Genomic DNA, 133,269 nt, shown 5'->3' with positions numbered 1-133,269 from the left:
ATGTGGCCCGGTGACCTGCAAGCTGTCTATGGTCGTCTGCATAACCTCAACACCAAGTGGTTCCCTGGTGGCTCAAGACCCTTCATCTACCAAGAGGTATTTTAGATTGCCCCCCCCCCAAAAAAAAAACTTACTTGAAAGACTGAGGAATGGAAAATATAATCCAATCCCATCCAACAGAAAGTACTTGCTGTGTCTTTGGGTGTTCTCTTCGAGCACAGAGTCAAACCAAAGTAAAGGATGAAATAACTTGCACCGCCCAAAAAACTTGCCCAAAGCAAATACAGTGCAGCCCGTAAATCTAATTTACATCCAAAAATCTAGGTGAGATCCATCCGTAATCTGAGTTCGTGCGTGTCATTGGATGAGAACTAACTGCTTATTTTGCATTCATGAGTGAATCAGCAGATTATCTTTCTGATAAGCAGCCTGGCTGTGGGAAACAACAAAAATCTAGATGACTAACACAGACGCCCAGGAGCACATGTTAATATCCAGGATTAGGGAGACAAAACGCTTTAAGCACCTGTGACATTAATACAGTGGTTATGGAAATTGAAGCTGAGGGCGCAGAACTGAATATAGGCTGTACAAAGAATCTGTAATATAGCAAATGAAAAAACCCTTGTTCTTGATACTGCTGAATTCTTATTTTTCTTTCCGTACTGATGTTGTTATTTATGTACCATTTCTCTCTATAGGTTATTGACCTGGGAGGTGAGCCCATCACATCTAGAGAATACTTCCATCTGGGACGAGTGACTGAGTTCAAATATGGTGCAAAACTGGGAACTGTCTTCAGAAAATGGAACGGCGAGAAACTGTCTTTCACCAAGTACGTGCGTGTTTGTGGTGCCCACATTGCATATAAGAAACCGGACGGACTCAAGTTTGCCTTGGTGGAGGTAGATTTTTTTCATTATCCTGCTGGGAAAAAAAACAGACCAACACGACCGAAAACATGACCCCCTTGACATAAGTAAGAAATGTATTTAATTAAAGAAAAGTAAATGACCTCTTGAAAATCAGCTGCTGTTCTACCAGCACAAACATGACGTGCTGCCCAAATACTTTCTTTTTCTAATTTAATTCATCCAAAAGAAATATGAGAACCTCTGAGATTCATAGTGGAGGTCCAGTTTTTCGAACTGTCGCTTCACAGCAAGAAGTTTCTGCGTTCTGTGCCTGCAAGGGTTATTTAAGGTGCCCTGCTTCCTCCTACAAACTTTACATAACCCGTGTAGTAGTCTGTCTATCTCTATGTGACCGAGCTGTGATTGACTGGTGAGCTGTTCAGGGTGAACGTGGCCTCTCACCCTATGAAAGGATAAGTGGTGCAGATGATGAATAATGAGTGAATAAATGAATCAGTGATACTGGATACTGGATACAGGAACTGGGGAGAAGGATGGGGTTTCATGCCCAACGGCAATGCTCTCATCTTTGTTGACAACCATGACAACCAGAGAGGCCATGGTGCTGGCGGTGCATCCATCGTTACATTCTGGGACTCCAGGCTCTACAAGATGGCTGTCGGATACATGCTGGCCCACCCGTACGGCGTCGCTCGGGTGATGTCTAGCTTCCGCTGGAACCGTCACATTGTGAATGGAAAGGTATAGTCGCTCTTGATGTATTCTCTGCTAAATCAAACAAACAGAAACACTGAAATCTGTTCATTCATTCACAATGTACCGCTGTGATTAACTCTCAGGATCAGAATGACTGGATGGGGCCTCCGAGTCATGGTGACGGCTCCACCAAGTCTGTTCCTATCAACCCGGACCAGACTTGTGGCGATGGATGGGTCTGTGAGCACAGGTGGCGCCAGATCAAGTGAGTTATCGGGAGCAAACAAAGAACTCTTGACCCCACTATAAGCTACATGTGCATACAGCAGCTAGGTGGCCCCCACATTCAGCTGGGTACGGCCTTTTAACATCAGCTCAAGCTCTGAATGGGCACAAAGAACATGGGCACTGAATCAGTCACAGGCTGCCTACATTCTTCACATATGGATTCAGTTTGAGCCCATCAGCGTCCCATCATCTACCCACCAGGGCTAACCCATGTTGGAACTCTATGGGAACTGAGGCTAAAGCTGGCAGGGTGCCTGTAGGGGATCCCAGATGGGCCCCACATGAGTGTACATGCTGCTGCAAAATGCAGTACATATAATCTCTGTTGAATTTTTCCTCAAGTTTAACTGTACACGACAAAACATTTGAACACAGTTTTTTGTCACGCCTCGATTAAGGAACATGGTCATCTTCCGTAACGTGGTCAATGGACAGCCTCACTCCAACTGGTGGGACAACCAGAGCAACCAGGTTGCCTTTGGACGTGGAAATCGTGGTTTCATCGTCTTCAACAACGATGACTGGTAAGAACCATCAGCTCTAACTGATAGCAGGTATATTTTAAAAGGTAATGGCAGAATGTAAGAGAGCAGGATTGTGAAAATAAGGAGAGCAGGATGGAGAAAATCCTGCCTGCATGTGTCATTTTGAAGGCTTTTAGATAATAAGCATGTTGCCATCACCTTTAGGGACCTGGATGTGACACTGAACACTGGCATGCCCGCCGGCACCTACTGTGACGTCATCTCTGGCCAAAAGGAAGGAAGCAGATGCACTGGGAAGCAGATCAATGTTGGTGGAGATGGCCGTGCCCACTTCAGGATCAGCAACAGAGATGAGGACCCCTTCGTTGCTATTCATGCTGACTCCAAGCTGTAAACACATACTTTAACTATAAATAAATCCAATTTCCACCTTGAATTATCAACTTGATTTTAAGGTTGTTGTTTTTTTGGCCTGACATAATGAAAATAATTGATTTTAAAAGGAAATTTATTGTTGAAACGATCCCAGTTTTACTCAGTACCCCCTCAGAATTTGAGGTCTGGATATTCCATATTAGGTGCCAGACAAAAGTTATCAAATAGATCACAACAAATGTCACATTATCTTTATCAGTATCTCTTAACCCAGTGGAAATTGCCCCATTGTGAGAGTGCATGTGGAATTCAGTCTCAAATTGAAGATATTAGAGTGTATACTGGGGAGTTGGAAAAAAGAGTGGCGCTAAATATCAGCCACTTCCATATGAGACCAGAAAGGAGATAAGAGAAGCGGTTATAAGGGAAGAGGAAGATTATTACTTGATGGGCAGTTTAGAGAATTTAAAGTGCTCAGCATAGCATTCTGCAGGTGGGGCTCCAGGGAACGAGCAAACCAGTCAAATGTCAAAGGCACAAAAAGGTGCAAGACAACAATCAAACTTGGTTTTGCAAAGGTGGTCCTGGAGTTGGAAGCAATTCAAGGATTTTTCATGCCAGTAGAATCTTTTGTGTGACCTACATGTAGGTGAGAATTGAATCGGATTTAAATGTACATGGAAAACAGGCTGTTGTCTTTCTCACATGCACACACACACACACACACACACACACACACACACACACACACACACACACACACACACACTCTCCCAGGTGCAGCCAATTCCCCGCCTCTCCTTTGCTCTGTCACAGGTGTCACTGTTGCTGTTGTAGATCAGATAGGGCGGTGCCAACAGTATTTCGGAAATCTGCTTCTGATTTTTGTAATCTGATTTATTGCTAAAGCTTGTGGCATCTTAGACAATGTTTCAAAAGAGCTTGTGACAGCAGGTCGTTCATTCTCTTTCCCAGGACTTCAATGACTTCCGTGGAACTTAGTCACCCAGCACAGAATATTTACATGTATGAGTCAAGGTACACCCTGACTTCCAGGATTTTCTTTGGCCCTACAATTCAAAAAGATGGATTCAAATGTTCCAATTGTAAAATACATTCTTCAGTGGTGCACATGTAAAGTGTAGCTCTCATAAAAGATGAACTATCTGAGTTGTACTAATATGTTTGATATTGACATGTTTTAGAGTCTTTGTCGTCAACTATTGATTTGAACAGATTTATGAATAGAGTGAAACCTGAGTTTTACTTTAATAGCCTTGTTTTGTAATATGCGAACAAAAATTAAGACATATTCAAGAGGATTTAGCAATTTAAAGTAACAGAATTAGAAAAATAAAAAATTTAACTTTGGATGACGTGGTGACGAAGTTACTGGGGTCCTCTTGTATTTATCAGGGGTGGAGCCAGATGATTTCTTTATCTTGAGCTGTCGAAGCAGTAAAAGCTTAGGTGAACCTAGCAGTCTGTTGCTGCTCGCCATTCAGTATCTGTCACTGCATTTAAGAGACTGGAGGGGGAACTGATACTAAGTTTGAGTTTTTAGACAAGCCTCACCCATGGAGAGAGAGAGAGAAAGAGGGAGAGAGAAAGAGGAAATATCCTTCGGAGGGGCAGCTCAACCAGAGAGGACATGCCCAGGCACCAGGAGCCTGGCCTGTGCATGTCCTTAAACCAAGTCTTCACCCTCAAACAATGTGGGGTCCAGTATTTTGGCCCCACAAACCACATCAGACCCTGCGAGTTTAGTAGATCCCTTGATTACAGACCCCACTAATTCAGTTAAATGAGAACACACACACAGACACAGAGCTTTACAATTTGCTATACAAAATACACATCTATGTATCAATATTGCTGCAAAATGAAACCCATTCTTCACTCTAAACTAGCGGCTCTTCCATTTCTTCTCTGCCCAGCTTGTAAGGAAAACATGAGGTTTGTGATCAACAGAAAGAGTTTTGTGGTTTGTTTTTTTTTAAAAAAATTTTTTATTTATAATCCCAGTCTTTTCAACACATCATACTTATGTTTCCCTTCTTCCAACCTCTTTGTCCCTCTGCTAGTTTTAAGCAAAAGATGAGAAACCAGATATCTCATGTGTGTCTGTTGGACCCCTCATCAAAAAAGTCAACCTAGACATGTCTCTACTGAACCCCTGAACTTGGCTCTGCTTATCTTTAACGGCACCAAACTTGTTTTGATGTTGCGAAATACTTTCGGTTTTGCAACTCTGTAATTTCAAAGAGATATCCACCCACAAAGTGAAAACTTGTTTGGCAGAAACAAAATCTTTCATTTAATTTCTAACATCTGAATTTACTCTGACCTAATAACAACTGAACTGATCCTTAAATATCTTAATTGTCAAACAGCATTGCTTTGAGGTATATTTTTTTAGATTAATTCCCAGACATACACTGTATCAATTTTAGACATGTATTTTTCAATCACCTGTCCAGTGATGAGAGGGTTGTGCCTCTGTGATTCCATTTGCTAATTTCTCATTGGTCACTGGGTGTGAGAGGATGGTACAAATACTGATGGTGAGCAGCAGCGTGAGTGTGGTTTTCCCGCTCATCCAGGTGAAAGCATGAAGTTGTTCATGATGTTGGCTCTGTTCGGGCTGGGCGTGGCCCAGCATGACCCTCACACCAAGCCCAACAGGACCACCATCGTCCACCTGTTTGAGTGGCGCTGGGCTGACATCGCCGAGGAATGTGAGCGCTTCTTGGGTCCTAAGGGCTTTGGTGGAGTTCAGGTATGTATGGCTTTAAACAGGCACATCGGATGGACTACATTCCAATTCCCTCTACAAACAATAAAAATTGTTGCTTTATGAACTGATTTTAATCACTTTTTACCTTTTCCTTCAATTACACTTACAATCTGTACACACTAACGCTTTTAAATGCTATATTTCTGTATGCAGATCTCCCCCCCAAATGAGCACGTTCTGGTGGACACCCCTTGGAGGCCCTGGTGGCAGAGATACCAGCCTATTGGCTACAGCCTGAACTCCAGATCTGGCAACGAGAGCGAGCTGAGAGACATGATCACCAGATGCAACAATGTCGGGGTAAACCGTATTACAACAGTGCTTCAAAAATGCATTTGAACTTAGTGCAACATCTAACCACAACTTGTAAATGCAAAGCATTTAAATAACATTAAACTTTCAACTATTAGACCTCCCAATGTGATAGGAAAAGCTAGTGCTGATTAATCATGTTGCATATAACAATCTATGTTTATACATACAACAGGTGAACGTCTATGTGGACGCAGTCATCAACCACATGTGTTCAGCCGCTGGTGGAGAGGGAGACCACACTTCATCTGGAAGCTGGTTCAGCGCCAACAAGAAACTATTCCCCAGTGTTCCCTTCAGCCACTGGGACTTCAATGATGGCAAATGCCCGACCGAAAGTGGCAATATTGAGAACTATGGTGATCCCATTCAGGTACTGTACGGCACTGAAGAAATCTTTCCATTTATTACAACTCTGAATTAATTTCCTATACACGCACGAGTTAGGAAACATAGATGATGTCATGAATGTATGGTAACCTACTGCTCCAGGTGCGCGACTGCCGTCTGGTGAGTTTGCTGGACCTTGCTCTGGAGAAAGACTACGTCAGAGGCAAGGTGGCAGACTTCATGAACAAGCTGATTGATATGGGTGTGGCTGGATTCAGAGTGGACGCCTGCAAGCACATGTGGCCCGGTGACCTGCAAGCTGTCTATGGTGGTCTGCATAACCTCAACACCACGTGGTTCCCTGATGGATCAAAACCCTTCATTTACCAAGAGGTATTTCTTTAACTAAACATTTACATTTATGAACTAAATGACAACCTACCTTGAACTACCAGAAAAACTTGCAGTTAGAACCTCCATACATTTTTTATACCACTTATCCATTAAGGGTTGCGGGGGTGGGGTGGGGGTGGAGCATATCCCAGCTGACATTTGGGAAAGAGGCGGGGTTCACCCTGGACAGGTTGCTAGTCTGACGCAGGGCCATCTGGAGCAATTAGGGGTTCAGTATCTTGCTCAAGGATACCTGGACATGGTCACAGGGGAAGTGAGGGTCAAATTCAGTGAGAAAATGAAGGGTAAATCTAAGTTCCCTTAAAGACATGATCAGGCGAGCCCTGATGTAATCTGAATACAAGCATATAAGTGGATGAGAACTCACTGCTCATGTGTTTCCCCCCGCTTGAGTTAATGACCAAATTATAAGACTGGTAGGGAGAGGCAGCAGCTGGCAGAGCCGTGGGAGCGGAGCACATACACACACACAGACTGGAGCAGATGTTAACATCCAGGATGTTTTTGATGAATAAAAATAAAATTCACATTTGTTTTATCGGATTCATCAGTTCACAATAACCACTGCCGCTTTAAATGGTGTGATTGAAATGTGACTGGTTTGTGTGTTTTCTCTCTGTAGGTTATTGACCTGGGAAATGAGAACATAGGAGTCAGAGAATATATCTCTCTGGGACGAGTGACTGAGTTCAAATATGGTGCCAAACTGGGAGCTCTCTTCAGAAAATGGAACAGTGAGAAGCTGTCTTACACCAAGTATGTGTAGATACGCACACACACACACACACACACACACACACACACACACACACACACACACACACACATTTATATCTGAAAAAGACCTTCGGCACAAGCTGACTGCAGAAGACGTTCTCAAAATGTTTCTTCAGACATGTTGTCTCACAAAATGATTAATAAATAATGGTAAATCGTTAAGATTCTGAATTCCTGGGGAAAAACAACAACAACTTCCACTTACAGACTCTAAATAAAGCATGTAGTCGGTGAGTGTGATGGTTGTCTGGCTCTATATGTCAGACCTGTGATTGACTGGTCCCGGGTGGACACAGCCTCTCGCCCAGTGTCAGCTGGGATTGGCTCCAGCTTGGATAAACAGGTAGGGACAACAAATGAATGAATGATGTACTTCTACCCCTCACAAATAAATGTATTCTCAATTACAGTAACTGGGGAGAAGGATGGGGTTTCATGCACGATGGCAATGCTGTTGTCTTCGTTGACAACCATGACAACCAGAGAGGCCATGGTGCTGGCGGTGCGTCCATCCTTACGTTCTGGGACTCCAGGCTCTACAAGATGGCTGTCGGATACATGCTGGCTCACCCGTATGGCTTAGCTAGGGTGATGTCTAGCTTCCGCTGGGATCGTTACATTGTGGATGGAAAGGTCTATTGTCTTCTGATGTATTCTTTTTAACAAAGAAGTAAATTGAAATGAGTCCATGCACTCATCCTTATTCACGTTGTACAACTATGATGAATCCTCAGGATCAGAACGACTGGACTGGGCCTCCCAGCCATGATGATGGATCCACCAAGCCTGTTCAAATCAACCAGGACCAGACTTGTGGAGATAGATGGGTCTGTGAGCACAGGTGGCGCCAGATCACGTGAGTGTTCAGAAGCAAACAAAGAACTCTTGACTGCCGTTAGAGGCCAACATTCATGTCTTCAGGTCTCATGTTATGCTGATAAAAATAACTTTTACTGCAGTAATTAAATCTAATGTGCTGGTTTTATGAGTCTAACACAAAGAAATTTATACAAAAACAAACACAACCCCATAAGAACTCAGTTTTCACTTTTCTATTCACTTCCATTCTAAACCAGCGGGGGTCTTTCCCGCTGCTGCTCGCCATGCCTTTTGATTTATGTATGGAAGAGCAGTAAAGTGCTATGCTGTCAAATTAAAGTTGCTGCCAAGTAATTTCTTCCGAATGCGGTCCACACAGAAATACGTCCTTGTCACCTCTCACTTTAGGAACATGGTCATCTTCCGTAACGTGGTCAACGGACAGCCTCACTCCAACTGGTGGGACAACCAGAACAACCAGGTTGCCTTTGGACGTGGAGATCGTGGTTTCATCGTCTTCAACAACGATGACTGGTAAAGAACATCTACGTGTGCTCTAACTGAAGCTGACAAATAATCCACTCGTGAAATGCATTCATGAGGCTCAGGGCGGATGCCTGTCAGCAGCTTAGCCCATTCCAACTCAACAGTCAACACAAGCTGCCAGTCACCGTTGAATATGTTCAATAATATACCAGTGGCTTTCGTGACATGTTAGCCATGTTTGTAAAGGGGTTTTGATGCACATTTAGATGTTTTGTGAATTTTGCCTTTCATGGAAACAGCAGAATGCACAAAAAAATACCTCAAATTTGCAAAAAACAGCAACCCAAAACTCTGAAGCAGCGAATCTTTAATGCATGAGACTGACCAGGTGTTTCTGCCTGATGTGTTTGCAGGTCATCTCCTTCTATGCTGCATTTTACAGCTATTGTAACGTTGCCTATACCGCCATCTTCTGACAGAAATACACACTACGTAGCCTGGTTTATTTTCCTCAAACCACTTGATGGAATCGGGTGCAATTCACATGTCCTCTTTTGCTACAGATATCATTATTTATTTCCTTATATGTTTGAATGTATGTTTTGAGTATGGAATAATTATTCACTAATTGCACCTATGCTCAAAACCACCTTGTGCTGCATTTCTAAAAGTGCTTAAAATGTGCTTGACATTTTAATGCAACTCTTGAAATATGTACAATCTTAATCTTAAGGATACTGAGTCATTTGAAAAAACACAATGTTTCACTTCCTGCAAAGATGGTTTGTGATATATCCTTGTAAGAATTAGTTATAATAGTAGCCATGCACAAAACCTTCTAGGGAATAATGTGTGTTGGAAATGAAAGACAGCAGGATTGTTTTAAAAACATGTTTGTGTCATTGCCGTCACCTTTAGGGACCTGGATGTGACACTCCAAACTGGACTGCCCGCCGGCACCTACTGTGACGTCATCTCTGGCCAAAAGGAAGGAAACAAGTGCACTGGGAAGCAGATCCATGTTCAGTGTGAAGGCCACGCCTACTTCAAGATCAGCAACTCTGAGGAGGACCCCTTCATTGCTATTCATGCTGAGTCCAAGCTGTAAACGCATAGTTTACCACTTTAAATAAATCAATTTTCGACCCGTTTCTCTTCTTTTTTTTTGGACAAGTTTTAAAAGTGTCTTTAGAGTTCAAATGGAATCTAGACTTTTATTGGTGTAGGATCACTTCTGAACAGATGAAGGCCAAACAAATGCATCTTGTGTTTTTTTTTTTTTTTTAGTTCTTGGTGTTTGGTGGAACCAGATTGTTCTGCAGATGGGCAGCTTTATGATTTACGGCTGATTCACATATGTTGGCCTTCAAGTTGTCAAGTACAGAGTGTATATCCACCCATGATTGAAACTCCCTCACAGGCTGCTGCTGCAGTGACTGGGAAGAACAGACAACTACAAAGAAAAAGATCACTAAAACCTAAAAGATTTTTCAATGTGTGTGTGTGTGTGTGTGTTTTAAAAAAAAAAAATCATGTCAGTGTATCAATGCCATATGTTGAATGTTTGAACTGACTGTGGTTATTCTCATATATGATTGTGTTAAATGCAAAGTAAATCCCTTCTTTTCCACCCACTGGATAACAGTGCTCTGAGGTCCAAGTTTATCTCAACACCAGGATAAGGTACAGTTTTTCGCTAACCTCGAGTGAGTGAGGTCACAAGTTCTAGAGTCCAGATATTTTAAGCTGAAGGTCTAGAAAGGTGATTTTAAATGAACTACTGATCCATTAAAACCCTTTGATTTTAATATATGTAGCGACTGCTATGTGGGAAAGGGGTTTATAATGGTCAACTAAAGAGAATGGAATGGTCAGTGAGTGTCCTGAATCAGCCTTGTGTGGATTTCCTTCCTGCGTTGTGTATCTTCTCCATTGGGGGGGGGGGGGGGGGGGGTTCTTTGCAGGCAGAGGTCCGATCAGTCGACTCCCCTTCTTCCCTTCTTCTCTTGCTTCCTCTCACTCTTTACCTCCGTTCAGTCTTGTCACCCTCACCCCCTTCCCAGACCACCTGCTGAGTTCCTGTCGGCAGCTCCTCTTTCCTGGCTACACTAGAGTGCCAGCCACCAGAGGTGAGACAGCAAAGGTGATGCCTGCCAGAACATTTTGCTCATCTCAGTTGTCATGGCAACATGACCCGTGTGTTGGAGAACACCTGGGAAAAAAACCTCAACCTTCCATGGAAACAAAAGGACAGGAAGGAAGGAAGGAAGGAAGGAAGGAAGGAAGGGATGATGTTAAAAGAGGTCTCACTGAGATGGCGTGGTTTGTAATGTATGGCCTCATAATACACACAAGCGTTGGACCACGAGCGGGGAAATTGAATCATGCAGATTATGACTGGAAAATGGTCAAATAATGAAAAGCGTCTGAAAGCGTCTTAAGCCTCGCTGTTCTTTATTCGACAGGTGATGAATCTTTGTTCCCAAAATGAACTGAGTAAGTCAGAGTGACAGAGTGCAGGGGGAGGATAGAAGGAGATCTTAATGTTGGATTTGCCTCAACATATTGCAACTGTTAAATTATTGACCCTCTCTCCATCTTTTGGTCCGGCAGCTGTGAGGGCCTGTACCTTCCGATTAGCTGCAGAGATGTCAGTGTTGCAGACCGGGGTCTTTGGTCCTGTCATCCTCACTGATGCTTTGTGGCATGGCTGTCAACTGTGTCCCCATCCTGTTTCATATTTCATACGGTGCACCAGACCTGCCTGTCACATCATCCAAGGAGAATGACAGGCATCGACGACTTAAAGATGAGGCGAATGAGGCTCTATGCAGATCTCTCTCTCTCTCTCTCTCTCTCTCTCTCTCTCTCTCTCTCTCTCTCTCTCTCTCTCTCACACACACACACACACACACACACACACACACACACACACACACACAAAATCAGGTCAAGTCAATCAGGTGAGATTCATGTTGTGAACTGATAAAAACAAAAAATGTGAGTTTGGGGTTTTTTTTATGGTGAAAATATATATCCAGTAAATTCAGAGTCGAATCATCGAGATGTACCTGTGGCAGGTCCCTCGTCCCACCACATGGGGGCAGTATTGAAACAAGAAGTACAGACCTCTTTAAAGCAGGATTAAAAAAGGTCCCTGAGACATTTTGCTCTCTGTGAATTTATTTCATATCTACTTGAAATTCAGTGAAGACTTATTCAAGATGTGAAAAGAATTTGTGATTGATGTTTAATTCTAAGAATTGAACGTGAATTATTTAGTGTCAATGACAGTATAAAGGAGGTAAATGATGTATGACCCTTATTGCTCATACAAACTTAATACACACAAAACTGCACAAGGCTGCTTTCTCCCAGCTGAAACACACCCTGCCTTCGGTATTCAGAGATGGAAGCGGGCTGTTGTAACCATCTGTAGGATAAACACACAACTAATGATTCTGATGAAGAATTCAGTATTGATTCCACGCTCTCAACATTTTTTTATTTTTTTTTTCTGGTCAGGGGTACATGATGTCAAGCATCCAGCTTTATCAGCCAGTAGCTATTACTCACTCCATGTTCCTGTGTAAGAGTATTTGTATGGCAACATACTGCAGTATATGAACAACATTTGAATTTTAAGAGAGAATTAAAAAAAAAAATGTCTTGATGAGTGACGAAAGAGCAGACATTCGATTTTATATGCCTGGCTGATTGTCTATTCTGGATCTCATGATATCGTAGCTTATGTTATATTCTTTTGGTCATGTTTCTTTTTATGTGCTGAACTGAACTGGAGGAACAGAAGAAATGGGAAATGTTCAATAGCCACAGAAGGAGGGATTTAGTAGATGTGTAGAAAAAGGGGTAAAAGTAGGTATTCAAATAACAGCACTGCATGTGTACACACACACACACACACACACATATATATAAATATATATATATACAAATACATTCATATTTAGATAGAAAAATATATTTTTCATTGTCAGTGAATAAAAAAAATACAATATTAAATGTGCAATAGCATATTTCAAAAACCATGGAGAAAGAGGCGTCACAGATGAAGCCATTAGCTATAGTGCGGCGTTGTTATTGATTTATGATAATAGACTGAAAACACAGGACAAATGAGGTGTGCTTAGAAAGGCAAACGCCTCTGAGATACACCCGAGATAGATTTCTGAATGTAAAGGATGATTTTTTGGAACTTTTTGTAAAATAACTTTGGTTTTGAACTTCTGAACTTTTTTGACATCTTTGTCCCTTGAAAAGAGAAATCTAGTTAAACTTAGTGCACTGATGGGAACTCGTGAAATACTAGCTGCTCTTTGTCATGCTGGTAATTGTCTTTCTGTGCTGCTTTGACCAAATACAGGATACTGCAAACACAAACCAAGTACAAAATACATATTTCTAAAGTTTTCCTCTTCTCCTGCATCTGTCTGTTGCAGCTTTTAATTTTCATGTGAGCTCTTCAGTACAATCCTCTATTTTGATAGATTGTAAAACATCAGCAAGATGAATGGACTAAATCTTTCTAAGTGGCTCATTTTTTTGTTTTGTTTGCTTGAAAAGTCAAATAAAGTAGAAGTAGCATGGGACCAGGTTAACACATGACATCACTGGTCTCTGCTGGAAGCGTTGCTGACTCTGTAAGCCATTCTTGCATCATGGCTGCCAACGTGTGACTACCTTCCTTTAAGTGAACGTCAGTCTCTGTAACGTTACCCTTTTGCAACACCTTTGCTGTCCTTGCGGCGAGCTTATTCATACCCCCCGCCAACAGATTATACAGCAGCACACAGAGCAACATGAAGCTTGGCCTTTTGTGTCCTCGTGGATTCCTCTGCTTTATTCTTTAATGATATCTTTGCATGGCTAAGTCATTTTTTTTTTAGTGACACCCCACAGAGTGACCACTATTTGGTCTATGTTGTGTGTGTGTGTGTGTGTGTGTGTGTGTGTGTGTGTGTGTGTGTGTGTGTGTGTGTGTGGGTGTGTGTGGACCCCAGGAATCCTAAATGTAAATTCAGAAAAAGAAAAAAAAAATCATAATTAGCCCTGCATCTTATACACAGACATGAAGCTAAACGTGAAAATGGAGCTCTGTGCAACTTTAATATAATTGAGACAAACTCAGTTGCAGCTCATTTGATATAATGAGCAAAGTGAGCTGCTCAATTTACATACTGATCAGATGCCTCCATTACATTACATCACCCCAGCCCTTGTAGATATTCACTGTCTCTATTAAGTTTAATCAGAGCATGGATTTACTTTGTAAACACACTCAGGGACGTGGAAACCGAAGATCCAGTTGTGAAGACAAAGTGCCAGTTGGTCAACAGCTTGGTGGCTAACAGAGGTGACTTACAACATTAGAAATACAACGCATACATTTTTGGTTTTCCAAAAAGAAATCCTGTCTATTTCAGAAGCATTTATATTTCATGTGCTGCCATCCAACATTGGTGTTGTATGTGATGACCCCTTTCAGCCGTCTCCCTCGTGCTCTTTTTCTATTGATCCCTGTTATTGCTGTGGTGGTCCCTCGCTGCTCGTGTTTGCTCCCTCTCCCCATTTCAGCGGATTCCAATTGCACAGGTGCGCTGCCTGGATGTTTGTATTGCACGTAGGGGTATTGCTGAAACCAAAACAGTGAGGGCAGCAGCGGCTGGCTGGTCTGAATCACATGTTTGTGCAGTGGCTCCAAGCAATGCTTGAGGAATTGGGCTGGGGACGCAGCCCACACCCTGGTTCCTGTGCCCACAAGCCTGTGGAGCAAGGCTTTCTGAAAGGGAGCAGATGGTGACATGAATAGTGCAGCAGGTCCCGTCCACCCCCGCCCATTGCTTTGCGTGCAGCACATTACCTCAACAAACGCCTCTCATAATTGATGTGCTGGAATGGCACCATCATTACTAGATTTTGCCGAGTGGCAGAATCATCAAGGTCATTACTACAACTGACATACTTTCCGTCCTCTAATGGGCTTGGGACTTCTCCTGCTCAACTTCCTCAGGACTTTATGTAGGTGGGAGACAGAGATTATAAATAGTTTACCACTGTTTGTTTACGAATTACGGCTGAAATTAAATGTCCATTTATACCTCATTAGGAATACATGTCTCTATATTTTCATCTGTGTGAGTGATTCTCAAACACTTTCCCCACCTAATTCCCTATCTGTCCGTCAGGCTTTGAGGTGGGGGGCCCACAGAAACCTTAATTATACATGGCAGCCCCGGGCAACACATAACATTAAACTTGTATGGCTTGGTTTAGACAGAGTATGTCAAAATCTGTTTTGTGACCTAGCCAGCCCAGAGCACTGCCACCATATCCCCAGCTTAATTTGGAAAAAAAATAGATCATCAAGTCATTTGGAGAGGATGAATCTTTTTGTTTTGGGATCAATTCTGATATTTTGTACAACAGTGTTAAATAGTTAACTTGCATAAACAACAACAACAACAAAAAAAACTTAATGATCCCAAGAAGAATGCATGGTGGTTAAATCTTGAGGATGTATTTAGATTATTTTTTTTTTGTTTGATTAAAAAAAAGAAAAATGATTTTAATTATGAAAAAATAGTTCCATTAATCATGTTGAATCAGTTCTGGCTAAACATGATGTTTGGCTGGATCAGCTAAAACACCGGGTTTGTGATGATAACTGAAATTTCTCGTAGTTTTGAGCTGATCACTCTCAGACCGTACGTATGATCTTGTGCCTTTACGTTGCTGATCGCCTGAATATTCAAAAACTTTAAAAGAGCCTTCGTAACATCTAAATTCTATTTAGACAAACCCTTCAAAACACCACACATTCCCATCAGCCTCAGCCAATATTTGCATACAAATAGACTGAATTATAAAAGTGAGACGATTATACCATATTCCTGTTCTCATGCGTAATCCCTTTTGTCGCTCATAAACTGGTATTTAGCACAATGTGGTTAGGTTTCGACACAAAAACACTCAGTTAGGGTTGGGAAAAGATCATGGTTTAGGTTTTGGTTGACCAGTGTGGGAAGACAACACTCACCACTGGCGACACAAAAGCAACAGCTTGCTCCCCCTGATATCCAGCCCACATCAGTGACTGCGTGGTATCCAAATACCCCATTAGAACACAGCAACAGTCAAAGACACCTTTCTCTTGTCCTCTTTAGCCTTGATCACTGCATTATCACAAATCAATCTTATCCAAAAATGTCGGCATGACTCCTTTGGCTCTATGTGAAGTGGACGATGACCATTGAAGGGATACTACTGCCGGGAACAACAAAGGACTGGAATATCTCTTTTGGTCAGACTTCCTTTCTTGTAAAAGAAAACATGGAATAGACAACAACACAACAAAATCGTCATTTCAAATTCAAACTGAGGGGATTTTGAAAAGCAGATCAGACGTGTATGTGTGGAGGATGGGGATTAGCAGCAGCTAACCATCCTGCATCGGTGCATGCTTTGTTAAACTGCTGGGCAATCATTCTATGAATCTGCATCCACTAAATAAATATGAGTTGAAATGAAACATGGGTCTCCTCTGCTTCAGTCAGCCATCATCCCTCCACCTCCATTCAGGGATTTCTTTCCCCTGTTATTGACATCCCATGACTTCTCACTTTCGTATGATCATATTTGCTGCAGCCGCTAGACGGCATCAGTCGCATAAACAAGACGGCAGTATGTTTTCCACCTTGTATTTACAGCTTGTTCCTCTGGGAAGGATGGGCTTTTTTTATTGTCTTTTTTTTTTTTTTTAGTTATTCACAGCATCTTCCACAACATTGTAAATTATTGAGTGTGTATTTAATTCAAGCTTTTGTTGTTTGCTGCTAATAGTGGGGGATATGAATAGCTGCAGCATGAGCTTAATGGTCTTGTTTTTCTTGTGTAAGTCTGACTGGTTCCATTCTTCCAACTGCCAGGGTCCTTCGTGTTTACATGGCTGAAAACATCTCTTACCTTTTTTACATTTAATTTTTTTTTTTTTTTGTGCTCTGCTTATGATTCCAAAACTGAGCGTAAGCAATGAAACACATTTTGGTATTTGATTGGATCAGAATTCCGACCCTGGCAATTACTCAACAGAGGTACCAGTCTATTTCAACAGGTTTTGGTGCTGCAGATGAGCAGCTCATGGGCTGAGCTGGGGCAAGCGGGCTTTATGAGGCGGCGTGGGTAGACAGAGAAACACTGGAGCTGGTGATCCTGGGAACAGAGAAGAAAAACAGGGTTTCTTGATAATCCACACTGAGAGATTTATCAAAGAACACTTGGAAATACTTGGAGGAAACTAGGCACGGCATGGGTTTGCTGACAATCTGTCGAGGAGTGGATGAGAAGTTCAAATATTGCAGAGGTGATGAACTGATGACAACATTTTCTTCACCTCGGTTCACGGACGAAAGTCTCAGTGACAGATTTTGATGAAATGGTGCCTCTTCTTTATCATTTTTCTCTTTGCTGCTTGTATTTCATGAAAACATGCCTTTGTAGGAATCAGGCTTGTGTGAGTGTGATTCATAATATAGGATTAGAGGAATGCACAGTTTAATCTGATGGAAAAAAAAATGCATACCAACATTTCTGCTCTTGCGGTTTTAGTTGTGAATACATGTATCTGGCTTCTGGCTAAATCCATCTTCCATAAAGGAATAGTTTGGGGGAAGATCTTGGGAATTATTATTTACATATATGCCCATTCTATGTGAGAAGATCATGCCATAACTGTTCAACAAGAAGGGATTTGACAGTTTTCCATGGCACATACCGCGGTAAAGCCACTAGAAAGCAGCATGGCTAGCAGTGATGTGTTTCTATGGTTACTATTTGAAATGCTCTGCTCCAGTCTGTTTGTCAAAATCACCGCTGACCAAATGATATTAGGGAGCATGCGTCATAGCACGGTGCCAGAGGTGAGCTATACTCACTATACATCGATAAGTAACTGCTTCTATTGTAACTGCAGGACTGAATGTTGAATAAACCTGTTCACATTGCTGCCAAATGCCAGATGTTTGCTAACGGTTGGCCAGGCTTTGGTTGAGACTCTGAATGGTCCTGTGACCCAAGCCTACACTGCTGGTATCTTCTTATCAAGCCCATGGCAAGGAAACAAAAATATTTCTCAAGCAAAAGTTTTTCCTTGAAAACTAAAGGGCACCTCTGGAGTGTGAACAGGCCACTAGCACACTCTTCTGTTGATATCCACAAGTACAAACATCATATATGTCTTGAATTTAATCCAAGAACATTTAGAGTGCCTCTGTTTTTTCTTCTATGAAAATCCGCATAATATCGCCTGAGATAGAAATGAATAACAGGCATGCATCCCATGTTGATGAACATTAGAAAAAAGACAAATTCTGGATCCACACTTTGAATTGGATCTGCATCAACATTTAATGAGTTTGTCCTTGGGCCATAATGTATCTTTCCACAAAATTGTATTTACATCGGTCCAGTAGTTTTTGCGTAATCCTGCTGACATACAAATAAACACACAGCACAACAGATACGGGTGAGAGCATAACCTCCTTGGCAAGTAAAAATCAGCCCACACACTTTGCCAGTTACATCCCACATTTACGTTCCATCCCATGTTTGTAATGACTCCTGTTTACTGTAAGAATATCAGTTGTATGTATTAAGCCTGCCAAGAAAATTGAATTAGTACATGTCCCTTCCAGCTGTGGAAAATGCAGTAAATCCCATGTAGTTTCTTGCACGTTGTTGATAACTCGTCACTCACAGTCCTGCCTTCAAAACAATGACCACACCATGGACTGAAGTCATGGAGACCCAGGGGAAGATGCTGCATTTCCCAGGGATATTCATGAGCTTTACTGGAATCAGTTCTGCATATACTGTAGAAAAAAACAACAGGTATCCTGCATCTCCAAGGTGAAACACAAGTGTTATTTTATTTATGCAATATACAGCCCCCCCCCCCCCCTTGTCTCTTCTCCCTGGGGAGCTGTGCCCCTGAGAGCTCTTGTGTCCAGGCAGTGGAGAGCAGTAACAGGAAGCGATAGAATACGCAGCTTCATGGTCACTCAGAAAGAGTTCTCTTCTGCTGCACCCACATAAAAATTCCCAAGCACTCTTGACCTTCAGGAAAAAGATTTGGTGTCTGACTGAGAAAAGTTTCTACTTTTTATTTGAGATTTAATGAGGAACTTCATTTTTTTCAACCGATTTTTTCCTAACTTTCTTTTCTTTGTCTGAGTGAGTGATGAAAAGTGAATTTGTTCCAGTATGGAGTGAGGGCAGAGCTGCCTGCATCACCACAGCACAACACAATGTATTCCGATGGGACAACTGGCTACCATCAAATTTGGCCCACTAAAGGTGCTTTTATTTCCTCATTGAAAGTCACAGATTGTTCTTAGAATTGTCCAACAAGATAATGGAAAGGACTAATGAATGCCTGCAGCAGCGCTCTCATCTCTTGGAGCAACATTTTGAACTAGGAAAAGGTGTTTAGGATTTGTTCTCTCCTTTGAATGGTAGAGCCATCATTGTCTGCATGGTCACTGCAGACTCGAGGACTGGCAGAATGTTAGCATCCTTTTATAGCCACAACCTCAGCGTGTCTGGATCAAAATTCGGTAGTCTTTTGCATAAAGTGTCACGTGATGCTTTGTTGCCGCGATTTGGAAATGTGCACATGAGCAACATTGATTTCTTAAACTTTTATGTAACACTAAATTTATGATTTCTACATTCCAACACAAACTTCTCATCGTCGTCCCTCTCCATTGCTCAGTCACGCTTGAGTCAACTCAGCTCAGAACAAGACTTCTACCTGAGTAAGAGTTGGACACCAACCGCAACAACATTTCTGAGATGTTGTGGGATAAATGCTCATTTTTGGTCTTGATTTGATGGAGGCCTGTTGCCCCTTTGAATTATATCACAGTGAAGGCAGCTCTGCTCATGTTCAAGACTGGAACGGGTTGAAAAATGGTTGCTTCCAAAAAAAACAACAAAAAAAAGAAGAAGAGAATACGGTCCAGGTTAAAAAAACAAACAAAACAAGAGCCTGTTTAATGCCCTATTTGTTGGTGACTGAAATCAAGTTGCTCTCCTTTTTGGTTTAAAAATTACTGTATGTGTGTGTGTGTGTGTGTGTTTTTTTTTGTAATGAATATCATTTAAATCATGTAGGATAAGCTTATTCACACCAGCCAGTCTTCCCTCACTGCTTCCCTCTCTGCCAGAGATTGATTGGCTACGACCAAGATTGACATGTCAGCGACAGCTGCCCTGCAAACCAGCCCTGTTAGGTCAATGCACCCTGACAGCTAGCTGACACCCCAATTTCCTGATCAGCTGCCTGCTGTTTTCTAAAGGAAGCAGGATATCTTCTCCACCACCCTCCCCATTCCTCTTGCTTAATTTCTTTCCATCACTTGTCATCTGATTATGCAGTTGTTCATTTTGTCATGTCAGCAGCTGGAGGAGGTTAATGACTAAGGCTTGAGAGTGCTTTGGTACACCGCTGCCATGTAGGACATGCAAGTTCACAGTATGTAATGCATTAACAGAGGGGAGGGGGAGGGGGGGGGGCTAAATGTATGCGCAATGTTGGCTTTTCAAAAAGCCATATGGTCAATCCTCATCACATTATCTTCCTTCCTATTTAAATATAAATTGTTTTCCTTGTAATATTGTTTTAGATCTACTTCACAACATGTACAGATTTATGAAATTCCTTTTCCAGAAACAGAAATTGATACAAATTATGAACAAAATCACTAAATTCACTGCATGGTGATACATAATGATAATAAATGTAATGTAAAAATGTAGCACATTAATTGCAACGGCATATGACTGGCTAATGTTTTTTTTTTTTGTCTCTTCTGTTTACTAATTTGTACGACGGAACACCATCATACACAATTCAGCAGTTTCCATACCATCTCTAATTGTTATTGGAATTTGCAGCCCATTGGAAGAACACAGTAATAGATCCATTAAATGTGTTAAATAACCTGATAACAGCCGCTGTATATGGTCATCTCACGTCTATAATAAGAAGTATCATCTGCTTATCATGCATGATCAAATGAGTCAGCAGAACAGGCTTTTTCCACCCCCGGATTTGGATCTGATTATAATATACACCACCCCGAACACACAAACACTTCTGGGCCTTTCCTTGTCTTCCTGGGAATGAATTCACTTCATGCTGTATAATGAGAGTCAGTATGGGGTCCATATGGTTACAGCAGGGTTGGGTGGGAGAGGAGATACAGAGACAGGAAGGGGGTTATGCAGGTTTTAATGAGATGTGAGTCTCTGTGGCTCACCTGCACTCCAGCGAGCTGTGAAGATTGCTCACTAGAGCCTGGAGAGGTATAAAAACCTGAGTAAAGTGCAATAGAAAAAAAACGAGGAGTACCCTAAAATGCAGCACTGACATCAGCAACTGTATTGTCTGCAAAAACCCGCCTGATTTGCGACGCTGATGGCCCTTCACTCTGTTGACAATGAGCAACACAGAAAGCTAATGTGGTATTAACAGTTTTAGAACGTGTTTGATGGTCATTTGGCTCTCTGTGGGTTGCCGTACAGATTGGATTAGTCCCAGAGTGAATTTTAACTCGCGTCGTCGTCTGTGACTCACCCTATCTTATCATTCTCTGTCGCAGCTAGATGAGCATTTGTCTGCCACATGGCCCGCTCTGAGCAATTTGTGCTCCCAGCTAGCTGCCTTTGTAGCAACTGTGTGGTATTACGATGATGTGATGGTTAAGAGTGGACGGGTGGTAATGATCTGATTTGATGTACTGTGGGGAGCTACAGTACAAGAGGTGGTACAACAGTTTAGACACAAGTTTAATCTCAGCAGTAAATGTAATGAAGTCATCTTTGTCTGATCAAAGTGAGCCAGTCAGGAGAGAAAAGCACACACACACACACACACACACACACACACAGGCACGCACACACACAGCTCTGTGCTGTATGTATAATTGTTATGACCTTCACGTGTTAAAGGAAGAAAGGTCGAAATTTGCCCGTGGCTTTGCCAGTAGTGCACAATACACTAAGTGTAGTAGCATTTATTGTGCAAGGCAGCTCTGTGATTTCACAATCCAGGCTGGAAATCATCGTGGTTTGACTGGGAAATAGCCAGCCAAGGTCAAATTAAGACAAACAGCATGTTGTCCTGAGCCAGAGGGAGACCGAGTCAACTGATCGCACCACACCAACGCCACTGGGGGCCTATTAGGGGCTACAGATTGTAGGGTCTTGTCATGCTTTCACTCTATTTATGCCTCTCAGTTGTCTTTTAAATAATGCAGCTCTCTTTAAGCAGCGTCCTGCTTTTTTAAACGCAGCACCTGGCACGCTTTGGTATTCCGCAGTTTGTTCCCTCCTGGGGCGCAGATTTTTATAAGGCTTTGTGAGGGGGGCTTTGGTTCGGAGATGTGAGGTGAGAATATGACTGGCTGCTGCATGACAATGATGTTAGTTGGAGGAATGGTTGGTTTGCATTGTGTCGTAGCTGGAATGGGAAATGCATGATGAAATAGCAGGGAAGAAAAAGGATATAGAAATGAAAGCATTGCAATTTAACTGCCATGATTCAATGTTTCCAAATATAGCTATGAATGTATTGTGTGACATTTCACACATCTTAGAGTGCACTTCTTCTATGAAAATGCTATATTAAATTATCATTTGTTCTCTGTTAACTTTCCGGTGTGGAGTACGTAGTAGTTCCCTTGTTGCTGCAGTTGCTATTTGCACATTTCTGTCACATTGGTGCACTGTAAGAATACGGGAATTTGTGTCAAAGTACAGTTCTAATAGAACGGACTTCAACCCTCTTTAGTAGGGGCTAAAAGTTAATAAATCCAGTCTGCTGCAGTTTGGCATGATCTTTTTCTTTTAACCTAGTGTTTTATTTTAAACGTGAAACTGGAGTACTTCTTTAACAGCAGTAAATGCAAGGATTTCCATTCAATATTCCGTAAATGAAGCAGACAATAAGACATTCAGTGTGATTTGTGTGGAACAGCTTGTTTGATCATTATTGGCAACAGTAATCAGGAACTCAACGCCGAAGCAAACAGTAGGGGAGTTAATAATTAAACATTCCAAAAGATCTGAGAAGCGACAACACATGATACTCTGATTCGAAGAATCAAAAAGAAACATCTTCATTTTTGTCTCCCACGGTTTCTCACAGCATCGCCCGGCATTGGTTATCAAACTTACGTCTCCTCGACTACAGAAGGCTGCACAGTGTGGGGAAAGTCCTCGCAAGTAACGGGAGGTAATTAAAAAGATTTTACAGTCTTTCCTTTTTACTTTGCTGGAACCTGAAGAACATTTTCACTCAAGACATCAGACTAATGCCAGCCTGCAGACTCACTAAGGTTGGCAGGATAAAGTTCGACATCAAATCAGCTTGTCAAAATGGACAAGGTTCCCTGCAGGGTTGCAACAATAGAGTTTGCTTAAGGATGAATTCTAAAACCAAAATTAGCGCAGACCTTCACTGTCAAATGCTTATTTTGAGTTGTTTGGGGCCTGTTTTGCTTAAGATACTCTTACACAAATCACCTGGGGTTACAGCGTACGGAGAAGTGAACAGCACAGCTCCACTTTTCCACTTTCTCCACCGAACAAAAATGAAGCCAAAATACCCCGATGACATCATTTGGCGTCAGGATGAGCCATGCACGGACAGACCTGATGTTCATTAACTTAAGGGTAAGCAGTGTTTACGCAAGTTTAAACACAACCAAAAGTCCATCAATTTTTCCATTCGCTGAGCTGGCTCAAGTCATGAACAATACACTGACCAGCCACCAGGGGGCAATTGAGAGTGTTTGGCTATGCACACTTAGTCAGGGATCTACTGGGATTTTTCCAGTTTGTAGTCTGCATTAAAGACAAATTTACAATTGTGCGTATGTGGAAGAAAGTGATGCACGTGTCGCGTTGTAGGATTATACTCCGGTGCTGGTGTACACTGCATTGCACTGCCAAAATTCCTTTTGAGGATTGGCAGCTCATAAATGATGAAAACATTGACTGATTTAAGTCAACCAGTCGCAGCTGTTGCAGTCTGTGTCACAATATGCAGCTACATTTCTAGAGAGGTGCTTGTCAGGCTACGTCGTAGCTGCACAGCTGCACATCTTTTCCCCCCAAACTAAACAGGGTCTGAAGTCTTTGTATTTGGAAAATTTGAGATGAAGAAGAAAAGGTGTTTTTTATTAACACCAGATAATGAGAACGATCGCACATTCTTGTACTCTTGGAGAGGGTTGTGACAGACAAGACAGAATCTTGAACTCTGAGTGTGTGTAAGTATCTTCACGACGAGGAGATTACTCGCCTTAGCTGGAAAAGCCATTTTAAACCTCACTGGTACAAAAGCAAACATCAATAATGGAGGTACTGAGAATTTTAATCAGAGAAGTATTTAAGAGTCTGCAGACAAAACCATAGCACAAAATGATCAAATATGAGATATGATTCTGCAGCCTTCATTAGAGGTATAACCTAACACAGTCCTCTCACTTCCACTTCCTGAAGATTCCTTCCTGGTATTCTGAGAAGGTAGTATCACTGATTTTCAAAGCACCTCCATCAGATGAATGTTTAGCATATTCAACATCCTAGAATCAATATGTTGTCCGGGAATAGCGTCTCTAGCACTCTACAATTAATTCACTGATGTCGACCTCTGGCTTGAGTTTTAGTGAAGCCAACATCATCGGCCTGCTGATGAGACAGAGAGGGAAGCAAAGCAAATGACCTGTTTTAATACTTCACATCAAAGCAAACTATAAAATATCTATCAGGGCAGGGACGACCACCATTTCTAGTAGCGCCGCTAAAGTACGACACTGAGTTTTGTGTATATTGTGACAAAGGGCAGCAAGCTTTCATACTTTGATAAAAAGGCAGTGCAGCTATTTGCTTGTAATATTCATGCAGTGAATCAAAGGTGGGGTGTGAATGAAAACAAATTGATTTTTGACCCTGAGTGGTTTATCACAAAGCTCCAATTGCAGTCTAATATATTTCTTTGCACATGTTTTTGCCAAGTCAATAAAATGGGCAACTAACTGAAATAAAAAAGTGACTTAGAGGAGTGTCTCTCCACAAAAGCTGGATAGAATCCTCTATAAATGGTCATTTTAAATAAACTTTTGAAGGGATTTTATGACTCATTTCAGTGTTGCTTGTAATTTTTTTTTTTTTTTTTTAGCAAGACCATGTGTATTGCAATATTTATTTAGTATAATTATGTCAAAGTACATGAAGAGGACTGATGAGAGCATGAAAATAACAACCCTTAAGGTACATGTGTCATCTTTGAACATATTGATTTGAAGATGATATGAGGATGGTGAAGACAATATCTTTATGATTGCTTTGGAGTAAGTTTTCTAAGCCAATTGAATTTTCAGTGGTAAAAGAATCTTGCGTGAATTACTGATGCGTCACCTGAACTGGGCGGAAGAACAAGAATGTCTCCAAAGCTGATGCTGATTTTTCTGCAACAGTGTGCAGCATCACTAACTTTTATTTTAAATAGAACTGAATGGTTACCTCAAATGTACCACTCAATTGATGCAGTCTGTGTGATTCAATTAGCCAGTTGAAATCAAATTACAGTTAATTATGGGTACCAGAATGTGGCTTTAGCCCCATTTTTATATCCAAGTTTGTGCATAAATCAGCTGAGGGTGTGTTTTTCCTTCCCAGATCCAGTAAATGTTAGCCAAACCCGTGAGTGTAAGCTAGGTGCTGATAGCCAAATGAACTTAAAAACTCACCAAAAATACAAATAAGCTATAATAAAGGGCTGAGACGCCATGGCAACCCTAAAAAAAAAAATCCATATCAAGTTCCTAAAATGAAAAAATTCCCCCTTTAACAGCAGAATAAAAGCTGGCAGAGGTATGAACACGACACTCCCGTGGCCCGTGAGTGACACGCGTTATGACAGGACCAAGCACGCGTGGCTGCTCTGTCAGAGAAAGGTCGCTGCTGGATGTGTTTGAAAGGGCAGACCTCCATCATGCGTGATAAGTGCAAAGTCAGACTTTGCTTTGTAACTGGATAGAATGTTTGCTTCCTTCCCTTCCGCTGCCGTCCCCGTGTTCCTTCCATTTGGTAAATTTCTACAAAATGTTCTTTCTAAATGTTTTTCACTCTTTGTGGTATTAGTGTGTTTTTATATTTTTTTAATGGCTGATTACCAAATACCATGTTCACAAAGTCAACTGCAAATATTTTACATCATTTTAAAAATAGTTGCAATTTCTGTGTAACTGTACAACAGGGGACAAAAAAGACACATTAAATGGAATCTTTACAAGGACGCGTTTGGAAAAAAAAAAAAAAAAAAAACCCAAACAAAACTCTTTCACTTCTCCTGCCTGTTAAATCAATAACTATTTTCAGACACCACCATAGATAAAGTTTTTTTTTTTTAAAGTTATTACTTTATATCACATAGTTGCCACTCACTTTTATTTTTATCAAAATCAAGAGTACTTGAATACCAATTGTAGTGAAGAAAATTGCATAAAATACCATGTTTTGTAAAAGGGTGTAACATTTCAAGATAATAATAAAATAATAATCATAAAAAAGTCTTTTAAAATTAAATTCAAATATAAGACCCCTCAGTAGTAAACCCACGTCTCCACAGATTAGCCTCTGCTGGCTATCTGAAATGACTGATAAAAAAAAGATGGAGGAAACTAGGCAGATTAGATGAGAGTGGTATATTTTTGTACTCTCTGATCGGGTGAAGGAAATGATGGATGGACTAATACCTGCCTGCGTCTTCCACCTCTCCTGGCTCAAGCTTTATTGAGGTCTTTAGATTTACTTATCTGCGCGCCCCCCCCCCCCGGTCATCTCTCTCTACTCCTTCAATGACAAGTGCAACCTCAGAGAAGCCCTGCAGACGCTCTTTAGCCTAAACAAAGGAGTCACACTCCGGCATCAGGAGATCAAGCTTTAGCTGATTACTGATTCGGTTTGTTTCGTGGCACATTAAAGGAGAGAAACTGGCTGGAAACATAAACTTGGTCACATCATATACACTGGACGGGCAGGAAACTGTCCATGTGACTGATACTTCATTTTATTTTTCTTATCTAGCTCTGCACAATGGAATGCAACCAAATAAACAGCAATCCTTTGCTATGGGTTTGAACATCTGTGTTTGACGATTGTCAATATTGTGCCAGTTGCCCTTGTTTCCCGCTGCCAGAGCAAACACACAAAGGATGGAAACTGTGGTGGCAATTCACTTCTGTTTGATTTGAGTTTATCCTTTTGACCAGGCTGTATTTAAACAAATGGTGTAATCGCTCATCTGTAAGGGGTGACCCGCCACAATAACTGCTCTTCAGGTTCTAGAATCGGTGTTGTTTCCAGGAAGGTACGGAGTCTCTGTTTATATCTAAAGGCAACCTTAGTAATAACTACCATTTCTTTTGCCATGGTCATCTCATTCAGTTAGAGAGGAGCCATGCGGAGAATGCTTATCTACCTCCTCTACTGCCCCAAGGGAAGGTAGCTCCACACATGAGGCTGGATGGTGTCATTATCCAGGATCAAATCCAGATCCCAGCCACCACCACCACTACCACCACCACCACCACCACCACCACAAGGCATGGCTCGATTGAGTATTGACAGCATGGACTGCTGTCTCTCCCTGCGGATAATAAATCCTCTCCCTGGTGATGGAACCATAAACTAACTAAATATGTCAGAATATGCAAACCTAAGTAACGTATCCTCATTTTCTATGATTTAAAAAGTGCGGGGGCGAGAAACGGAGCAATTTGAACGCAGGTTGATTCGAGTTGCCTCTTTGATAACGTGATTTGACCTGACACATTTTTTTTAAAGACATAAGATGCTACTTGACTTGAGAAATAACGACTTTATAATGTTCTTTTTATATTTCCAGCTTAAGAATTGAGTAAATCTAGGTTTAAAACAGAAAATGGAACAAACAAATCTATTTTAATAATGGACTAAATAACTTGACTTGACTCAACATAATCTGTAATTACTTGATTTGCCTGAACAAACTGACTTGGGATTTGCTTAATACAGGAAGGTGAAGATGAAATGTAATGGCTTAAAACTTGAAACTAATTGCACACGTGACTTGAGCCAATCATGTGTGTTTACCCAGTAAAAATACTTTTAAAAAATTTCTTGCGAGTCAGTGAATATTCAATATGTTATTTTTTTCTCAACTGACTAATAACTTCAAGCATGAATTTACACCAAGACGTGCTGCAAGAAAACCTTTCACATCAGCTGCCGCCTAACCTTAGCAGTAACATTGAAGAATCAGGAAGTCAAGAAGTTGCAGGAAAGTTTGCAAGATGTTTGGCAAGTCTGACACTTTGCAAGTAGAAGACAGGAACACCCTGATGTCACCTGGCCCGCTTCAGATGTCCCAGCTTCTCTGCCTCAGATCAGGAGTTGTTTCAAGGGATGCCCCAGGGCTACGGTGCCTCAAAAAACTCCAAGAAATATCCTTTGACTGTCTCAAGAGCACTTCTTCTTCAAAGTGCAGATGCAAGCTGCGTCCACAATAAGCTCAAATATTTATATGTGTATTTTGTGACTGGGCCCCGACGAAATGGGACTTTAAATCTCTAGACCTATTATTAAGTTTAGAATAAGGGTTTGCAGTTGTTAATATCAGTTTTCGGTTTAAATGTCTGTTTTGAAGCTTTTATGTGGCAGCAGAGAAAACAACCTTTTGTTTTACGAAGATAACGAGGCATTAGCCGGTTATCATGAGAAAATGAGCTCAGTTACTTTGAGGAAAGCAATGATTCACTCGCGATCAAGTGATAATGACATTGAAATAGGAATTACAAGCAGGGCTTTAAAGAGCTACCGCATGCCATATTTTTACAATATTTTTCAGAAATGGCGGCTGGAGTTGGTAAAATGAGAAACCTCGCAATTTCAAAACAATTTTTACACTTGCATGAGGTGGTTGCTGCAAAATTCATGCTGCTGTTGCTTTTACAGATATTCCCTAACTTTGCTTTCCTGACAGCACACAGTACAAGCTGGAACAAAGGAACCAAAAGAAAATACTGCGCGTTTACTCCACCACAATCATCTGCCTGGTTCAGTTACTGTAACAATATGAGATTTACTCCACAACACCGACAATTTAAGTGGCGTCGGCCTGATAAATACGTATGAATGTCATGCAGCGCTCATTGAGGAAGTTATTAGTTTCTGAGAGTTTGACAAAAGCGAAAAGTATTTGTCAAAAAGAAAAAAAAAAGAAAAAAGTGCTGGATCAGCATTGTCATGCATTTCGAAGATTAAAGTCCCAAAGAGGAGCCCCCCTTTTAAAGTGTCTGCCAACTTCCATCAATGCATTCCCTGAATCCAATCCAGAGCTATTGGAGCCACGGCGACAGTCAGTGAAGAAATAATCGCTTTAAATTCAGGCAAGAATACATCCACGGTGCACTGAAGTGATGCAATTTATTTACCAGAACAGGTGTTAAAACAATTATCTCACAGATACTTTTGATAATAAATACACCCTGGGCACTGATATCAAAGTAATTATTCTGTGACACGACTCCTTAAAAAACTTCTTGAAAAACAAATCCCCAGTCTGCTAATTTCAACCTTAAATTCATCCCGAGTTAGAGGACAATGGCAAATGAAACATTATCCATCTGTTCTTCGTCCACTTGCACTTCTCCCTCCGCCTCCCTCCTTCCCTCCCCCGGTGAGGCTGAGGCGACCTGTGCATTACAAGTAGAGGGCTGATGATTACATTGTTGGACTGAGAGCGATGCTCATGGTGCTGTAATCCCAGCAGTAATCAATATCTCTGGCCGCTTCCCCATCCCATCCCGTCAACTGCATGTAAAATATCCCCGAGCAACACTTAGCCCACACTTTAATTATTCTCTCAAAGTCATCAGTGGCTGGAACCAATACTGGTCCTGAACATACAACAAATGACTCACAGTTTTTGTTTAGGGTCAGTTTACCACACCAGGGACCGGCACGATTAATGGTACCTGCCACGGGGGAAGTTTTTATGTTTGAGGCATTTATTCAGCATGAGAGAATCATTGTTCATAAGGGCAGTTAAAGACTTTCTTCTGTTATAATCAGAGTGGCCATATTCAATTTGCACAGTTTTCTCAGATTTCCTGCTCCAAAAAGTACATTCAAAGCTATATTTCATGCACATGTACATATTTACATCCCTGTAAGACACTTGACGTTAAATTCTTATCAGAAGCACTAGATTGCCACGGGAATGAGTCCTGCGAACAAGCTTTTGGTATTTGAATTAAATCAGTGTGAAAATACGATATGTTTTATTCACTGGAATTAAAAAAAAACTCGTGAATTTTTTGAAACATTCATCCGTCGAGCGGTTGCGAACGGGTCTAAGTGAACATTATCACACCAGCGTTAGCGTGGAGTTTGTTGCCTTTCCCCGTCCAAAATCATAAAAGTTGTCGTCATTGATAAATGTTTTCATTAAACAAATGTGACCCAGAAACTTTTCTGAGTTTATTTTTTTACTCAAATTTTTTCACTCAAAAATCCTGTGTAAAAGTCTCATTGCCATCCCTGCAGCACTCGATCAACCTGACATTTTCCGGCTGAAATTACAATGATCTTCTCCAAGAAGAGTTACAAAAATCATTTTACGGCCCGTTTCAGTTTGCCCACGAGATGCTGTCATATTCCTGTGTTCTTGTAGGATTACAAGAATAAATTCAGCCTTTACAAGTGTGTACTGTATGTTGACTGGGTATAAACAAAGGACGTGAGGTGAAGAAGGTCCAGGAGCCATAATTCATCATCTTATTCAGAGCTCAGGGGAAGAAGCGTCTCTTCATGTTTCTGCTATTACATTGGTCACGATGAAATGCAAAAAAACCAAAAACAAACAGAAAAGGCAACCTGACTGAGATTATTAGAATGTAAATTTGCCCCGGTAACAACCTCTCTCAGGAGATTTTCTTCTGATCACCTGTAGCCTTTGATATTTGACTGCAAAAACTGGGTACCTGAAGCGATTTCAACTCAGTTTTGAAGATGTAGGCTTATTTTCTTCTTGACATTTATTCATTAGCCAACAGACAAGTAGCAGACTGAAGACACAACCCTCTAATGTACTCAGGAAAGGATGATGAGTCCAGGAGACCTTTTTAAGCACAAAACTTAGAAAGTGATGATGGAGGAGCTGCGAGCTAAAATTAGATGGCTGCCTACTACATATTTTATCTCTGCTCATCATGTAGAGGGAAGCTAGTGAGAGGTCAGCAGTCCAGATCTGAAGCAACCTCGCCGTCCTCCATGTTTCTCTGCGCTCGCCGGCAAATGTTAGACTCAGGTCCAGTGTGTACTTCTTTTATTCGCTTGCCTGTGCTGAGTGAGCTTCTTTTCTTTGCTTTGAGAAACTTTTTGGAGCTCAAATTATCAACACTGGCTGATCAAGTTCATCTCATCTTGGCTTATTTCACACAAATTATCATGAATAAGAGCAATGAGTAAAATTTACAAGCCTTGAATGCCTTATTATTGACATTATTATAGTTTATTTCACCAGTATGCACTCCTTGAGCCAATTCCATGAAAATATTCTGACAGAAAACCATTTTGTGATCTTATATTTATCTCAGGAGGACTCCAAATAGGTGCAAAAATCTATCACGTAGTATTTTGGCTTCAGTGCCCCAACTTAACAAAATTTCTTTTCTTCCAACATTTATTTATGTTGCAGCAACTATTGATCATGCTCACAAGGAAATTATGTCTCTAGGCCTCAGTGCTAGTAGGTGGGCCAGGGCATTAATCAGGAAATCAATTGCGCTGTCGATTTGCCAGGCTGTGTTTGGAAAAGGATTGCAATCTGAGGACGCAGTTGGTAGGATTGGAATGAGAAGCTCTTATTCTGCAGTGACACAGCAATGTTACAGTTTTCAAGGAGTCCAAAGCGCGTTTTTGGCTTCTGTCTCTCTGCTTGTATCCCAGCCCAGTGGAATTATTTAACAGGTAGCACCTTTTAGACACCAGCTACGACCACATCTTTCTTCATTAATTAGTAACATTTTTTTTTTTTTTTTTTTTGCAACAAGACATATCTCATTGCCACCAATAAATTGAAATTTTGGGAACAAGTTATATCTTCTGGCCACAAATCAACTAAATTGTGGGGACAAGTTATGTCTCATTCTCTAAATGATATTTAAGTTGTTCAAACACATCATAAATCATGCCCTTGAATTCATTTAAATGAGGAGAAAAAGCTTTATCTCATTGACAGAAATAAATTGAGTAGTCGCTTAATGAATCTTGGCAGGGGAACAATTTGTATTTGATGGTCACAAATTAATTCAATCGTGGGAACAAGTTATATCTCCCAGTCATGAACGTCATGAATTGTGGGAACCAGGTGCACGTCATGGCCCTCTCCCTCTCTACAGCCACTCAGGGCACCGTGTACTTCGACTGTAACGCAGTCGATTGTGTTGCTACTTGTCTGCGTGCCACAATGCCTCCATACACTCACCGTAAAAGAAACCATAGTTGTTTGTATATTCCTGACAATCCAGATCTGTATCTTTATCATCCTTTTATTTTTTTTTCAAAATGGAGCTGTTCGGTGCACGGGAGTTCAAACATTAACATCACATCTCATCAACATGCAGACCACATGTGGTTGGAGTAATGATCAAGAGAACAAAAATGCCACTGTTCTAGGGGTGAGGTCGAGGTTCTCTTTCTTCACCCATCCCCCACCCCCTCCGCCGTTCACCATCATGGTTCTTTGACATGCTGTGAATCACTGGCGTCTCTCTTTCCATCTGTCAATCCGTCTCTGTTTCGGCCTGTTTTTCCTCTCTTCTCTTAGACGAGTCAAACACCTCGGCTCCCGTTGACAGCTACATCTGTCTTTTCAGAGCTGGTCAAATGAAAATCATAAAGTAAAATTCATTCAAAATAGCCGGACAGAACTCACCCTTCAATCCTGCCACTGTCAGGAGCTGTGCAGGAATGTCACAAACTCATTGCAATCCCACACTAATATCATCTTTTTTAAACTTTCTCTTGGACACACAAGGCCCCCCCCCCCCCGCCATAGCCTCCCTTCCGAGCTTTCAACGTGTCCTTGTTGGGGTGGAGTACATTCATGATGAAAATACCTGCAGAAACAAGTTTGATGGTGCCAAATCTGTCAGGGAGGATCATTATCTCTCCAAAGTTTCCAACAGCGAGCAGCTGGGAAATTGTCGAAAACCATCTTGTTGTGGATGCAAATGAACCCCTTTGAACCCCATTTCATGTACAGTAGGCGTTTATGGCTGTCAATCACCGTTACGATTCTGAGAGTCGATCGCAAATAGTGCACCAGTCAGATCCCCTCTGATGTTAGGATGCTGCAAAGAGTCTCGAAAACCCAGCAACGTATGATCACCGCCACAAGTGCATTTAAAACCAAATCGTTTTACCATGAAATATCTAAAGAACAAACTTCTGCGCAATCATCAAGACAGAAATCTTACTGGTTTGTTTAGAGGTAGTATGGCATATCAATGTTTTCACGATTCATCAGCTCCCTCACGGCAAGCACACTCGAGTCGCACTTCGTCAAAGCTGCGGTACCAATTAAAAGTGGTGTTTCATGTTGCACTCATCCTCCTGTTTTGTGTCATATCGAATGAGATAAATATAATCGCACGGAACGTTTTGTTAAACGCGCGTATTAAAACTTTTCCTTCTTCTTCTTTTTTTTTTTTTTTTTTAGTGCACAGCTGTTGTAGTTGTACTGCAAATTGTACAGGACTTCAGACATAAAGCCTCATTGTGATGCTGCAGAGTTGACTCCGTCTGGATGGAGTGAAATAAGATCTTTTATTTGAGAACCTTGAGATGTGTCAGAGTAAACACACGGGGACAAACCTTATCTGCCGAAGCACAGTTAGATCGACAGCATTTTGCACACACGGAAGATGGTTTATCGTTTTCACAATCATTTATCATCATTTATTCATCCAGTGAAAAAATGCAGCTTCTTTCTACACTGACAACTTTACAAAGCTTCCCTGTAGTTTGCTGTACTCCTGTGTGGGAGATGGATGTGACGAAGACTCCCTGATGTGTATTTTTTTTTTGCCCGTGACATATTTGGAACGCATGAGACGAAGAGATTGGTGAACTCTGAATTTATACATTTTAACAGACTGACAGTGACTCAGTCGTGTAGGTCACAGGAATGCTGTTAATTTTAAACTTGATTTGAAAAAAAAACCCCACAGATTTCATGACACATTAAAAGTAAAATTTATTGTTGTTTTCTTTGTTTTTTTTTGGGGGGGGGGAGGGGGGCTGGGGTTGGGGGATTGAGTCTAAATTCCAAGATGACATATTGTGGCAAGATTTGGGTAAATGGGAGTGCACAAAAGTATAGTATTAACAAAAATAACTGAAAGTATGACAGCTTACCTCGAAACACTCACGTCTGAACACAAACAATCCTGAAAGGACTCAGGTGGTAGAAGATGGGGTTTCGGTGCTGAATGTGCTCCTGTTTATTTGCAGTTTATCCGTAGAGATAATGACCCCCCTCATTATTTTTGATGGCGTTTGTGTATTTGTTTGTCAGTTGGCAGAATTATGAAAAAAAAAAATGTGGCAGATTTTCACCAAACTTGCTGGTGGGGAGAGCGGTGTGTGTGTGTGTGTGTGTGTGTGTGTGTGGGGGGGGGGGGGGGGGATTAGTGGTACAGACCAAGAAAAATGATTAAATGACAGATTAGTCCTAGTACCACCTGATGGTACAAAACTGTAATCACTAAACTCCCAAACAATGAATTAACAATGAATTTAGAGAGTAATTCGGTGAAGCAGGATTGACTCATAGCGCCACCTAGTGACAGCAAGACCAAGGTCTGACCTGGTTGATGTGATAATTACGCTGTTTTCCTCACATGATGCGCAGCAACATAATATTTAGTGAAATTGGATCTAATCTAGTGTGATCTGAACATCTTTCGAGGGGGGCAGTTGGGCTCAGGTGCTGAAGTGGTCGTCCAGTAAGTGTAGAGTCACTGGTTCAGTTTCCCAGATACTGATGAGCACCTCCTTGACCATCTTATCAGCGCATGAACGTTGGTTTAACAGGCGGGAAGGAACGATAGCAATACAACCTCTTATATTCCATCTGTTAAGAGAATGTAGTTGTTTGAATACTGGCTTGCCTTCTCATTTATTTGTACTAACGCACTCTGAACATGTCGTGTGACTCCAATGAGACCTGGGTGTTCCCTCCTCAGTCACAGGGCAGCTGCTCATGTAGCTTGCTCATCTTCACCATCAATGAACCCCACTTGCCAGTGAAACATTAAGTACAACAATGCAAAAAGAGCTATCAAGGAACGTCTGTCCATCCATCCATCCATCCATTTTCTGTACCGCTTATCTGTTAAGGCTGTGAGGAGGCTGGAGCCGATCGGGGCCATCAGGATCAATTAGGGGTTCAGTATCTTGCTCAACGACACTTTGACGTGGTCACCGGGCAAGTGAGGATCGAACCAGCGACCCTTGGGTTCCTAGACGGCCGTTCTACCTCCAAGCCATGCCGCCCCCCCATTAAAAAAACGAACTAAACGATAACGAAATGATCTTTTCAAAAATCAATAATCTACTATGGCTAGCACCAGAGGTGAACGTTCCAAATCATACATTTCACAAACGAAGCAAATGAACAGTTGACAAGAATATGAAGAAAACCCTTTGAGGCAAACTATCATAGATCAAATTAATCCAATATGGCTGCCACAAGATCCAGCTATTGAAATCATGTCAAATCTCCCAGGATTCACATCAGCAGTGACACAAAAACATAGTTTTTGCTAAAGCGATAGGAGAAATTTATGGTGTTTTGTGAATTTCTGAGCTTGTGCTTGTTTACGCGACGGTCGCTGTAGTAAAACCACATTTTCAAACCATGTTTGTCTGCAGCCCTGAACAATATGATTGACATAATCTGAACTAGCTGGCTGTCTTCGCAAAGAAATTTTTAAAAAAAGAAGCTCTTTGTCAGAGCAGGTGGGTATTCAGAGGTAATTATCCAGGATATCGAGTTAATTCTGAGGGTATATTTTGCCGCAACATCATGGCTGATCATATATTTGTCTATGGTAATTAGTTCTACCTTTTGGGGAGGAAGGTCCACAGAGGGATTTTCAGGGAGTTTTGTGGAAGAATGAATTTTGGTGACCTCTGCTGCTTTTCCTTCTCGTAAAAACAACAAAAAAGTTGAGTTTGTTTTGTCACTGCACTCTTTAAAAGTTGTTTTCCAGAATAATGCATCAAAAACCATGCTTTGTTTCCAGAGGGTGTAGGGACTGGCTGTGACAGCTCTCTAGAGTAAATAATAAATAAATAAATGAATAAATAAGACCTAGAATACAAAGTGTTTCCCTCAACAAGTGCAGACTAAAGCACATGCCAAGTCGAAGGTTGCCGCCGTGCATCCCGTGCTGCAGAGAATCGTGTGAGGCCAAGACAAATGAAACATAGTCAAGAACCTCATCGCTCTCTCCCAAAATAACCAGCCGGCCAATCCTTTATGAGACGGCTCCATGAGCAGCAGTGGCTGCGCGGGAGCCTCCTGAGGTCCTGCAAGCTGCTGGGTTCTATCCAGCTCTGAACAGAACCCAGGTTATCAACACGTGGAGCAGGTTGGAACAGCGCACAGCAACCAACAGAACAAGCTTGTTTTTGAAGTCAAAGTTCAGTATCTTTTTTGGTCCAGCGAGGAAAAAGAAACTGATTATATGGGGTTGTGTTTTTCTCTGCTGATGGTCACCAGTGTTCACTGAGCAACCGGAGTTCTGTCTTATCTTTGATAAAAACAATAGCAAGATTTTTTTAATGGCTCAGTAATGCTTAGTAATTCTTAATTAACCACCAATTGACATTTAACTCGTGTTAAGTAAATCATTTACAAATGCTTTCAATTTTAAAGGTTACAGCAAAGGGGGGGAGGGGGGGCTGTGGAGCGGGGTTAAGGGGATACATGTTCCCCACTTAACATTAGGGATCAAAAATAGCATGAACAAATGGTTAATTATACCTAATTAATGCTAATTCATCACTGTAACACACAATTATATTCTATTACCAAAGATGATGTGACCATATTGCAGCCTATTTTAGTTATTGCATATCACTGAGTTCTGTGTCACATTATTTCGAAAATGTTACTGAACAAAACATTTACTTTAAATTGCTCAAAAATGTTCCCAGAAGGTCAGACGCTGGCAACGATACAGCACAAGGACTCTATGAATATACAACTGCTACATTCTATTGTATACTCTTAAATGTGCGCAATTTTTTTTTTATTTTGGAACGTAGCTGGTGACATTAATGTTTGATGTATGGAAGTGAATATTTTATTTGTCTCTGCAGGAAAAAGGAAAATGGCTGTAATTACCGTGGCATTTTGGTACAACGTGTTTGGATATGAACTGAAATATTCAACTTCCTTAATCTCTGCCGCTTTTATTCTCTTGAACACTTACAAGGATGTGCAAATTGATCTGTAGTGCGAAGTAAAGATAGCAATTCAAAATAATGCGGACGTTGTGTCAATACCCAGAGAAAGACAGAAATTGCCACAATACGTAAAACACACATTTTTCACCCGATCAGAGCGAACTGCCCTGTGGATCTCAACAGGGTGTTCCCCTATTTGTCTGTGAAGAAATGGCCACCACGGGGAATTGTGTCTTCACCCCCTAATGTGTAACATCATTCTTGAAATTTAAATATCCCATTACAATTCACCAGATGTAGTATAATGGGATGGAAATGCACCGGACCTGCCCAGGAATACTAACCAGATCCTATATACATACGTATATCCAGAGGCCGGCACACCGCCGTGAATTAAAAGCAATGGATTTACTGTCAGTCTGTCGGTGGCATTTATAATCTAGTGTGGAGATTAAAGTGGTAATCCACCCTCATTTCAAATAATTTAACGCGTACAGTACAACGTGTTATTGTCATTGCTGGTACGATCATTTGAGCTCATTTAAAAGATGTGTATAATATAGACATATGGGCAAAAAAATGGATTTTAGTAAGTAGTGTTAATTTTTGGAAGGGGAGGTTTCCGTTGAGATTTCTACACTCTTCATTCTAAAGGTCAAAGTTAAAGAGAGGGATTTGCACACTAAATGGCTCCCATTTAATGCACCTTTTTTTTTTAAGTACCTCAAAACTTTACACGGGAAATATGCAAGTCCTTAAAATGGGACTCGTTTGGAGAGCAGATTGTTCTCTTTTTCAACTTTGCAATGTACTTTGTGACCCAGCACTCATCCTGTTTGGAACTGCTATGTTCATGTCTATTTTATTATTTTGCAGTTTTCAGAATCAACCCAAGAATCCTCAGCCGCACAGAGGGAGATGACACCCGTTGCTTCAGAGTGAGACATTTTGGCTCTTTGAGCTCCAATCTCTTGTTCCCGAGGGCAAAACACAGACCTGTCTCTCAACTGTTACTTCAAATGTACGTAACTGTTAGAAATCTTATGACACAGTTACGCAGCTATAGAACTATATTGTCTCTAGGACTGCCGGGACTGCCTGCTTCTGCCGGTGCTGGCCACTAACATTCAACCAGAGCAGTGCTTATGCTTAATAAATTCACATTTTTACCAGCACTGCACTTACACAGGACCCATTGTCTTTTTCTTATATTCTATATAATTCAGCAATGTCGAGTGTTCTTATTAAATGTGGCCAACATTTGAAATAATGTGGTAAATCATGATGAAACTAGATCTGTGTGAGCAGAAAGCAGCTCTGACTTGGTTCCCTTTTTTTTTTCCCTCTCCTATTTCATGACATCAGTTCATGACAGATGTCTTTATGCGGTCATCTGCCGGAGGCGCAGCCTGGCCAGGAAGCAGAGTGACGCAGTGACCAGCCTGTCTCAGAAGTTTAGCTGTGCTCTACTAAATGTGGAGTTGTGAAGTGAAATTAGAGAAAGTGCATCGCCGAGCTCCTGCTTGACTGACAACCTAATTCACTCACCCAGATTATTTCACTGAGCCAGTTGGATGAGATTAAAAACAGTAAGTGCATCATATGCTTGTCAGATTTTGACTACATTTCATCATCATCATCATCATCATCATCATCATCATCAGCTCAGATACTTCATAGCTCAAGCTGTAACTACACTTTGGCAGAAAGTTGCGCCGTGATGTTTCGCCTTACGCCAGCGCTTCTACTGGGTGCAGCGCTGTGGCTCTGAGTATGGCTGGGGAAGCTGGGTGCGCGCCACCTACTGACCCCTCCCACCTCCCCCCAATTTGAGGCTGATCTAAATGACTCCATCGCTGCGTCCGAAATACCATTCTGAACAGTATATAAACAAAATTATACTTAAGGTCGGCCCAGTTTTGAGTAAATCTCAAAAGTATTCATCGATTCCGATGTACGACTCCGACTGCACATGGCACTTCCCGCTTCCTGCTGCGCACCGCACTGTCGTATAACACCGCTGCATTGTGGGAAATTTCTGTTTGGCTGGTATTCATCAATCCACAATAAAACATTTCTCCAGGATTGAGTATGGATGGTACATAGTAATGTTTCGGATGCACTAAAAAACCTTACGTACTGTTTTTGCTCCCTCAGTCGGGTGAAAGTATGGAATTTCGGATGCAGCGTGTGACTCCCACTTGATCGAAGGCTAGTGGATTGGACACATTTATGGCTTCCTGTAGAAAGGAAAACAACGGGATACTGAGCGGGAACCCACAATAGCGCCACCGGCAGGATGTTACATCCTTGAGCTTGCAGCATTTGCTTCCACTTACCCAACGTGTATCTAATATTTTTTCCATCCCATTAGTAATAATTAGGGTGACAAAGTATTAGGGACAGCTCCCAGTAACAGCGTCACGCATTACAGCCTTCAGAATGACTGAGTTAATATGATTAAGTGAGTAAAAATATACATCATAATCCTCATAAAGATGTGGTTTATTGCAGGGCTGTGGTATTATGCCAAATGTTATGTATTAATGTATAATCCATGCACATTCCATCTTCTCATCAACAACTTTTGAAGCGAAACCAGTTCGCTTTGTTTCCTGTACCGAGAGTTCCAACTGTGCGGCCCTGCGTCTTGATTAAATTCCGTGCGTGTCCTCAGGATGAAAATCTGTCGTTATGTCTGTGGTCTATATGTTTTAAAGCAGCATGCACGTTATATCAGCACACACAAAGAACCGTAGCAGCCATCACCGCCTCCACAGCAATGCGGCCACAGCTTGATTTCCCAGTGATCAGTAGGTCATCACTGAGGTTTTCAGGTGATTCTTTTAGTCACCGGAATGTTTCAGAAGGGAGCAGAGAAGAGTTTGCTGGTGGTGTGAAACAGTCTGCACAGTTCTGTTTGTCTCTGTCTGTCTGTGTGTCAGTTGGGGTTTACCGTAGTTCACAAGCATGGGAATGTGGTATTATTTTCCTCCTTGCCTGTCAGAAAGGACACTATGGGGTAAATCTTCCCTCTGTGATGGCCTCAGGCAGCCAGGATCTCACTGCTTCCAGCATGTTTCATCTTTTTAATACTGCCTTATTCAAGCTGCGAGTGTTTGGATGTTGGTATCTTTTATTTAAAGCATCGTTCTTTGGATCCACTTGGCCGGATCACTGGACATAGATGGGATAACACCATGAAAATAAAACAAACAATATATCAAAATTAGACATCAGTTTGACTCCAACTAATTTCACCTAAACTCTTTTCAAAATGTAACTTTTAGTGTGTCCAACAAAACGCGTCTGATAGGCAAACTGCGTTTGCAATGAATAACAAGAATAGGTGTCGTCTTTTAACAACACCCAAACAATTTGTTTTTATCACCATCTGCACGATGAAATCATTTGTATAGCCCATTTACTAGATTCATTGATCTTTTTAACTGACATCGTTACTTCCACTATCACTGCAGCAGATTATTATGTATAAAATGAGCTGGCTGTTGTTTTTGAGGTATTAGCTTGGTAATCAGCAGCTGCAGGACACAATGCAGATGATGCATTTCATTCACGCTTCAGTATTTTATTATATTCATCTGATAACCTGATTCAATTTAACCATTTAATCCACTAAAATCACTCTAAAGCAACAGTGGGCAACTGTTATCCAGCCAGCAGCTTTACAATTTAGGTCAAACTTCATTTCTTCTTTACACTCCTATTCAAAGAAATATATTCCTCATATTTTCAACGTGTATAGCTTTGATCACTTATCCTCCAGCCGTAAGCAGACATCTTCTTTTTTTCTTTTTTTTCCCCTGCTGTCTTTGACATCTTCAGCTCAAAGTGGACACGGTCAGGAAAAGCCAAGACGGCAAAGTTTTCAAGAGGATTACAGGCAGACTTTGTCAAACAACCCAGGACAAGGAAATCACTTTCACTAATCCCACTCTCTGATGTCCGCCCCACAAAATGTCCCTTTCATCAGCAATAATTGGACATTGAGCAGACTACTATTGTGTTGGAGTCATTTCATTTGCCCTTAGCCTTTTGACTTTCAAAGCGTCATGCCTCTCTATCCTGGCTCACATTCAGAAATGTTCTGTCATCGCCCTCACGTACAGTGAGTAACATGACCGCCTCGCAACGCTGCAAAACGCGGAGTCAAATTTCCCTTCTATCCATCCACATCTAAATCAGCCATTTCAATTGGGAACTATTAAATAATCGCATCAATTCATTATCTAATTGTCTCTGTTTCTGTGGCTGTCAAGCTTTCTGCTCCCACGCAGTTTACAATCAGAAAGAGTGGCGCTTTACCAACAACAACTGTTTGAAATGACAACTGTTACTGGCAGCAGTTAGCAAGCTAATTAAAATAGCGTTAGCTCCATTTGGTGGAAAACACTGCCAGTTACGTTTGCAAAGTCATAATTGGATGATTATTGGTTGGAGAGGATTTAATCACACGCCTTTAATCATGTCATGCATGTGGACTTTATTCAAATTCAGCAAGATTTAACCTTATGTGGCTCAGTACCAGCCATCATTTCAAAGTGCACTAAAGTGAGTTAGTGAAATGCCAAAGAGAGCTTGGGTCTTGCTCGTGCATTCACAAGGACGGACAGGGTGTTAAAGTTGATACATTTGGGCTTGTTGTTTTGTCTTGTTTCCCCAGGAGCAGGGAGTTCTCAGGCCATCTTCACACATGGTTTAGCCCGGGGCACTTTAACCCCCCCCCCCCCCAACACACACACACACACACACACACACACACACACACACACACACACACACACACACACACACACACACACACACAAACACACACAAACACACACACACACACACCAAAAAATAAAATACTCGCTTTTCTCTTCGTCTTCCTTCTCTCTCCTTTTCTGTGTCTGTCATTCACTCTCTCTCTCTCCCTGTCTCTCTCTCTCGCTCTCCCTCTGTCTTTGTCTGCCTCTTCCCCTCTCGTGTCTCCCACCTTCTTTCTTCCCCTGTTCAGTGTGCAGTTAGTGAATCCCTCAAGTCTATAGCGGACCACTTCCTTTGACACACACAGCAAAAGCCTGTCTGTCAGCTACAGCACTGACAGGATGAGGCCAAGCTTGCCCAAAAGTTTGGAGGGTGTACGTGAGAGTGCGTGTGTGAAAGATTATATTTCTTCTTTGCATGTTTTTGAGAGCATGATTTCATATATTTTAGCTTGCCACATATTACTGACCATTTTGACAAATTTTTTAATGGAATGTGTCCAAAACACACCCCACAACATGTGCATGAAAACGTTGCATCACCCGTTCTGTTACTTCTCCCTTTTCCTTTCTGCTCATTATGTTTCTTTCAATCTTTTCTTTTTATAATGCTGGACTGGACCCAGAAATATAAATTCTGACAGCACGTAGCACAGCAGACCTTTTAAAGTCAAGCTGAAATGAAAAATGCCTTCGTAACAGTTTTATTTCCAATCCCTGGTCACATTGCTCACTTATTCATCTTATTGTCATCCAGCATATTGACACTTCTCATAATAATCATTATTTAATCTGTGTGAATGCATCATTTTTTCATTTTATCATTACCTTGGGTACCTTGGTGATCGGATCAGAAGTGGACAGCACTGAGTGCAGGTGCACACAACCACCCCGACTCATTGTGATCCGATCAGTCACACTACTGCCTGAGGTGTCCTGAAGCTTCCCTGACAAGGACTTTAATACATCATCAGGTCAGGATGTGGGGGTACTTTTTGTGACGGCTTGTATCATCTTGTTGTCATAGCTTCCTGTGCCGGGCGAGTTTTACACTTGTTGTTTGCACTTATTGGGAGAAAGGCTGAATACTGTACGCAGGGTCCTTCGACTTTGTTAGCTGAAGTGACGCATTAATGAAATCTGAACACCAGCGGTCAACTTGACACACTCGCACATGCATGAAAGACTCGGATGTGAACGACGATGTGTCTGTCCGCTTAAAACCAAAAGTAATCGAAGATGTCACATGTCACCATCTTTACCACCTTAAGATCTCATTAATTAAAGCGCAAATTTGAAAGTGGGTAGAATATCTTCTTGCAAACACAGATTTCTGCTAACTTGCAAAATAATATTTAACTGCCACAATTCAATAAGAGGTGGAATTTTACTCAACCACTTGCATAAAAAAAGGACAATGCAACACAATGGCCATGCAACGGACTGGAGACCCGTCCAGGGTGAACCCCGCCTCTCGCCCAATGTCAGCGGGGAAGAACATCCATACATCCATCCATTGTCTTCCACTTATTCCTGTTAAGGACCACGGGGGGGCTGGAGCCTATCCCAGTGGCGGTCGCCAGTCCATCGCAGGCCCAACACATGTAGACAAACAACCATTCACACTCACATTCATACCTACGGTCAATTTAAGTTAGCCAATCAGCCTCGTCCCCAATTACATGTCTTTGGACTGTGGGAGGAAGCCGGAGTACCAGAGAGAACCCACGCAGGAACAGGGAGAACATGGAGACTCCACACAGAAAGACCCCGTGCCCGAGCCAGGACTCGAACCCGGAACATTCTTACTGTGAGGCGACAGTGCTGACCACTGCACCACCGTGCCGCCTCGGGTAGAACATTTTTCAATTCATTTTTCAGTCTATTTTTGTCCTTTTTTTTTTTTTTTTGTACATGTGAGGAATGTGACTGCATTTGCAGACTGACAAGCACTCTTTAAACTGACTCTTTTATTATTGTCTCAAACAACTAATGAAGGTTCAGTGCAAAAAAACATCAGAAATATTACATCATCCCTTTCTTTTGGTCCACATGTCCTCCTACTCACCTGTTCCACCTAAAAGATGAGCAAAGTGCTGTTGTTGTTCTGAGTAGAAAGTGTAAAAATAAGCATGAAACCATATTTTGTACAAGCGTGACTATTTGGAACAAAATGGATTTCAATCAGGACAGTGAAGATTCAACAATGTCTTCAAATGTTGCAGTGAAAACAGGAGCTTTGTGGATTCAGCAAATTATTCAGCAAAGTAAATGGAATCAAAGCACTTGAATTAAAGGGTGGGTGGGCTTGACTGTGACAAAAGCAGCAAAGAAGTTTTCTCTTAAACCAGGAGCCGCACGTAGACTACAAGTCTCCCTCCCTTCAACAATGTATAAGTATGCACACCGAGATCTTCTTCAAGGGATTTACAAATGAATCACAAGGTGATGTCTACAAGCATTGCACCCTCATGACAAAATACTTGAGGAAAGAGCCTGGACAAATTGCCTGGTTGACTTTGCTCTTCTCTTCAAGGGTGTTTGCTCCATCCTCACCTCTTTGTCTCAACCGACTTGACTGGTGCAAGGAACCAAATGAAAAAAAAAAAGTGTCGACGCCTTGTTTCATTAAATTAGAAATGACAAATGCATAAATCATGCAGGCTTTGCTGCGTAAAGACTTCAGTTTGACACATTCACATGCTGTTTGATGCCTCACTGATGACGACGCAGCACCGCGGAAGGTCTGATGTCACAGCCGATACGCTAAAACGCTGTTGTTGAAGTCGCAAATCTGCATCGTGCCGGTCGTCAGGTAAAATTCAAATGTCTACATGTCACCTGCAATTCTTGAAATTCAACATATTTCATGCATCTTTCTTCAGGGCACAATTAGTCTGGTCAATAGAATTAAAAATTAATACCATAATTCAGAATACTAATGGAAGAATTAGGCAGTAATTCAATTTCTAACAGGTGTAAGTCATACTGTGATATATTGCTGCTGATCTCGTGCTTGACCTCAATAATGGAAGACTTTCTTTTATGTCAGAGGTTAGTGTTCCTCAGTGGACCAAAACAATATTTGAGATTTCCAGAGCGAGTTCAAGTTATTAAATGAAGACATATAACGGTGCTGCAGCTTGGCTAATATAGTAAACACCTCTGCATGCCTCAATATTTGCTCTTTACTGCAGTATTATGAACACACAGTATTTTACTACCTGAAAAGATCCTCTTGCGTTGTCTCGTTTGATTGACTCGCAAATCAAGCGTCATTTCAAATATTCTCTTATGGAACAAATTAAGTGCAGTTGCTCACATTTCTGCAAATGCTACAATAATTTCCGATATTCCACAGATGCACTAATCTATCTTCTAACCCATCCAATTATCTATTTAGCCAAACGTATAATTACTTGTCAGTGCGCCAAAAGTGTTTATTAGGATCTCTTGCACACAAATTAAATTGCCCCATAAACAATTTAGGAGCCATTAGAGCATCTCAAGAAATGTTTCACTTAATGAGGGGGCGAGGGGGTGTTGTGGAGCAAAAGCAGCCAGTGACACAGGGGAAATACACAATTAGATCTTGGCAAGCTAAACCACTGTACACTATCATGTTGGCTTGTTTGAAATCATTATAATGAGCTACAGGAAGTGTGTTTGTTGGTGTTTCTTTTACAGATCCAGAAATTAAAATGAAAAGATTCTTAATGCTGTAAATGAATCAATTACTGGGTATGAAGTCGGACTGAATTTTAGAGAGAAATATTGCAATGTGTTCCATCAGTGACACGATATTTACGTGGTTTTTGTCGTTGCAATTTTCTGTTAATGACACGTCAAGACAGCCAGGGTGTGTGTGTGTGTGTGTGTGTTTGTAGCAGGTGTCCCTCATTGGGACTAATTTATCTGCTCCCCTGCTCCTGTTTTGAATTTCTAACACAGACCGTATATTTGAAGAGATAAATACCTCAAAAAAGAATTCCTCCCTTCCTCCTTCACTTAAGTAAAATTATCAATAAAAAAGGATAAACAACAGGCCATAAAATGAGTCTTAATTGTTTAATATAATGGAGCAAAATGTGTTTGATTTGATCCTCTGTGACTGATATTTATACTAAATGCACGTTTAAAAGGTGGACGATACACCACACATAACCAATATGGATGTATCATACTGTGTTTTTGTGAAAGCTGTTTAGCCATTTAACCTCTGTATTCTATTGATTTATTTGCTTATGTATTTGTTTTCTAGCTAAATAACTCAGTTCCATCATTCTCAGTGTCTTCTTGTCCCTCCTTGCTTGCTGTTTTTCTACCTGAGTGTGACAGAACTAATTACTGGTTTGATTGGACTCATTTGGCTGTGCAACGTTGATGTAATACTCCATGACTGGCTTTGATGCCAATCCTTAAATTAGGAAAACACAACACTAATAGTGATGAGTTTATTTAACTTTTTTTTTTAATAATTTTTTTAATTTTTTTAAAAATAAATATATGTATCTTTAAAGATCAAACCAATGCTTTGAACTTTAAGGACTGTCCATGTCATTTCTGCTTATTCCTTTAAAAATAATAAACAGCAGGACAAAGTAATTTTACAGAGAAGCCACATGTCAAGATTTTGATTTTGGGGGGTTTTAATTTCATATTTCTGTGTGCTGCAGAGGTGGAGGCAGAAAGCGGATGAAATCAACACCTAGAAAGCATAAACAAGAGAACAAAATTAACTGCAATTAAACGAAATGACTCAAAACTAAGATTTCTCACGCTCATGGCACCGCAAGAGCTTCCAGGAGTGACTCCGTCAGAACAAGCGCAGACCCGGAACGTTCACTGCTGAACCTCAAATGTCCTGAAAGTAGCTGTAGTGCTTTATGCACTTAAATACTTGCACCAGTGAACATAGTGACAGGTGGGGTGTGTATATCCATTTTAGCGTTCACTGAATACATTTAGCTATGCTTTAGAAAATGTATCACACTTATATTTTATTCCAATACATATATGAGGTAAAAAGCAGCCGTTCATGTGTACTTCTTCCTCCCCTCCAAAAAAACCTATGAAGAATAAAACTTGAGGTACTATCATCACTTATTCACTAGCAAGAGGGTTCATGTTTTTACACCTAACTTCAAAGTATCTGGATTCCATTTCATGTTGGCATTGGAGGAAAGTCAAAAGGATGCCAAATGCAAAATTGGTCACCGAGGTCAAAGTTACTCGGCAAGAAGACGGAGAGGTCAGCAGATTCATTGTTAGTGAGGAGATGCAATGCCACCTGTCCTTGAAATCCTGTTTTAAGCATTAGTTTTATCTTTTCTATCCAGCGTGACCAGCTCTCTTTTCTCTTTAGTTGCTCTTTCATCTGTTACTTAATGGAGGGATTAAGAACATGAAAGACAAGACCACTTTGCCTTTCATCACAATGACATCATCCCTCTAGCTACACCTTAAAACTTGTCTCGCTAAAACAGAACGCTGCGTATTAAGGAAGAAAAATCCTTCATATGATTGTTGTGGGGAGAGTCAAAGCCCTGCTTAGAAACAAGGGTTTTCATATCATCAGGACTGAGAATGAATAGGATTCAAACTGCAAAAACAAGCTTTACTGGCTTGTTTACGTCCTCCCTAATCTGGAGGTTACACTGAGCATCATGCAAACATTCAGCGGCGAAGTCTGGAACTGGAAGGGACTGCAGGCTCACTCAGTAGAGTACAACTGCAACTGCTTTGGTTCGTTAGTTGAGTTTATGGCTCAAATCAAAGTGCTTGTGGTGTATCAAGCGTACGGCTGGGTGATGAAGACTTGGAATGCACTGGAAAAAATGTTGACTGTTTTAATTTTAGTCTTTGTAGGTTCCTTTTTTTATTTTAAAAGGTTCTTCCCTTGCTTGTCTTCTTATTTTACTTCCTTTTGCACAATCGCCTGTGTCTTGTAAATGAATCGCTGCTGGTCCACCTGTTCCTGATTATCCAATCAGATCCTCCCTGCTCTCCCGCCTGTTTCTCGTCTGGTTTCTAGTCGAGTTTGCGTTTTAGCTCCGTTCTCTGCTCCTGTTTTTGTGGGATTCCTTGCCTTAATTCTTCCTGCTGTGTTCCACCTGTTACTCAGGTCATTTTTTGTTTTTAAGATTGTATTCTTCCTTGTTGTAGATAATTAGTGTTTAGTTTTGTAGTTTAATTTACATAAATATATTGGACAGTTGATTTCCTGCCTGCTGTGTCTGTATTTGAGTCACCTGCTTCCACAAACATTCCAAATGGTGACGTATCCTGACTGAATAAAAGCATGATTATGTAAGACGACTGAATACTAAAAATAATTGGGGAACTTTTTTTTCATATGTGAATTGTTTTTGCATCAAAAGTATGTAAACCAAAACAAGTGGTTAAGTGCAATTTTGATTTTACTTAACAAACCAGAAGTACAAAAGGTGCTGCAGAACATTTCAGATCAAATCTGTGTATGCACCCACTTAATACATGAAACCCAATTTTCGTTTACTAAACTGAAAAAAGGGATAAACTGACAAACATGTTGTAATAAAGTAAAATTACACGGTTTCTGTATTTTGGGTGTTTGGGTTTCAAAGTGGATGAATCTTCCTCAGCCTCCCTGCTGTTCTCCACAACAGTCTCTGTTCAAGTAGGATACTTTTGCCCCCCCCCCCCCTCCTCTAGATGTTATCCAAACTCTGTAGTCCCACTATCAAGATCTTATCTAGTACCAGTGTATTTATACCACAACTAACCTTCCGAGGTAAAGTACCTAGGAAGCAAGACAAAATAAAAAAAAACACCCAAAACATTTGGATGCTTCTTATCTCAGACAGTTGGAGAGGGAGAGAAAGCTGTGGCGGCGCTGCTGCGTGAATTGTTGTGTTTCTGAAACATCCTGTAAAATGTCATTTATCATAAGACTCAAAGATGCATTTGCCTTTTCATTTGAACCATTTTTTTTTTTTGGAAGATGACCGGCAGCACTGATTTTAACAAAAGCTTTCTGGGTTTGTGTGTGTGTGTGTGTGTGTGTGTGTGTGTGTGTGTGTGTGTGTGTGTGTGTGTGTGTGTGTGTGTGTGTGTGTTTTTAGTGAAGTAGTCGTGTTTTGCTGTACTTGGTCCCCCAGAGAGAGCAGAGATGTCTTCAAAAGAACACCTGCCCTTATCAGTGTGCTTGACCTATTTCCCCAGCTTCTTTGCTCCATGCCTCCGTCTGTACAGCTCCGGCTACGGAGGACAGATAATCCCATTGACACTTGCAGAGGCTGATGTAGTGCAACTGTGATCTGGTTATTTTGTGCAATCTCGATGAAACTGGCAGTTCTCCAGCAACGTTCTTGTTAGAGCCACTATGTTGTTGTAGATTACTGACAAGTGTTCAGCTAAGTGGGCATCAAACTGTATGTTATTAGTGGATAACATTGCAAGGTAGAGTTTAATGATGCTGCTGATAATGTCTACCGGCCCGTGCAGTGATATTATGCCATTAATGCCAAGATTTAAAGGTAGAGGAATGCTGATGGTATGAAACACCCACTGAGCTAGAGAAGCAGAGACCCAGACTATACGCTTTAGCAACACAGATCTAATAATATATAATTTATAGCCTGTGTAATTTATTTAAATGCAAGTGTAGCATACGAAATGACATTTCGTGCTCTTATTTTCTTGGAAAACATGCAGTGATTTAAGAAGCCAGCACAAGACAACTCATAAATCTGACAGTTTAACGCTTTGAATTATAAAAACAAAGATAAGTTAAGAAAATGTAAAAGTTCCCAAAGCATGGTCAATAAACAGCTAAACATAAACAAAGTTAAATATTGATGGAGGACGTGAATCTTCTTTGAGGGGAAAGGGAAAGGCGTCTTCTGGTGCCTCTGCGTCTGTCTGAGCTGCAGCGAGGCACGGGGAGCTGTAAAAGATATAAAATAGTGAACACAGTTGCAGTCGTTGCTGGGCCTCTAGGTGCTCAACTTGTTTTTACTCATTTTAAAAGATAATGTGCACTTTGTTTTATCACAGCAGTGAAACTCAATCTGTGCGAGAATTGTCCACTCATTCAATTAATTGATTTTGCTGTCATCAGCCACTCTATCCTCTGTGCTCTCTCTATGCAGTTTCTCTTCCTCTCCAGCCTCTCTGCGGGCTCTTGATAGCAGCCGTATGGTCATAGCGAGGCCCAGCAGGTATTTAGGCTTTCAACAGCTCAGGATAATGTGCATCTAGTGCATGAAGCTAAAACTGTAGCTACTCAGGCCTCCCTAATTCATTTAGCAAAACCCAAGGAGGCTGAACACTATATCTGCAAAATCCATCAGCTAGTAGAGGCAGTTTAGACAGGAGCGACGCAAAGCAAACTGCCTCTGAGAAGCTGCAGCGAATGTGTGGAAGAGTTTTCAAGAGTTCACAATGTCTGATGACGATTGATAAATCACATTATGATTCATTTTGCGGATGCATAACAGGAAAAGGACAAATGTATTGATTAGTCTCGGTACTTTCAGACCCTGTGAACTCTGTATTGTTTGACTTTGGTTGTGAGTTTCACCGCTTGGAAGGGTTTTTTTTTCTGATTTTTTTTTTTCTTCTCCTACAGTCGAGCGGGTTGCCTCTTTGTTCAAGGGGTTGTGCAGGAAATGCTCATCTTTCTTGCGAAGGAAACCAGGCCAACCACCTTCTGACAACTCCCTCGACTCTCCTGGCAGAGAGAGTCAGACAGCAAACACATGCAAACACACAGCCAACACATACTCTGGGAGGTGATAGACACCTAAGAGGAGGAAGACATTCACAAACAGACACATACTGTAGAAGGTGAGAGACGTACACATACGAGATGCTGGCAAAGAAGAACTCCCTGTGAGTGTGCACCACAGACAAATGTGCTAATGTGCAATCCTTCCATTCTTGTTTATTAATCACATAAATCCAGTAAATTGCTGCATCTTTTAAAGATAATTTCAAATGTCTCTTGGAGTGTCTCAATAGTTTGTTTGCTCTAGTCCAATTCAGCCAGATCATCATCATCATCATCATCACCATCATGGTTCTTCTTCCTCTTCTGCTTCTGTTTTTTTCATCAACTGAGAAAAGGTGTGAAGAAGAAAATATACCAGGAGAATCATGATCCGTCTTGTGTTTTTGATGGCCTAAGGTTGGAAATTCAATTCACAGCTACTTCTTCGGCTTGGTTATATATTAAATGTTCTCCCCAACCTGCTCTGCAAACTTTCTTATGCATTCCGACTCACACCAAATGTTCTCACATGATGACATGCGCTATCGGGGGCTTGTTTTTGACAGATCTGCTGTGGCATTACTTGTCTTCGGCTAAGATGATGACTGCAGAGGGTTTTTGACAGTGTTCACTCCAAATATCCTGCTCCGAGTGGCGCTGATCAAAAAAGACACCTCTCTCACCACTGCTAGGGAAGCTCCACATCACAGTTTGTCACCACTGTCAAAAAGTGGGTACTGCAAGTGGATGCTCACTTTACAACACCGCTATGGCCTGTAACATCTTGTTAAACTCTCAAATATGTCAGTTGTACTTTTTTCTCTGGGGACCTGCCTCATGTATATGTTGCTGACACAATGTAGGATTATATAGCGTGAAACTGTCTGTTGCTTTATTGCTTATGTATGACACAACAAGGCACGGAAGGGAAATCACAAGGGCAGAGAGACAAGAGTTGAGCTGATGAGAACAGATGCAGGGCAGGAGAGGGAAAAGAGCCACTAGGCAGGGCGACAGATACAAGTAAGTAAATGAGAATGCCTCAGAAGTTCAAACAACATTGTAAGACTTAGATGACTTCCTGAGAGCAAACAGCCAAAGAGGGAGGGAGAACACCTGCCATGAACTGTCCATGATGATGAGCTTGGAGCACAGCTGCAAGAACCATTCAGAAGCTGGTTTAAAAGGTGGCCAGTAGTTTGGGCTGTGACACTGACGCTGATGCACATGGGTTTTAGCCTCCCTGCTAGTGCATCTGCCTCCCATACCGATGGTTGTGGGTTTGGATCCAGCAGCAGGCGGCGCTCGGCCAGTGCAGGTGACACAAGAGGAAGTGAAGGATTGTTGACCCCCTTCATGCCAGCGGCATGACAGGCAGTAAGAAAGCAGCAACTATTAAAAAAGGAAAATAAACAACTGAGCAGCAGCCCAGAGTATGTTGATAAAGTACCAACATTTGATCATAGCAGCATCCGTGGAGTAAAGAAGATCTAAGGGCCTGTTTTGGATGCCTGTTGTTAAGTGTAATCAAAAGAATGAGATACCATCTGAAACCCATTTGACATGAAGTGGTGTTTCATCCAGAGGGGCCCTCTGATTTCAGGTGGACGACAGCGAGGTACCTCAAACACACGTATAAACTATAGTCAGTGGCCATTCAGAAACAAACAGACCAAGAGAGGGAAAAGCCACCTGGACAGTGTGGAAGTGATCATGGGCCTCAATGGGCATCATTGCCAGGGCCCCCCCAGAGTCGAACATATTCATTAGTGTACAGGTGGTGTGAATTACAGTTAAGGAAGAACCGAACAAGTCACTTGGCTAACATGTAGTAATTTCATGTAGCACTTTTATGACTGTGGATTCGCATCACTTCTCTCATCAGCACCTTGATTGTGTGTCGGGCTGCTGGGCTGCGCGGCCGGAGGGAGCTTGCATCAACACTCAAGTGAAGTGAAATCTCAGACTGACGGAGCTTTCCCCTGTGATTCGGAAACATGGCTAATGGCCTTGCTCAGGGCCTGCCCAGGCGTAGCTTGTCGATACAATTCTCTTCTGCTTTTCCCACTTGCCAGTTCCCATCTGGACCCAATTCATGAACTGAGATGGTGTGTACCTTTCCCACGAGGTCACCGTCTGTCTCCACATAACACTTAGCCCGAGTCCTCCCCTCCACATCACCTCTGGTCCTCTCTCCTTTCGCTCCAGCGAGCTCCTGTTCATTGTGACAGGTTCACAGTGCAGTACATTACATTGAGTTGACTTGCTCTTTACTGTAAAGGCTTTAAATCCAAGTGTATCTAAGTGAGTTCTGCTCTGACCCAATAAAGACATCCACTTCCCTTCATTTCTGTTGAAAATGAAGAAATGTCAACATATCTAAGACATGCTACAAAGTTAAAGAAATAAAATCATTTTTGGGAAATTCTTTACCTCGTTCTTCTTCTTTTTTGTGTGTTAATTATTCTTCTGACTCATGTCTGCATCAAACGCTTTCTTTCTCTAAAATTGTTTGGAATGGATTAGAATTTGACGAGAATCAGTGTAGTTTTGATACATTCTCAACACAGACGGATAAACTTCATGTTTTTTTAAAGGCATATTGGCCCAGTCTAAAGGATTCTGCAAAGGAGGCTGACAAAAATTACAAAATATACTGCAATTTCTTAAATGAGGTGTGGTTTGAACTGTCCTCCCATTATTCCATCGTAAAATATGACGCTCTTCAATTAGTTTTTTATTGTTTCTATTTGTGACAGGTTGACAAAAATTTGGTAGAATAACACCTGGATTAACATCAGTGCAGCTTTGTATTTGTGTTTGTGGCTGCACCCACTGTGAGCATTATATTGTTTACCCTTTGGTGACATTCTATTCTGCTGGGAATGCAAAATAAAACGTATTTGGTAATTTTTTTGTTGTTTCTGCACCCACTGCTGAATCCATAGCACTCATTAGTCATGTTTGTGATTTAATTGGGGTTTTCTTTGCTTATTGCAGAGAGGCTATGTAACAAACTCACAGCATCTTCTCAAGCTCTGCGTCGGGCTCTGACTGGGTTCAGTTTGAGTCCAGTTATTGCCCTCTTGGACTTGGGTCTGGCTTGACAGATAAATGTGACCCATTCCTCACCCTTATCATTAAAAGCAGAATCTGTAGGTAAAAGGCTTGTCTGGGCACCCATCCTGGTTTTGGTGTGGTTTTTAAGACACATAAATCAAATTCACTGATGTATTTTATGCCAAGTACAGAAAAAAAATACTGAAAAATATCTTAAACAAGGGTTTTTTTCAGACGTTTAACCAAGAATCTATTCAAAAATCCCACTGGCTGTGACACAAGAGAATAGGATATTTCCAGGTTTTAGGGTCTTCATTTATTGTCATTTCTACAATGCAGTCACAGTCATCATCTCTCAGCTAAAACTTTTTTTTTATGGCTCAAGCTGCTAATTGGACCATAACTTAACTGTCAAATATCAGCCTGGATGTCCGCTTGACTCACCGGAAGCCCAGATTTTTCCCCAGAGGTTATTTATAGCAGATGGGTTTTGAGAGAGTGTAGAACAGATTAAGAAGGTTTGATCACGCAGGATCTCCAGAGTCTGTGTCATGCAATTTTAAATAATAAAAAATCGTACATCATAAAATTCTGCTTCATTCATGTTGAATTAAGATTCGAGACCTGACATTTAACTGTCTCCAAATGGTGGCGGGAGTACAATTATTTAGCTCAGCTATTGATGCAGTTTTTTTGGGGGGAGATCTCATTTCATCTTGTGACCCAGTGAAACATAATAAAGCTCAAATATATCAGCTACAACAGATCAGGTGCTAGGAGGCAGGAGGCTCTCACACCATCCGGTTGTGGTTTCCACCCACCCAGCCAAAGTGCACATTCATCCTTGCTGCTGCGGCGTGTTTCAGTGCTGAACTGTTCAACTGTGTCTCGAGGGTGTGCATCAAGCAGGCATATTTTCAAGGCCATGCACTGTTGTACCCATTACCATGCTGAACCATATTTACCAGTTAAGCTGAGGGAAGGAAACCTGAACAGGTGAGAAAAAAGTGTTCGATCACTTTGATGAGTGGGGACTTGTTTATTTAATCTGAATGGATACCTTTGAAATTACGGGAAGAATAAAAATAATAAATAGTCTATGGGGAATATGTTTTTTCTGAGTCTATTACCAGCAAGAACTTTTCACTTAAAATACACCAGAACGAGACCCAGCACAGGTCTATTTACCTGCCACGTCAACTCTGCCTGCTCTGGGCCGCTATCACCCAGGTACTTCAGCTACATACCGCAAAAGTTTTCACATCTCATTTTACTGTCCCTCATTCGTTCCCTCGCTAATTGTGTTTCCGTTCAATGTCAAAGTGAATTTAAAGCAAACTGTGAATGTCTCGCAAATACATGTCGAAATGCAAAATAGTTGCGATTCCATCAATAGGACTGGGGGCAATAAATAAAACGATATATTGCTTCCAGAAGATGGTAATGTGGGTGATGTTTCACATGGCTGTGGTAGTCATAAATAGAAGAAGTCTCTTGGTGGAAAAACAGATAAAAGTTTAATTTTTCTTGATAAGCAAGAAAATGGACGCATCGCATGCAGTCCAGAGAAGAAGGCAGAATGTTTCAACATTTGTCAAGGCGACAGTGGAAACAGCAAATCAGTCAAAACAATTAAAAACTCACTGCATTAGAGCTTATTCAACAAAAGAGGCTGTTTTTTTTAGATTTACTCTTCTTTTTTTTTAAACGGGCACAAAAAAAATTGAGAGCACTTTGTTGTTTCTGTCAAACCTTTTCACTCTTCAGAATGGATTGGCGGTAGCCTGATTATTTCCACCTCGTCTCCTCTCTCATCACCCATCGTCGTTGATTATCAAGCTCTCTTAATTCCATGCACTTGACCCCAACAGGAGCACAGACGAAGGAAAGAGGTCAGCGATGTCTCCCTGAGCGTGTAACTTGGCTTTACACATCACATCTGCTTCCTCTGACATGCAGAAAGTGGTGCGCATCCCAACCAACACTTGCTGCCGTGTGAGTCGACACCCTGCACATACCTGCCGGTCTTTCCTTGAAGCGGAGTGCACTGCATCTGCCTGATCAGCAGAGAGATGTTGCCACATGCTGGCAAGGCTGCAGAAACATTGAAGCTATCACACAATGATGGCTGGATGTGCAGCTCTGACTCTCACACCCACGAGCTGATTCTTGATCCACACGTCTCTTCCGCATCACCCGCAACTGGGCGGCAAATGCCACCCACCAGTTATCCCAGCTGCCAAACAGTGGGTGGTGGGAAGCAAAACAGACAGGTGTACAGTATAAAATACAACCACCACAGCAGCATTACCTCACAGTCTCCCAGGCTCGAGGTCTGCTAGGTGTGCTCAGCAGGGGCAGATTCATTCTGTCATCATAGCAACAACATTGTCAAGTAAAGTTATAGAGAACATCATGACATTAGAATGAACACACCACGATTGTCCAGATTTGATAAGACGTATGAAAGCACCCTGTATGTGCTGGGTGCTCTTTCCAAGAAGCTAATGACCGGTTTATATAACCTGCAGGCAAATCCATCCCATGAACATGTCTCCATCCCTCAGTGGAACTACAGTTTATGATACAGGATCCAATTATGGAGAGCAGATGCTTCTCATGGCACTATTGACCCCTCACCTAGCAGTTGATTTTTCAGCGATTACATCTTTCTTTCTTCCTTTTTTTTTCATAAATGTGCAGCTGCGTATTTCATTCGTTCCCCGTCGGTGTGACAGGTTGCCATTCTGATCGTTTACTCTCACTACTTTTGTAAAACAAAATGCTGAAATACTGCAGACCTCCAACACAGAATTATGAGCTTTCTATCAAACCAGAGTTTGTTTTAGCTGCTGTGTATAATTATGCAATTTACTTCAAATCAAATTAGACTTCTGAAACTGAACACGGTGGTGCAGTGGTCAGCACTGTTGCCTCACAGCAAGAAGGTTCCAGGTTCCAGTCCCAGCTCCAGCACAGGATCTTTCTGTGTGGAGTCTGCATGTTCTCCCTGTGCCTGTGTGGGTTCTCTGCGGTACACCAGCTTCCTCCCACAGTCCAAAGACATCAAGACATTCTAATTATTTAAAAAACAACACTGATCCCTTTACCTCTTTGACAGTGTTAATGTCCAGCTCCTATGGCGGAAAATTATTTTTGAGTGGAGACACTGAAAAAACAATGGATTCAAATTCCATTAGAAATTAGCAAACCCCACCCCTGCATTGATAGCCAGTTCACTTAAGATCAACACTTAGGATGTGCTCCGCAAATAATTGATAAATCATGCCCACAACAGATTTGTATTTGATTGTCTTTGGTGGAAGCGTTCTCTGTTCTTGCCTGAGCACAAATCAGAAAAAAATTCTAACTTGTTCAGAAAAGCCAGAAAAGCGAGGTTTTGTTCTCATACGAGATGTTTTCTTCGATCGAAATTTGTCCCTTAAGTGCTAGAAAATGCCCTTGGTTATGTACTGAAATAATAGTGATATTATAATTTACACACTGAATGTGGGCAACTGAAATATATCTTTGTGTGTACATATATATTCATATACACTGTATATATAGCATCCAGGTAATGAGACGGCTGCAAGAGCCACAACACCCCAAATCCATTCTCACGATTACAAATTGATAACTGCCCCTCCATGGGCAACATGTGAACCTGCTGCTGATGCCCCCTTGTCTCTCTCTGTATGTTATACTTTGTGTTTTGATTATGTGCAGTCCTGACATACTGGCCAACGTGTGTCTTTTATTCATGTTGGAGGAGAAAAGCAGCTCCGGGTCTTCGGGGAGTCACTGTTGTCATCATTGTGCAGCTTATTGAGGGAATAGCAGTGGCTGCCAAAACATCACAACAGTGGTGAGTCCCCCACGCTGGTCGATACGTGCTCTCCACACCACGCCAGACAGACAGATAGATGAAAGGATCTACTGAAAGGAGCACGAGTGACAACTGGAGTGTGGAGATGCTGGCATCAACTTCACTTCTCTTCTATTTGTCATGTGTAGGTTCGGCTGTGCAGACCTTCAGGACGCAGCATCAAAGCGGTCCTTCCTGATTGGCTGTGGGCTGTCAACAACCCCTGGCTCATTCATTCAAAACAACAGCAGAGGAGTTATGTGCTGATAATGGCCAATGGTATTGATACGACATCAAAACATCAGAGTACATCGCCGTATTGTTAATTTCAAAGCTCATGTCACATCTTTCATCACTTCTGCTGAAACAAACCTCCTTCTGTGATCCATCCATCCATCCATCCATTTTCTCCCGCTTATCCTGTTAAGGCTTGCAGCGGGGCTGGAGCCTGCAGCCTTTGGGCAAGAGGCGGTGTTCACCCTACGGGCCAACATATATAGACAGACAACCAGTCACACTCACAGCCACACCTGCGGTCAATTTAGAGTATCCAATCCACCATATCCCCTCTTGATGTCTTAGGACTGTGGGAGGAAGCCAGTACCAGTACCAGTACCAGTACCCTGCCGCTGGGGCTCAAGCCCGGAACCTTCTTGCTGTGAGGCCTCAGGTCTAACCACTGCACCAATGTGCTGCCCCCTTCTAAGATGTTAAACCATAACTTACTTCTGTTGATTTAAATACAACTCACTGCGTTTAATGAGCATGTAAGATTGCTTCATATCAGTCACAGGTGCCTGAATCATCAAAGCTGTGGCAGATTTTTGTGATATAGGCAAATATTGTATCACTGGCCGGGGAATTGAAACATTGTATTATCACGATGACGCTGATGATTGCTGCTGCTGATAGCTTAGCTTTTGATGTGAAAGAAAAAGACACCTGGCACTTCTGCTACATGCTAGCCTCTCCAAGGAAGCACGAATACTACATGACTCCTTTTTAACCTTTTGAGGCACAACAGGGGTCAAAGGAGGCAGCGTTCTTATTGCTGTTGCCTAAATTTATCACCATACAATTTATGAGGGTATTCTTTATTATGATAATCACAAGTATTTATCTTTATTTCTCCTTTCTCTCTATATTATTATAGGTTTTGTACTTTTACAGGCAGGCATAGGTCAAAATAGCCAAAGCAAGTGCGGTTTAAAAAAAAACCCCACAGAATACCAATATTAATTTGATTATCCATAGGCCTTTGCTTTCATTATGGAAGCATGTGAATACCCTTGCACTAAGGAGCATTGGGAAAGCACGGCTCAGAAGCAATGCTGGTTTGATCCCTTCCTAGTTGAAGCTTCCTCAAGCAAGATAATGAATCCTTGGGTCATGCATGGCAGCCTCTGCCATCAGTGTGTGAAAGACGGAACATCGTGAGGGCGGGATGCATGTTTCTAAAAAGAGGGAAGCACCACTGTGGTGATCAGCAACGGTCTGCTGAGGAGATCCCCTTGACAAACACCCACCCGGCCAACAAAAACGCTCCATTGGGCACTATTGGCATCACTTATGAACAAACGGTGCATCACATTTTCCTTCAGGTGAGACTTTCAGAGGAAAAGTGTTGGCATTTTATTAAAGAAAGCTAACACAAGGAGTGTGTTCTTATTCTCTGCTGGAAGATTGACAGCGGTTCAGCTGCTCTGACAGATTACAGGGATTTCAGATGCAGGTAGTTACAATCTGACCTACTGACCTGTGGGCGCTGTAGCAACGTGTAGTTTCACTCCATCGGATTTATTTATTTTTATACTCACCACTGCTCACTGCAGTAACACTAGAGTTCATTATCAGTATTGTCAGTGATCCACAGAGCTGCATAACATAAAAAACCTGCCAAAACTATTCTGACAAAATCTTTTTTTTTTTTGTTAAACCTATTTTTACGTAATACAAACTTCACATTTATATATTAAGAAAGGAAAAAGAATGAATATTTTAATGGAAAAGCAGGAATAAACTTGAAATACTACATGTTAAATGAACTGATTTCAAAGACAAGATATAACATTTGATCATTTTTTATCTTGAGCAGCCCGGTGGTGCAGTGGTTAGCAATGAGGCCTCACAGCAAGAAGGTTCCGGTTTTGAGCCCCAGCTCGGGCATGGGATCTTTCTGTGTGGAGTCTGCATGTTCTCCCTGTGCCTGCGTGGGTTCTCTCTGGGTTCTCCGGCTCCCTCCCACAGTCCAAAGACATCAAGAGGGGACGAGGCTGATTGATTCTCTAAATTGATCGTAGGTGTGACTGTGAGTGTGAATGGTTGTCTGTCTCTATGTGTTGGTCCTGTGATGGACTGGTGACCTGTCCAGGGTGAACCCCGCCTCTCACCCAAAGGCTGCTGGGATAGGCTCCAGCCCCCCCGCAACCCTTAACAGGATAAGCAGAAGAAAATGGATGGATGGATTTTTAGTCTGAATTAAAATTGTTTTGTATGGCTTGTGCATCAAAGGGTTAACATTCTTTGTAAATCCTATGGGGAAATTTCAGAAGTCTTGTCACCACTGTTTGTGAGAGTTGGAAAACCTCTCCGATGGGATTACGATGCCCTTGACTTGCTTTCGTTCTCATTTCTTTTAAAGCCCAGGTATCAGTTATCTGTCAGCTGGGCTCTGGATTGCCTTGACAAAGGAGTGCAGGGAGGTTTGGCCCTGGAGCAGAGGGACTGGATGAAATTCCCACTCACCGTGACTCCCCTGTCTCTCGTCATTCACATCTGTCACCAAACACAATGGCATGATGGTGACATTTGAAATGCTCCGCGAGAATTCTCTGTTGGGCCTCATTACCACTCTCACCCCCCAACACGAGACTTTAGTGGTGTGCCGTATTCTCAATTGCCCCCTGAAACTGGACTTGTAAACACACATCTCTGGTGACAGAGGTAAAGCGGAAACGGAGAGACGTTTGTGCCCGACTGGTTATTGGTGACTTTATTTTTTGCATGGAGGTATGATGTTCTGATGGGAAATGGCGCTTCAAACCACAGTGGGTGTGAATCCTGTCTACAATTAGTGTATTGATGTGTGCTCAGTGTCCTGTAACCCAAAGATACTTTGTGATTTTGCTGACATATTCATTACATCAGGTCTGGTTTTGTCATTCAACAGAGTAATAGATACACAACAGTGAGTGTGTATGCAAAAGCAAACAATAATTACCATAAAAATGAAGCACTGCAGAAAAAAAAAAAATAAAGGTTGACATGTATAAATTTTTCAGAATCAGGAAATCAATATCCGGCTGCAGAGATTTATTCTGCTGGTGTTTTCATCTTTTTGCTGTATATGTTGTTGCCCTGCAATCTATCATGTATAATCCAAAAAATAAGAATCAAATGCAAGAGACACAGAGAACATGTTTAAGGCATCCATGCGCCTTGTGAACGACGTTGAAAAGTCTAAAATATGCTCTTAATTACTGCACACTACTTGAATCTTCAAGCCACAGATTTTCATTGATAAAACAAGTTCAAATATGTCTTAAATGGAGTATCATACACACTTCAGGTGCATGCAGAATAAGATTTCTCTGTGTTTTTTGGTTTATTATTTTTTCATGCTAGGCTGTTTTCCTGCCCCCCCCCCCACGCACAAATATTTAAACTTATATTCCCTTAAACATATTTTTAATGTGTCTAACTGATCATAATTACACGTATTTAAAGTATCTTCCAGTACATCTGTGAATATGTTTCTGAATGCATCATATTGTATAATCTGACGTGTACAGTTTTCCTGGATGTGATTATCTAATTGAAATATGTGATTAATCTGAGATGAATGTGAGATGATCTCATAACTGTACACTAACTGCTTTGATTTACTTTGACATCTAAAAATCAAAAGACCAGAAGTAAAAAAAATGTGGGGAGACTTTGGAGACGGGGCTGTAATTTTGCTAAGTGAGTCATCAAAGATAGCCATTTAATCGCGGATCTGTCCAAGGCAGGAACAGAGAACTCTTTTGATCAGAAAATGAGGCCAACATTGGGCCTCCAGAGAAATCCCCAAATCCATTTTGGGGATTGAAGTCAATTCTGGGAATGAAAAGATCAAACTATTTGTCACATGCAAAGCCTGTGGTTATCTAATTAAGTAAAATATACACGGATGAGGCCACTGCTATACACTGTAGCCATGTATCAAAGAGGAAAAATTCAAATGTTCTTAGTATTTTTGCCATCAAACGATAAAAACAACCTGCAAGCTATTTGGGAGGCATTTATCACAACTGGGAAACCTGGTGACTCAGTGGTGCAAATTATAGACCATCCTCTATTGGAGTGTACTGTACTTTCTGGTTTAATCATTGAATGACTTTGTTTGTTTTTTGCATTGTAGAAATCGTGTTTTCCATCATTTTGATATTATCCAACCATCAGTTTCTTTCAGAAATATCACAGCTTTGACAGCTGTTCCTGTATTATTGAATAGAAACGGAGAAAAACTCCTGGTGGTGGGCGTTTAATATTTAAGAGCTTTCGCCATGCTCCAGCACCTGCCCCGCATATTGAAGAAAAAACTAAGGATTTCTCCACTGACCTGGCCTGGTGGAACCTGTGGCCTCCGCACTATCCTCCATCCCACAACTACCCCCTCTCCCCTCCCCTTCCCACATCTCTCAGCCCATCCCTGTCTTCTCCTCAAAGCCTGGTCTGCACCCAAACACTTCATCTTCATGCTTTATTCATTTGCCATAACATGGACATTGCAGGTAAGTCTCTGTCAGCCTCTTCTCAGATTCCAGGATTACTGTAAATCCCTACAAACCAAAAGAAATCGGTTGTGGATGGTAATGCACAGGTGCTATTTGCATTGTAATATGAACTCATTAAATCTGTCTCTATGCAAGAGACGGCTGCCAAATTCCGCCCTGATGTGACGTTTTTGTCTCCCGGAGACAATGCTTCCTCCTGATGAGAGCTGCAGATAGGGGTGTCCTTGTTCATCTTGGGGAATGTTCATCATGATCGGCACTGTTGTCGTTTCTGACAAAGCGGCTGCAACACTTTCACACCAACGTTTAAGAGGAGATATTCCAGCATGGTCCCTTAGGACAACCAATTCTGAAGCTACACATCTCCGTCCTTGCCGCGGCTCTCAGCACGGGAGGATGCAATGTTTTATGTTCAAAATGAAAAGAGGTGTCATGAGGTATCACTAAATGCACAGAGGCTGTGTTTGATTGCTTTGCTCTGCTACGGGGAGGGGGGGCTGTGCTCGTGTCTGTTTGGTGCCTATCACTTGCTGCTGGTTCGCCTCATCATAAATAATGCAGTCTCCACCCTGCCCACCCAACAAACACCTAAATGAAGAGCCTGCATTGCAGATTCTCCGAATGAGAAAGGTTACTTCAAGGAGCACGGAGAACCAGAATGAGAAAACAACGGGAAGCATTTGATGAGGGTACCTCCGTGTGAGGGCGGTGTTTACAAATATGTGTATTCCTGTTGAAATAGAGAGTGTGTGACTTTGTGCACATGAATCTGTGTGTGTGGGTGGAATATATAAAGATACCATAGATATCAGGGGCAGTATGGGAGAGAACTGAGAGTAAGCTTGCAAAATACAGTGGCTCTATCTCCCAAAATATCATGTTTTTTTGGAGAGGGAGATAAGATTGGCAGAAAAAAATATGTGATGACAGTTATTGTCAACATAAAAGTCAGCTCAAGCAGTGCTCCAGAAAACTTGTGGCTGAGACATTCCAAAAAATGAAAAAAAAACAAAAACCTTCGTTCCTACTTTTTAATCACCTGAGTTTGTGATGGAAAAACATACATTAGCTGCAGGCGTGTTAATGATAGCTTTTAATCCTGCAAGTTAAGCCAGTGTATTCTGACTCATACATACCAAGGATGGTAAAAGTATGTCTTTGCTTTACAGGAATGTACTGGAATGGACAAAAGTGATATGAGTGAGAAAGAAGAAGCAATAAGCAGCTCTCGTTCCAGGGCTTTTATTCTCTTTGGCACCTTAGTAACAAGACACCTCCTTCACCTCTGCGTGAGCGGCGTCAACCAGACCACAGCGGTGACAGAATTTCGAGTGGTTTTAGATCTGGAAAATTACCAACAACTGGAATATGAAATCACATTTGATAAACAAAAACATGAAATGCGGAACGGTCACGACTCAGGCAGTCATGTGACCTTCAGAAATTTGCTGATAAATACTCGATTAAGAAAGGCAGCATCTGTGATTATAAATGTTACGAAATCATTAAAGAAGTAAAACATTACTCTGTCAGTTTAAAGTCTTAATTCATTAATAGTTTTTCACTTTCTAAATAATCTGTGAATGTATGCGTGAAAGTGGGTTTCGGTTCAAATGGTGTACAGTCTTTTTCAAATAAAGCACTCTGGCTAAATGTTCGAGAAAAAATAGTGTCACAGCGGAAGAGAATAAGCCAGAGGGAGTATAGAGAACCTGGCAACCCACATTATGCTCTCCATGAGGGCTCGCAAGACGTCCATAATAAGTACATTATCTAGTAACCAACATTCCAATCACCAGATTGTTTAGAGATGTGTGAGCTATACATCTAGGTAGGTGGGAGGTCGCGCACCTCGTTAGCAAAATGGGCAGACGTTCTATCTCCATCCCCTGTAGCAGCAGAGAGCGCCGAGGCAAAGGGAGTGTTTACTTTAATATGTTGGTCTGGTCTGCCTGACTCATTGATCCTTTATCTGACTGAGGTCGGTGCAAGTGAGAATCTATGGCTCAGGCTCTCAGCAGCTCGTGTAATAGTCGTGAAATGTAATCTATTGATTGGTACACGGACACGCAGAGCTTTCAAAGCAGTGCGTTTCAGCTGGAAGTATCTTTTGTGCTCAATGTTGGTTTTTTTTTTAATAAAAATGTCATGTTGGCAAAACAAAAGTTGCGTTTCCAACATATTCCTGAGGGTAGCCATTCATGTTGCAGCTTTTACATATTCATACTGTTGAGTGTATGGGAAGGGCCACATGTCAAAAATCTCTGAAACAGTATGTTAGTGCACTGATGTTTTATCTTAGCCCTCATCAACAAAATCTATTAACCTAGAAAAATGGTGATTTTAGTTTCTCTATATGATACATACCTTTAATCACCGGACCTTTTTAATGGACCTTTACATTACAAACGGTAATCTGAAAATGTCTCTTTACAATTTTGAATATTACTGCTACAGTCGATCTAATAATGTCCATATAAGAACTGAGCTTAGCAAGATACTGAACCCCTCATTGCTCCCGATGGCCCTGCGACGGACTGGCAACCCATCCAGGGTGAACCCCGCCTCTCACCCAATGTCAGCTGGGATAGGCTCCAGCCCCCCCGCGACCCTTAACGGATAAGTGGTATAGAAAATAGATGGATGGATGGAACAACTGAGCTTGTCTGGTTCTCATCCCTCAGGCTACCAGAGGCCATGCTGGGTAATTTATGAACTAATTGAGGTCATTTTCACACTCAGTTTCACCTTTATTTAAGTAGAACAATATCGTGCCATCTTGGTGGGTTAAATACATTCAGGATAACCATAGCAGAGACAAGAATAGTCTCATTTCCTCTACTCAAGTGTCAAAAATCTGCAGCTAACAGGAGCACACTGAAGTTTTTCCTACTGATGGATGGAATTGTTGAAGATATTATCTTTTCCCTCCTGATGCTTCAACTGCATTTGCAACCGAGCTCAGTTTATGAGCAGCCAGATCCCTGTGGTTTTCATCATGCCAATATGTTAACCTCAGTGAAAAGTAGATCAGGCTCGGGTGAGTGAGCGCTTAGTCACGCATTTATACATACAAATCAAAATGGTGGACTTTTGACACTGTATACACCAGCCAAACATAGCGCATTCTCGTAGTGTGCCTAAACATTAGCGAGCCGCCTTGACATCCAAATATATTACCCTCGATCAAAAGCAGATTAGGTAGAGGTCAATGACTGCCTTGTCAGCTGCCAATGGTCCATGTAGGAAATAATGAACCGCTCAGAACATGACAGACACAAATAGCATGATATATGAGCAAAGCGGGCTGTGCATGCTTAATTGATAGTCAGGTGATTAATAAGACAGAAAGCAAGAAAAATAGGATCAATTAATAGTTTCATGTTTGCGAGTCAACACCCACACGGCGCTGCCTGTTAAATCCAGAGATGCTTGTAGTAATGAACAACGAATAATAAATGGCTGCTTGGAATTTTAATTAATGACAGTGGCAACATTTGTCTGTGCTAAGCTGTGTTAACATGTGCCACTACCAGACATATTCAGCCCTACCCTTCCCTGTAACACAATCCAATTTATGGATAATTGATTCTGGGATATATTCCATCTTTGTCTCCCTTCTGGGAAGAGGGCTAGTGGTCTTACAAGTACAGAAAAACTTCAAGCCAAGAAAGAGAATCTTGGCTGCATTCAGTTTTAATGACTTTTCTTTTCATTCCACCCCCCCCCCCCCCCCCCTCCCGACAAAGAGATATGACTTGACCAACTTTACAATATGTTCCAGCAAATGATGCCATGGTTTAACAGGACCACATACCATCCTGGTAAAAACCTGAGTCCCAATTAACACGCTATCATCAGCTATGACACGTTTGCAACCTGAAATATAAATCTGACTGTTTCTCATCAATCCATCAGAACGTCTTTGCAGGTCTAAACCCTGTCAAATCACAGCAAAAAGAATAAGCATGTGGAGTCTTTTGGCGTGATGTCCCTAATAATTAATGGCATGAGGCTCACTTGGATTTGTCAAACCAAAAGTTTTTAGAATCAAGACAAAAAGAACGTCTGCACGGTGGTGCAGTGGTCAGCGCTGTGGCCTCACAGCAAGAAGGTTCCGGGTTCAAGTCCCGGCTCGGACACGGGATCTTTCCTTGTGGAGTCTGCATGTTCTCCCTGTTCCTGTGTGGGTTCTCTCTGGTACTTCAGCTTCCTCCCACAGTCCAAAGACAGAGGACAGGGGACGATGCCGATTGAAACTCTAAATTGACCGTAGGTGTGGCTGTGAGTGTGAATGGTTGTCTGTCTCTATGTGTTGGCCCCTGGGATGGACTGGTGACCCGTCCAGGGTGAACCCCGCCTCTTGCCCGTAGCCAGCCCCCCCTGCAACCCTTGAAAGGAAAAGGTGGAAGAAAATGGATGGATGGAAGACAAAAAGAACAGCAGAGGTAAAACTAAGAAAAGACTCCTCCAATCTATGCAAGTATGTTCTTTTTAACCTTTGAAGCCAGTGGCCTTTTGCTTCCTTTCAAGCATGTTTTGTGACACCTCAAGCACTTGATTCTATCATTATGAATATAATTTTTTATTCAAGGTCATCTTGTCATGAATATGAATAAGCCTGTGGAATATATGAGCCACCTAGGGTACATACCGCCACAATTAAACACTCAATAGCATCATCTCATCTGTTTAATGGAGTAAAGGGAGATGGAAATAATCTGAACGTGTCAATTAGGAAAAGTTCTCAGTTATCACCTCATTAGAGTTCAGTTTTGATCCTGAAAGAAAGCTTTTATCTGCTCTCAAATATTAAGCAAAGCTGTTGATGAACAGATTTGTTGTTACGGTTTAAAAGGAAAAAAGAAAAGACTCGTGCCATCCATCATGTTGTGGAATGTAGCACAGCTCCCAGAGAGGCTGGCACGTTGCCCGTATCTTTTAAGGCAAAAGATGCCAGGCTCCAGCTGCTTACATGCCCTGGTTTTGGTGCAGCTGAGGTGCCACCCGCTTGCTTGCATACCTGGCAAAGAATAGAAGTGTGCCACCCACTCAGTGAGCTTTTTTGTATCCAGAAATGCAGTATCGTCTTGGGTATGAATCAATCCAAAAGAATGAAAAACAAAGGTGGAGATGGAGTTCTTTTACAAACAAAACAAAAACTTATTCATCCTATTGTATGGTTTAATTGAACCCGTATTTCTGGATTAATTCCTATCAGAGATTCCCCCCCCTCCCCCCTTTGCCACGATCACTAACAAAGCCATGTTCAGTTTTCTTCAATTATCCATCCTACGTGTCTAGACTGGAGACACGACGGGTGTTCAAACACTCTGTTGTTGATTTCACGTATAAATGGACCTCTGTCTGACTGTTATTATGCCCCTGAGACAACACAATAAGATATGGGTTTTTTTCAAACTTGGTTGGAGAACACACACACACGCACACACACACAAACAAACACACGCACACACACCTTATTTGAGTTGCAATTGAAAAATCTGGCAAGATTTCACAAAACTGATCCCTGAATAAAAAAAACATCTCAACATTTAAACAGAACAGATGACCTGATAGTATAAAAATAATAGTCTTTGAGCTGTGGTAACATGCAAATGTATCAATACAGTTCTATCTATCTATCTATCCATCCATCTATCTATCTATCTATCTATCTATCTGTCTATCTATCTGTCTGTCTGTCTGTCTGTCTGTCTGTCTGTCTATCTAATCTGATGGAGGTCTGTGATATGTCAATAATTTAAACCATCCGATTGTTAGTATTGCAGAGTACAAAGCCCTGAGTGGCCAAAGGGAGAAAAATATATGTATCAGTTGAGGTCAGGAATCATAACTTTCCTCCCAAATTTAACTATTCTGAACTCAACAGATAAAACATTTCCCCTGAATTTGTTTAATTTGTGGCCACAAGTTATGACCTGCTCAGAAATATACAATTTTTTCAAGTACTCGCAGGGCATGATGTGCAAAAGGTTTTATTCACAACTACACTTAAAAGTAAGGAGTATATCAAAGTGTGCGACATGTCGCTTCCTGTTAGCACCAGGTGGCGCTATAACTGATCTGCCTTAAGATTGAATGGCTTCTTTCTCTGCCCCTCCACGGTGTGTGGTGAATATGGGCTTCTTACTAAGTCCTGACAAACACTGGATGGCAGGTTGCCTTGCATGGTGCCGATCAGTTGATCAGGAGCAATTAGAGGCTCAGAGTCTGCTAGGATGGTTTAGCTCTGCAGCCCTGCTTCACCGTGACACCAAAACAATGAGCTGGAATTTACTGAAACACTCGGCAGAGCTGAGGGTTTCCCACGTGAGCGCATCGCAAGGGCATCTTTACTACAAGAATAATGAGTTAAGTGGCTTTAATTATAACTTTCCATGAATCATCTTACGACCGCATGTAGAGCTGCATCAGTCTCGTTCACACTTGACACCATTTAACACATTTTGTGTGTGTGTGTGTGGCTCTGGAAGAAGGTTACATAGGACTCTTTTTTTTTTTGTCTCTGTACCAATAACATCCATTGTTCACTCTACACATGTCATCTCTGGAAAGCCTGAGGAAAGGCTATCAAACTTGGCACAAATGTCCACTGGGACTGGAGGATGAACACGTCCCTGAGGCATAAAACCACAATGCTGTGTTCTTATTTATTTATTCAGATATTTTTGTATCTGGCTTCACCATTGAGAGATCATCGATCGCCATCAGGAGGTGTCGCTTGCGATTGTTAAAAATGTCAGGAGAAGTATTTACAGGAAGTCATGTCAACTAGTTTTCTCCGTAGAGAGAAATAAGAGACTTAATGGATGAAGGTAATGCTTCGACTCTCACGTGGGCATTACTTTCCCCATCATCATCATCATCATCATCATCATCATCATCATCATCATACACAGTCCCACTGCAGTGATTGAATTGAGTGTTTCCCGACTCCCTCATCTCTCTCTCTTCTCTCTCTCTCTCTCTCTCTCTCTCTCCCTCCCAATGTGACCACTTCCTCCCAATGTGACCACTTCCTGTTCAGAGCTGCAGTAGCTTTGGCGCATCCTGTCACCTACCTCTTGTACACACAGACTTTCACGAGTGGTAACAACCCTCTCAACTTTACAAGGATGTCTCACTCGGTGAAAAGCTACACTGTCACATGCCGCCGCACGCTTACTCAGCCTGACACTTTAAAGGTGAAGCTTCGCTCCAATTATAATTACGCTGGAACAATGTGCCAAAGATAAAGAGTTACCGCAACCTTCTCACCCTGAAAGGTTTTGAATGTGAGATTTATTTGAACAGTTGTATTTCTGTGACATCAATCACAAATATCTGGAAAAAAAAAAGGTTTAACTTTTACTGAGAGTTATAGGATGATATCTAATATTAATACCTCTTCTAATTGCATGCCATAATTACAACTTTGGCCTTAAGAAAGGCTTTGGAATAAATTGAATTAATTTGGCAGCCACAAGTTGTGCCTGCGTGCTGATTCACTGTGTTTCACCTCTTGGGAAAAATATGATTAAATACACTAATAATGTATTTTAGCCTGATAAAAATGCTTCTTCAGAAAAGAAGCCTGGAGCAGGATGGAATTAAATTGCTGTTATTCCAAAAAAAAAAAAAAAGAGTGTGGAGAAAATCTGAACCCACACATGGTTTGATGACAACAGGCAGATAGACGAAATCTTTCTTTCCATCTTATCTCTGCAGGTCTGAATGTTTCTTTATCCTCACTCCAGATCCTTCTCTTTTTCTCTTGACTGCCCCCCGCACAAACACACGTATATGTGTGGCTTATCCCCCCCCCCCCCCTTCCGTTTGCAGTCCTCTTACATGCAGGTGGGGTCATGGATGATTAAAGCAGTGGCAGGTGGACTCCACTTTGAAACTATCAATAGACCCCTGGGAGCTGAATCAAACAGCAAACCTTCCATCTCTGTCAGTCTGGGCTCTCAGTGGCACAGAGGGAGAGGACATGCTGGGGGTGAGAGGGCAGACTCTACCTTTGTATCCATGCCGTACACTGCTACAAAACCACGGACCAGCTATGGAGGAATTCCTGACTCTCTGATGTGATTCTCAAGCAGGTTTTGTGGATTCATTCTGTTGACCCTGCAGCCTTTGACCGGAGGGTCTGAGTGGGGGGAATTATCTACTGCTGAATATTCTATTCCCACCTGTCGCCATGGAATACTTTGCTTTCTCCATTAAATGTGCAGTAAAAACAGAGGTGGGATGTAATGAAATGCAAACACTTTACTGTTTTAATTAGATTTTCAGGTATCTTTATTCCATTATTTATTTGTCTGACAACTTTTTCACCTCTATCCACCACAATTTTAACACAAATATCTGTTCTTTCCTCTTTTTAAACAGGTTTGTGCCTCTAGATTTGATGCACAATGTGAAAGATGTTCGAGAAAGAGATCCGAGTTTTATTTAAGGAGGCAGGTCACTTGTAGACTTGCCAACATTGGTGGTAATGCACTTAAACGTTGGCAACACTGGACGAGGAAGATGTGCACTACCCGTTAAGAAGTTTGAAGAAAGCACCAGAACATGAAACCAACAGAGAGATGATTTATTTTAAGAGAGCCTGTACCTCTCTACTTATACTTGAGTATATAAGTTTAAATGGTACTTCTGCTTTTACCAAAGTCTTAATAAAATGAGTACATGTACTTCTACTTGAGTAATGAATGTGTGCACTTTACTCTTCCATTTCTGACTAAAAACTAGAAGCGAGCCAATACAAATACTGGATGTCGGTATTGGCCCAATTCTAGCCTAAATCACTGGATCGGATACAGGCAGAGGAATATTTGTTTCACATTTATACATTGTTGTTTTTTTTAAGGTGGCAGCTGAAGCAAAGTGTGATTATATAAATGTATCATTAACCACTTAGTTGTCTTACAATGGAGAAAAAGACGATCAGGCTGTTATCAACTGATAATCAGGGCTGTGGTATCACACATTAGCAAGTCACATCCCTAATAGAGAGAACGTGATTTTCTTGTATTACCAGCGTTTCTATGTGTCTGCTCGGAATCAACGCAGTCATAGATGTGGCTGACAGGGCAGTACGGTAGTATTTCCAGGAGGAATGATTTAATGGAAATGTCAAGAGCAGCAGTCGCTCCAAGCAAAGGCTGAACCCTCTGATCCAATGTGAGCCACTTACCTCTGTGAGGATGAAAGACTTGTTGTCATTCAACGCCGGTCCTGACCAAAATCTGCTTTTATCAGAATAGAAACGGCATTGTCACTTTTTAAAAAAAAATAGGATTACAGCTCTTTCACTGCATATGAATTCAGTAGAAATCAATACCGGTTGTGATGCTATTCAAGGCCATTTTAAAGAGTTACTTCGATGTAAAAAGAGCGACAGCAAACACGGGAAGAGAAAGATTTAAAATTAGACGGTTATATTTAGATGTGGTTGGAGGGGATGGAGAGAAGGAAATAAAGAGTAAAGGATGGTCAAATGCACCCTTTGAATATGAGGTGGTTTCTCCAGATGAGTTTAGAATCGATGAAGTGATGATGCTCGAACGAGGAGAAGAGGGACAAGGGGATGAATGGATGAGGGAAGCCTACACCCTCAAAAAAAACATTTAAACAAACAACTATGCAACAACAACAACAACAACAACAACAAAAACACTTGAATGCATCAATCTACATAAATATGCCCTCAGTTTCCTGGTCTGAATCGCTCCTGAGCAGGAGATGAAGTGGCAGACGGGGTGAGTGAGCTGTCCACGGTGCTGAACATCAGTGCAGCTGCACTCGTTTGAGAAGATTTGGATCTTAATAGAAAAACCAAAACCAAAACCAAAACAGAAACCATTGACTGAGAGAGAGAGAAAAAAACAGCACTTGTTTGCATCTTTTTTTGACATGAATGATGACTATAAAGTCAGCTTGCTGATTCTACAACTTCTTAGATTTCACCGACATGGGACACGGTGCTGAATTACTGTGGTGACCTTCAGCATGGGCGCGGTTGTTCTCCTGCAGTCTCCAACCACTTGGCATTACACTGCAATTAAAATGCGTGTTCAAAACGACCTGTCACCGCGGTTGTTTGCCGCGCTGCTTGGCACCCTGTAGGGGAGAGGGTGACATCTATGACTCCTCGCCAAGGGAGTCCGGTAGACGCACCTAACTGTAGTTACTCCTCCAGCTCTGCCTTCACAATTCACCGAATAACTACACCAACAGCAACTTCAGCCAGGGGGGATTTTTTTTTCTCTTTATTTGGAAGCACACCTCCAATCCAACGCCCACATTCTTAGATAAGGTAAGAGCTTTTTTTTTTTTTTGTGAAACCATCGAGTCCTCCAGCGATGTTGGTCTGCATGTGTGTGTGCGTGTGTGTGTGTGTGTGCGCGCGCGCGCGCGTGTGTGTGTGAGTGTGTGTGTGTGGGTCTGACCCCCGGGGCCGTGATGGGCGTGCAGACAAACAATCAGAATATTTTGATCATAATTTCAAACTGTTTTTTTTTTTCTTGGTAATCAAAGCTAAGCTGCATGCTCGCTTGCATTCATGAGGATTCTCTTCCCTTAAGTTGCGTTGCTTTTACTCTCCTCATTCTCATGAAATCAAAGAAAAGAAAAACAAAAGAAAAAGCCTCACCGAGTTTATTCTAGGTAGGCTGGTTAGTCGCGGCTCCTGATGCTGGTTTGGTGAGTTTAACTGCTGCCCATCATCACATTTTTATTGCGTTATCTTGAGGCTGCGCTGCGAGAGTTGGCCGCGGAGAGCAGATGAAGCCAGTTATTATCCAGCAAGTTTGAACTTCCTGTCCGTTAAAATCACGTCGGCTCCAACGAGTATGTCGTTAAAGCAACGACGCTTTCAAATAATGGAAACAACAGGGGGGGCGGGAGAGGGGGGACTGATCCTCAGCGGTGTCCAGAGCCTTCATCTTGCTAAGAGAACATGAGGCGAGAAAAAAAACCTAAGTTTAATAAACATTTAACTATTGGGTGGTTAAATACGTGGATCTAACTCGACGCGATCAGCCGCGACACCACGCTGAAGTTGTTATCTTTAGGACCCGGCGGAGCGCTCATATGTGACTGGACATTGTGGCTCCATTTGAGAAAGATTGCTTATCTCTCTGCTCCTCTCCGCTCTCCGCAACTCGGCTAGGTTGATAAATCTATCCAAGCAACCCAAACCACCTCCGGGGGGGACCAGTTAGACCTTTAATACGCACTGATGGACTTTAACGAATTTGCGACCACCGTGAATTCCCCCCTAACTGCTTCTTGAAGTGTTCCGACGTGCGCCATTCCGATGCACGCTGCGCCAAGAGCAGCTCTGCGTAAAGTCAAACAGCTCCTGCGGACACCAGTCGATACTCGCAGTGGGTTTTTTTTTTTTAAAGCTTGAACGCAATTATCTGAACGTACAAACGAGTCCCCGCTGTGCTATCCGGAGGAGGGGGAGAATGTCGGTACGTTGAGAAGCAAAAGTTCAAGCAAAAGTTGGGATAAAGAAAACGTCGCGCTCTCCACGTGAATGCGCGCTTTTTGCGCATACATGGCTTTTGCCGGTCAGTCTTGTGCAGAGTTAGAAGGAATTAATGACCCGTAGAACGAGTCAAAGGCGTTTGAAAAATCTTTCTGCAAGTAGTCGTGGCTGCAAATAACTTGTTGAATGATCAACTCATCACAGGAGCGCATTTAAATGTGAGTATCCTTCTGTTTTGAACATTGAAATTGTGGCATTTTTCTTTTCTTTTTTTCTTCTTTTTCTCCTAATTGTGTGCATATCGTCACTTGAGCGATGATGTCAGTCGTGACTAAACCGGCTATGGCAGGGTGATTACGGCGAGTTGTTTCCTGGGTTAGCGGTAATCAGATCCGAAGTGGGCTAAATGAAAAAGGAAGGAACTCATAATGAAACACAACAAACCGTCACAGCCTCTGAATGAGTTGTACGCTGTTGTTCTGCCAGAGGTGGCTGTGGTGCCTACATTCCGCCTTGCATGCAAACGATCTGAGGCTGTGTCCTCACATTATAAAACAATTATCACTCTTGTTTTGAGAAATGAATTAATGTCGTTTAAACCTGTTGCGCAACGGTTTGGTTCAGTCAGATATGCGCGTGCCAATGCGCAAAATCTGCAGGCAGAGCCTCAATTAAGCACAGATTACCGTAAGTTTTTAAATGGTTTCATGTTTTTTTTTTTTATTTGTTTATTGAGAATTAACATAAGGAGGGTAAAATGATAAGATGTCTGGACTTCTGCTCTCCTTTCTTTCTGATTGCATTCATGTTACATGTCCTGGATTTTCTAATGTTTGAATCATGTTCTGCGTTTTTAGTCGTCCAAGAGAATAACTGAATAATGCACAGCGGATTTCTCAGAGATGGCAGTGGCGGCGGTGGCGGGTGGTTGGCTGGGCTTCTCACTGAGGGACCCTCACATTATCACCACATTCACCACAACCTCTTAGAGAAAAGGCTCTTTGCAAAAAAAAAGGAGTGCACCAGTTGTTGTTGTTGTTGCTGTTGTTGTTGTTGTTGTGAGTGGAAAGTGAGCTAATGTGTCTCCAGCTGCAAATCTGTAAGGTGGAGCCCTTGGAAAATAATTGTTTGTTTCATGTGCTTACAGATCTATTTCAGCATGGTTACTATTCAGAGGTAACAAAAGGGGTTGCGGGGAGAAAAGAGATGGAGAGAGACTGAATGAGGGACCCAGAGAGGGGGGGGGCATAAGGAGGAGGAAACAAAGGAGAGAAAGACAATCAGAAGACAAACATGTGCCAGTACAGACATGCTTCTGCTTGCCAGTTGATCCCACTGTGACTCATATGGAAGGGTTGGTTCTTGGCTCGGGAAACCTTGGAAGCATTAACACATTTATTGTTACGCTCATCAGCTAGCCACAAAGCATCAGTCTGCTCAAACTGGCAAAGGAACAAAAGTTATTGGTTGGGAGTCAACAAAATCAATAAACACAACCAGGCAGTTTTGTGTGTCCAAAAACGAAAATCCTGACCAGCAGGTGCTTGATACAAAGCAGTTGGAGCTGCTGCTTATAAACCACAGTGGGAGGCTCTGCCTGTCAGTTTGTCAGTGGTTGCTCCTATTTCTGAGTCAATAATCGATCATTTCATGTCAATGTGTAAGGCAGCGGTCATCGAATCAGTGATCTGAACTCCCCAAAACAAGTATTTGAGATGGGAGACCACATTTGAGGTGGATTACTATAAGATGAATAAAATACATCCCGAATGGTCCCTAAGAGTCTGGCTGGGAGTTTGTAACCAATATAAACCACGGGGCAAGGCTGCCTGCTGACTTTTAAAACACTCTTCCATGCTTGAGCTGCCCAGGGGACGGAATGCAAGCGGACACAAGGGGGTGTTTCACAGGCTTCAAAAACAAGTGAAGTGAAAGAGACAGAGAGAGGGAGAGGGTGAGAGAGGTGAGGCGGTCACCCTACGCTCCCCTCCTCTCCCCGCATATGGAGAACTGCTCTAATATTGATGACTTTTAATATAGAATCTGACCTCATATTTTCCTTCTCTCTCTTTTTTTTTTTGTTTTTGTCCTCAGTGAAATTATGACATCCCTGATTCCTCTTGCAATATGAGCACTGCTGAATATTTGAATGAAAGGGCAGGATCAACAAGAGCAGATTTTTTTTAATATTAAAGCAGGTGTAATATTACATGAACAAAAAAAGGCAAAATTACACAGACGAGAGCTGAAGTACAGATATAAAGCATATAACTGTTTCATTGATGTACAAGCAGATGATTTTGCTTTTTCAGATGATGTCAGAACTGTTACTGTCTGCAGGAATCATCTCTCCAGTATAATAGAGATTTGAAGCGTTTCATATTCTATGCTTTTGCTCCCTACGCTGTCACCTTAGGAGCCTCTGATGTTGAATTTCTGTCTACAGAGGTTCACTCAGCGTTCTGACACCTTTCTTTCGTCTATATAAATTTCATTACTCCAGATGTCTGTGCGTTGAATCCCATATTCCCATGGTTAGCTCCATTTGCTGACTCTTATTAGCTTTCAATGTTTCCTATTAAATAAAAATAAGATAAGGGGCCTGCACCAGCCTGATGCTGGCACCTAATTTGTCTGTCTTTATAATGAAAGTCAACCTCATTATTATGAAAGGGGAGGGTGGGGGTGGGGGGGGGGTTTCTGTAGGCGTGCCCACCCCCTGACGCATCTGGAATCAGGGACTGACATTTATATTTATGAAATTTGAAACACGCAGCCCCCATGAAAGTAATGGCTTATTCATCACTCAGAGTGCTATCAAATTTGTAATTGGCCACTTCTTAGGCCACTAGAGGTCTGTCAAATGAAGCCTGCCATCCTTACCTCTTCTACATGACTCACTTTGAAGGGTCTTCCGAGTCTGAATTGCAGTGCAGATTATCTCTCCGATGATCACCCTTCATTACAGTCAGAATATATTCAAGTCATTTTGTAAAAGACATATTAAATCGGGTGAAGGGAAATAGTAATTGCATTAGATGTTCTCAAAATCTATCCAAATTGGCAAATAGACAAGATTGTCGGATAAGATATTGCATCCTAAAGTTTTTTGTTTTTTTTTCATGTTCTTAGAGCGCAGAAATTCAGAAACAACTCATGACGATGAGTCTCCCCCCTAAAATCTGATGAGAATCTTTGCCTCTTGTTAAAATCACTAACTGATTTAATCTGACTTGATGAACGCTTGTTATCTTTTGACACATGCCAAAACATACATATACATATCTCCTCTGAACACAAGAGACTCTTGACATGCGTTATACCTCAGGTAACCTGAAAATTTTCATTTCATTGACTGTCAGTCACGGGGCGGTGGCTGTAGCCTGAAGGGGAGAGAATAAAGCCACTGACCGGAAAGTTACTGGTTCAACTGCATGTACCAGCTGGAGGAATCTAGGCAGGGAAATCAAATGAGTAACAGCTTTTGCTCAACAAGTGCTGAAGTCCCCTTGAGCAAGGATTTTAACCCCAGCTGCTTTAACAGGGGAACTATGATGGTTGCATCAGGCGTTTCCAACATCTGAATCTGCATTATTACCTCTAAAAAAGAAAATTCTCATCTTATTCTCCATGCTTTTTTAAAACTGCACCTTATATAGGCCAAAAGAGGTATACAGTATGTTCCCAGTGGAGCTGTTATGAAAAATGTACCTAAATAAAGACATTTTTAGAATAAAAAAACATACCAGAACATTTTTTTTTCGAACAGCTGCACCCAAAAACACACTTTTTTTCACTATCGCAAAACCTTAAGCCATCCAAGCACATTGACATGACAGTCAACAGCAACTTAACTCGTGTTTACAGCACATCAGTCCGTTGGAGGCAGACAAAGTCGCTGTTTTTTTTTGTTGTTGTTTTGTTTTTTTATGCTACCGTAGACTCTTCGTTTCTTTGGAGACATAGAGATTGTGTGGGTCTCCACTGACTGCTGTCAGGCAGCATTACCTATGAGGCTGGCCACCTGACTGATGGTTAGTGATTGCTCAGAGTAGCCGACAATCCCTCAAATACACCATTTCTGTCTCTCAATTTGACTTTAATATTTCCCAAATGTCTCCGATGGCATGGGGACAAATGCAACTCCACAGTGAGCTACAAAAGAAGCACAGCAGTCAGGAAAAGCAATAAATGCGGTGACTAGACAGTTGGAAATGTGCCCCTTTTAAGAAAATCAAATGGAGATTTGGCTTTGGAATTTGATTTAATTTGCGCCGAGTGATTTTGGTAAGCCCATTATTGAGGGAAGCTGTTGAGGGCTAACATGTTTTGCTTGAGTTCATATTATGTATCTGTATAGTATACTTATCTAATTCAGTGCCCTGAATCCACATTGAACCTCATTTCATGTTTAAATGGGAATGTTTATCAAATGTGGCACCAAACAGTCTATTTTCTTCTGTCCTTTAGGATGCGGCTTGTGGCAAGAAAACGCAATTGACTGGAGATCAAAGAAGACATCCGACAGCAACCCACTGGAGGAGCCCTCTCTCCACATCACATCTGACCGCTAGTTGAACCACTTGTCAACACTCAACCCTTGTGCAGGAGAACACTTGTTGACACATCTCATCAGCCGAGCAGAAGAAGCCGTAACTGAAGACAAAATAACTGAATGAAGGCTAATCGTTGCCTGAAGCAGCTGCTAACAGAGAAATAGCAAGATGTTGCCACAGTTCAAAAATAATCCATTGCATCATTCAAAGCTTCAGTTGATTTAGAGCGTTCTCGGTGATATTGTCATTTCTGTGACGGAGCGAAAGCAGAACTCTACAACAATCCCACAGAACCAGACCTACAATGCTTTGGCCTCTACTGTTCACTCTGCAAGCTGTCTGCTGCAGCATGACGCATGCCATGCAACACTACCCAGCGGCATGGGGACACTATGACGTGTGCAAGTCCCAGATCTACACTGAGGAGGGTCTGGCATGGGACTACATGGCCTGTCAGCCAGAAGCCACTGACATGACAAAGTACCTGCGAGTGACCCTCGACCCCCCAAATATCACGTGTGGAGATCCACCAGAAACGTACTGCGCTTTGGTGAGTCGTAACCTCGCCTGTCCCCTGATGGAGATAAATGAGGCTCCAGGCAGGATCACACAGTATACTGGGTCAGGGATAGAGAGCAGTGCATACAAGGCAACACGCTGCCGCTGCTGCAGTAGTGATTAATGCACATGTAGAGCCAATGTGCATTTGGAGACAAGTAACTTGCAGTAGAACACACACAAGCTTGAATCAATATCTGCACATATTGGAGATATAGATGTGTAGACAGATATAGATTAGCTAACATGCACCAAAATAAAGTAGAACACAAGAGATCACTGCTATTTATGGGCACACAAAGGTAGTGCACGGATCCAAGGAGGGAGGTGTGTAGGAATATTTTTGAATCACCCTGCAAAAGCTATATATGTTATGTATATATGTTTGTCTCTGTTATTTAGATGTAGTCAACAAGCACAATTGTAGCAAGTTTCATTAGCCTTTATTAACCCTTATCAACAGCCCAGCCTCCATTTCCTTTGTCACGGATAACAAAGGAAGCTGCAAGAGCCTGTGAGCTATAAAACTGCTTCATTACAAGTCATGTGCTGACCCGTGGAGAACTCCTGCAAGTAAATATTTACCAATTAAAATGGGTATCTTTGAAAGCGGGGATGTCATTCTTGTGGCTCCAGATGGCATTGAGACATTTAATGCCACCGTAGGATGAAAAAGGGGCCAGTCTCCAGTCGTGTGTGACGCTCTGTGAAGCTTTATATCAAAACAAACTGTGAAATCTTTATTAGCCCAGTGGATTTCACCCCCCCAAATATGCAACGTTAACATAACACACGGAGCATAAAGAGCAAAACAGGGACAAAGGGAAGGAAAGTGGTTGGACTGATGCTTTGTTCAGGTAGTTAAATAAGCCTCGTCGGGCTTTTCATGTTTGCTTTTTTGTGTGCAAACATGACACACAGGGCCAGATGCATGTCATGCTGTGCCTTTATTTTAGGTTGCATATACAAAACCTGTAAATGATTGTGTAATCAGCATGTCATTGTCCTTAATCTGTACTTTATAGTGGACATAATTGAGCAGAATCATGGAGCCACCAACTGACATTAAAAGGAGTTATTAGGGAACACTAGATAAACATGATGATTATTACTGAGGCTTCAACAAACATTGAATAGTGCTGCAGAGATGGTCAGCACTGTCGCCCCACAGCAAGAAGGTTCCGGATTCGAGACACAGGATCTTTCTGTGTGGAGTCTCCATGTTCTCCCTGTGCCTGCATGGGTTCTCTCCAGCCACTCTGGCTTCCTCCCACAGTCCAAAGACATCAAGAGGGGACCAGGTTAATCCAGACTCTAAATTGACCGTAGTTGTGGCTGTGAGTGTGAATGGTTGTCTGTCTCTATGTGTTGGCCCTGCGATGGACTAGCGACCTGTCCAGGGTGAACCCCGCCTCTCGCCCAAAGGCTGCTGGTATAGGCTCCAGCTCCCCCGCGACCCTTAACAGGATAAGTGGTAGAAAATGGATGGATGGAAGGATGGCCCGGCAGAGCTGGTTGGTGGTGAGACTGGGTTTCTGGTGAGCTCTGGTCAGGACTCCCTTCAATCTAAAACCACTGTGAGAGGGCGTCGTTCTTGCCTTGAAAGAAACGCTTGCTCAGTTAATCAGCATACCAAATTTGACGCCATTAGTCAGAAGCATGTCACAAAACTTCTTTTCTGTCCAGAAAGTCCTTGAGTGCAAACTTCTGTTGGTGTTATTGATTTGATTTCTTCAATAGCTGCACTAACAGCTGGGTTTATTCTACTGACATTAACTATAATGCCATTTATTGCTTGTAGTGTCAGTTGAGCACAGTGAGGAATTATATATCTGTTTGGTTTTTGGGGAATATTGTTAATTTAGATGCATTCGCTGCATATTTTTCCTTGTGAGTTTTGCCATCCTGCACAGCTTCCTATAAGAAATATATGCAGGAACAGGAAGTGGTATCATATTCTGAAATATTCTGTTGTTAAAAAATAAGCTGTTTTGCTATTGTTTGTGGTACCACAGAGACATTAATGTGTTGTAGACACCATTTTCTACTTCGGCTTTTCTACCATCAACTCTGAAAACCAATCAGGAGCTGCTTTACTGGAGGGTGGCCGAGGAGCAGTTAGATCTCCTCACTGGCTTCAGTAATGTTCTGATTTCTCATTGTGGTTTTACATAGAGGACGTTCCAGGTGCAGCTGCAGGGCTCAACTCTTGAGAGATACGGTTTGTGAGAACAGAAATAATTTCAGATTAGTCCCTCCATCTGAAAGCCAGGATGTCCATCACCCCTGACATGAGTATGAGGTGATGATTGTCTAGATGATCAAGAGTACCGTCTCCTCCTGCACTGGCTTTTATAGCTGTTGTGTGTTTGATCTGTTTACATTCCTCGCCGGCACACAGGCAGACTGACACCAGTGACCTTATCCACCGGTGCTTCCTGAGAGTTTGTTGGAGATGAGAGGAGCATGCAAATGAGCACTTTTAGACAATCACTAAGTTGCCTGCAGTTGTGAACTCGGTCTAATCAGTTTGTGTCTGAGTCGGTTGTCCTCATATGGTCAAAGAATGCTTCCCTTTGCTGCTATCAGTCGCTCAAGTCTTAATATGTAACTTCATTCTTTTACACACAAAACAACTATATTTACTTCATCCACCTCTTCACCCATGTCAATAAAGGAAGTGGGAGTTGTTTTTATGTCTGTATTGATTTTTACTGAAATGTAGTGATGCATCTAAAGTAAAATGTGTCCAAACACCACAGAGGCAGAGCTGTTTTTCAGTCAATTAATAGCCTGAACTTCATCTCCAAAAAAAAACCCCATTCATTAAATGTTCTAATGCACGTTTTTTCCTGAAGTAGAATTTTATTTCAACACTCATTTTAGCCTAACAGACAGGAATCAAAGCCTTACAGCTATTGATAAATCCCTGTATGGAAGTCTTTGCAAGCCTGGGTGAAGAGGGACATAACAGATGTTATGAGGCAGGACTTAGACGTTCCAAGTTCAAATGAAAACATGATTTAGTGTCTGCATTATATTCCTTATTCTGATATTTACAGCATCTTAATCTGATTAATCTGTTTCTGCGTTTTCACTGTCTCCCCCTGTGCACATGCATCTCATTTCAGTCTGCTTTCAGGGCAGCCTTGAGCAAAAATGTCCAATTTCTACCCTATGAAAACACTTGCGGTGACAATCTCTGGCAGAAATGTCAAACTTTTACACGGATGAAAATATTCACAGTGGCAATTTTTGGGCAAATGTCCCAACATTTTCTAGTTAAACAGTACAGTCTCTGTTGTGGAGAGCCCCCACTACCACCACCATCTCTCTCTCTCTCTCTCTCTCTCTCTCTCTCTCTCTCTCTCTCTCTCTCTCACTCTCACTCTCACTCTCACTCTCACACACACACACACCACATCTGTTCTAACTAGTCTCTCTAGCTCTCACTTCCTCACTACTCATTCTTTCCACTTTGTCGCCTTGAGCTTTTTCTACTCGTACCAGCTGCAAGAGAATGAGGCTGCTGTGTTCCTCTGCTGCTCGTCTCTCTTGTATGTGGAATCTCGTCAGAGGAGGACAGTGTCCCAAGCACGTCAGAAAGACCTTGTTCTGTATGAATGCTTAGGAGTTTTGAAGGAGGTTCGGGGGAAGCCCCTCGGGCCACCTCGTCACTCCACCCCTGCTGCTGCTACTGTGGCTGGGTTTGCAGCCTGCTCCAGTGCTGCTCCGGCTGTGGAGGGCTGACCTGCTGTCGGTGTGGTCAGCGTCCAGGTCAAGTTCCCTTTATGACCTAAGACCTTCTTATGGCTTTTACTTGAACTCTATCTCCTGCTTTACATCATAAAAACTCACTGATCTGCCGTCAGTGGAATCCATTTTCAAAGCTGCTTCCATCAGAAAACTCTACTTCTCACTCACAGGTCAACCTGGCTGCAACTATCTTATCAGCCTGAGCTGGACTCTGGATAAAACCCGCAAGGCTTGCAACTAGATTTATTTTTTTCTTCCAGATTGTGATGCTCTCTCCTCTTAAGTAGACTTGCTTATTCTTTTGGCTTCAGTTTATTCATCCTTTTAAGTTTCTGTATCCTTCTTATTTCCATATTCCCTTTTTTTTCTGTGGGGATCCTGAGTCATTAGCCAACACTTAAAACCAAATACACTATAAAGTCTGTCATCACAGATTATTCCTTTTTTTTGGGCCATTGAACATATCAAAATAATTGTCTCTCTATCAGTTCAAACTTATTTTGATGCAACTTCTATTTCAAATATTTATTTTTACATGCTAATTTGCCATTTGAAAAAAATCTTCAAGGCTCATTTCTTGCCTGAGATGAATGCTGTTGGATGAGAAACACTCAAATGCTGCTTTGCTGGTTTTGCCATCTCCTCTCGATAGTACATGGCACTGTAGTTGATTTAGGACTGCCGAGGCGCATCCTTGAATGTTCTCTGAGGGAACACTCAGTCCTTGGTAAAATTCAAAGAAACCTGGAAAAGTCCTTCAACCGGATTTGATGATGTTGCATCATGGAAATGCAGTCGTTTGAGGATCCTCCCTTGACATTGAGAAACACTGAGTGTCTAGGACAGGTGTTCTGCATCAGGGACTTCGCTCTTTCTTATTTTTAGCTGCACACCTTCAGGGGTTCTTCAAAATGTGTTGTTCTCCTCTGGTGCACTGTGCTACTGTCACTCACTATCACTCAAAGTTAGCTTAAGGTATTTTCTCCTATGTAATGGCCAAGCTGAAACATGTTGCAGTATTTTAAACGAGAATTGGTTGTGATAATTTTTTTAAAGTCTTCTATTTGTTCCATACTTTCATAATCAATGAAAAGACATCTTGTAACTAGCATTTTACAAACGTTTATTGAAGATATCCAAAAAATACAACATGACTGCACCACACATTCGCTGCTCATGCAGGAAAACACCTTTAGTTAAACAAAAACAAAAACAGTTCATCTAAAACCTGAATATGTTGACAGATATGAAAGTGTTTGCATTACTTAGCTGCAGTTCACAAAGTGTCAGACAATTTGGACGCTTGCAGATTCCTCACCCTTCAGAGTTGGAATCATTGCATCGTCAATGAATTGGCATGAACATTTAACAGTCTGTCCTGCAAAACTGAAATCATCATTTCTATAATCGTACTCTGCTGAAAAAATAAAATCAGATTTGTTGGCCTATTACGTCAAGCGTTTGAAATGTACACTGAATTTAGAAACTGTTCTTCACCAGTTTGGTTGATAGTCTGGGAACATCTTGGGGGAAGATTTTATAACCTGCTTTCACCTCCTACCGACATCCAGGAGGTCAGCTTTCTTTATATAGCACCAAATCACAACACAAGTTATGTCATGACACTCTACAAATAGACACTTCAAATTGATTTACTTCTAAGGAAACCAGCAGTTCTCCAAGAGCACTTTTGCTACAGTGGTGACGGAAAATCTGCCTTTTAACAAGCAGAAGGATCGGAGAGGGCCCAGGTGTTATGTTGGTGGCCATCTGCCCAGACCACTTGGGGCGTAATAACCCCTGCAGGACAGTTAGAAAGAAAGCAGAGAGAGAGAGAGAGAGAGATAGGTGGAGACTGTAAAATGGACAGCGATACAGATGGAAGAGAGGGGAGAGCAGTTGAGGTAACTGTCATTGTCGCTGACCCACTTTAAGGCAATCAGCTTTTTTATTGTTAAGTTCGATGGCACCTGTTTTTATCTGCTTTTGATTAAAGGATCCTAACATTTTATTTCCTGGGAAATGAGTGACTCCCCTGCTTCTTGCCTCCTCTTCCTCCGAGCCATTCCGCCATGTGCTTAGTTTTGACTAAATAATAGCGGTGTCAACCTGCTGATACTCCAGCACAAGGGATGCTGCCGGCAAAAAGAAGGGATGCATAACAACGACTTGTTCACACCTCTGCTCTAAACAGTGATTCACTTATGGCTCTCTTTCTAGATACTCTGAGCCTAACTGAGACGATTCTTGTAATTCCTCTGAACTTTATTCAGTTCTCTAAGAATGGATGAAAGAGTTGTGTGGCTGCCAGTTCACAACACCGTCCCTACGGAGGCTTAGGATGGAAAGACAAGATGAGAGCTCCTGCAAAGCTGCTCGGAAACTACGATGGTATAGAGAGTCCAAGCTGCAGGCTTACCTTTGTTGGTAATGACAGGCATCATTGAAAAAGATATAAATATATATGTGTGTGTGTGTGTGTGTGTGTGTGTGTGTGTGTGTGTGTGTGTGTGTGTGTGTGTGTGTGTGTGTGTGTGTGTGTGTGTGTGTTGCTATCTGTGTATCAATGCTCTGACAAATCTATTTTGCAGTGAACATAATTTGCTGCCTGGATTGTGTTTAATTACAGTGTTTCCGGAAGTGTTGCAGCAGACGGTTTATTATTTATCATTTAGTATGAGACGCAGAAAAACTTGCTCAGGTATTTAAAGAATAGCTTTTATCTCTTAACTTGTTAAAGGTAAAAGAATGTGTCCTGGTTTCAGGGTAGAACATTTAAAATAGTTGTGTGGAGTCGGTGTCGACTTCCTCAATACTGAAGCATGACCTCAAGCATCTTCCAAATTAAAAATGTCTAATTAGAAGGCGGGAGGTCATTCAAAGCAGTTATACCCATCGATAATTATCAACAAACTTTACTGTTTCGCTTTAAAAAGCCAGATATTTTCTTCAGGATTAGGTTGAGACCAAAATAGAGTTAATCAGGTGGCCAGAGGCATGAGTCCAAATAAATGCTAATGCAGATCGGTGTCTGCTTGGTGCATAAATAAGAGTTTATCAAGAAGACCCAGTATCCGCTTTATAAGGCCATAATTTGTCAGTGTTGAGTTTACAGCTTATTGCTCCAGTGTGCCCATTAAGTGTGTTTGGATGCTTAAACATAAATGGAAAAACATTAATCAGGAGTTGCAGTTTGATGAAACAAAATACATACTAAATAGTTTTCTTTTTTTTGGAGGGGGGGGGGGTTAATAAGGGCAATAATTTTTTAGAAGACAGTTTTGATTACCTTGAGAGTAAAAGTGAATATGTACTCCAGTGGCTAACTTACCCTTTAACATTATTCATGTTTTTCTATTAAAGTTCCAGGATCATTTTGATGGTACATTGACTCATAAAGGGGAGAACTGAGGCTGTTTTATTCCAACCAAGTCCACCAAATGCCTGAAGTTGTATTAGAATCTATTTCTAATCCTCGTAAATGTAAGACAGTCTTTCCATAAACTTGTGTTGTTGTTTTTTTTGCAGCTAAACCTAACCAAACCTGAACTTTAGCCTAAACAAATCATAATGAAAGATTATTCAACACTGTGCTACTGCTGCTCACGCTCCTGTGTGATCGGATAATGAGACCAACCATGGAGGCACGAGAAATTCTGTCACGACAGTAAAACCAAACTTTCACCTCAGCTGAAAATCTCTTTTTTTTTTTGCAGTTCTTGTTCTCTGTCAGAGTCTGTTCTCTTTCAAATATTACTCTCGCTACTTAGATATCAACAGAATATTATGCAAAAATATCCTGTAATTATCCTTCATTGCAGCAGCAGAGGCCACAGTTGCTTCTGCGACGCCAAAAAGATATTCTTCTTTAAGCTCAAGCAGTTTGCATATCAGTTTGAGCATCAGCTGTATCATAGACAGACTGTCTGTCTAGTTTCTGGAATATTAAGCAGTTCAGAGGTCACACCAGAAACTGACAGTGCCCCTATTTGATCCCTTTGCCCTTCCTTCATGGAGGAAATTCATTCATCCGTATATTTGTTTGGAGACAAGGAACAGTTGGAGCGTTTAGCCTCCCGTCACCCCGGTGCCCTTGACTTTGTTCTGAACTGGCCCTGCCCAGCACATCATCACCGCACCACTGCGTACCAAGACACCAAGATGACACGCAACATGTCCCCTGACTCCAGGAGAGGGGGGGAGTCATCATTTATTCTTTCACTCGCCTGCCACCTCCTTTGTCTCCGCGCTTTTTAATTTCCCTGTCCCTTGTTTTCTGTCAGCTGATGATGCATAATATCCATGCCTTGTTTGAACATGCGGAGGTTGGATGCTCCATATGAGGTGAGCACTTGACAGCTCGAGATATGTCGGCATTATTCCCTGGGATCTGTGACAGGTTAATTCTTAGAGGGTTGTAAATACAAAGACGGATGAATTATGCATGGAGATATAAAAGAAAGTGATGGGCTTTGTGCTTCGACTAGACACAGAGTTTCTGGACAGCTTAACATTTGAATGAAAGTTTGCTGTCTCAAATAACTGTAGGCCTTAATGCTTTATTTGTATATTTTTTTCTAAAGTCGACACTTGAAAAGCCTATTTGGATTATTCTTATGTAAGTGTATGCAGGACTATTGCTTTCTCAGCAAAATGATGATGATTGCAGTTTTGCTTTTGTTGCCTGAGCGCTCAAATGACAGGAGACCACAAATACAAATGTCTGTTTTATTATTCAACTTGGAATTCCGTGACCTAAATCTTATATTCCGTACATTGTATTTTGACACTCTGCTGCCTTCTCTGACGTGCTGGAACCAAGCTGCTGGCCACAGAACTCTGTCAAACATGGGTGTCATTTGTCAAAGAGTTTCTCAAGCAAATTTGATAGAATGTGATTAAAGTGTACGTTTCACCTTAATTTTGGTTGAAGCACATTTATATTACATCAGGGAGCAGATTCATCAGAAACAATGGCTTTATCATTATATCATGTCAGGCGTTGATTAGTTTCCAAAGACACTGAAAAATGTAGGCTAATTTATTGTAAAATCTGTATAAAGTGATTAAGCGAACACGCAAGATATATAATTATTCCTATGAAATGAAAGGCTGCGGCCATTGTCCAAACGAGGACATCTTTTTGAGGTTCACATTTCACTCTTAACCTCCTGTTTGGTGACAAATTGTTATTATATTCAGCAAAATTCAGTGCTGTGTTATTTCAGTAACTTCCATGTCAGTTATAAGATCAGATCAATGTAACTTTATTCTTAATTCTGGATTTGAATATAGGATGAACCTCATTTTATTGCATTTATGATTGTAATGTTGTTTCATATACTGCAAAATTCCCAGTTTTTTCCGTACACAGGAGCTTTCATGTCATGTGACCCGGGGACTCTAAATCAGTGCTACATAGTGTTTTGTAATAAACTGGAAATACAAGACACTCATCATTTTATTGTCTTCTATACTGTATTTCATATGAAGCCATCGTAGTTTCATGCGCTGCATAATTCAGTGACTTTTTTATTTTTCGATAGTTTCCATGGCAAGTAATCCGAGTTTTGATGCCTCCGTGCTGGCTGCAGCTGCGGGCCAGAGGCTTGATGTTTGCACGCTGTCTGCACCTCCATCCCATCTTGATGACGTGGTATCTCAGGAACGTCTTGAGATCATTTCTTTGAATTTGGCACAAGTTTTCACCTGGAGTCATGTATTTTGTTGTGTTGTTGTTATGTAGTAACCAGCTGTACCTCTCTTTATTTACCGCCGTGGGGGGCAATTACGGAAGCAAAGTTTTCTGAATCTGAATCTGAATCTCAAGGTGGAACAGGAACAAGTTTGCTAGTCAAAGGTCACTGTGATAAGAACTCGTAGTTGCAAACAACGTGTTTATGATGCGATGAGGAAACCTTTTTCTTTTCCAATTCACAGTGCCCGGAGAAAAACACCTTTTGGTGATGTTGTCTTCCAATAAAAGTTATGGTTTAAGAAAAATGATGTCACCTGACTTTATTAAAATTGAATCCTCTTAAATCTTTTGTCCCCGAACGAAATGATTATGCTCCCGAAACCAAATTACATCAATAAATTTGGCCTGAAATCAAACCTTATGTCCCCCTTGAGATTTGAATTTTACATTGTGTTGGTGTGGACAGATCTCACTGGCATTGGAAGCAGTCGTGAAAGAGGGCTTAAAATGCAGGAGATAATTTAAGGGAATCCTCTTACCTCATGATATGACTCAGCTTCCTTTCTTTCCATAGTTCAGCCCTATTGAACTAATTTGCTGCAGACATACATGCCAGAACATTTTTGCTGCTTGCCTGGCACGGGCATAATTCAAGCATGAATGTTTCATCGGTGATGTCTGTATGTTTTACACCTCAGTAATCAGGAATGCACAAATTGTTATCATTGTGTGTGTGTGTGTGTGTGTGTGTGTGTGTGTGTGTGTGTGTGTGTGTCACAATACCAATAAGACTGCAACAGTTCTTCAAGAGCAACATTTATTCACAGCTTTGAGTACTTCCCCAAAGATGATGTTGTAGTACTAGTGGGCTAACACTCAGAGAGCTCCCTGTGCTTGTGTGTGTGTCCAGCTTTATTATTGGACTCTTCTGATAAAGAAATAGGCGGGGAAATGGACAGTAATTTCTCCAATGAAAAAGATTCCCATTCCTGAATTGAATTCTCCTTTCACGGCCTACAGGGCCTGTAAACCCATTCAACAGCCTTTTATGCCTGACAAGCTGAATGGGACTCTTGTAAAATATACTGTAATTGAATTACTCAAAAGCTATTTGGCAGACAAGCTCTCTGTTGAGACCCAGAATAACAACTCAACTTGGCTCACCAATCTGCCAACGGGCGTTTTTAGTTTTTTTGTTCCTCAGGAAACCAAATGCGTGTGTGTGAATGACTTCCTATTCCTCGATAATTTTGGTTGGGCTGAAGAGTGTCAAACAGTCAAAAATAATTCTCAGGGGGAGGAAAACTTCAAAAGCTTTAAATAAATAGACTTCAGTGTGAATAATGCTTTGGTGGCTGCAGCCATTTCGAAGAACATCAGCAGTAAGTGTGCTTGAAATTAGATAGATTAATACCACTTTTGAATCCTACAGCTGAAATTGAGTTGTTAGCTTAGCTAAGCCTTAAATGGGAAAACACTAAAGGCACGAAAGATGAGGAAATATTCAGACTGTCTTTCTCTGGTAGACAGCAATACACACATTACTTCAAAGCTTTCTTGCCTTGTTCTGTCTAACCTGCATATGAAAAAGTAATGGGAAAATAAAATGTAATTGTTTTAAGGGGACGTCACATAGCCTCAGTGCTCCTGCATATTGAAGGAACTGTTGTTTTAATTTGAATTGCAATGAAATACAGATACTTAATAAAGTTACAACCTCTTTATCAGTTTGTCATAGTTTGTAAACTCTTAGATACTGTAGATAGTCTATTAATCATACGTAAAACTAGTTCACTTCTGAAGTCAGGTCACCCTTATAAGTTTATCATTTCACTGCAAATATTGTGAACTGAACTAAAAATGTTTGTATGGAATGCAGCTAGCTTATTAGTTAGATACTGTGAGATTAGGTCATAAGGTATACTTTTACTGTGAGTACAATTATAGATGCACTGTATATTACTATGAATTCAATTGCTTCAGGCTGATGTTGTCTCACTAATATTTCAATGTCCAGAAGGGATTATTGCTAATATACAAAACTCTTTTTATACGTAAACTTCCTGAATAATGCAAGGATACCTCTTTATTAGCACTGGTGTAAGAGTACCTTGAAAAAACAACATGTATGAGCCCAACATGCATAGATGTTTCTAAATAATTTTTAATACAAATCAGTTATACTTGTTTCTGGAGATTATCTAAGTAAACTGAAAGTATACTTATTTTTAGTTTGAAGTGCACCAGGGTGCACACTAGAAGAAAGTCTTAATGTATTATTGTTGTTCATAGGTAATACACACATTACATTGTTCCTCTAGGCAAAGCTTCTCCTTCTGGTTCTGATAGTACTCAACTTCCAGACACATCCCCTCCAATAACTGTTGGAAGAAATAGCAAATATACGCAGAGTTCAGTTTTGTGTTATGTACAGTGCATCAACCTCCCAAAGAAATAAAAATACTGGCTGTGTTTTTCAAAAAGGTTGAGCAGGACGCCGTTTCGTGTTCTGTTTTTATCTTTGATGTAGAGAAATCATGCATCACCAGTTGAAGGGGCAGAGATTTTTGAGAGAAATATTGTAGCAACCGTTGCGACCAACCTCCCCTTAGGAAACCCAGCCATCATGTTGTCACGCCATATTGATCTCTGAGAAAGAGTGAAAGACACTATGCTGTGGAGAAAAAGGGTGGGAGAGAGGTATGGATGAAAGTACAGAGGGGACGAACATTCATTTCCAAAAGTGGCTGGTGTGATTTTATCACGCTGAGTGAAAGGGTGACATTTCAGTAATGCTTTATTCCTCGCTTTGGCATTTCAAATTAATAAAAGCCTCTAATAACTATGCAGATTGAAAAGATGGAGGTGAGTTGACACACTATGAGCTAACACACTGATGAACAATACAGCAATTTCACTCTTGTTCTCTCTGTCGCTCTCTCAATTTCATCCCAGTTTTCTATCAATTTCTCTGCGATGACCCCTGCATCTCATTGTTAATGGCTGAGAACTGAGTTGCTGTCCTCTGATTTTCTTCCCAACAAGATTGCCTTTACAGTCCCTCTGCGGTTGAATGCATTTCAAAGCTGTTGATGCGAGCCCGGCAACAGTCCAAACATTTATCATATAATTTTCATTTCTCATACTTGATAGCATATTGTGGATGTATTTTAGGGATAAAAAGTTGAAATATAAGTATGCTTTAGAATTTTTGTTTCAAAGTAGATGGAAAACAGATAGATCGTTCCGTTCCAAAACAAGTAATTTCAGACTGATATAAATCAATTTTCTAGAATTTCAAGCTAGGTAGATTTGCTGATGGAGATGAAATCAGTTCATCTTGGGTTACAGCAAACTTAAACTTAGTTTCCCCCCTTTGTTTCTGCTGCTCTGTTGATAGTGCTGAACTTTTATACTCTGTCTACATTAGCCCAAGAGTGAAAGCAGCTCATCAGTAGTGCAGTAGCAGTTTTGGCACTTGAGCTACTGTCTATAGATACACTACTGCTGTTGTTTTCGTAGCTCTCCAAGTCCCCCCCCCCCCCCCCCCAAAAAAAAAACAGTGTCATGTAGAAGAAAATAGGTTTAAAGGCTAAAAAGGCACTTTGTGTTAGGTTTTAAAATAGATGTTTGTTTCTTCCCATCGAGGACGACAAAGGAAGGCAGCTCAAACGCATGCAGTTAAGAGATGGAGACATTGGTTTTGCACAGCCGGCAAGAAGCACCGACAAGCCTCCAGCACCCCTGTTATTTAAGAATACACTACTTTTACCAGGCAACTGGAGTGCTGCTCAGCCATAATGATATGGATACAGACTCATAGGTATGGCCATTGGTAAAGGAAGAATGTCTATTACAGTTGAGCGTTGTGGTCCCGTGGGGATGTCCTAGCCTGCAAATCAATAAGAAAACATACTTATTTGGTAGACATCCCAGCAAAAATCCCACCATCATCAACTCAGTATGTTTTTTTTTTTTTTTTTTTTGGTGATCACTGTCTAATATTAGGAATCATGTAACATTTAAACTATCTGCCAAAATGATCAAAATAGATGTATGTTTCCCACATATTTCAGCACTTAAATCAAAAATCGGATTTCATCAGCTAGGACTGTGCATTTAGGTGAAAAATTGAAAACCAGCGTTTACAAGCATGAAAAACTCTGGCTCACTGTGGTTAATTTGGTTATTATAATATTAATTCTGCCCATTTACATCTTAGAGCTTGTCATATACCTATTAATAGAGTGTATAAAAAGGTCATGAATAATTAATCATAAAAGTTTACAAGTTTTATTGTGATATTGATTTGAAGTCACATGGCTCAGCTCCTCTTGGCTAATTCTCATATTAACAGTCGGAATGCACCAGTATCCTGTGTTTTGTCGCTTGGTGTCAGTAGAGGCTGCTGTTGCTCACTAAAGCTGCTGCTTCTAGATCATTTTTACTGAATGGCTAAATGCATAAATGCCTGCTCATCACCTCATCAGTCCAGATGTCACAGGGACACTTAAAAATGCCCTTTTCCCGATGCTTGTTTTGATGCCGCGTGCTATATGACATGTAAAAATGGCAGCTGTGACTTGTTGTGCCTGTTGTGCAATTGCTTCAGCACTCCAGTATCACATGTAGCATGAGCAGTATAAGACTCGCAGGACTCGTGGTAGTCAGATGAAAACAATATTTGTGGCTTAAAAAAATCCAAGGACACAGTGGCCAGTGGGCATTTGATATCAAAGCAGCAGCAAGGCCAGGAAGAGTGACAGCCATGGCCACCTCGCCATCAATGTTCTGGTGCTGTATAATCAAATAGCTCATACTTGATACATTTATTGTAACGTATGAGTTTTAACATGTGGGTGTGACCATATTTAAACCCATTTTTTATGAATGATGATGATGAGACTCAAACCTTTAAACCCAACGTCGTGAGTGTTATGCTCTGTCGCTACAGGATCAAAGGGGATGTCTTTAAATTCATCTAGTGTGTTTATTTTACCCCCCCCCCCCACACACACACACACACTCACACACATATCTGCCAGTGTTAAGTATTCTGTCTAAAGTACCTTCACAAGAGATATCAATTTCTACCACACAAGCAGGCAGTGTTTTATCCAGTGGGTGCTTTTGGAATACAGAGTGCTGGAAAGAGAGCAAGAGATCTGGCAAAGAGAATTAAACAGCCTCTCATTATAGCAATGTTAAAGCATTTTATTAAATCCTGACATCAGAGGGAATCTAATCCCACACACAGCCTCGCTCAGACGCAGCCACACACACACACACACACACACACACACACACACACACACACAGGCAGAAAATTCAGAATATAGACAAGCATGCAAATACACACATAAATCGACATATAAGCTACATATGTACAAATTATTTTAATTCTCCTCCCAGAAGCACATGAAAGTCCACCACCACCACCACCACCACCACCACCATTATCCCTCCTTGATAATAAAACAGTGTTAAATCTACCCCAGTGGGACTATGCCACATGGGACAGATAATGAGGCCAGGTGTTAATTAATGTAGAGTGCATTTACCTTTGTCTGCTGACACCCTGTGAATCCCAATAAACGCTATGGCGCCGAATTGCTGTGCAGTTGATTTGCCAAGCAGTGTATTTCAAAAGATCATACTGGGTGTGTGCTGCGGTCCTCAAAGGGGCTGCTTTGGCAAGGACTGCATTCCAAAGGGGCGGAGTACTTGGCGTGGTGCAAACTGAAACACAAACACGGTTCGAAATTTGGGTTTTTCTTGTGATCATACATTGACACCGGTAACGAGTTTCTGCCATCAGCACAACAGAGATGATGGCAGAAACTTCTCGTTTAGATGGATAGACGCGTTCATTCCAGTTTTTAACCAAATAGCCTCTTCACTCACTTTCAAGCTTTCATTCATTCATTATGTCTTTCAGTGTGGATAAAACTTATTTGTGAAAAAAGAAAATACACTGCAAATGTATTTTTCTTCAGTTCTTCAGCTGTTGAACCATGTGTAGATTGAATAGAGAGACGTAGGAATGAGTCCTAAAACTAAGTTAAGTTCGGACTGAGGCTTGTCACGGATCATCTAACACAGTAGGTCACACACACACAGACCGACACACACGCACACACACACACACGCACACTCAGAAAAAAAAAACAACTAGTGCAGCGGAAGAAGCTAGCGCCCGTTTGTGTCCAGCAGGGCTGGGACAGCTGGTAGCTTTGTCTAGTGGCACAGAAATTTCTGCAGCTGGGAGACATTCATAACCCCACTGGTGAACCTGAAAATAGTTCAGTGACCATTGCTCTAGTGCTTGAAAAAAGTAATGTTTTGTGTCTAAATTGAAGCCAATCTTTTTCTTTTTCTTTTTTTAAGAAAACTGATGTTTTAACCTTTTCTACTAGGCCTTTATTTGGATGGTATGGATGTCAGTTACTTTGTGGATCCCCCAAAATGGACTTTCATCATTCATGTGATATTGACCAGCCTTAACCTGTGACCCTAACGCTCAGTCACACTATGATGAAGCACTCATAGGTCAGATGTGTGCTTCTTCTTCTGCCCTGCATTCCACTGAAGGTCAGAAGAATGAAAAGCCTGGCTCTGTTTTGAGCCACTGCTGGCCCTGACTGCAGGTCATTAAAGCTCTATTGAATTTCTGCCAAATCTCTGACTCTCCCAATATCTCACCATGGCACATCTCAGCTGTCTCTTCCGTCAGGGCTTATAGCGAGTCCTGAAAGGATCAACACCAAGTCTCTGTCCGCACTATACACTGGAGCATTCCCCTCACTAAAAGCCTCACCTAGATTCTACCTTGATATGAACCTTTTTGGCTCGTCTTCAGTGTACCACCACTAACTTATTATCCCCAGTTATATTAAGGTACTCGTTGCTTGCTTGCTTTTGTACTGATTGAAGGTTGTGAATGTGTTGTGGTCTCTGATGGGCATCTTGTGATTTTGTCAAGTGGTGCTCAAATCATCATCTTTTTTTTTGTTGTTGTTGTTGTCCTGGATCTACTTCCTGTACGCTAAATCACAGGGGGGTGATACCAGCAAGCTGCCATTTGTCATATTCTCCCTTCTCTGCTGCACGCTATGGATGAGGACAGGCATCTGGAGGTGTGACAGAAGGGGTTTAGGCCAGCGACAGGTCTGCAGGTGTCATGTGGCAGGTGAGGAGGTGTTAGGTCGAGCAGGATGATGGGCTGATTAATCCAGCAACACCTCAGGTTTCAGATCCAGTGGGAGAAAAATTCTCTCACAGCCTCAGAGGCCCTGCTAGCATGTAGCACTTCATATCCAGCACTTTATATTTAGTATCTGATGTTTACACTGGTCAACTTTCTGAGTGTATTACATTTGACAGTTTGTATTGTGTTTTTCTGTGCTCTTGTTGTTCTTATATTTGTATCACTAAGTGAGCTTGACACTGGTGACAGAAAAATTCCCACTCTGCCTGCATTCATGGACAATTATGTTTCCTTGAATCTGTAACTCTGATGCTACTGAGAGCTCAGCACTAACAAGTTCACACAGCACACAAACTCACACGGTACATTGACCTCATTTTGTAAAGATAAAGGTGTCTGAAGCTTCAGGTTAAAGGAAAAGTCTTCTTTATTCCCACTTGAGTCATACTTACATGCTTTTTGATCATTTCTATCAATATGGAAGTAGGCAAGGATTGCTTCTGTCCATGGACACTTTGACTACCGCATTCACCAGAGTTCCTGAGCAATGAGGGATTATGACCAGCACATTCACTTCCAGTTGCCTCATGATACTTTGTTGGTTTGTCCCTAGACCAAAGCAAATGTGAAAAATTGCTTGGCCCAGCAGCCATGTTGTTTTTTTTATGGTGCATCTTTAGTGAGCCTTGGCCTTAGTTGTTGCTAGCGTCAATGCTAACCCCTTCAATTTACAGGTGAGGAGAAAAGACACCAATTGCATTTATCTTTGCATTTCTTTTTAAAAGTAGTAAGGTTTATTGTTTGAAGGCCAAGGAGTCAACTCAGTACAATGGTTTCAAAACTATTTTGAAGTCCTGTATGTTCCTGCTCTGTACCAGCAGCTAAGCACCACCAATGGCTTGCCTTACAAAGCTAACATTAATGCTAGCTTTGTCAGACAGGGTAATGGAAGGAAGGGTAATAAGACTATATAGAATTACTTTTGCATACCCCCAGGCCTAACCATGTTCACGCCTGGTGGTACACAGACCCAAAAACTGGAATTGTGGACTCTATTTGCTGATGGGTACTGCATCAAATTTGATTTAAAAAAAGAGAGAAACAATGAACTGAAACCTGAAAATAAGTTAGCATGAAAAGATCATTATTATACTCTTTCAGTGTTGTGGCTTCTGACCAAAATGCTGCCCAAATTATGAACTGATTGATCCCCTTATTTATGCTCTGGGCCTCTGTTTAAACACCAAATTAATTTCCCTCAGGATTGTTTATTACTGACAGCACAGCATTTCTCTTCTTTTTTTTTTTTCCTGAAAGGATGGCATCAGTCAAACAATCAATTAATTTAGAAAGCATGTACGAATCTTTTATTATTTTTTATTTTTATTTTTGTCTTAGAGTAATTAAGCCTTCTGGGAAATCAAAGATCCAAATGAAAAAGTAGTGAGTGGTTCCAAATTGTCTCAATTACGGGAAAAAAACAACCCTTGCTTTTCTGTAAGGGAGATGGCTTGACTCGTGATCTCAGCTTCAAGTCCAGAAATCTGTCAGCTAAACTGATTACTTGGACGACCTGCGCCCATCCTTCAGCACAAGCTGTCATCGGTCAGAGAATTTATCTCCTGAGCCACATCTTGTGTCAAAAGGCACATCAACAACAGGTTAAGATTCGTCAATCTCATCGGCCATATGTCACTCATTTAAGAGTCTGCCTCACACAACACCATGCAATTGTGTGTGTGTGTGTGTGTGTGTGTGTGTGTGTGTGTGTGTGTGTGTGTGTGTGTGTGTGTGTGTTTGTAGGTCATATGGTTGTTGTTTTTTTTCATTTAAAAGTCAATAACTGTGCATTCATATGTTTGTGTTAGTATTTCAATGATTTTATGATTAGTGTGGAACACATATACCCTTTGCTGTATTGTCTGTGCTGTCAGAGTTATTGATTCCAGTTTTAACTCTTCATAAACAGCTGGATTTAACCATGGACAGACGTCTAAACGTCCGCTTAAGTCTTCATAAAATCTCAAGAGGTTAACGGCCTGATGGCTCGAGCCTCTAGGTCTCTCTCATCACTGTTCTCTTGCTCTCCTACTGTGTGAAACCCTGATATTGGATTGACCTTATAGGCAGCAGAGATCGAGACATCATTAGCTGTGACCAGCCGCGGAATTGCTGCTCAGGCCTGCTGCACTAAGTCAGGACGGATCATATAGCACTGATAGACACCAGCTGGGCTCAGTTACAGCAGCTATAGTGGCAAAGAGATGTTTGTAATACTAATAAGAGACAAACCATTAAGAATCCTTGCAGGGTCGTGTTGAATGTCAATAGGTTTGGAATTCAGGAGAGACTCCGGGGGCATCAGTGAGTCAATTTCACAAACAAATACAGAAAAAAGTACAAACTAACTTACGATAAAAAGCAGAACAGGATGCTTTGAAGATATTCTTTAATTGGAAAATGATAAAAAATAGGAACAGTCACTTATTTTACAAGTTAAAATCCTGAAGATATAGAGTCACCTGCAACTGGCATGCTACATTAGCACAGGGGGGTAATGTAGCATGCTCATCCTCACACCATTATGTAGCACTCCTCCATGCTCATCAGTGAAACACGGCATTAATGCATCAGGGCAAGTAGATTCTGTTAAAATCAATAATCCTCTGTGTCTACCAGAGGATGTTAGCGTCAGCAGCAAAAAAAAAAGAAGAGAGGGATCAAGTTTAGACTGTCTTGAAAATGTGTGAAGTTTCTTAGGATTTTGGATATTAGAGTGCACAGTATATGAAACCAAAATGAGTATGCATATTAAAAAAGACAAGTCCGTATCACATCATAATATTACAACATTACTGCCATTTTATCTCTTAATGTATTCACTAATTTTGTTCCTGTTTTTTTCAAACTATTGCGGTTGAAAAAGTCATCCAGGACAACAACAACAGCAACATACTTGCAACCCTTATCCTTTGGCATGCTCATTTGTAGCTGAATTCAAATGCACAAAGCTTGTCATTTAAATAAGTATTCTAGTCTATCTTAAAAATCTAAGGGTTCAAACGTAACGAAAGCACTTTTTTTGCCTAAATAACTCAATTTTGGTCATGTTGGATGATGTAAACCTTCCAGGTCCCAACCACCTTTTTGCAACATTTATGAAGCAAAGTGTCAGAAAAAAAACTTCAATAATTTAAGCTGAATTGTTACTTTTAAACCAACTTTCACAGATGAAGTTTTAGTCACAGGAGATGATGAGTAGTTGCGCAATGGTTTTGTAACATAATAGTCTTCAATAATGGCATTAATCCTTTTACGGGAGTATTTTTCTTCGATTCACACTTTAAAAAGGGGTTGTTGTGGCATGTAACACTAATATTTCTCAATAATCCCGATTACGAATATATAAAAATCTGTTGCTATTAATAATATTGCTGTGGTCTCAATCAGCATTACAATAACCTAATTAATTTCCCCACGGGGATTAATAAAGTATTCTGATTTTGATCCTGATTCTGATATAACTCCCATTAAACTACGTAGCAGATCACACTTAATACTTTGACGTGATGGGCTATAATATAAATTGGTCGATAACTCATTTTGGTACAAAACTCTTGTTTCCTCCTAATTCTCTGCTGACTGTTTCCTGCTCCCACAGCAGTGATCACAGGTAAAGGATCAAGCTGAGGGGTCTTATTGTTTTTCAATAGCTGCCCCCCGGCATCATGTTGAAGCCCTGGGTCTTAAATGACCACAGAAGGTATCGATCTTCAAAAGGCGCTGTTTTTGTTGTTAAATAACCACCACAGGAAATCTGATGAAAGGTCTTGACCTTCCTCTGTAAGCCTGTATCATCAGCTTCACTGGCCTGTTGGATAGAACGCCAGCAGCAGCAGGCAAATACTGCGCGTTTCACTTAATGCTCGATTGGAAAAGTGCCTTCACTTTATTGAATGTTATTAATGATGGAGGGACTTTTGTGAAAGATCTGGCCCCGGCTAGCTTCAATGGTGAACAGGCTGCTTGGTTAGAATGATCACTTCCCTGAAGGCTTTATGTGGAGGCAGGCAGCAAGAAGATGATTACGGATTGAATTTATGACTTCTTTCCACTGCTATCCGAACACATCCTCTGCTGGCGTGATGAAGCAAATTTCTCTCTCTTTAAAGCTTCTATTTACTTTGGTTCTCTCTGTTCAGCTGGGAAATCTTTTTTGTCATTAGCCAAGGATGCTGCAGTCTGAGTTCTCTATATTGTCTGTGAACAAACTTCTTGTTTCCAAGATGCAAAGGCAGCTACCCTGCTGCTTGCAGAACCTAACAGTGACAACAAATATAAGTGAAAAGATGCTCTCATATGACACCAGGGAAATCACTTACGCTGGCTGTGTTTGTTGCCCTCCTCCTCTCTCCATGGACCATCATGTCTAAGCAGACCTTTAATGCTGCTCAAGCACAAGTAGAGAAAATAACGAACCTCAGCACACATCACTGGTAAATAGATGCCACAAGTACAATTTAACGTCCCTGTGGCCGAAACCAGGCAACCAACATCCTCCCTGTTGCCCCGTAACTGAAATATTTCTCTCTGTTTCTGCTCTCAGGCTATGTGGCCTTTCAAAAGCACCATGCTGCTTGTGTGTGTGTGTGTGTGTGTGTGTGTGTGTGTGTGTGTGTGTGTGTGTGTGTGTGTGTGTGTGTGGTTGTGCATGGGCATGAGAGGAGCACACTTTTAGCAACTAAGATCTGACTTCTTTCTTTTACGTTCGCTCACTCTCTTTCAGTCCCTCTGTCTTCGCAGCATAACCCTTATTACCCTCCTAATTGGATTATGCAACGCTCCTTTGAGTCAGCTGAGCAGGCCTAGTGACCCACAATCCCTCAGTCTCGTTTCTACCTCACTGCATTATCACCTCTTCCAAGTCGCTGATAGCTTATCACACTTCCACAGAAATAAAACAGACTGCCATGATCCGTATCTAAAAAAACAGGGAAGTCATACATACATACATCTCCCTGTGAAGAGGATAAAGCATCAAATAACTTCTTTTTTTTTTTTTCCTTTTGGCAAAGTAGAATTTAGGGAGCTTATTCAGAGACGAAAAGCAGCCTTTGTTCTCAAATAAAATATAATGGTGTCTGCTTATCAGTATTCCTGCCAGCGATCTTCACTCTTTAAGTGTCAATCTGAGCTGAATGCACTACAATACCAGAGAGATAAGCGAGTAATGTTGCGGATAGCATTGTTCTCACCTTTAGATAATTTTGCGTGTAGAGTGTCAGATGATTGCTGATTATCGAACCGCTTTACAGTTGATCTGAATCTCATCAGCACTTAACCTCATTGTTCCAGGAGCAGAGGTGAGAAGAATGTCAATTGGAGTACGTCTTGTGATCTCAGGCAGTCTCTCTCTCTCTCTCTCTCTCTCTCTCTCTCTCTCTCTCTCTCTCTCTCTCTCTTGTTCCCACTCGATCTCACACCTACAGACACAAAGACACATACTGCATAAACACACAAGCACAAACAGATTCAGAGCACTCTATCGCTCTCACGAACAAACGCAAACACATCAAAAGCTCCTCTTTCTCCCCCCAAACATGTTCACACAAATATCCAGACTCAGTGGATGTCTATGGTACAGAGCAGACACGGCCCCATGAAAAATGCATGTCCCCCTTGCGTTTTTCATAAGAAACACTCATTGGGATTCTATTCCCATCTCAGCTGAAATACCACACAGGAATATCAATTACACCGGCAATTTGGGTGGCAGTGGAGGCGAGAATGATGCTGAACTAGAATATGGGATCCACAGTGTCATCTTAATGGCAGGGTCACTGTCTTCTGCAGCTCCACAGCCAACATTGCTTGGGACAGGTTTTCAAGAACGCGTTGGGCCTGAATGGGATAGAAATGCTCTTGTGTACGATGGTGGAATCATGATGGGATGGCATGCCAAAGAGTCACAGGGAAAGCAAGTAACCTTTACAGGTTAAGTGGGCCAGCAGCCATCCTGAGAGATTTAGAGTTTAGAATGGTGAAGGTGTGGGACTACTACAACAAGATACTTTATACAAGTTCTCCTGGATTCCCCTTTTCCCTTATTCGTTGCACAAAACTGGCTAAAATTGTGCCTTATTTTCATTTTGCAAGCTTGTTTTCTGGTATTTTTACCACTATAATGAACCAATCCCACTGGAAATTCCAACACTTACACTTCAGCACGTCAGCGATTGTGAAAATCTTAATATAATTACCCACCTTAGTTTTTTTTTTAACTTAATTATATTTAAATATAATTCAAATATGCAGTTAAACAATTCACTGCAATATTTAGAAGCTTTTTATTAAAATGTTTTGTTTGATTTTGAAACCACAGTTTCAGGAGACAGGAATGTGACAGGGTTTGAATATATTGTTACATGGTCTGTATGTATACCAGGTCTATAGAGAGACACGATTGTATATCTAGAAATGCATCTTGTGTTTGTTTTATTGATTGTAATGTACTCTTACATCTATTTCTCCTTTTTTTTTTTAAAAACAAAACAAAACAGGAGAATCCTTATATGTGCAACAATGAATGTGATGCCGCCACTGAGGAGCTGGCTCATCCCCCTGAGCTGATGTTTGACTTTGAAGGTCGCAATCCCACAACTTTTTGGCAGTCCACCTCATGGAAGAAGTACCCCAAACCCCTGCAGGTCAACATCACACTGTCGTGGAACAAGACCATCGAGCTGACCGACGACATCGTACTGACCTTTGAGTCCGGCCGACCGGAGCAGATGGTCCTGGAAAAGTCACTCGACTACGGCCGAACCTGGACCCCTTACCAGTTCTACGCCACTGACTGCTTAGATGGCTTCACTATGGAACCCAAGACGGTCAGCGATCTCACCCAGCGCACCCTGCTGGATATCATCTGCACTGAGGACTACTCTCGAGGTTACGTGTGGAAGAACGACAAGACGGTACGTTTCGAGATAAAGGACCGCTTTGCCCTGTTTGCTGGGCCTCGACTACACAACATGGCCTCGCTGTACGGCCAACTGGATACCACCAAGAACCTGAGGGACTTCTTCACCATCACTGATCTGAGGATTAAGCTGCTGAAGCCAGCTACTGGAGCCACCATGGTGGATGAGAACAACCTCTCCAGATACTTCTACGCCATCTCTGACATCAAAGTGCAGGGGAGGTAAGAACCGTTAACATTTATTGAATATAATTTGTTTGTCCATATCCTTAACCTTACAGTGGTGGTCTTCAGGAGTCTTCACTTGTGGGTGGGGGGTAGCCACTCACTGTTCTGGTTGGCAGTCCTCCAATATTCAGAAGTTTCCCCCCGGTGGCAGAGATGCAAAGTGAAGGTGAAGCTTGTAGGGGACCAGTCTAAATGCAAATAATATCAATATTCTATATATTCTTTCCATTCAATAAAGTAGTCTATTACCATTTCAATCTAAATAAAATCATCTAACCTTGGTCGGATTTAAATACTATTCCCCGTCATCTTTAGCCTAAAAGATAAGACATAAACTAGACCTTTACAGTAAAAGTGAGATGACCCCTGGTACACATTTAATTACCACAAGTTGCAGTGCTTCTGTGTGCATCAGTGAGTCATCAGAAAGCCTCTGTGATTTTCAGGGAATGGAAACATTGTCATTTCATTGCGCATGGAAATGGCCCACATGGTAGTCATAAAATCTTCCCAGCTGCTCTCCAAATGGGACCTGCGTTGGCTGCGGCAGTTGGTTTATGTGAGGATAACTAGGCTAGTAATGACCCATCAGATGGGCCCTAGGTGAATTGAAACAGTTAGTCCCTAATTAGAATTCAGTCAGCTTCAATGGCAGATTAGAACTATTAGCACGTTGGCTAATTGGTAGGAGACTAATCTTGTAATTAAGAGCATTTGCAGCTGATTAAATGGTAATCATCAGGGACACATCAGTGAAACATGGAGATGTTCAGATTTGCCAGGTTGTGGTTCCAAATTTAGCCTTGCCCTGTTTAATAATGAGTAGATTTATATTTTCATCTATGAGGTTTCCTTTTTGAGCAAGCGGCATTTTTTTTTTTTTTTTTTTTTTGCTTTAAATAGCAATAGACGTTCTCCGAGATCTCAGGTTTTGTTTAATCATCTTTGACTGCTAGTTGCAAAAATCTGAATATATCAGTCACTGAACATGAGCTGACACAAGCAGCAAAACATTTTGACAACATTTCACGACGCTTGACGTCTTTGATCACAGACCACAATGCATTTTTCATAATGTTGGCATGTAATATTCCCCGTAGAGAGATATACATGTTCTTCAGTCAAATGCTGTTCCAATATAAACACTCGTACTGTAAACATGAATTGATGAGTTCTAAATTGCAAGACCTACCACCCAGCACAGAACAGCATCTCCCACAGATATCTTATTTTGCCATTCATTAGAAAGAGTAGCAAAAGGTTGGATGGGAGGAAATAAGCTATTTTGCCCAATTTCACTTCCTGCCCGTGGGTATCAAATTCAATTTTTACCCAAACTTTGCTGTGTGAAAGAAAATAAAATAAACATACGATTTCTGTCCAGGGGTGGATCAGTAACTCGCTTGAAAGAAGATGATGGAAGCGGGTGGGGAGAGAGTGATGAGAGTTCCCAGCAGCCTTTGCAGCCTTCTGGCTACAACCAAATGTGAAAGCCTTATCACAATATACCCATCCTGTCCAAGAATTCCCCGAATACTCAAAAAACACAGATAAAGTTTTACTCTCACACAGCAGCGTTCGCAGTATCAGGGCGGCTCTGAATGGTGCCTGCATGCTGCTCAGATATTCCTAACAGCACAATGAATGCTCTTACCTTAATTTCATCAAGCTGACAGATTTGCATCCATTTACTAGCAATGTGCTTGACATTTATCAGCCTGTTTGATTGAGTCGCATGTCCACTGTGCATTTCATATTCTCAGAAAAGGGAACCTGCCTCAGACAATGTAAATGCGTGATTGAGAAATGAAAGATTTAAAAAAAAAAAGATGTAAAGTTGGAAATATACTAGCTTGTCTATATTTCAGGGTATTATTTCTTGATATTGGTTGATTACTACTAAAGGGAATTCTGTATGCTTTGTAGCAAGGTATGGAGGTCAGACTTTCTTACAGGAAATCCCAGATTGCCTCCAGGCACCAACCTGCAATTATCACTTGCCTTTCATTTAACTAACATTTTTAATTAAACAGCACTGTAGATACAAGGAACAGAAATTGCAAGAATATTTTATCAACCAGTTTAACTCAATTTAGTTCTACAGAAGGGAAGTAAAGCCCGATGGCTACTAAGACCTTGCTCCTGACATCTACTGTGTCCCCCTTGTAACTGTCAATCACCCAGGCTTGTAAAGACAAGCTTGTGTACATTGTTTATGTAACAGGAGGTACAGCACACAATAGATGTCAGAGGTTAGAGGTTCAAAACAGCCATCGGGCTTTGTTTCCTATTTGTAAGACTAAATTGAGGGCTAATTGAGCTGTTGAGAGTTGCTGCCAGGTGGAGGGGAAGCGCTGGAACCTGCAGGAATGATTTTCTGCACCCAGGAACACATATCACGGAGCGCTTTCCATTTTTCACCTGAGTATTGACAAGGAGTCATACTGGCGAGCTGCGCCTGCCTGTGAAACAAAATTGAGTAATAATATTTCTAATTTGTCGAAGCACTGAGATAATCAGATGTTTGGGGAGAAATAAAAGGCCTGTTTTGGTTGATGTCAAGCAGATAATTAAATACATCTTTACAGAAATTACAGATGTATGAAAATGAATAAACAGTATTTCCATTATACCACAAGTTGTCTGCACATACTTGTAATGAATGAGGTTCCTGGAAGACACTGTGGAAAAAAACAAAACAAAAACAGGAATCGACACCGACCTGCCTCAGGAAGATTGAAGCCAAGGATGCTCACCCATAAAAGTAAATACAGTTTTACTCAGAAAATAAATCCTCAAGCTTCACTTGACAGCATAAAAGAGCCCATCAAGAGTTTCCTTTATTATTGCCAAATTGTTACAGAACGCAAGTTTATAAAAATGGCTTTACCAGGCTCAGAATCATATTGCACTAAAGATGCTGTCGCCAACCACACAATGATCCTTTATGACAGGGGATATAAGGCAAAGGAAGAAAGGGGATTTTTCTCACCTCTCCTGGTACGAGTCATTGTGTGGCGATGCTGCCTGTGCTATTGATTTCATATGTTACTCCACCTCAAAGGAAAACAAAAACCTTGAAGCATACAGGCTGTCCCACCTTTCACATCTCTCTCTTTCTCTCTCTCTCTCGCTCCCTCTCTATCCTTCCTAACGTATTGATCAGATGTCTGCTTGTTAATTAAGACATGACCGCTACTGGCTGGCTGCGCGGTCAGAGCTGCACATCTGCAGGGCTACAGCGGGGCCTGGGAATGAGAGGCAGCTAATCCATAAGTGCTAATGTGCTATTTCTCTTAGCCCTCATGTCACTCTCTATTTTTCCTAACCCTTCATCATTTTTTTCTCCTTCCTCTCCGTTTCTTTCTGTTTGATCTCATTTTTAAAAGCAGCTCAGTAAAAGCAGCTGTCCAGTGTGGTCAGAGGAGCGATTTGTTCGTGGTATTTAATGATTTGAGTTTGGAAATTGTATCTTACGTCTCATCTCAAAATAGACATAAAACAGCAACAAAGTTACACAAATCCGAAACAAGTAAGTTAAATGATTACTCTCTGAACGTGATACTGTTTCAAAGGTGTGAAATGACTTTGCATAAATGTGAATATAATCTCCAGGGCCACATCAGTGAAATGTGGAGATATTCAGAATTGCAAATGTGCTTCTAAGTTTAGCCTTGCCCTGTTTAATAAGAAGTAGATTTATGGTTTAAATCTTGAATATGTTTAAGAAAAACAACACATGCCACGTGAATACAAATGTGTCAACATTTGCTCTTCATGCAAGAGTAATTCAATTTCATTTCAGCATTTGGTGGATCTGTTCAATCTGAGAACCTGCTGGGGGACACTTTGACAGACCTCAGATTGACTTTTTAAAAATAGAACATCATTTTTCATCTTTGTAAATGGTCGTAGAACAAGCCAGTCTTATACTTCCCATCCTCAAAAGCTGATATAAAAACATTTTCTTGAAATCATTAGACAGTAAAAATGCTGCTTTTTAGCACATAAGAAGGTTAGGATAGCTAATATTAGGATGACTACAGGCGTATAGAAGAATTAAAGAGAGGGTTTTATTCCCTATTGACATTAAATGCTGACAAATGTTAAACAAAAGCAAATTGCGAAGACCAAAAAAAAACAAAAAAACATAAAGTATCCTCATTCATTCCTCTGAGGAATACATGCAAGTTGAAAAGAAGAATTATTTTAGATAAGGTATACAGCTTTAAGTGTTTTTTTATGCTCCCCAGTGTTCCCCTCGAGCCACAGGCAAACTCTGTATCCCCTTCTTCCAGTGGGAATCATGGGCTCATAAAAGTACCGTATCACACACTTCAACTACATCTGACACTTAAAAGTAGTCTAAATTTGTAGCTCCTCCGCACTGCATTGACATGACAGGCATCGCACCCTGCTGTAACACACACAGAATATCTAAACCCCCTAGGATATCAGCGCGCTTGTCAGTGGTCACACAGGAATTCATGAAAAAAGCAGTGTAATGATATTATACCTTATAATCTCCTGTGTAACGTGCCAGGACATCATCATCGCTCCCTCATTTAAACTACTGACATTTAAATATCTATCTTCGTGTGGCTCCCTCCTTTTTTTCCCCTCTCTCTCTCTCTCTCTCTCTCTCTCTCTCTCTCTCTCTCTCTCTCTCTCTCTCTCTCTCTTTCTTGCTTGTAAGCTCAAACGGCTGGAGCGAATGCAGCAGGAGAAAGTAAATCAATATTCCTCAGGAGTGTTTGAGTAAAGGATGTTGCTGAGTAGCTTGATGGAATTTGCTGTTGATTTTCTCTTCAGTTGTTTCAGTGTACTGATGAAAAACCGCCACAGTTCATAGTAATAATGTATCAGACAAAATGAGAGGGGCCACACGTGCACAGCTCATTAATATTCAGTTACGTGCTTCGTCTTTGGAACTGACAAATTCAAGAATGTCTCGAGCAGACAAGCAGGTTCACCATAGCTAGACCTTGCCCTGTAAATTTATGCTGTCGTAAAATAGAAGCAGTGATGAAAACAGTGAATTCATTATTCTTGTAAGTGTAACTCACCCTTTTTTCCATGTACTATGATTCATATAATCATATATATGCTCTTATTCGCTGCCTCAATCCTGTGTTCAGACTGTCATTTTGGCAAAGTTAAGTGTGCTGGAAGCCCAAAGGAACAATATTTTTAGGGTTGATGCAACGGTTTCAGCATCATTTGATTGTATTCTGACTAGACACCGATAATCGTACCTCTTTCATTCCTCCTCTGAGCTCTGTGCATCTGGTCAGCTCTGAAATCACGTCAAAGAGGATGCCTTTTTGATTAAGTAAAAATGAAACAAATCCAGATCCTTCGATTCCAGTAACTCAGACAGTAACGCTAGCTGTTATCTGCATTTTAGTATACATAAGACTGCTGTGGGTCAAGCTTGGCGTCCAAAAGTTATGAAATTTTTCATAAGCATGTGGGATGTTGCAGTAGACCAAACATCTCATATTCATCTCTGTCCAAGTCTTGTCAGAAAACAGTTATTTTACTTCAAATCAACTAATTAGAATGTGCCGTTGACCCGTCTCTTAACACTCGGTAACAGCAGAAGCTGCTGCTGCTCAGGAAAACAACATAATGCCGCCTTAAAATGCTGTTGCAATTGTGTAGGAGTTTGTCATTTGTTGCCCTCTAGCAGGAGGATATAGCTCACAAAGATATTTTCCACTACTGCATCACTTCTCTGTGACTCCAGAATGCAGAAAGAGCCAGCCATGTATATTTAGCAATAGCAATAGCAAAACAGTCTCCATGCATTCTTTATCCCATTATCAAGCACTGTTGAATTCCAGCTTGTCAAGCTCTACGCTGCCGGGAACAAAGGATACTTTTATACTCTTCCTTTCTATTGATCTCATTCGCTCTGCTGCAATGAAAACGGTTGTTTCACATCTTGTGAAGACCGCGTCAAAATCTGAGGTTTACTGGAAATGGATATTTCAATCCCTGATTAAGAAACGTAGATCAGGAGTTTTACCGACAAACTACTCACACAAGACGATTTGGTGAAGATTGACTCAATTACACATTATTTTTCTTGACTAGAATTATGTTTCTGACAATGTGGCAATATCTAGAATGATAATTTTTTTTTTTTAAATCCTGAGAAATTGATAAAGGAATATGTGAATATTTTTTTAATGTATTTAAAATGCCTTTACAGAGTGGGATCTCTTTGGGGAAACTGTAATTCTCTGCATGATCTCAGCATTTCTAAAAATACTGGCACTGCTATCAAGAGCAGACAGCAAACAGAATTGTTTATAGAGGAGTTAAAATAAAATAATGTCAGGCAAGCACTCAAGGCAGCTTGCTTTGATAATTAACATGTGACCAATTGGAAGGAGAATGCTAATTTAGCACTAAGTAATTGATTTTTTTTTTTTTTTACATTTTGGCTCATAAGAAGCCTACGGTATCAAACAGTGATGCTTATTTATTATTGGAATCTGCACAAAATAGCACACTGGCTCTAGTCCAGTTGCATATGTACAGTATCAACATTATATGTATGTGTGTGTGTGTGTGTGTGTGTGTACATATATATATATATATATATATATATATATATATATATATATATATATATATATATATATATATACACACACACACATGCACACACTCCCAGTCCTCCAAGTGTTTACTCCGTGAACCATGACAGCTGTATCCAACTTGATTGACAGAGTTTGAAAGTCAGGTTCAAGTGCAGGTTCACACAACCCTCAGCATTACTCTGCTGGCACTGAAAGCTCTGCCAGCGCCTGCTCACTTAACTTCCAGCAGATGTCTGTCACATGCTGCAATGTTTTCTGCCAGTCATCTCCCAGTCTCCGGCGTTTAATTAGTACTCATTAAGAGCCAGGCTTTCTTTGTAAATAATACATGGATGCCAGGGAAAGTGCATCAACATAAGCTATCTCTGGAGGGACAACAGCCATGAATAGTATCATCAAACTTTAGCAGTGGTGTAGCAAACACGGTTGTAGCTTTATGGGTTCAAACAGTGTTGAGGTTTATGTGTGTTTTGCTAGAGAAATGAAGTGGCAAGGTGTGTTTTTTCAAGTCGGTTGCAGATTTTTTATTTGTACTTTCACCCTTCATACTGTAGTAGGTAAGTGCATGCAGTGTGAACAGCATAAGCATCCACCCCCCTCCCCTCTAATTTCCATATTAATATGCATTCCTTCAGCAGTTTACAACACATGAATGAGAAGGCCCTCCACTATGGGTGGTGTGGAGGTGGGGTAGACATTACCATACTGTATACCTACATCATACACAACCTCAATAATAGGCCCTGTCATTGAAACAAATCACAGGCTTTCAGCAGCATAGGCCCGAGCCATGCAAATTCAAATTCCATTTCACCTCCACCAAAAAAAATTGAAGCAAGGGGAATTAACTTGTGATCCATTCCTGATATTTCTTCAACAATTTAGGAAGCCCTGGCGGGGCTACTTTATATTTTGGTGGGGGGACGCAAACAATTTGCTTGAGATGTATTACATTAGACCTCGAAGAATGACAAAATTGGCCACAGCACGGAGCGACGAAAACAAGCCTAATCAGACTCCTCAATTTCACGGTGATACAGCCTGGTGTAATGGGGGCGGGTGGGGGGGGGGTGGGGCTCTCTGACTTCCCTCTTTCCTTGTGAGAGAGTTCAATACCTTTCGAAATGTAAAAGGAGTCGATGCAAAGTAGTGCTGTCAAACTCATTATGTTGCCTTGTTCCTTCTTAAATGGCTGATGGGGACACAGGAGAGTTTAAATGGGTTTCTCCACCTCCAGTGATTTCGCTGAAGGTGGTTTGGTGACAAAGTACGACAAACATGCCTTCTTTTCTTTAGGTTTTTATTAAGTGCATTAACTTAATCATTGCTGTTTGCTCAAGTTCAGTTGAAAGAGCATTTTCCAGAATCTGTGACTGCTGTATGGTGATGAATTTCTAGGTCAAATACAACAAAATAATGTCTGGAGGAATTTGATTGGAATGTGTCGGAATATAACGTGCAGCAGGGCCCTAACCGTCTTCATGGGGAGGCATCTGTCCAAGAGAGAGCTTTGTACCTCAGTCCACAAAAAATATTCTGAACAGATAAACAAACCTCATTGAGATTTTTTTTGCTTTGTGGACACGTACTTTTAGACTCTCTAAGTTTGTGTTATTAACTTTTTTGTTTCATCAACCCATTAGTTTTGATCGTTCCTGTGGAATCACTTCCCCCTGTCCTTCTCTGCTTTCTGTTTCCCACCTTTTTTGAGTCTCTCACCTGTTTCTTGTCAGCCCTGTTTGAGTGCTGCAGCTTCGTTACCTCTATATTGATGTAGCCAACAGTCAAGAACACACTAAGGTAGGATTTTTTGCTCGCTAACTAATGTACCTCAGTTTGAAACAAACAAAATACATACATGCTGCTAAAGGTCGTTAATTGTCAGGAGTGTTGCAATATCTTTGATTGACAGGAAGAAGAAAAAAACAAGGTGACCATGGCTCTGAACCTCAAAGTTGAAAACTTTAAACTTCAAATGATGATTTTTAAAAGCAAGTAACATAGAACATGTTTTATTCAGTGTCACACGGCAGCTTCATGACGTTTCAAAGCCGTGAGCCTTCAATTAAAGACTAACAAAGATACCTAACTTGTGCAATAAACACACATTGCACTTTTGGACTACTTATTTCCCCATTAACAGAAATGCAAATGCAATCCAATCATATGGACTGAAAGCATGTCTAATTTAGTAGAGCCATAGGCAGACATGAGATCATAGTAAACACAAGGCAGGGCCCTTACTCTGTTTTTTTCCTAGAAATTTCTCCCCATGTTAGCGCCCATGCAGCTCACAAAAATCCCAGTGGTGCTTCCCCTTATGTACAAGACATCTAACAAGCTCCTTTTCCCTGGAAGGTGTTGGCAGCTTATTCTGGCTTGTCCATGTAACACACTGACATTCATCTAAAACTTTCAGCAAGGCCAAAGTTTCCCCCAGCAGCCTTGATCTCTCGATATCTGTCAGATCTATGACTGTTCAAGATATGTGAGGCTTTCAGAGTGTCTTGTCTAGGAAAGTTTTCAGGAAACCTTAGTATGTATTTATACAGCATGGAGACACATTACAGGTTCTGACCATGGGTGAGAAGTTGAGATATAGAGCTGAGGGAGACTAGTGTGGTCGGTCATTCCCATCTGTCAGCACCATTGTCGTGACATTAATCATCGAACTCTGCTAGGAAACAGTCAGTGGACAAACAGTCGTTGTCCACAAAACCTCTCCCAAATCCCACCCCTAAGACCTTGCTTGAGAGCGATAATGGGATGAATGAAATAGGACTTTCCTTAACAGACATAATGTGAGGGAGATGTCAATCAGTCACAATCTGCAGGCTACGTGCCAGCGTCTGCCGAGTGAAATTAGACTTGTTCAAGACTTCAGGCTTGAGTGCCACATGATGTGAAGACACTTCTGAAACTGCAGGAATTAATATTACTCATCCTCTTCTCCAAAGGAATTCTGTTTTGAGGGACTGAACATGCTGAGAAAAGTGCACATGCCTCATACCTGGGGAAAGTGTCTGTGTGATATTAGTATTGTACATGGGAGAGGCAGAGTGAAGGTGAACTCATTTTGGGTTGGAACTAAATCTTCATCAGAAACATACCTACACATCCTCTGGATTAAGTGAAGTCCTATAACATAGGTCACTTGTATGTAAACTTGTATGTTTAATCTATCGACTAAAAGTCATAAAACATCGTTGATCCTAAAAAGTGTTTCTTTTTAAATGGACTACGTCCTACCGGTGAAAACAGGAATTGTGTGAGCACAAAACACAAAATGTAGCTACTGTGAGATGTTTTCCCTACCATACTGAAGCTCTGCAAAGTTCCATGAGTCAATTTCAAATTATGACTTTTTTCAGATAAAAAAGGTATTTCTAAGAGGAAAATGTTCTTGTTGTCATTGTACGGATTTATCCTCTTTGCATTTAACCCATCCTCTACCTGGGCAACAACAGGCAGCACTCGGGGGCTAGCTCTGGTTCTTTCTACCAGCTCCCTATTCTGGGTCAATAACCGGAGTATTAACTTCCTAACATTTGATGGGGGAGGAAACCAAACCATGCAAACAGTAGAATGCAAAAACAGAACAAACTAAGGAGCTGTGAAGCAACTGTGTGCTACTGTAGCTGTGTTTCTGATCTAGAGGGAATCATGGCAACAGAACAAAAAAACGTGGCCTACATGACTCAAGCTGCTGTCACATACACTCAGATCTGGCCATTCATATTTATTAATTCAACATAGGAAAAGCTGTCAAGTCACTGTAAATACTTTTTTTTTTCTCTTCAAATCCAGAGAAGAGACTTTGATACATTGATTTAACTCCAAAAACAAGTTTCCTGTCTGTTCAGGCTCCTCTGCCCTAAATGAATTCTGTACTCTGCTGCTTCTCAGAGATGCTTGGAGCCGTCACAGGGAAGAACAGCTGTGTAAGATGTAGCGAGCCTGTAGACATAGTGCCAAGTATCAGGAGAAGCCAAGGTTAGGCAGAAGTCAGAGAAGACACCGAATATCAGCATCAACTCCCCCTCGCCTCACATCAATTCACACATTTGTTCATTGTAACATTTAGCATATTTGTAGCCCACAATCTGTACATAACATTATTCACCAGGTGCATCATAAATTACATACAGATGTCTTATTTTTTCCGATGTGATTATTAAAAGTAGTTTTCTAACATAGCCAATTAATTCACACCTTGCTGAATGCTTTTGTAAAATACAATTTGAAACTATCGCAGAATTTCCATAACAATGCATTCGCAACGTAGGAGAATTAGATTTAATGTGTGCTGCTTGCAGCGCTAAATATTTTCATTCATAAAATTTAACAGCAATATGTTGCTCCGGAGGCAATGTCCCAGCCCCTGCACAACAGATTTCAGCTCAGAGCAGAAAACTGTTAACAGTGTGTTTTATGAGTTATTAAGAGCACTGTTTCTGAATTTTTTTTTTAAAACATAAATGTGGGTTCTTCTTTTATTTAGATATACAAGTTAAATTGAAGTTACATAGAAAACATCATGATAAGTTAGATGCTCAAGTATGCTCTGAAAAAAATATTCACCTAAGGTTGTAAATCAAATGATGATAGACACACATTGCCTCAGTGAATTGGTTGTATTTTTCATGCTAAGCTAAATATTCCACAGCCAGGCTGAGAATGGAAGGGTGTCCACTGGATTTATGGGAAAATACAAATACAATTAGTGCAACTAAACAATCACTTTTCTCAGTGTCCATAATTGTTGCTGAAAGGAAGCTTATCCATCCCCGAGCCCTTGCTCATCCATATCTGCTCATTCTTTAGACGTGTTTTCAATCCTTCTTATTTGTGCCAAAAGATATAAATTAATCTCCATTATACTGGGTAGGAAGCAGTAACCCCTGACATTAAAAATCTCAAATACTAAAGCCCAAACTACATAGTGGGTTCTTTTTTTTGTTGAGTGCATTTACACTGTTAGCTAAAGAGGCGCAGTTGAAGGGAAGGATGGAGGAGATGGTTATTTTCCTAAGGGAGGGCTACAGGATTAAAGGTCATTAAAACTTTATAAAATATGTCTTTGTAATTGTGGCGGCCAGTTCAAAAGGCCGGACATATAGGGGATCCCATCCCTCTTGTGACCCGAAGTGGGGACAGAAAAATTCTCTGATTTTAATATGACAATGCCGGCAGCAAAAGCATGTTATCCCAGCGATCTCCGGACTCCACATCCTCCACTCTGTCAGCGTGCCTCTCGCGCTGGTTAGGCCAGATGATCCAGATTTTGCTGGTTTTTAATTAAGTGGAAGGTCAAATCTCATCGCTCTTGACTTCAGGGAGCTGCTGCTGTCTGCATGGCAAGCTACACCCAGTCATTAATTTTATGGAGCAGGGACTTTAATTGATTAAAAGTTAAGGACTGTGGGGAATGCGTGGTAAGAAGCAAAAGCATTATGTTGCTGCAAATGTGGGCAGCCACTCAGTGCCTTTCAAAACACGATCTGATACGGCCACGTTGGTGTTGCCCCTACAACGTCATAATTAACCCTCTTAGTCCCAAAATTAATCCTGATGCTACAAAATCATGGTGATATCAGATCAGCCATCCAGCCTGGCTGCTGGAGCTGTAAGGCAGCACTTAACCTGAGAAAAGGTGGTGATTTTCCTCTACAAACAAACTTCAGACGTTGTTTTCAGCAGTAATGAGACTGTTGCTCTGGGAATTCATTACGCTCTCCGTACTAGTATTCTCCTCCGTTGTTGTTGGGTTTTTTTCCCTACAATCATCACAGATTGAGTTTATTTCTTTCTGCATGATCTCTGAAAGTATTAGAGTTCTATGAGCTTTGAATCATTTCATGTAGGTGGTACTCACAGATGTCTTACCTGCGGCATGAAGCTAAGTGTATAGAATGTCAATAGGAACATCAATAATGCTCTTCCCAACCAGCTTAAACTTCTACATCCTGACCAACTGGTGAATTTGGTTTGTGGTGAACCGGACAGGTGGGGCAGCCTGGCTCAGAGACAGAGAGACCATCTAGTAACCCAAAGGTCACTGGTTCAATTCTCACTTCCCTTGGTGACTGTATCTCAGCTCAATATTGAACTTCCTCTTGATGAATTTGTGAATGAGGCGGTGTTGTAAAGCCCATTGAGTACCGTCAAGATAGAAAAGCTCTATGAATTAACGCGACTTTCACCCAAACTCATCATCTTCTGACCACATGGTGCAAACCTGCGTGTTCCTGGTGGTTCAAGTTAGTGAGAAGAGAACAGAATGGATTCAGTTTGACTCTCTGTTTGATGGAGAAGAAATGCAGAGATGATCTCTTCATTTAAGATATTGTAGTTTCCTATTCCACATGCACTCCAAAAATAATTCTCCCTATTTGATTTTATTCCTCAGAGGGTAAAAGGTTACAGATGGTGACCTCTGTTTCTTGGGAGGATGGCAGGGTGATACAGGAGGTGGGGGTCCATCCACTGGATCTGACACTCTACCCGTCCCCGGGGCTTTGAGCGGCTCATGGTTTCACATCATGGCTATGTTTGTTTTTACAAAGTGCTTCTAAGGGAAGATATTTTGCCTTTGTGAGACAGAAGAGCTGGGTATCTGGCGCTACATTGCCAATGAACATGAGACAGAGAAATGACAGCCACAGTCAGAAATACATCCATTCTAATTGACTTCCTGGCCCTACGGTGACATCTCACATTAATGATAGATAAGTGAGGGAAAAGAGGAAACTGTAGCCTGCTCTACTTAGCTGAGAAACAGCAGGACAAAGAAGGGCTCCGCAAATGACAATACAATAAACAATACATAAATATGTTGCAGTTTCCGGGGGACATTTCTATACATACATGGACAAACGCTGATTAATCGCCGTAAATGTACATGTTATTACAAGGAGCAAGTGATTAAAAGGCTATTTCATTTAAAAAGTAGCATTTGCCCTTCTGTTTCTCTGCTTTAGGGGTTGATGGTGAAATGCAGAGATTGACTGGCGGCGGTGAGCTGAATGAACATGTGAACTCGTTCGAATGTTCATTTATAATGCGCGAACATTTATGGTCACTGGAATATTTGTACTCTACTGTAGTTGGGAAGTTTCACACAAGCCAGCTAAAAACATCAGATTGATTACTTAACAAAAGCAGTGGAATATTCACTTGTACATTAGTGACACTTGAAGCACATTGTCAGGTTAGCAAATTATGGCATGACAAAGAAAAATACTTATGCAACAGCAAGTTTTAGGAAGAGCTTGAACTCGTGTGGAATTGTGAGACAGCGTTACCTCCTGGGCTTTTGTTAAAGATGCTCCCGCGTTATCTAAGGAGACATAAAGGATTGAATCTTAGCTTATTTTACTCAAGAGACTTCTACACCGAACAGAACTATCGGACCATAATTTCCCCTGTCTTTTACTGTATGTCACTTTGCCTTTGTGTCCACAGTGTCAAGTGTTACAGCTTTTTTCCCTGTTATTTTTTTTTTAATCCTGCCCTGTTTTCTCTTCAACCGCAACTACCTTTGTCCACTCCTTGCTTGTTCTGTCTCCGTGCACCATTAAACTCTTTGGGATTTTCTTTTTATGGACTCGCCGCCATCAGTGTAAGCCTTTATTGTTCACTGAAGGCAGGGAGTGCTCACTGACTTCCTGAGAGTGTCTGCATTAGGTTCTTGTTCCCTTGCACCAACACTTCTGACAGTAACCTGCACAAAGGCTTCATCGCTGGATAACACAGTAACTTTGAATAGAAAGAAAATTCTCAGGCTTCTCAGGGTATCAGATCCCTGTTTTGAGCTCAATTAGCAACTCTGACAGAGTGCCTTTCATTTAGCTCTCAGAGTGGCAAAAGTGACCTTATTTGCATCGCTGTTCTCTCTGCAGGGGCAGTGACAAATGAGGCCTTGTGTTTTTAAAGCAGGGCATAATGAAGCTTTGTGAAGGCCCGATCCAAGTCAGATAACCCACCAGGATTTCAATTTACCCCCGTCAAAAAAAAAAGAAAAAAAGTTGAAAGTCTCACATGATGCTGTAATAAGGGCAGGCTTTGTGTATTCCAGTGGGCTCAGAATGATGCCTATTCATGTCTCCATTTTCTTATTGTTATCTTTCTGTGTCAGGTGCAAGTGCAACCTGCATGCCAACAGCTGTGTGTTTGACAAGGGGAAGTTGGGCTGTGAGTGTGAGCACAACACCACAGGGCCAGACTGCAGCCGCTGCAAGAGGCACTACCACGGAAGAGCCTGGAGTGTGGGCTCCTACCTCCCTATACCCAAAGGAACTGCAAATATATGTGAGTATAGAGGGATTTCTGATTCAGGCTGATCATTCAGCTTATTTAGGAGTGACCCAGCACACTGTTTCAGTCTGATTGCAGCACACGCTGGTATCTGATAATGGCTGTGACCATTAGCATCTCTTTTGTTTTTAAATGTTGTTGTTTTTTCTGCCCTTCAGAGAATGTTGTGCCTCTTAATCGCATTAGCTCTATGCTTCAAGGTTGCTCGTCTCAAAAAAGAGGTTTTGTAATGTTTGTCGTTTTGCTGAGGTGTGTGTGTGTGTGTGTGTGTGTGTGTGTGTGTGTGTGTGTGTGTGTGTGTGCGTGCGTGCGTGCGTGCCACTAGCATCCTATTTGTTTCCTCTGGCAGGCAGATCCAGCATTCTTCCTGCTGCATAAGAGGACACATTTTTGTCTTCAGCAACAAAACAAAACAACACCGTTGTTTAAATTGTTTACTTCAACCTCATCCTTACATCCTGACTGCAAGGCTAAGTTGACGTCCAAATAACAGTTGGTTAAAAGCCCCACTATCCATGCCACACTGCAGATATTTTTTGCCCTTATTTATTCAGCAACAACCAAACTTAGAACCCCCCGACACCTCCATCAGATCGGTTGATTGCTGAGACATCATATTCAGCTCCTAGATGATGTAGGCAGATTTTTTTTCCTTCTTTTTTTGTAGAAATTGTGGTCAGCCATGATGTGTACATTTTTCAAAAGTTCAGTTTTAAAATACTAGACAGCTCCTACCTGCCGTCCCCACATGTATGCAAGACCAGGAACAACTATTACTATCACTATTGGCATGTAACTGGCCATTGTCTGAATACATCATTATTGGTCCGACTGCTGTCACTTTCACCGCCCCAGTCTTGCTCAAACGTCTCCTTTGCTCAACTTCAATGATGAGAAAAAACAATAAATAGATGAGTTATGGGCTTTTACAGGCAAAACTAACCATGTTTACATGTGGTTTTTTTTGTTTCACAGTGTAAATAGCATTAAAAAAAATTATGCAGATAATTTAGACATTTGTAAATCTTGGATGAGTCAGTTGTAAAATATCAGCAAAAAAAAAAAAAAAATACCAAAATGGTGCATCCTGAGCAAGTACAAAGATGGTGGAAGCAAACATGGCACACACCAAATATTGGCTCTATCATGCCAGCAGGATGTTTCATCTGAGTTCTAACTTTGATTTTAATGGACAGCAGCTGCTGTTCCTCAGCTGCCTGATAAGTTACCTGCCAAGTCTTTCTTTTAATGGTGCGGCCACAATACAATCACTTGTTAATTTATTAGGTGCACCTCGGTAAGAAATAAAGCAGTATATTACAACAGCCTTGTAATAAATCGTCGCTTCATGAGGATTATAATGTTCGTTTTTTATTGAATCTGTTTGAGAGAGGTGGTGATTTATTTTCATGGTCTTTTTGGAGGCTGTAATTTGCGGTGCTGCTGAACTGTACGAGGGTTCAGGTTTAAACCTTTTAACATCCGGTTTGAGCGCTGGTGTCATTTTCACTCGATCGGAAACATAATATGAGCACAGCACTTAAAACATGTTGAGTGAGTTAACACAACGTATGTGATTGATCAAAACTACACGCCTGTGCATCTTCCGGGAGCAGGCCGGGTTACTGTCATCAGACGTGTGGTCAGTCTCATCTTCTCTCAGTTTTGAGTCCTATGGGCAAGTAATACTTCTCTAAAATAAAACAGCAGGACACAAACTTCCCTCAGTTCACTTGATTGTTGATTGTTGTTCTGAAGACTTTCGCCCAGTTCTGCTGGCCCTGCACAGAGGTGGGAGCTACACAGCTGTCATGGAGACACAAGCTGTTCTAACATGACCTTATCGATTTTGAGGTCCTGGAATTTCTTGTCTGTTAGGAATGAACCTTCAAACCCAACCTCACTAAAGAGTTTATTTTCCTGTCCAATATTCTGTCAATCAGTGAAACCGGATTAGTCATTTATTGAGCATAAGGGTGAATGAAATATAACATCTTTTCATATTATAACTTGTACCGTAGGTCCAGAGTTTGCCATGGGAAGTGAAGCTCTCAAACTTGGATGACGTTTATTTACTTATTTATTGATTTAAAGGAATAAATGGGAGTATATGCAAATCGACAGAAATATATGGACATTTTGGGGTAATTCAAACGAGCTGTGTTTAACAGTGCACTGTGTAATCTTCCATCACATGCACAGATAATAAGCATCTTGAACTCCACAGCAGAGCTTATGGAGCTCACATTACACATGGCAAGGGCTCCTGCCAGGTTAAATGGGCTACATAGATATGCTAAATGATATTTAGTTGAAATTGTGAATTTTGTTGTTTGGTTTTTTTTGGTGGTGTTCAAGAATCTATTTCCGCTCCATGTAACAATAGAGGGATTTAAACTGTCTTCTTTTTTTTTTAGAATGTGCAGTACGAAATGTCTCCATGCATATTTGAATAGGAAATTACAAAATGTTTCTATTTTTGTTTGTATATGACAAGGCACGTACAGTAAGTACAAATTCCTGTGTAATTTTTCTGTATATTCCTCATAATTCCCATGGAGAGTTTCAATTTCGAATATATTTCTGAACTCCTCATCATCATTCCTACAGTATTAGTGGGGTGAGAACGTGGAGCAGTGATTTTAGCAGGTCCGTGACAAGTGTGAACTCTAATGGTGGGTATTTGCTGCCTGTTCATGTGGTATCTTGAAGGCAGAAGGTGCTCTTTTGCATTATCCCCATTATAATCTTGGATGGGAGTTGAGTCACATTCATCAAATCCCATGCCTGAGGCGGGGGGGCTCATTGCCTCAATAAATCCAATACAGTCACTCAGGGATGTGGTGGTGGACAGCCAGGCTAGGCCAGATGGTGGGAGATCTAGCCCTCTGGTCCTCTGTTCACACTGATTCAGCCTTGCAGTCAGAGACTCTGATGACAGCAGTCCGTTGGGACGAACAGCAGGGCTTCGAGACGCTCAGACTCCCTCGAATCCTCAGACTTCATAGATCTGTACAGAGATGCGATACTGCTATTTATCCAGGGATTTTTCAGTAAATCTGAGCAGAAACAAGACGTTTCATGTTCTCCTAATTTGTTGATGATGAATTTGATTTGTATGAGTCTTGTGAATATGTGCCTGGTTGTGTATGCTAATAATCATAATAATGGTGTTCCTGTTATATTTTTCTTCTATGTGTCATGCATCAAGACATCCACAGGCCACATGGGTTTACAAGATACTACATACATAGTAAAGTAGGAATAATAACTACACAGTGACAGCAAAAGGACAGAAATGATACGTTCACATATTAATCCATCCATTTTTGATACCACTTATCCATTAAGGGTCAGGGGGGTTGAGCCTATCCCAGCTGACATTGGGTGAGAGGCGTGGTTCACCCTGGATGGGGTTATCGCAGGGCCATCAGGAGCAATTAGGGGCTCAGTGTCTTGCTCAAGGACACTTCGACATGGTCACGAGGGCAAGTGAGAATCGGACCGGCGACCCTTCAGTTGCTAGACGGCCACTCTACCTCTGAGCCATAACTCCCCATCATATCCAACTATGAAAACCCAAATATGGAAAAATGTCTTGCTGTTTAGAAATTCTAGTGATAAAACATAAGCGCATCTAAGGTCAAATCTGTGTCTTTAACACTTTAAACTTAACACAGTCTTAGAGAATATACTTTTATATAAAAGACATTTTATTAGACAGTCACAAAAAAAGCGCAATTTCATTTTCCATCTCTCCAAGATCACACAGGCGAAGCTTAAACTCCGCCACATTTCAAAGGCAATATTTTTCTGCGAAATGTATCTGAATCCATCCCACAAGTTACTTTGAAGAAACAGAAAAGATTTCTGCATCAAAAACAAAACCTGATAAAGGTGATGCCCCTTCAAATTTAAGGCCAGCAACTTCAAGAGGACTAAATCGCAGCAGGAACACACACCTTCGTGACTGTGAGAGGTCAGTGGATCGAGGATCAAACACTTCCGAGCACTGGAATACATACAGTTCTTTTACAATGTGTACTTTTACTGTTGATACTAAGAAATCTCTATCAATGCCTACTTAGTTAGAATTTTGAATGGGGACCAGAGTACTACAATGTTCCATCTGGCTATTTTTACTTTTGTTTAACAGCCACTGCAGGATACCATAACTGAGCTGAACCTCTCGCTGAATAATAATGACTTTATTTCTTCATTTCAAACCAGGATTTTGTAGGTTATTTTATTGATTTTTTTTTTTTTAAACCACAACCTGAGGCAATTAAAGTCATGCAGATTCTTTCACACATATGTTTTTTTTTGGGGGGGGGGGGGGGGGGACATCTGTGCTGCAGCGAGTTTTGTATTTACACAAAAGTTTGGTGTAAAAGTGCGTGCAACACCTTTCAATGCAGCTGTGAGTTTGTGGGAACATTTGTGAAATCAAAGAAGATATTGCTGGATTTACCCGTGAACCTCGTCTGTGGTTATAGGTCTCCCTGCAATGTGGTGCTCACTCTCAGATTGACAGGCCGTTATTAAAAAAAATTCAGCAATTGGCCGCATCTGCACTGAACTGATGAAACCAAGGTCTAGCCATATCAGAAGCAATATTAGCACTTATTTGGCAGTGGCATGAAATGTAATAATGTTGCACATGGAAGTGACGAAACAATATTGGTCCCCCAGGTGTTAAATGAACACACTTTTGCTTGAATTATATGTATTTCTCTCAGTGGTAAAGCTAAGATGTGTAACATGCCTTTATCCATTATATAAAGCTCATATTTCCTTTGAGGATATTAAACATACAGCCCTCATATCAAGACAAATATGCTGAACGTGCAAAATGTAATTATGGTTTAATAGCTTTCATCTGTCATTAAGTCCTCCTCTTTAATCATGGAAGTCATTTATCTCACAGGTTGGAACAGGGTGAGCTCTATTACATATTCAAATCCCTGCACATTCAGATACATGAACATACAAGACCCATCATGTTATAAATTAGAGCCTAAAAATGGCGCCCGGGGTTGCTAGGGGGCAGAGCTGTCAGCAGCACAGCCACTCAGAGTGACTCAAATCCATGATTTCCTGAAGAAAAGGAGGAGGAGGAGAAATCTCAGGAAGTTGCCTGCAGAGCAGAAGAGGAATCACTTCAAGAATTATGTTGACAGTCCACTTTGCAGGGAGCGTCAACTCATCTCATGTTCCAGAACAGGTTCACAGGTGAAGAGGAGTTGGAGCTGAACATTTGATCAGACTGCAGAATGTATTTTGCTTTCAAAGGGCAATTTAGTTTGCCCTTCATTTCTCACACAACAGAATTATTTGTTAAGAGTTTGCCTTCTTTCAGGTGTCCCTCTCAGGTAGTTTAAAACCTGATTTCCTCTCTGCTGCAGGGATATGCACGCTCCTCGTCTCCAGCAATGAAAAGCCCTCTGAAACATAATCAGAGAAGGACAAAACAATAAAGGTTGTAACACGGATCAGAAATCGCTTTCATTTTGGTGAAGGATTTTCCCTCTGATAACATTAGCATAACCCAAACCCTCGGATAGCGTGTGTCTCAGAATAAAGACAGCAGCACCACAGTTGCACCACATAACTTGCTGACCTTAATTTGTTAGGTTTGACTCATCAAAATAATCCTCAGTTTTAGGACAAACCAATAGCCAGTGATGAATATATTCCAAACATTACAGACAAACCTGGATTTTTTTTTTTTTTCTGATGTTGTGATTCTTTTGACATTTCATCCCTGAAAGACCTGTTATTATCATCAGAGGAAGGCGGGGGCAGGCTATCGGTTGATGGGCTTTCTGTTATAGAAGGCAAACCACACAGAAATGTTTTTTGGGTTGTTTTTCAAGATGAAAATGAAATGAGCGCGTGCAGCGCGTAATGAAACGTTGTGTGTCTGCTCTTCCTGCAGGTATTCCCAGTAATCACGGACCTGTGCGTAAGTTGATCAGGTTTCTTTTCTATCTTCTTTTTTTTTTTTTTTTGTTTTGTTTAGCTGGCATGCTGACTAATGTTTTTCTCTTTCATTGATGACAAAGTCCTGTTAGGCTGATGGTTTGGGTGTGAAACATTTTGCAGCACATTACCATTTCTCATCATTATGTTTTCCATAGTACAAATAATACATCCCAGGAATTATAGTTAGGTAGAACATTTTAATTTACGTTTTAATATCCTACTTCTATGAATGGAAGCCACCCGATGCATGGCGTGAGACAACTTTGATTTTCTCCGATGCATGTCAGTTGTCGTTTTTGCAAAATGATTGTTTGGTTTTTGCCACTTTTTATGAATAGTAAATACACTTTCCTTTCCTGCTAACTATTTTGCAAAACATTGCATTTTTTTAATGTTGTACTGCACAAAACTGACTCTCGCACCTTTATGGGAGCCACTTATTCCCATTCATTTCTATAAGGCCAAAAAAACCATGAATGTAGTTCCTATATTTACCATATAGAGAGTTATCTTTACGCAACTCTTCATAAGCTGCTGTTCCTTGGTATGTTTTATGGAAATGAATGAAATGAAACGCTTGTAAAGTGGTCCGCCATACATTTGTGTTAACTATACTTGGTTTGTAGTTTAGGAGCTAAAAGCACAAGTGTGGCTCAAAATTAAATGACTTAGTAGTGCACATAATACAGTAATAGAGTCCATCAGGCACTACTGAGAATAATTTCTCGCTTCCACACTAGAATATTTGCTCTTAGTGCACAGACAGATATTTGCCTGAAGCCAGAGAAAAGAAATTTATGAAGACGTAGTTCCCACCATGCATCCCTCCGCATGCTGATGCCTGAAGGTGACTCGTTATACCGGATAACAAAGCAGCCACCATATGTACATGTTTCTGACTTTGTCTTGTGGAAAATACGCTCATTTAGGCTGCATGCAGACGAGTCGACATCCGATCGTTGTTACTCCAAACACAGAAAGTTAAAAGTATTTCTGAGGCTAATCAGCACAACACCGATTTAAAAACCAACCATGCATGCTGTCCCTGTGCTTTAACTACTACGAATTCTATGACAACTCAGTGTGATATATAACATTTCCCATTTTCACACAGATCGAGCAAATGCTTCATCTCTTGGTGTTGCAAATCGTAACCAAGGTAGGATTATAGGCTTTGTAACTTCAGCATGACATTAACAATACACAGACAGAATTGATTTCTTATTGATTGGCGACTTGAATATGCAAATAGCAGCAGGATGTTTTCCGAAGGCCTCGACGCTTTCATCATGCATGCACACAGACTCACACTGGTCCTTACAAGGCAGACCTATTGTTGTGAGAACTCTGCGAGGGATGGACTGCATGCCTCATGATCACTAAAGTCCACAGCCTCCTCACCTCTTTGATCATGGCCTCTTTTTAATTACTCAGAATGCTCTTTGGGGGTGCAACTTTCTGCCGTGTTCACAAGGAAAAAAAAAAAGGAAAAAAAGAAAAGAGCAGAAGGAGAGGAAAGGAGAGAGGAGGCTCCAGGGGGGTTTATGTAGATTGATCTGGAGCTATCTCCAGCTAATCCTCGGGCCCAGATATCCTGTGTAGTGAGTGCTAAGTCGCATCTGCACTACTGCTCTCACAGCCACAAGAGAGAAAATAAAAGAAAACTTTCAGTATTTCAGGGGAAGGGTGTTTTTCCCTTGTCTGGCTGCACAAAGCTTGAAACTAAATGCACCTATGAAAATAATCCAGTGTTGGCTGCAGGTGGAAAGAAACAAGTTAGTGCACTGGAGTGGGTTTACAGTATATACTTCGAGTACCAGAATAGTTTACATATTGTCAGAGGAAGACAATGGCATACTGATGTATACCACATCTATCCAAAAAGTGCTCCATTGCTAAGGTTAGCTTTTAGGGATGAGTACGGTATAGACTAGGAGTTTTACATCTGAGGTACAGCGTCTTTCCAGGCTGAATTACCTCAGCGGCGAGCAGTAATATTGTTAACCTACTATGCCGGCTCTGTTGGTACTGTCCACCCTGCAGCACAACCAGAGCCGGTTCTATGGAGTTTCTTTCATTACAAATGTTTTTGCATGACGAGAGAAAGAAATAGCCTAGGCAAGGAAATCTCTGTCTGACGGTCACACATTTTATTTATTTTTGGGTAAGGTGAATGTGGCGCGTTTAGCAGCTCTAAGGTGTGATTACGATCGCTACGCTCACGTCACGTATTGCCAACGGATCCAGCTTGCCCTCAGATTTCCAAGGAAATCAGTACAATTTTTCATCTTTATTGGTTGCTGTTACATAACAAAAAACTTTATCTTAATCACAAGAAATGCATTTTTCAATGGAATTTATGTTAATGAGGTGACCAGATCAGTTTCCCAGACTTCAACCCAGTGAAAACAGACTAATTTGTTGCTTTTCTGTAAAAGTGGTTGGCTTTTAAATTGAGCTAGTTTATGGTGTGTTACTATTTGCCTTCTCTGTTTAACCGCTATCAGCAGCAGCTGAATTTTCCCTTTTTTTGTTGTGTTAAATGCTTCAGAAGTAATTACTATAGAACCCTGATGAGGGGCTTAAATGGAAGAAGACCCTTGTACCATTATATTCATCATATTAGATTAGAGAGTTGCATTATTCCATGAAAATGAATGAGCAAAAAAAAAAAAAAAAGCTAACTGAATAAACAACTAGGCAAGAGACACGCAACTATTATTCCGCTGTTGTTTCAGGAAAATGGGTCATATGAAATGTACTTTAAAAATTCTTTATGGCAGTTTGTAGTGATATGAACAGAAATAAGCGGCTGCTCCAGCCTCTAAATTTAAATTCTAAAGATGTCAAACCAGTATCTCTTTTTTTCTCAATGCAACTTTCTTCCAAATCTGATCTGACTTGACGAGTGTCTGCTGAAACCAACCCCCCCCCCCCCCCTTCCCGTCTGTCTGTCTGCGGAGGCAGTGATGTATACCATGCAGGCGACGGTTTCTATTGAACTTGGGTGCCTCCAGTCATGACTAATGATGAAGCCTCCATGTTAATATGATAACAGGAGGCATGGTTGAATGGGGGTTTCAGTTTACCCTGACATCATGGCAAAAGATATGGATCCAATGTAATTGAAGCAACACTATTCTTTCTCTGTGTATAATTAGCAGAGCCTGCATCTGAAAACTGTCTCCCAGTGTAGTTAATTGCACTGGAAGATCTATAGTCATAAAGGCTTATTACAAATATTAAATATGTGGCTGAAAACGTGATTTTTTTTTTTCCATCAGGTAAGAGTTGGCTGTTCACTTGTTCTTAGTTTGACCACATGAGATTTAGATCTTAATCAAAACAGAGTGTCGAGGAAGATGATCGCTAACTTAACCTGCAATCAGGGTCATAGTGTCTCAGACTTCAACTGCAGAGTGCAACAAGGTGTGTTGGACGTAAACCGACTATGAATTAGCCGCAGCAGATGACATCTGTGATGAAAATATATTCCATTCGTTGTGCGTCACGTGATGCAAGCTTGTTGTCCTTCCCATCACTTCACCGTGGGGGATTTTCTCTGAGTTTCACCGAAGCCCAAGGATGAAACTGTCATAAGTAACACTTTTACTGCTAAAATGTCACACACCTGACACAAGTGTGAGGTGCACATATGTCTGAGCGTGAGAGAGAGAGAGAGAGAGAGAGAGAGAAAACACTAGTGCTCAGCCAGGACTCGTACCACTGCCTTCTCACTGGCTGCCAGCACGAGTCTGAAAGGGAGTGATGAAAGGGAAAAGCAACTTCTGTCTGTGCAGGAACAGAAATTGCATTCAGAAAGTAGGTTCACTGATTCTGTTTGTCAAGTTCAGTTGGTTTAACACAGACAATATTCAGTCTGTGATAACAGTTGCATAAGCTCTGCAAAGATTGAAAGAACAATAATGATTCTGACAATGACGTGTCACAAACTGGAACTGTGGATTTTGAAACGCACGGACATAATGGCACAGGTACGAGTCCTAAGCCCGATGCAGAAATCTCCCTGCTTTACACTGAGGTGAATCACAGTGCGCTAACGTCCACCTTGGCATGCAGAAACACGTCACCCCTGTGACAGTCTGACCAGGTAGAGAACGCATGACCAGGTTGCATTATGGGACGCGTGAGGTCCGTGAAGTCCGGTTGTCGGGACTGACTTATTGTTAACATGAATTTTGCCTCATTCTGCTTTAAAAATTAGTGATTCCATAAATGTTTAAACAATTAACTTTTTATATTTCGTGTTGAGAATTCAACAAAAAAGATGAAAGCTTGTCATATTAGCGTCTGTGCATGTATGAATGCATCATTCACACACATTTGTCTCACAGTGAAATGTTAAACAGAGAGTTTGTTCATGCCATGTGCCCACTAACTAAAATAGTTGCTTAAGATTTCTCTCTGTCTACGTGACAGAGAGAATATGTCTTATTTCACTCTGATTTTGTCATGGCGGTGGGGCCGGTGGCTCCCTGAAGTGACTGCAGGCTTAAGCTTCAACATGAGCAAACTAATTGGGCTGCAGATGCTTTTAGAGAGATCCTGCGGGTCTGCTGGAGGACACACAAATTATCCTGCGGCCACAGGCAACAAAGTTAATTCGTAGACTAGACAGTGGAGACTTGGTCGATCCCGTGGAAAGCTTTACCAAAACACACGGAGCAGGTGTTGTTCCATTAAGTGTAAAACGAAAAAGCTGTTGTGACACGACTGATTGGGGTGAAGCCAGAAGATCAGGGTGCTTTACAGTAGCACTTAAAACAGGGCAGCAGCAGGTTTCTGTCCTCGGGGAATCAGGATTTTCATGCATGCAGGTGGTGCATTAGTGAAGCTGGGATTTTGACAAGCACGAGTGGTATGGAGGGAACATATAGACTCATAGTGGTCATACGTGAGCATTACAATGTGTGAAATGATTTTTGCACAATTTTTGGAACTAATAAATGTGTGGTCCGCCTTAAAATGAACAAAGAATCCATGTAAAACTCAGATATCCAAGTTTTCCTCCTTTCACTCATGCAGTATGTAACCCAATTGTCAGTGACTAAATTCATAGGAATCTCAAAAACATCACACTTGTATGTAAAGGAGGCTCACTGGAGAAATAACTTTTTTCACTCAGCAGCTCTGCACTCGGCAATGAATCTGCACAATATTCCGGTGTGTTGTTCAGAATTGATTTAAAGAACGAATGCAAAGAGCTTGTTCATGATATGATGAAGCAATTTCCCTGTTTTCTGTCCAAAGAGACTCATCATAATCCCATAGTTCCAGCTCTGACTCTAAGCATTTCCACTGCAGAGCAGTTTTAATCTTTCTAAGACATCAGTTTTAAATGTCACGATTTGGTTTCTCTGAATAAAAGAGCGCTGGATTGTTGCCAGATTCATTATTTCACTCCAGTGCTCAACAGTCGAGCAGAGAGGAAAACTATCTCTGCAACCATTTTCCGGATTGACTGAATGGAAATAGTTGCTCTTTGCCTTTTTAATAAAATAGATCTCTTCCCCAACACTGGTTGCAACAAGGCCACCGCTCCGTATCTGTCGGAGCATTCGGGAAAATGACGATCAAGTAGGAGTGGCACTTATTTGTTTTTGTATTCAGCACAAAATGTGCAAAAATTCCATATTGATGCTAAAAATCCATAAAAATCCATAGGTGCCATGAAAACACATGAGTGTTGTGTGTGAGAGCTAGATGTAGTATTACTAGGAATATTGAAGTTAATGCAATGCCTTTATGGCAGAAGGAAAGCTTATTTGTTGAGTTTATTCTGATGCACGGGCCACATCACTGAAAAACCTAAAATGTAATTACTATTTATGCAGGGAGAGATATCCAATTACACTGAAATCTCTTGGCAAATATTACCTCTTCCAGGATTTCACCTCTGCCAGCGGAGAGGCTCCTTGGGATAATGGAGTCGTGCGTTTTTGTCTGGAAATATGAATATTAGCTTGTGTAGACCTGATTAGGCTCTATGAAAACAAAGAATGGTTCAGTGGCCACCAGTCCAGTGCACATACTGTTGTATGGTTTACAACAGAGAAGGACATAATAACTATTTATTTTGCCATTTGCATATCAAAGGTGTCTGTGAGGGAGCCAGGTATCATCCCGTGTCTTCTCCTCTCTGTTCTTTGAGTTGTGCCAGAGAGCAGCAGCATTAATTCTACTGTCCTACACAGAGGACCTGTTTCACAATACTCACACATCCTTTGATTCACTAATCATTTATTTCACCTCATCACTGCCATGGCTTGTTTGCTCTTTTGTTTTGCCAGGAGTTTTAGCATCAAGTCCCTTTGGTTGTCCTTAAAATATCCAAAAATCCATAACACATCAGTGTGCTCCTTGATCATAAAGTCATGGAAAAGGGGTTGCATTTTAATATGCACCCTCTGCCTCCTCCTTCTTTCTGCACTGCTTCGCTAAAGTCCTTGGCTTCGCCCTCCCTAAAGAGTCAGCTGTGCTCTAAGGACACAAAGTGATGCAGACAAGACAAGACGAGGCAGCTTGTGCCCTGTGAACCCACCTGTTGATGTTCTCTGCCGCCCTATCACCGCGTGATCTATTAATCACCTCCTCCTGTCTCCCCTGCCCTTTTTGCTTTGTCTCCGCAGCTCGAGTGTGTGACAACGCGATGCTGCGCTGTCAGAACGGCGGCACATGCCACCACCATCAGCGGTGCCATTGTTCCCCTGGCTTCACGGGCGTCCTGTGTGAGAGAGCTCGCTGCCAGGGTCCGGGGGAGTGTGATGACCAATTGGCTGGACACGCTTCCTTCCATCATCCCACCGTTGGTCTCCAGCTTCCCCTCGTACTGCTCTTGATATTGATTGTTTCTCTTTGCTGAGAGACCTGGGCAGCCTCTCATTCTTAACCAAAACCCTAAAACCACACACGTTGAGACTGACCTCTCAACCTGAAGGACAGAATGTGGACAAAAGTGCTCAGCATACAATATAAGCAACTCTTTTGTATATCCGAGGAAACTATTGTGGATGTTTTTAGCGCAACAGGTTGTGCACTGACTGAGTGATTGATGGATTTATGAAAAGCTCGGTGAAGTCACTGCTGTCTTATAATCTCACAGAGGAAACGGTTGGAGCTCTTGTTTTGTGGTTATATTATTGGCTGGTATTTCATAATAAGGGATTGAGACCAGAGAGAACCTACATCCTGACAGCAAACTGTACAAAACTAGACACATTATTTCTAGGTATCATTTGACGTTGTTAAAAAAAAAAATAATAATGATAATAATAATGCGGACGGGGACATATTAAAACATATTGCCTCACTGCCTCCTTCCCTCCTTCCTTCCTTCTTCTCTCCTCTCCACCTTTCCTTCACTCTTCCCCCTACTTTCTCCTTTCTGTGCTTTGGTGACTCTGGTGATTTTACTTTGCTGAAGGATGTCTGTTGTTTTTGCCAAATGCTGCACATGTTGTTATTATTAAGCCCATTTGACAAACGCAAATCTAGTATACTTTTTATTTTCTGAGGCTTCGTAGTCATGTTTGAGCTCACCTGTGTGGAGGAAAAAAAAAAAGAAGTTGTAACATACAGTAATTGTATTTAATTTTTGTATAAAACAGATATTTTCATGACTACGCAGAGCAAAAAGATGTATTACTTGTTTTCTATTGCTGCCGACCTGTCCTAGATGTGGACTCAAAAAAGGAGTTTTGGTTGTATTATTTCTTTGCTTGTGTGGCACATGGTTCTCTTTATTTGAGAGCTGCTGTCAAAACTATGTTTACATACACACGTACACAATACACTTCCACCAAAGGGAAAAGAAAGAAACATGTCTTTGTCTTGTTGTTGAATACTAGTCATTTTATCAAGTGGTAACACGACACTTGACACGCGATGTGACACGGTGTTTGTCTGTAGATAGATGCAAACCAATGACAATAGCTGAATGTCGTTTTAAAGGACCTATGACGCTATTTTGACCTTCTCTCTGAAGCTGGTGACATTATATCAGCTAACAAATAACTTCCTGGTTTGATGACTAAGGTTGTAGTGTAATGTATCCCATCCTCCTGGTGGTCATGAGAATCAGATGGATCTCAGGTCAACGTCCCATCAGCTTTATGTAAATTTAACAAGACAGGACCCTTGGGGGGGAAAAAAACATAGAAAAAGGAAAAGGAGATTGTATGGCTGTCGCCGAGGTTGTCTGGCTCAAAATCTGTGATCACATCTAATCCTCGAATCAAATGGGAAGAGGGGAGGGTTTTTGTGAGCTGGTATGGTTGAAAGGCTGCATCCTGCTGCGGGAGCCTCCACGAAGGGACGCGTTCGGGAAATGAGCTTTAATTCACCGAGGGTCAATGAATAGAAATGAAGTCGCATCCCACCGGGTGGCATATTGAGTGCTGAGACCAATTTCATTTGAGAGATTAATTTCCTCCTGAGGTTGTCATGAAACACCTAACTGTGTTAGAGTCTACTGTAAGTGCCTCTCATTAAATGATAATGTCGATGAAAAGACTAGCAAATGCCTTTTTTCAGAGACTCGTGACAATGGAAGTAACTTTTGGAGAAATAATCTGAAAGAGGTCAATACACTGTGTAAAACTGACTTGAGTAGATACTGTTAGCAGAACAAATCGGTGGCCCATAATTTCAGTCTGAAAAATGTAGCAATACTCTAGTATTAAATAATTAGTTGACATAAAATATACTGTGTGCATGAACTACAAAGTGGGCTGAAAGTATTTAACTAAAAACTTTGAAGTTTACCTGGGAGTTCACTTGTAGTACAGTAAAAATTAAATCTCAATTAGTAGTGTAGTCAAACTTTTTACACTTCAAAATATACTGCCATAAACTTGAAGTGGGGGCAGTTTAGTTTCTGGAAATACTGAAGTACATCTACAGATCTCTTACTATACTAGTATGTTCATATTAGTATACTTGGTACTTCAAATTTACTTTGGAAAATCTGGAACTTAAAGTTTATTGATAAAAATTAATTTTAAGTGCATTTTTATCTGTAAAGGTAATAATATCATGTAGAAATATACCATTAAGTAAAAGCTCTTCATTCATACTCTGAGTTAAATAAAGGCAGAGAAGTATTTTCTGCGACGTGTACTTCATTTGTTGTTTTGACAATCAAATTTAATTACCGACGGCTTTGCTTACATGAACTTTATTCCACTACGTCTGTCAGGAGACTAATGACGTATTGAGATTTTCGTTTGCCTGCTGACACGAGTGTGAATATCTGGCGTCAGAACGTTTGTATGTGATTTTATCAGGAAAGGTTCATTTTTGTTTTAAGGTAAGTGTCATTTTGTGTCAGACATCTACCTGTGGCTACCTCTATT

General features: G+C 41.3%; 3 protein-coding genes across 5 annotated transcripts in view; all 3 read left to right on the top strand.

The window, feature by feature from the left end:
- Window positions 1-2,766, top strand: part of LOC147261932 (alpha-amylase) — a 4,186-nt gene extending 1,420 nt beyond the window's left edge. Inside the window, exons 4-9 of the mRNA XM_086205045.1 lie at window positions 1-96; window positions 702-835; window positions 1,394-1,616; window positions 1,715-1,836; window positions 2,258-2,383; window positions 2,549-2,766. The exon at window positions 1-96 is cut by the window's left edge and continues 135 nt beyond it. Of these exons, the coding sequence (XP_086061171.1) occupies window positions 1-96; window positions 702-835; window positions 1,394-1,616; window positions 1,715-1,836; window positions 2,258-2,383; window positions 2,549-2,738 (891 nt within the window). The 3' untranslated portion in view covers window positions 2,739-2,766. The remainder of the gene's footprint in view (window positions 97-701; window positions 836-1,393; window positions 1,617-1,714; window positions 1,837-2,257; window positions 2,384-2,548) is intronic.
- A 2,509-nt stretch (window positions 2,767-5,275) lies between these two features.
- On the top strand, window positions 5,276-9,804 carry LOC147261931 (alpha-amylase-like). Its single transcript, XM_086204244.1, has 9 exons — window positions 5,276-5,498; window positions 5,670-5,816; window positions 6,004-6,201; window positions 6,321-6,551; window positions 7,195-7,328; window positions 7,760-7,982; window positions 8,084-8,205; window positions 8,577-8,702; window positions 9,573-9,804. Exons 1-9 carry the CDS (start codon window positions 5,331-5,333, stop codon window positions 9,760-9,762), a joined length of 1,539 nt encoding a protein of 512 aa, XP_086060370.1. The 5' UTR covers window positions 5,276-5,330; the 3' UTR covers window positions 9,763-9,804.
- A 63,700-nt stretch (window positions 9,805-73,504) lies between these two features.
- Window positions 73,505-132,713, top strand: LOC147261930 (netrin-G1-like). Of its 3 annotated transcripts, XM_086204241.1 has the most exons (7): window positions 73,506-74,216; window positions 78,469-79,104; window positions 102,334-102,977; window positions 117,732-117,904; window positions 123,849-123,875; window positions 125,010-125,054; window positions 130,546-132,713. In XM_086204241.1, the coding sequence occupies exons 2-7, from the start codon at window positions 78,859-78,861 to the stop codon at window positions 130,776-130,778; spliced, it is 1,368 nt and encodes a 455-aa protein (XP_086060367.1). In that variant the 5' UTR covers window positions 73,506-74,216; window positions 78,469-78,858; the 3' UTR covers window positions 130,779-132,713. The 3 variants fall into 3 exon arrangements, with proteins under 3 accessions (XP_086060368.1, XP_086060367.1, XP_086060369.1); XM_086204242.1 differs by lacking the exon at window positions 125,010-125,054 and having other exon boundaries at window positions 73,505-74,216; XM_086204243.1 differs by lacking the exons at window positions 73,506-74,216; window positions 78,469-79,104 and adding an exon at window positions 87,065-87,212.
- The last annotated feature ends 556 nt before the right edge of the window (window positions 132,714-133,269 follow it).

This window comes from Aulostomus chinensis, chromosome 5, assembly GCF_037954235.1.
Source record: "Aulostomus chinensis isolate RoL2024-O1b breed Wild chromosome 5, RoL_Achi_v1.0, whole genome shotgun sequence".
Lineage (NCBI taxonomy): Eukaryota > Metazoa > Chordata > Actinopteri > Syngnathiformes > Aulostomidae > Aulostomus > Aulostomus chinensis.
This window is presented reverse-complemented; position numbering and strand designations above follow the sequence as displayed.

What these genes read in the sequence shown, in the direction of transcription:
- LOC147261930 (XM_086204241.1), top strand. Translation starts at nt 78,859, where the DNA reads ATGCTTTGGCCTCTACTGTTCACTCTGCAAGCTGTCTGCTGCAGCATG. An exon ending in CAGAAACGTACTGCGCTTTG is followed by an intron (nt 79,105 to 102,333) that starts GTGAGTCGTAAC and finishes AAAACAAAACAG; the next exon opens with GAGAATCCTTATATGTGCAA. An exon ending in TGTTGCAAATCGTAACCAAG is followed by an intron (nt 125,055 to 130,545) that starts GTAGGATTATAG and finishes TTGTCTCCGCAG; the next exon opens with CTCGAGTGTGTGACAACGCG.
- LOC147261931 (XM_086204244.1), top strand. Translation starts at nt 5,331, where the DNA reads ATGAAGTTGTTCATGATGTTGGCTCTGTTCGGGCTGGGCGTGGCCCAG. An exon ending in AACCCTTCATTTACCAAGAG is followed by an intron (nt 6,552 to 7,194) that starts GTATTTCTTTAA and finishes TTCTCTCTGTAG; the next exon opens with GTTATTGACCTGGGAAATGA. An exon ending in GTCTTCAACAACGATGACTG is followed by an intron (nt 8,703 to 9,572) that starts GTAAAGAACATC and finishes CGTCACCTTTAG; the next exon opens with GGACCTGGATGTGACACTCC.